The 127,740-nt window shown below is 37.2% G+C and overlaps 2 protein-coding genes and 1 pseudogene across 6 annotated transcripts; all 3 read left to right on the top strand.

Moving 5' to 3' along the window:
• The first annotated feature begins 22,016 nt into the window (after positions 1 to 22,016).
• Positions 22,017 to 110,669, top strand: ZNF451 (zinc finger protein 451). Of its 5 annotated transcripts, XM_047101625.1 has the most exons (15): positions 22,018 to 22,120; positions 22,671 to 22,754; positions 31,600 to 31,680; positions 55,439 to 55,564; positions 60,681 to 60,792; positions 65,231 to 65,381; positions 66,624 to 66,750; positions 75,175 to 75,328; positions 75,837 to 75,984; positions 79,261 to 80,870; positions 85,145 to 85,288; positions 86,855 to 86,985; positions 88,023 to 88,209; positions 97,459 to 97,527; positions 108,497 to 110,669. In XM_047101625.1, the coding sequence occupies exons 1-15, from the start codon at positions 22,100 to 22,102 to the stop codon at positions 108,541 to 108,543; spliced, it is 3,192 nt and encodes a 1,063-aa protein (XP_046957581.1). In that variant the 5' UTR covers positions 22,018 to 22,099; the 3' UTR covers positions 108,544 to 110,669. The 5 variants fall into 5 exon arrangements, with proteins under 5 accessions (XP_046957582.1, XP_046957584.1, XP_046957586.1 ...); XM_047101626.1 differs by lacking the exon at positions 88,023 to 88,209 and having other exon boundaries at positions 22,017 to 22,120; XM_047101628.1 differs by lacking the exons at positions 86,855 to 86,985; positions 88,023 to 88,209 and having other exon boundaries at positions 22,017 to 22,120.
• Positions 74,449 to 74,587, top strand: LOC124529540 (uncharacterized; annotated as a pseudogene).
• Positions 110,670 to 112,089: 1,420 nt separating the features above from the next.
• BAG2 (BAG cochaperone 2) lies at positions 112,090 to 127,328 on the top strand. Its single transcript, XM_047102600.1, has 3 exons — positions 112,090 to 112,271; positions 123,531 to 123,640; positions 125,494 to 127,328. The coding sequence occupies exons 1-3, from the start codon at positions 112,159 to 112,161 to the stop codon at positions 125,904 to 125,906; spliced, it is 636 nt and encodes a 211-aa protein (XP_046958556.1). The 5' UTR covers positions 112,090 to 112,158; the 3' UTR covers positions 125,907 to 127,328.
• Positions 127,329 to 127,740: the final 412 nt, after the last annotated feature.

Below are 127,740 nucleotides of genomic sequence, written 5' to 3'. Positions count from 1 at the left end.
AAACCTAAGTGCAATTACACTGATTCACTCCTATATATTATTGGAGGGGAGCGAATTTTCATTATGAGCAAAACCATACTAGTACAAATCAACAAATTTTTATAAATTTGAATGTGTGCAGGAAGCCTAGCAACCCTCACTGCATACCCTGTGATAGACTGGGCCTTCCACCCACTACTAAGTTCAAGGTAGATGCCATTGACCTAGTTTTGAAGGGCAACTTAAAGATCCTAGTGGGATCTGTCTCTCTCTTTTTTTTTTTTTTCGTACACAGTGAAACTGAAGTTTCCAGAGGTCAACAAAATTGCCATGGCCACATAGTTTGTCATGAACAGTTAACCAATACTATCTTATGGTTCTATTCAATATTTTGGGGAGTGAAAATGTGATTTTATGTCATATTTCACCTTTTAATATCTGCATGACTTTGGAGAGTTGATTGATCTCTCTGAACTTCAACTTACTAACCTTTCAACAAAAATAATATAATAACTTCATGAATGGTTCTAGGTTTTGTAGGTTTTGCTTACTAAATTTGGCAAGCTCTATTTAAGAAAAAAAACCCACAAAATTATGACTACCGTGTTACATACAATTTGAAGTATTTCTTAGGCCAAGAAAATCATACACATGGAGTCTCTCTTCATTTAACAACTTTGTAATTATAATTTTCTTTTTAATTTTTTTTAATGTTTATTTTTGAGAGAGAGCGCGCGCTAATGGGGGAGGGGCAAAGAGAGAGGCAGACACAGAATCCGAAGCTGGTTCCAGGCTCCGAGCTGTCAGCACAGAGCCTGACACAGGGCTCGAGCCCACGAACCACGAGATCATGACCTGAGCTGAAGTCGGACACCCAACCAACTGAGCCACCCAGGTGCCCCATGTAATTATCATTTTCTATAGGAGGAATAGGAAACTAACTTGGAGTATCTTCTAACATAAGCTGATGGAAATTTGCCTTTTATTTTTGATAGCTCACAGAGGTTTCTTTCAAATTCTCAACTCTCAACTAGTAATGCATTGTCATTTTTAGGATTGTTGTCACATTTGAAGAAACCTCTATTGACTTTCTTTGATATATCTGAGCTATGAGATTTTAGGGCATTTCAAATTTTCTGTAGAATGAATGTCTTAAATATTTTTTGAATTGGCCACATTCAGGGTATTCTTAGAAGACATCTCAAACTGGAGATGGCCAGCAATAATGTAATTAGATATGGCAGAGAGATTGCAAAGCACAAAAAATATTTCCAGTCAATCCTTAACAAAATCTCAGAAATACCTACTGCCACCTCTACTTCCGCTACAACAGGAAGGGAAAATGCAAATAAGGGGCAGTTGAAATGGAAAGAGACAGTAGTCTTAACTGACTATGGTAGAAACAGACATTTTTACATACTTTACAAAAACATAATAAACATGAAGATATTAATAGGGCCCCTTTTTTGGAAGGTATTCGTGTATAGAAACTATTAGCTTTGTACTAATTCTGCCACTGACCTAGTTCATTGGGTTTTCTTGAGTTTTGAATGAGGTAAGGCAGGCTTGGGATGTTTCAGACACTTAATAAGGAGTCAGTAAATGTTACTGAAGAATGACAGAATTGTTGATAATTTTTTTTTTAACATTTTTTTTTGTTTTTTTTTTATTTTTGGGACAGAGAGAGACAGAGCATGAACGGGGGAGGGGCAGAGAGAGAGGGAGACACAGAATCGGAAACAGGCTCCAGGCTCTGAGCCATCAGCCCAGAGCCTGACGCGGGGCTCGAACTCCCGGACCGCAAGATCGTGACCTGGCTGAAGTCGGACGCCTAACCGACTGCGCCACCCAGGCGCCCCGATAATTTTTTTTTTTTTTAATGTTGCGTGTGTGGGGAGAGAGGATTCATTTTACTTCGTGTTTTTAAACTTCCCTAATGAATCTTGTTTACTTATTTATTTTGAGAGAGGGAGTGCATGTGTGTGTGCAAGCAGGAGAGGGAAAGAGAGAAAGGGAGAGAATTCCAAGCAGGCTCTGTGCTATCATTGCAGAGCCTGACATAGGACTCAGTCCCACGGCCATGAGATCCTGACCTGAGCTGAAATCAAGAGTCAGACGCTTTACCGACTGAGCCATCCAGGTGACCCTATGCTGGAATTCTTAATAAATTATACAGTTCCCAACTCACCTTATGAATAATGGTTCTTTACAATTTGTATTTTTAAGCAAAAAACTTGTTGATACAAAAATAACATACAACTATTAAAAGTATTACAAAACAGTGCCATAAATTTGCCCTATTTTTAAAAATTTGCTTTTTATAGGTACCTGAAACAAGGCATTTTCAGTTCCGAATCTAACTGGATTTTGTTGGAGAATCTGCTGCCTCCCTGGAAGTGAGCACAGAGACATAGTGACAGGCCAGGAGATGTCTGTAATATCACTAGTTCTCTTCATGGGGCAAAAAGCTTGCTGAAGAAGCTGTACATATATTCTACCCTAATTATCAGTGATTGATCAAGCCAGAGAATTTAGTAGCCAAATAAGCATGAGGTATGTTTACTTTGGAAATATGCATTTCTCTATCCCCAAATAAAATTGGTATATGGAAAAATTGTAAGTTACATTCCTACCTCATACCAAATTCCAGAAAAAAAATTAAAGATGGAATTAAGAGTTAAAATTGAAGCTAGAAAAGAAAAATTAACATTGGTGAATATTTTTATGTTCTTTAATGGAAAGAACAGTCTTAATATAACAGATGCAGCAAAAGGGCCAAAGGAAAAACTAATGTATGAGTTCCTACATGTGTATTTTGTAGACTTCTTTTGTGGTAGAATGTGTGGCCAATATTTTCATCTGTTCTATGACATCATTTTCCTGTAAATGTCTTTGATGCATTTGTAATTTTTATAGCTCTTTTCACATTTTCTCTTACACAATCGTTGTGCTGATGTCCTGCCATACCCTTTCTTCAACATTAATTTATAATGACATGGTTTTTCCTGGTCCAGCTATTTGTAGGTGAGTTCATGGATGGTGGAGGGGCCAGGGTTCCCTGCCAGGCATCAGACTGTTCAGAAGCCCTCTTTTCGCAGTCACAGAGACCACAGATTCCAGCCAGCATGGCTCCTCTGACAAGATTTTGTGTAGCCCTCCTCCCTTTGATCCTCTGACCCAAGCTGAGTCTGAAAGGATTTCTGTTCCCAGCCCTGCATTCCCAGGCCCTTCACCAGCAGCAGCAAACAGGACAGAGCCCTTGCACTTACCGATGAGCCCTTGACCTTCATGGAGTAAGATTCTGCTGGATCTTTCTGAGATGTGCTGTTAGGAGCCCTCTCAGATAGAAACTCTGTGCATTTTCTCTGCATCCCAACTTGTGACTTCTGCTGAAGCTCAGCTTACATTACCCCTCAGTTATTAGATTTATAGGCTGTAGCGTTTGCATTTCTGGATGAGTTTCTCCTTTCAGGAAGTGTGCTTTGCTGCTACTTTCTGAGGCCTGCTACTCATGAGGTCCCTTGATGTTCTCTTTGCATTTTCTGTTTAATTTTATTATTTTTTCAACATTTATTTATTTTTGAGAAAGAATGCAAGTGATGGGAGGGGCAAAGAGAAGAGGGCAGAGGATCCAGAGCGGGCTCTGCTCTGACTGACAGCGGAGAGCCCAGTGCAGGGCTCGAACCCATGAACTGCCAGACCATGACCCAAAGTCAAGACGCTCAACTGACTGAGCCACCCAGGCACCCCTCTATTTAATTTTAATTGGTTTTCTTTTGGGTTCCACAGATTTTGTCTGACACCTCTTTGCTGAAAAAGTGGGGCAATATTTTTTTAATCCTCTTTCATTTTGTTGTTTCTAATTTTTTCTTGTTGCTTTGATTTCTCAGGAGGAGAACGAAAGTTAGGTTACCAATGTGTTCATACCATAGAGTTACATCCAGTTATATCCAGTGTTCAGAAGCCTAATGCAACTCTGATTCTCATTCTTTTATTCAGAACCTGTTTCCTCATACCTTAAGGTTCTTTTTGTCTTCTCTTATATACTAGAATTGGATGAAAATATGCCTGTTGTGTATCTTTTCATATGCATTGTTGGGGCACATGATGGACCATTTAAATCTGGATACTTGCATTTCTTCAATTCTAGGAAAATTTATTTTATTACTTATTATATAATTTTTAAAGTTCTCCTCCCCATTTTTCATTTTATCTCTTTCTGGAATTCCAGTTGTCCTAGAAGTCCAATCATTATGGACTGAATCTCTAAGTCTCCTATCATTTCTGTACAATTTTTCTTTTAAGTCTCAGCTTTTTTTAAATCTCAGCTGGGAGATTTCTTGGCTATATAACTTGAATGTGTCAAAACTCTAATTTTTTTTTAATGTTTATTTATTTTTGAGACAGAGAGAGACAGAGCATGAACGGGGGAGGGTCAGAGAGAGAGGGAGACACAGAATGTGAAACAGGCTCCAGCCTCTGAGCTGTCAGCACAGAGCCCGACATGGGGCTCGAACTCACGGACTGTGAGATCATGACCTGAGCCGAAGTCGGCCGCTTAACTGACTGAGCCACCCAGGCGCCCTAAAACTCTAATTTTTAAGACCTGTTTTTTATTCTCTGATAAGTTTCTTTTTTATTAAAATACTTTATTTCTGGATATCCTTTATCCTTATGAAAAAAATTTAATAAATTATTTTGTAGGCATTATTTGTCTCACTCAAGATCCCTTTTCCTCATTATTTTAAATTTACTTTTCTTTTCCAAGGCCTTTCTGTTTGAATCCTGGATGTTCTTTCATATTTAATCTGTTACCTGGGTAGCTTCACTTATGAGTCACTGGGTAGAAAGCCATTTGTTTGGGGGGGCATCCTTCATATCAGTTTGATACTGAATCTTGTGGTTGGTGTTGAATTGCTCTCCAGATCTTTTGGTACTCCTGGCTGATAATATTTTACATACAGGACAGAGAAAAGGGACTGGAAGTAACAGTGTTTCAATGACAGACTTTGTGTGAATTCCCTTTTCAGCTCTCACTCATGCCCACAACTATACCCAGTGCCTTGGGCCCTGAATGTCTGCTTTTGACTAAGTGCAGAAAATGTCTTCTGAATAGATATGTGGAGATGTGTAGGAGGAGAGATTTATAGTTCCTGTATGCAGTGTCTCAAACTCTCTTTGATATGTGGAACCTTATCCCCATTATCCATTATATCTGGTATCAATTATGAGCCCCTCCTGGGTTTTCTGGGGCAAACTGGTTTGCTTCCTCTTCCCTTGAAGTGTAAGTTACTATGCTATGTTCTGTCTCCCATAGTTTTCTCAACTGTCTAATGGAAACAATATCAGATAATCCCTCATAAGGTTGTTGTATGAGTCAAATGAAGTTACGTATGTAATATGCCTAACAGAGCACCGAACTTGAAGTAATCATTCTACAAATGGCAGTTATTAGTGTTATAAAACCTCTCAAAATCCCAGACAGTCCTATTCATATTAATTCCCTAAACGATAGTGCCCAAAAAATCTCTGTTGCTGTTTTTGTGGACTTAATAATTTCTGTATATTCATCTAAGAAATAAAATTGGAAGAGAAGTAAAATAAATTCATGCTTTAATTCTGCCATTTTAGTGTCTTAATTACTAGAGATTTATAAATTATAGCATCTGATAGTTAATTATAACTCAATGTTTTTTAAGAATATTATTACTATTTTCATAAATTTATTAATCTAGATGAGTTTTAGAATCATCTGGTCTTCCCCAACTCCCTTTTCCCCAAAAATACCCTTGGAACTTTTACTGGAATTACACTTAAGTAATTTTCAAATCTGGGAAAAAGTTGTATCTTTACAAAACCGATTCTTCCAATTCAAGTACATGGACAGTTTAAATTATAATTTTTCTTTTCTTTAGTAAATATTTGCATTTTTAAAATATAGGTCCTAAGTACTCATAAACTTAATTCTTTTGCATTTCATATTTTTATGTTGCTACTCCAAATGGAACATTATTTTTATTTTTGTAATTGGTCATTGTTATATAGAAAAATAGTGATATTAATATGTTTTCCTTTTTTTAATTTTTTTTAATTCTTATTTTTGAGAGAGAGACAGACAGAATGTGAGTGGGGGAGGGGCAGAGAGAGAGGGAGACACACAATCTGAGGTAGGCTCCAGGCTCCAAGCTGTCAGCACAAAGCCTGACGCAAGACTCAAACCCAACTATGAGACCATGACCCGAGCTGATATCAGACACTTAACCAGCTGAGCCACCCAGGTGCCCCAATATGTTTTCCTTTTAAGTCTCCATATTACCCTTTTGATTCACATTAGTTTTCCAAGTTGGGGGGGGGGAGATTTCTTCTTCAAATAATGGTTATTTTACCTCCTCTTTCTAATGCTTTTTGCTCCATTCTTTTCCTTGGAGCATTGCTTGTGACTTGTAGACATAGGAGTAGTAGTAACAGGCAAGTTTATTTTCTCTCTTAACTTGAATAGGAATGTCTTTAGCGTTATGTCTGATTACTTGTTTTGGCTGGAGACAAGACATTCTTTAACAAATGTCCCATTGACTCGTATTTTGCTTTTGCTGCTTTAAGCAACAATGAACCAGAAAGTACACACATGTGCATACATGCACAAATCTCGCACATAACTTTCATTAAAGGAAAACAGTTATTTGGGATTCTAATATCTGGGGCTTTTGTGGTAAATAATCAAGCTCTATCCTCAGAGGAAAAAAAAAAAATAGACCATTTTATATTTGAGTGACAGGAGCCAGAGGTGAAAAAGAGGGAAAAGGAAAAGAAAGGAACTGTGTCTAGCTCCTTGAAGTTACCTGCCACACAATCCTGGTAGCACTTCCAGGATCATTTGCTTCCCATGTCATTCTGTTTTATGATCACACTAGAATGGTGTGAAGACTATACCTCATGATTTTTAAAGTAATCTATTCGGCATTATTTTTTTCTATTGTGAATTAAGTTGAACATGTGAACAGCAATTGCTACATCATAAATTCAAAAGTGGTGGAGGGGCGCCTGGGTGGCTCAGTCAGTTAAACGTGCGACTTCGGGTCAGGTCACCATCTCACGGTTCGTGAGTTTAGGCCCTGTGTGGGCTCTGTGCTGACAGCTCAGGGCCTGGAGCATTCTTAGAATTCTGTGTCTCCCTCTCTCTCTGCCCCTCCCCCACTCTCACGCTCGCGCGCGCTCTCTCTCTCTCTCTCTCTCAAATAAACGTTAAAAAAAAAAAAAGTTGTTGAATAGGTAGAGCCATTTGCTCCTTAACCAAATGACCTTGATTGTATTACTTCTGTGGGTTATTTCATGTACATTTTTTCTAATTTTTGTCTACTCACTTTCCAGCTGTTCTCTTTTCCTATGACTTTCAGTATGCTTACATGTAGTAAGTCTACTCTGTTTCTGTTATCTGCTACTGATCATCCTGGACTCAAGAATGCACTACACCCACTTAATGTAATTAAAGAGTAAATAGGCTAGGGGCACCTGGGTGGCTCAGTCGGTTAAACATGCAACTTCGGCTCAGGTCATGATCTCACGGTTGGTGGGTTCCGACCCCACGTCTGGCTCTGTGCTGACAGCTCAGAGCCTGGACCTTACTTTGGATTCTGTGTCCACCTCTCTCTCTGTTCCTACCCTTCTTGTGCTCTGTCTCTGTCTCTCTCTCTCAAAAATAAATAAACATTTTAAAAAAAAAAAGTAAATAGGCTATGACAGGTCTGAGGATACCCCCCATGATTAGTAGAATAATTTTTAGGTAGTGACAAATTTATTTTGGGTTCTAGAGAACTAACAAAAATTATTTAAATTAATAAATTATATTAATTTTGAATGAGTAATACATGCACACAGTAAAATATTTTAAAGATCCAAATGCTTCCATATTGAAAAATGTCTTATATTGAACACATGGCCCAGAGGCAACCACTCCTATCACCTTCCTATATTTCTAGATTGTCTATGCGTGTACAATCATGCACATATATTTTTCAAATTGTAGGATTTTATATACACTATTCTGATCTTTGTGTTTTTTTAGTTAACATAAAGATAATTGCATATAAATACATAACACTGCTTTATTTATTAGAATTTTTTTTCTTGAAGTATAACATACATACAAAACAATGTATTAGCTGTAAGTGTACAGTGTGATGATCTTCCACAAATTGGACATACTTGTGTAACCATCACCCCAGAAGGTCATTTGTGCCCCTTCCAGCACTATTCAACCACAATTTCCCAAATATAACCACGATCCTAATTTGTTTTTAAGTAATCTCTACACCCAAAGTGGGGCTAGAAGTCACTACCTGAGGTTAAATGTCGCATGCTCTACTTACTGAGCCAACCAGGCACCCCAATCCAAATTTCCAATAGCCAATTTTGTATGGTTGCAACTGTTTCCACTGTATGGGTATATCCTACTTTATTTGAAATCACTTTGAGTTGGACGTTTGGGTTGTTCCCAGTTTTTTATTGTTACAAACAGTCCTGCTAGGAGTATCCCTGTGCATGTGCTGTTTCAAGTATTTGTGAATACATCTGAAGGGTAAGTTCCTAGAAAAGAGTATTACACATTTTTTTATTACCGAATTGCATTTTGTTAATAAACTTATAATTCTAGCAATCCTATAGGATGCCTCTTTCCCCACATCTTTGCTTTGTACAGCATATTCTAAAATTTTTATCTTTACAATATGTATAGATGAAAAATATGTGTACTTTTAGTTTTTACATGTTTCTTTATGGATAAGTGTAAGCATTTCTTATATGTTTAGGAGGCATCTTATTTTCTTGTGAGTAGTCTTCATATTCTTTACTTGTTATCTGAAAGTCATAGGATATTAAGAGTACAAAGGAACCCATGTCTTCATTTGTATTCTGTTTTTATATTTTTAAAGATTTTACTTTTTTAAATTTTTTCCCCAAAGTTTATTTATTTTGAGAGAGAGAGAGAGAGAGAGGGCAGAAGTGGCAGAGAGAGAGAGAATCCCAAGCAGGCTCCGCGCTATCAGCACATAGCCAGACGTGGGCTTCAAACTCACAAACCATGAGATTGTGACCCGAGCCAAAACCAAGAGTCAGACGCTCAACCACCTGAGCCACCCAGGCATCCCAGTTTTTATTTTTAAGTAATCTTCATACCCAATGTGGGTACTTGAACCTACAACCCTAAGATCAAAAGTTGCATGCTGTACCCACTGAGCTAGCCAGGCACCCCTCCATGTCTTCATTTTTATTTTTATTTATTTTTTATTTTTAAATAGGCTCCACACCCAATGTGGGGCTTGAACTCATGACCCGGAGATCAAGAGTCAGATGCTCCACCGACTGAGCCAGCCAGGCACCCCTATGCCTTCATTTTTAAAATATGGAAATTTTTCCAAGCAAAGTTATATCACAAGATATTATTGTATTTGAGATAATAATGGCTACCAGAATCATTACCTCTAAATAAATGAGATGTACTTATACATGAAAACCCAAAATGAATCAAAAGCTAACTTAAGGGATTGAGAAATATGCTTATGTACCCAGTGAAGATCTTAACTCATAAACTACAGTAACAGACTCAAGGCCCAAGTATCCCCTTAAAGTTCTTAACTCGAGCCACATTAACAGACCCAAAGTAAAGCCATAAGAAACATCTTCCTCCAGTTCAAAAATCTTGCTTTGGGGTACCTGGCTGGCTCAGACAGTGGAGCATGTGACTCTTGATCTCAAGACTGGGTTTTTGGGGGCGCCTGGGTGGCGCAGTCGGTTAAGCGTCCGACTTCAGCCAGGTCACGATCTCGCGGTCCGTGAGTTCGAGCCCCGCGTCGGGCTCTGGGCTGATGGCTCAGAGCCTGGAACCTGTTTCCGATTCTGTGTCTCCCTCTCTCTCTGCCCCTCCCCCGTTCATGCTCTGTCTCTCTCTGTCCCAAAAATAAATAAACATTGAAAAAAAAAAATTTAAAAAAAAAAAAAAAAAGACTGGGTTTTTGAGCTCCACATTGGGTGTAGAGATTACTTCAAAGTAAAGTCTTTAAAAATAAACAATTTTTTTTTTAAATTAAGAGACTTGCTTTGGCTGTGATGAGCACTGGGTGTTGTATGGAAGTGTTGAATCAAATCACTACATTGTACACCTGAAACTGATATTACACTGTATGTTAACTACCTGGATTTTAAATAAAAACTTCAAAAAATAAAATAAATATTCTAATACAGGGAAAAAAAATCTTGCTTTAAGCCTGAATCAATCAATAAATAACCTTGCTTCTCCAAACCTACCTATTCCTGTCAGTTACTCAAATTTAGGACCTATATTAAAACCACTCAGCACAAATATTAATACCGATTCAAAGGCCCTTCCTAACCTTCTTAGATTATGATTCTCCTAAACTTTGCCCTGGTGTGTGTCTGTGTTGGGGGAGGTAGGGGTTCTCCCTTGATGTAGCAAGAGAAGTATAATTGGCTTATTGTTACTTTGGCATGTCACTGTTGATCTTCCATTGGTGGGCTTTGGCAGTTGTGAGGTCCCACAGAGACTCTGTTAAGATCCTTATTACCATGGACCAGGAACTTCAACATGGTAGCTCTGTGCATTTCTGAGACTCCTGAAATCTATTTGCCCATAATGATGTGGTACTTTCATAACTGAATCTGAGCTTTAAGCTTTCGTGGTGCCTTTCAACATAAGTTTATTTTTACTCCTAGGATTAAGAAAAAAATGTTAGATTCTGATCAATTTGTGTTATTTTGCCTTTTGGTTAAATTTGGCTTGTATCATTGTCTCCTCTTCCTTTTTATCTTTCATTTTGATGTCTTCTGTGTTGTTTTTTATAAAAGAAAATCTTTGAGTAGCGGACAAAGCATAGGGCTGATAAGCCTACCATCTGAGTTAGCCCTAAGGACTAAAAAACAAAGTCTTGTTAGAGTGTCATCCTTTCCACAAACTTTGACTAGGGTCATCTTTCAGAATCTTATAAAAACTTTCCTAAGTATTGTTTCCTTGCCGCTTAGAACTGACTTGATTATCCTCACCTGTTTGAACTGGGACTGCAAGTTGTCAGGCCTACAGTTAATGACAGTCAGCCATTAGTTAGAATATGGAGACAAAAGGTGCAAAAACCACTCTCTGAGTTTTCATGGGTTAGTCTACCCTCCATTGGGATGGGCACGTGCTTCTTTTTATGTTTTCTCATTACTGTCGTAACTAATGTTCCTATCTTTCTAAATGGCACAATTTTACCAAAGGCAATTGAGAACTACGTTGGACACTTTGGGGAACTTTATGAGCAAAACTGTACATTTCAGAGGGGCATATGAGAGATACATTTGATGGTAAATTTTGAATTAATCTGGAGAATTTAAGTCTTGGCTTCCCAGAATTATACCAAATAGCATTTTTATTAGTATGTCCCTAAGGAATTAAGGCTTTGTTAGAAAAGGTGGAGATAGGAGCACCTTGGTGGCTTAGTTGGTTAGATGTTTGACATTTGACTTCAGCTAAGGTCTTGATTGGGCTCTGTGCTGGGCACGAAGCCTACTTAAAAAAAAAAATGGGGGCGCCTGGGTGGCGCAGTCGGTTAAGCTTCCGACTTCAGCCAGGTCACGATCTCGCGGTCCGTGAGTTCGAGTCCCGCGTCGGGCTCTGGGCTGATGGCTCAGAGCCTGGATCCTGTTTCCGATTCTGTGTCTCCCTCTCTCTCTGTCCCTCCCCCATTCATGCTCTGTCTCTCTCTGTCCCAAAAATAAATAAACGTTGAAAAAAAAAATTAAAAAAAAAATGAACATAGAAAATTAAAAAAAGAGGGTCTAAATATTTCTGAGGTCTAAAGAACTCCATCTAAACATCATCCATGCCAGCAAAGGCTGACCAGGGAGTTCAGATTTCTTCCCCATCAGCCTGTAAGCAGGTGTGCTCATCCCACTCCTCCCCAACGGGGCTAAGAAGAAAAATCACATTGTACTAATCAATTGACACCGAAAAGGCATTTAACAAAATTCAACGCTTATTCGTAATTTTAAAAAGTTTTTAAAAAAACACAAAAACCCTATAGTTAACATTACACTTAGTGCTGTAAGAGTTAATACTGAGATTAGGAACAAGACGAGGATATCCATTCTCATCACTTTTTCAACTTAGTTCTGGACATTCTAGCCAGTACATGGAGTCAAGAAAAAAAATAAAAGGCATACAGATGGTAAAGGAAAAAATCAAAACTGTCCCTGTTTGCAGACAATTGACTATATAGATAATCCCAAGGAGTCTCAAAAAAAACAAAACAACAACAACAACAAAAACCAACCGAAAACCTTGCTAAAACTAATAAGTGAGTTCAGCAAGGTTACAAACACCAGATCAGTATACAAAACCCAACTGTATTTCTGTATACTAGCAATAATCATATAGACACCAAAGGTAAAAATACAACTGTTTACCATCTTTCTACCAAAAAACCTTAAATATAGGATTATATGCTAAAAACTACACAGTGCAAATGAAAGAAATCCTAGAAGACCTAAATAAATGGAGAAATGTGTTCATGGATTGGAGTACTCAATATGGTAAAAATGTCAATTCTCACCAAACTGATATACAGCTTTAATGCACTTCCAATCAAAATCCCAGCAAGAATTTTGTAGATTTAGACAAGATTATTCTAAAATTCATATGGAAAGGCAAAGGAACTAGAATAACTAAAACAATTTTGGAAAAGAAGAATAAAGCGGGAATAATCAGTCTACTTGATTTCAAGACTTACTACAAAGCTTAGTAATCAAGATTGTGTGATATTGGTAGAGGGATAGACATAGCTCAATGAAACAGAATGGAAAACCTAGAAATAGACCAACACAAACATCTCCAGCTATTTTTTTTCCAGCTGAAAATATAGCTGAAAAAGCTGAAATATAGCTTTTTCAACAAATATTGCTGAAGCAAATGGACATCCATAGTCCAAGAAAATGAGCCTCAACCTAAACTTCATACCTTATAAAAAATTAACTCAAAATCGATCATAAACTAAAACGTGAAATGTGAAATTTCTATAGACTTCTAAAGATTTATAAAAATTTTTAGAAATTTAGAAATTAATTTTTTATAAATTTATAAAGGTTTCTATAAAAGTTTTAGAAAAACCAGGGTAAAATCCTTGGGATCTAATGTTTGACAAAGTGTTCTTGGAGTTAACACCAAAAGCATGATCCATAAAAGGAAAAATTGATAAAATGGATTTCATCAGGATTAAAAGTTTTGCTCTGTGAAATACACTGTTAACAGATGAAAGACAAGCTACAGAGTCTGAGAAAATATTTAGAGACTACATATATGATGAAAGACTAGTACCTAGACTATATAAAGAGGTCTCAAACTCAATAGTAAAAAAAAAAAACAAAAAAACCCAGTTAGAAAATGGGCAAAAGACATGAAGAGACATTTTGACACACAGAACATACAGATGGCAAGCACATGAAAAGACGATCAATATCATTTACCATTAGTAATATACAAATTAAAGCTACAATGTGACAGCACTACACACTTAAAATGGCTAAAATAAAAAATAGTGACAATACCAAATACCAGCAAGAATGTGGAGAAACTTGATCACTCATATATTGCTGATGGGAATGTAAAGTGTTACAGCAACTCTGGAAAACAGTTTGGCTAAACCATATGACTCAGTTATTGCACTTAGGGGTATTTATCCCAGAGAAGTGAAAATTTACGTTTACGTAAAAGTCTTTACAGAATGTTCATAGCAGCTTTATTTGTGACAGCCAAAAGCTGGAAACAATCCAGATGTCTCAACATTTGAATGGTTAAATTGTGTTACATCCATACCTTGGAATACTACTGAGCAATAAATAGTAATGAAGTATTGCTACATGAAAGGACCTGGAAGAACCTCCCAAAAATTATTCTGAGTGGAAAAGAAAGCCAATTCCAAAAGTTATATATTGTGTGATTCCATTTATATAGCGCTATCTATATCTATATCTATATATCATCTCTCTATATATATAGATAGAGATATATATAGCATTCTTGAAATGATAAAATTATAGAAGTGGAGAACAGATTAGTGGTTGCCAGGGGTTAAGGAGGAGTTGGAGCTGGGAGGAAAAAGGGTATGGCTAGAAAGGGGCAACAGGAGGAATCCTTAGACATACGAAATATCCTTACACATAAAAAATCTAGAAGAATCTCCAGACAGATTTTATATCTTAGCTGTATCACTTGTCAACATCTTGGTTGTGATAGTGTAGTACAATTTTGAATAATGAATAATGTTACATTGGGGAAACCGGGAAGAGGGTATATGGTATTTTTCCATGTTCTTTTTCTCTTGTTTTAAGCAGCTACTACTACCTTTGCTGGCATGGATGATATTTAGATGGAGTTCTTTGAACCTCAGAAATATTTAGATCCTTTTTTTGATTTTCCTATGTCCACCTTTTTTTGTTTTGTTTTGTTGTCTTAGATATCCTATTCCATGCTTCTCATGAAAACTAGGCAGCCTACAGTTTATCTTGAATGTCCTCCCAATTGCCTTTCACCACAATTTCCACTGTTCTTGAAAGTAGCTGTAGGGTTGAAGTTAACCACCACCCATTGCAATAAAGTCAGCTCCTTTGTGAAGAGGTTGGGAGCCATGTATTGCACAGCTTGCTTCTCCTCTGAGGTAAAATTTCTAAACTAGGGCTCTGGACACTGGCAAGCTTCTCTTTTAGTGACATCTCATTCAAGGAGCTAACCAGTTGGTGGAGGAATGGGGGCATCAGCCTGAGGTCCTCTGGTCTTCTCTCTTCTTGCACAGACATTGCCTTACCAGGTGAGTCAGGGGTGACAAAGGACTAAGTATTCTCAGTGTGCTGTGTTCAAGGCAGAACTTCTATTCCATTAGTATCAGTTGTATGGAAAACGAGACTCACTACTTCTCAACTGCACTCACCTGAGATAGCCTCAGCAACAGGTAGCTGGGGACAAGATGAGAAATGCTGATATCCTGCTCGTTCCAGGAAAAGAGCTCTCTCTAACCAGGAGCTAGGGGTTAGTGAGTAGAGAGGGAGCCCTGTGCTTTTGGCTGCAGCAATCTGGAGTAGATTCTCTGCCTCACTGAGCTGGGAGGGGAGTGGTAGGGAGTGATCTTGGTTTGAATACCACAGACTCTTCCCTTGGTTACAGAATTTTCCTAGATTTTCTTAAATAGATGTTTCTTCATTTGCTGTTTGTCCTCAGGATTGCTTCCATAGGCTTTAAGTGTTTTTTTAGATACAATCTTCACCAGTTTCACTTTGGGAACAGGTCAGCCTAGCCCTTCACACGATCATGCCAGAAGTACTATGAATTATTTTTTACAAGTGCATGTGAATTTAAATTTATCTCAAAAGAAATAAATCAGAACATAAATATGTAGCATGGCTAAACTACATCTAAGACAAGTGTTATAGGTCTTACAGTAGAAAAAGTAGACCGACAAGAAAAGTAGTTAATTATCTCTGATATTCTAAACCCCTAATATCTACAAAGTGATCACCAGGTAACATGCAAGGAAGGCTCTTGACATGATTCTGAGTATCTGTATTCTGTGTACAAACATCAAGAAATCATGTAATGAAATTTTTTTTAATGTTTATTCATTTTTGAGAGACAAAGACAGTGTGAGTGGGGGAGGGGCAGAGAGAGAGACACACACACACACACACACACACACACACACACACACACACACACACAGAATCCAGAGCAGGCTCCAGGCTCTGAGCTGTCAGCACAGAGCCTGACGCAGAGCTCAAACCCATGAACCACGAGATCATGACCTGAGCCAAAGTCAGACACTTAACCGACTTAACCATGAAAAGTATTTTTTTAAGGAAATCAATGAATTCATAATTAAAATTTTTTAAAAGAGAGGAGGCGAGACTCTTCCTTATAGAAAAATGCCAACTAAAAAAAAGTTGAAAGACTGTAGAGTTGGGACATTATCATTTTGTAACGATCATAGTAAACGTTGATATAATCAGAATATGCTCTCTATAAAGGAATAAGTTTACGTGGTCTGAAAGTATACCCTCACAGATTGCTTATTAGTTTTAAGGGATAATACTGGATAACACCTTGAACAGATGATTAAAATTAATATCCTCAATGAGGGGCAGTTAACCATCATGTGCTTCTAGATGCAGTAATCTAAAACACTTCAACATCACTTACAGTATTTTGTCTGGTAATGCAAAACTTGAATCTAACAGTAAGGAAACATGAAAAACCAAAATTGAAGAACATTTTATACAACATGGACGTTTGTACTTCAAAAAAAATAAATAGCATGAAAAACAAAGGCTGAAAAAGTGCTCCAAATTAAAGAAAAATACACACATAACAACTCAATGCATTACATGATCCTGGAGTAGACAATTGATATAATGTGATAAAGACTATAGATTAGAAAAAAAAACAGTATCATATAAATGTTAAATTTCCAGCTTTTAATATTACTACTTTTTTGGACTGCATGTTTTTGTGTCCCCCAGAATTCTTATGTTGAAACCCTAATTTCCAATGGATGGTATTTGGAGATGGGACCTTGGGGAGGTAATAGGTCTTGAGGGTGGAGCCCTCATGATGGGATTAGGGTCCTTATAAGAAGACCCTAGAGAGCTGTTTTCCATCCTGTAAAGATAGAAGATATATATCTTGGACTTCCCAACCTCCCAATCGAGACTAATAAATGTTTGTTATTTAAGCCACCCATTCTGTAGTAAATTATTAATAGCAGCCCAAGCAGACTAAAACAAGTACTATGGTTATGTCAAAGAAAATCCTTGATTCTTAAGAAACACTCACTGGAACATTAAGGTGTAAGAAGGCATGATACATGCAACCTGCTCTTTGATGATTTAGAAAAGTGTATGTGTATACATAGGTCTCTCTGTGTGTAGACAATATGATAAAACAAATATTTTTCCTGCAGTTTTTCTTTAAGTGTGAAATCATACAGAGATGTCTTGCTCCTGTTTAGGATTTTTCATTCTCCTTTAGCTTGTGTGAAGAAACAAATATTAAAAATGCCTTCAATTCCTCCACAGTTTCTCTTTGGTAAATAGACTTTGACAACTATTCTAACATGTACATTATCATAGAAGTTAGAGAGATCTTAATACTTATGATTGGCTAGCAAGATTGTTAACAATTATATCTACACTTATGCTGTGCAACAAGACCAATTCCTTTATTGAATAAAAAGCAATTTTAATACTTTTGGTTGTCTGTGGTGTTTTCAAAACCCTTGTGACCCACTACAAGCTGAACCACTGAAAGTTTTGTTCACTGGCTTTACATGGAGGAATAATGTCACTATGATGCAAACACAGTGAAAAATGTCCTTCAAATAGTCCTACAGAGGGGTAGGAAGTTTTGCAAATTACTCAAAATGTGTAATAATGGCACCAAAAACTACTCTCCCCAGTTTCCTCATGCAGGCAAATACATCATTGCTTGAAGGGGGAAATGTCTACATTTTAAAGAAGTAATAATTACAGCTTGCTTTAATGAAAAAAGTGGCTTGTACTTCTGAATGAACCATAGAAATGAAAAACCCTCTTTTGTTCTGTGCTCCAACAGGCTTCTTTTCCTTATGTGCAACACTTGTACAGAATTCTAGACCTGACAGGAAAAAAGAAGTTGCACTTATAGACCTATGGGCTAGTCTTTTATACTCTTTTCAGAACCAAATGCTTTTTGTTCTGCTCCCATAACTCCCAGGAAATGATTATGTCAACTGGTTCTGGATTATTCTAAGAGCCATCTTCTTCCCTGAAGAAAATTCTGTTTTGGAATAAATGCCTATAAATCCATTTCTTTATTAGCAGTTGTTGAAGAGACCATTGTAGTTGCCAGGTCTTAAAACCAGAGCATTTAATCAAAACCAAATATGGTCTTAATAATAGAATTGCATTAGAAGTATTTGTGCTTTTACTAAAGTATAGTAAGATTTGGTTCTGTGTATACATGAATTCTTTGGCCCAAATTGAATGCTCCTTAAGTAAATTACAGGCACATGATACTTCCCCTTTTTTCAGACTTATGAAAATATTGTATAATTCTCAATGAGGGTTTGAGCCTTTTAATGCATTTAATTTGCCTCTTGGTGGCATTCTCTTAGTTAAGAACTAGGTCTCCAGAATCTTAAATGCTGCTGTGCAGCCAATATTCAGACAGATGGTTCTATAAATCATCACTCAACAAAAAAAGCAAGTCAATAGAAAACTGATGAAAACAGGGGTACCTGGGTGGCTCAGTCGGTTAAACGTCCAACTCGTGGTTTCAGCTCAGGTCATGATCCCACAGTTTGTGAGTTTGAGCCCCACATCAGGCTCTCTGCTGTCAGCACAGAGCCAGCTTCAGATCCCCTGTCCCCATCTCTCCCTGCCCCTCCGCTGCTTGTGCTCTTTAAAAAAAAAAAAAAAAAAAAAAAAAAACTGATCAAAACTAAAGTTGAAGCTTAAACTTCTTTGTTAAATTGTGAGTTTAAAGAATAGTATCATGGGAATGCAAGCTGGCGCAGCCACTCAGGAAAACAGTATGGCATTTCCTCAAAAAACTAGAAATAGAACTACCCTACGACCTAGCAATTGCACTACTAGGTATTTATCCAAGGGATAAAGGTGTACTGTTTCAAAGGGACACATGCACCCCCATGTTTCTAGCAGCACTATCAACAATAGCCAAAGTATGGAAAGAGCCCAAATGTCCATTTATAGATGAAGGGATAAAGAAGATGTGGTATATATACAGTGGAATATTACTCAGCAATCAAAAAGAATGAAATCTTGCCATTTGCAACTACGTGGATGGAACTGGAGATAAGGTATTAGGCTAAGTGAAATTAGAGAAAGACAAAAATCGTATGACTTCACTCATATGAGGACTTTAAGAGACAAAACAGATGAACATAAGGGAAGGGAAACAAAAATAATATAAAAACAGGGAGGGGGACAAAACAGAAGAGACTCATAAATATGGAGAACAAACTGAGGGTTACTGGAGGGGTTGTGGGAGGGGGGATGGGCTAAAGGGGTAAGGAGCACTAAGGAATCCACTCCTGAAATCATTGTTGCACTATATGCTAACTAATTTGGATGTAAATTTAAAAATGATATTTCATCAACTTAAAAAAATGATAAAAATAAAATGCGCAAAGGACTTAAGAAAATATTTCTCCAAAGAAGACCTACAAATGGCCAACAGGTATATGAAAAGATGCTCAACATCACTCATCAAGGACATGTAGATCAAAATCACAATGAGGTATATGAAAAGATGCTCAACATCACTCATCAAGGACATGTAGATCAAAATCACAATGAGATATCACCTCTTAACAGAATGACCATTATATAAAAAACAAAAAAATATGATCTAGCAATCCTACTTCCAGTCATTTACCCAATGATTTGAAATCAGAATCTCAAAGAGAGATTTGCATTCCCATGTTACCTGCAGCATTATTCTCAATAGACAGTGTGGAGTGTGGACATTACCTAAATGCCCATTCACAGATCAAAGGGTAAAGAAAAGGAGATTTACATACACCGTGGAATATCATGAAGCCGTAAAAAAGGAAATTCTGTTATGTGGTCTACCTAACATGAATGAACTTTGAGGACATGATGCTAAGTGAAATAAGCCAGTCACAGAAGGACAAATATGGCACAATTCCACTTACACGAGGTACCTAAAGTAGTCAAGCTCATAGAAACAGAAAGTAGAATGGTGTTGGCCAAGGGCTGGAGAGAATGAGAGTGGGGATTTGCTGTTCACTGGGGTTTACAGTTTCAGTTATGCAGGATGAGCAAGTTCTAGACACTGCTTATGCTTAATTCTGTATTATACACTTCGTTAACGGGGTAGAGCTCATGTTATGTGCTTTTTGCCTCAATAAAAACTAATAAAATACGAATATTCTCCACCAAAAGAAAGAAAGAATAGTATCAAAATAATGTCACTCATCTAGATCTAAAGAATCTATTATGTTGTTTAGGATACAGTCTAAGAGAACTAAATTAGAGGAGTTACCAAAACCAGTGGTAGGCTCCCTCCCCAATCTAAACTCATAAAGCAAAATAATGGATCCACGGCCCAAGTAAAACATAAAAAAAATAGCCACACAGAAAACATTTCCCCATAGTTAAAAAGTTTCCATTTTGAACACTGAACCATTCAGGAAATAACTCTGCTTCTTCCAAATCTAATCAGTCCCTACTTCACATGCTGGCCTTAACATCACGCAAACCAATCTCTTAATTTCCTCAGATTGAGAGACTCCTAAACTTTGTGGTTTCTTCTCCTTTGCTACACTAAGCTAAATAAACCTGGTTTTGTGGTAACTACAGGCATATCTCTAATCTTCTGTTAGTGTGTTGCAAAGGATTTTCTTAAAAACACATAGTCTAGCTACCCAGAGAAAATTACTGTTGATGATTAAGTAGTTTTCCTAATTCAGGCATGGTTTTCTTGGCAGTTGACATGGTTGTTATCATATTACTTATCTTGCATTTTTGAAAAACAGGATTTTAGAAATTTTAGCTACACATTTTCAATGGAGATGAAAACACTATAGAATTATATTGGCAGAATACATCCCAAAGTTTAACCATTTCATTTCCCAGTCACTAGACATTTAAATGTTTTACAATTTTTCTATTACAAACCTGTCATAAATAATATTTTGCATACATATTTTCCTACAGACTAAGGTATGTCCTCAGGATAAAGCCTTGCATTGACAACTGAATTGAAGAACATGAGAATTTGGGAGCTCCAGCCAGAGAAAGCTCATTTTCCAATAGTTTTACTCATTAACTCCTACCTGTAATCAGTCTTTTATTCTCAATTTTTTCAAGAATTTTCAAACTTAGGCAGAAAAGCAAATGAAGTCATAAAGCACTTGCTGGAAAAGCAGAAAATAACAAATACCAAGAATAATTACTATAGGCATAAATAATCAGCTAGGTTTGGACATGGGCAAAAACAGGCATCTGAAAATTTAAAAGAATTTTCCGACTTTAAAAGTTCTTTTCAAAATTGTTGGTGTAGAAAAAAAAAAAAAAAAGCCGGACAGTTTTGTATGACATTAAAGTGAGAAAAACCACACAAGTAAACATGAGTCAACTATTTTAAAGACTGCTTTTTTGAGTATGAACGCTGAAAAAAAAAGTAAGCTATTTTAGTAAGGTAATACTCTGAGAATATCTTTAAACAGCGCATGTTTTCACTGGCCTAGAGCTTAATGATAGTTAGCTAGGCCTCGGCTCCCTGGATTCTTGCTTCGCCAGTTTTCTTCAGGCCAACCTGGAGACTGGAACTCTGGTCCTCAATTTGCCTACTCGGGTGTATTAATACATGCTATGGCTGAGAGAATGAAGCTAGGGAACAGATGAGTAACATAAAGACACCTCGGATTTCTTTATCTCAAAATTCAAGTACACCTTTACATTTCGGGCCCACCGCAAAAAATACAAAAATAAAAAAGGAATATGAGAATTTAATCGCCATCATCCGCCATTAGGCCAAAACTGACACCGGTGAGCTTCGTGTCCACACCCATACAATACCCACTTGCAAACACACCTCCACATCCCTGTTCCTGCCCTTCACTATGAAACAGAACCTAGCCCGCCCCCGGCTCCGCAAAGCTGCAGCTGACGTAAGCGTGGCAAAATGTGTGCGCCATGCTTTGGAGTCCTTTTCCGCGGTTTGCTACTGACGCCGGGACGGTCTCGGGCGGCACTAGAACTACAACTCCCAGGTTCCTGCGCGGCGCGGAGAAGGCAGGCCGGGACTGTGCGAAAGTGACTCCGGGGGATAGCGGGCCAGAGCCGGCCGCTCCTCCTTTTGAAGCGGTTTCGCACCTCTTTCCGCCCGCGGCGTCGGTGGCGTCGGCGGCGTCGGCGCTCACGCAGGGGCGGGTCACGGCGGCGCGAAGCGGTGCTGGGCGGGAAGGGAAGTCGTGGCGGCGGTGGCGGCGGGGACAGCTGCGACGGCGGCGGTGGCGGCGGGGACCGCAGCAGCGGTGGTGCTGTCAGTTAGGCCGTCGGAGAAATGGGAGACCCGGGGTCGGAGGTGAGTGGTGGAGCGTCGGGCCGCGGCGTTCTCAGCCGCGCCGCGAAAGAGCTTTTTGTTTTGTTGAGTGTGCGGCCTGCTGTGCGCCCGCGGGGCGAAAGCCTCGGCGTCTCGGGCCGAGCCCAGCGTTCGGGCCTGGTGCGGGTCCTAACGACGACCCAGCGGTAACAATGGCCGCCCGGCCGCCCCCGGTCCCCTACGCCGGCCCCGGTGCTCCCTGTTGTCGCCGCTCTGCCCGCGAGAGCGACATTTTGAGACAGGATCGCTCTTCGGCGGTGAGCGTGCATCCCGCCTCCTCGAGCAGATAGGGGAATTCGCAGGGGCTGGGGAGTCGTTTTCGGCGTCCGCTCCCCATGGCTCCGCGTCTGCAGAGGCAGAACGCGACTCCATGGAGTTCTGTTCTTAGTCGGATTTGCATGCAGTTGTGCTGTTAGGTTTCCTCAAGAGCTCGTTGTTTTAAAAAGCTCTTTCTTTTTCGTTCCTTTTGGGAAAGTGTCTTCCACCAAGTACGTGGCTGTATAGATAAGCGTGTTTTGGCTTATTTTTATAGATAATAGAATCTGTCCCTCCAGCTGGGCCCGAGGCATCTGAGTCAACAACGGATGAAAATGAAGATGACATTCAGTTTGTTAGTGTAAGTAGCAACGACATTCGGGTTTTTCCTAGAGTTCCAAGACTGCGCGTGGTAAGCCATTATGTGATTGTACTGCACCTGTCCACTCCTCATTGAGCAACTGTGTATGAACGTCCGATAGGTACTAGACACCGGGGAGCGTGGCGTAGGATTAGGAAATTTACCCAAAGAGGCCTCTGAGCAGCTGCAGTAGCCGTCACAAAGACTGCCGAAAGTCTGTGGTGCTCACTCCATCACGCTTCTCGTGCGTTTACTTAGCGCTGTTTTAATGCTTAGTCTAGGCGTGTTTCCAAGAGGGACAAGGTTGTCCTGTAACAGATGACGATGCAGGCGAGGGAGAGAGGACAGGTGATGATGAGGAAGGAGGTAGAGAACAAGAAGCCTTGGAAGAACTCAACATCTGAGCGTTATGTAGCTGCATAACATGAAGGCGACTAGCTTGAAGACTTCCCTGACCTGTGAGATCATGGTGTTTGTTACAGCATAGTGCAGGAGTTGATGTTCATATGGAGATCCCTGCATCACCAGGAACACACATATTTTTCAGAATTTCGTCCCTTCGGGTCAGTGGTCTTTAAGCATTACCAAGCGTAAACGTGCGGATTGCGGGGCCTCACCCTTCCATACCCACAGACTCAGAATTTGTAGGTGGGACCTAGGAGTCTTCCTTTTGGAAAGATGAAAGGACATGTGAATCTCTGAACCACAGTTTGTAAAGCCTTGGTTTAGGCAGAGTGGGGGTTATGACGTATTTGGAGATGATTTTCACCCAAAACTGTCAAGAGTTGCAAAGGCTCGGCTTAAAGTGGTATCATAGTTAGTTAGAGAATACTTCTACTCTAAACCATTTTCTGAATACTGTAGTTATTTGAGGTTTGCTGTGAAACGTGTATAGTTTTTCTTAATAGATTGTAGTGTTTTTATGTTTGTTGGTTTGGGACAGTTTGTAAAGCTGGTTATTAAATGATATCCTCTACATACCCCAACATTAGGGCCATTGTGGTGAAACCATTTTTGTATTGTCTTTAATTGGTTTATTGAGGAGTCTTTCACGAGATCATTTTTTTGGCTGTCTTCACCATTGCTAGTGCATGTGGTACTTTCTCCTTTTATTTATTTTCAGAGTGAGAGAGAGAGTGCAGGTTAGCATGCAACAGGGTGAGGGGCAGAGAGAGAGAAAGAGAATCCCAAGCAGGCTCCACCCTATCAGCACAGAGCCTGGTGTGGGGCTTGATCTCACAAACTGTGGAATCATGACCTGAGCCAAAATCAAGAGTCAGATGTTTAACCACCCAGGTGCCCTTTGTCCTTTTATTTTAATTCTAGTGTGGTTAACATAGTGTTAAATTAGTTTCAGATGTACTTTTTCTTTTTCTTTTTCTTTTTTTTTTAAAGTGTTTGTTCAGTTATTTTGAGAGAGAGCATGGGAGCAGGGAAAGGGGCAGAGAGAGAATGCTAAGCAGGCTCTGTGCTGATAGCAGGACTCGATCTCATGAATTTTGAGATCATGACCTGAACTGAAATCAAAAGTTGGATGCTCAACCAGCTGAGCCACCCAGGTGCCCTAACAGTGGACTGAAGTATGTTGGTAACAGGATTCTATGGCTTCTTAGGACAAATATTTCAGGTTGTTCCTGAATATTGGTATTTGGAGAATATTCATCTTGATATTTGTGTATATGAAAGAATGCTATACTTCTTTATAAACGATGGGTGTTGGGTTGAGAATCACAGATGGAATTTATAAAAATAAGATTTGAAAAACTTTTTGGTACTTGTGGAATAAAAAATTATAGTATAGCATGTATGTAACTTAAGCATAATAGTGTATTAAGCTGAAGTTTAAAATACTCTTTATTTTTGAAATATTGTTTTAATTTTAGGGGCCCCTGGGTGGTTTATTGGTTAAGTATCCGACTTCAGCTGAGGTCATGATCTCACGGTTCATGGGTTCAAGCCCCATGTCAAGCTCTGTGCTGACGGCTCAGAGCCTGGAGCCTTCTTCAAATTCTGTGTCTCCCTCTCTCTCTGCCCCACCCCTGCAAGTGCTCACTCACTCACAAATAAAACATTAAAAAAAAACTTTTTAAAAATATTCTTTTAATTTTAAATGTAGAGAATATCTTACATCTTTGCGTCAAGAATAAAAAATATATAGTGCAGGGACGCCTGGGTGGCTCAGTTGATTGAGCATCCAACTTCGGCTCAAGTCATGATCTCATGGCTTGTGAGTTCAAGCCCCACGTCGGGCTCTGTGCTGACAGCAAGGAGCCTGGAGCCTGCTTCAGATTCTTTGTCTCCCTCTCTCTCTTTCCCTCCTCTGTTCATGCTCTGTCTCTCTCTCTCTCTCTCAAAACTAAATAAACATTTTAAAAAATTAAAAAATATAATGTATTGTGTGTGCACCTTGATACAACACCTTGTATTTATCCCTGTTGGCAAATACAGGTTCAAAGTTCTGATAGTTCCAAATGGAGAAGTGAATTATATGTATTAAGCACAATTACAGTTTTAGAAGAGATCTATGAAAAACATTGCTTCTACATTTTTAGTGATAACACTTAAATGATAATTAATGATAACTTAATTCTATTTTAAAATAAATTGAGAAAGAGCCTTCTACTTCTCTCTCCTTAACTCCTTTAGGTGATGCTCATCCAGTAAAGATAACAAATTGTTCTCTGCTTAAGATTTCTTCAGATACAAAAATGGCATTATAATGTTGCTTCTTGATTTACTCTGGCTTGGATTTCTTAATTCACGCTCATTAATCTAATTTTCCCGTCTTTGATCACATGGTGGCACAGCAGTCTTTCAGTGGTTTGCAAAATATAGAGCCTGAAACCAAACAGTGTGCTGAAGGAAAGAAATAATAAGGATAATAAATCCCTTTGATTTAAATTATGTTGAAATATACGTACAGAGAACTGCACGGTTTATAAGTGTACTGTTTGATTTTTGCAAAGCCAATACCTGGGTGATCTCAAACAGAATGTTACCATAGCAAAAACTTTTTATTTAAGGATATTGCTCTCATTTTCTGTTTAGTTTAATAATACAGGTGTATCTCCACCACTCCCAGTTATTGTAAAGTAGAAACATTTGAAACCTATGAAAACTTTATAAGCTAAGAGGGTCTAAAGCAAAGAAGCAGTTACCATTTACTTATATGGAAAAATTTTCAGCATTTCCAGACCCCAAAAATAACCTCTTTTTGGCTTTTCTGATACCTTAAAACACATCTTGCTAATGGATGTCCAAATAAATTGAGATAAAGTACAGATGTTTACAGACATAATCCAAAGCTGTGAAATGCTGAGTTTAGTTCACAGGGAAGCAGCTTGGCAGTGGTACTCTCGCTGCTTGGGGTGCACACCGCCTCTGTAATGGTTTTCTGCAAAACAAATGCTGCACAGTATTTCTGTTTTTCATCCTTTTTTGTTTGTTTGTTTTTTGTATAAGAGAAAATCTTCAGATTTACTTCAGTTAGTGAAAGCTGATACCAATGTAGGTCTTTCGTAAAAGTGAAATGGTGTTAACACAAGCTTTTGAAAACTGAGAATATTTTTCTGATCCCTTATTCAGCCACCATCTTTCTGTCTTTCTTTGAAACTTTGTATATTTTAGTTAATTTACTCCCAGAAAATGGTTTTAGCCAAGAGCTGATGACATGATTTTTCACAGTGCTACTTGAGACACAAAGGCAACCTATTATAATCTTGGTAATAGCACATGAGATTTAGGTTTAAGTCAAGATTATTGGTATAATGTGGAATCATTGAACATATGGAAATAGTGAAGGAAATCAAGGTATAATTTCATCAGTAGCTTCTGAAGCACATAGGTCAAGTGATAATACTTAAACTGCAGTAGGTAAGAGTCATGGGCATAAATGTGAAGGTATCTTGACTGGGTGTCTTGCACCTATAATTAGCTCAGTAAATAAAAATAATGTTGGAGCTCATGATATGCAAAGTCATGAAGTAAGTACTCTAGAACTACAAAAGATTAATTGAAAATAGGTCCTACCTGTCAGTGCCCATATTTCAATGTGGAAGATAATATAGGTTATGAGAACTGTGTAAATGGTTGTAGAAAGTAGTTATTTCATAAAAAGTACCCGGTGCTATATAAAGAAATAAAGGAAGCCTTTTTGGCCTAGGTAACATTTAGTATTTGTATTTAAAAGAGCATTTTGAAAAGAAATAAGGAAAGGCATCAAAATGGGAAAGCAGGGAAGATGCTGTGTAGTTTTGGAGGATAAAAATTTTTAAAGTGAAAGAGAAAAGGGTGGGCCAGATAGTGTAGATTTTGAATTGTGGACTAAAAGTGGCAGTTGGGAACCACTTGGAAACTTTGAACTGGGCAGGATTGCATAAGTAAACTATATCCCTGATCCTGTAACTGGAAATCTATTGAAAAAACACATGCATTATTAACATTTTAGATTAGAGTTTTGCACCGGTATTCAAATCCATATTCTTTTAGACTTGGGTAAACTACATTTCTTACAGTCCATATCTTAGTGTATTGACATTATTTTCCATTTACAGTTGACCCTTGAACAGTGGGTTTGAACTGCGTGGATCCACTTGTATGTAGTTTTTTTTACAGTACTATAAATGTATTTTCTTTATGATTTTTGTAATATTTTTGGCTTTATTGTAAGAATACAGTATATAATAACATCATACAAAATACATGTTAACCAACTGTTTATGTTATTGGTAAGGCTTCCAGTCAACAGTAGGCTTCTAGTAGTTATGTTTTGGGAAGTCAAATGCTGTATGTAGATTTTCAATTCCGTAATGGAAGGGAAGGTCATAGCCCAAACCCTCATGTTCTTCAAGGGTCAACTGTTGTAGGTAATTGGTGTTTGGTTTTGTAGGATAATCATTTTTCTATTAACAGGAATGAAAGCTTTTTGTGTCATTAATTTTTTTTTTTTTTTTTACTTAGAATATTAATATTAATTCAGCTGTGTTACTAAACTGTTTTGTTTGTGCCTGTGCTCCTGGCCCTAATTGTGTGGCCTTCGGGAGTAGAATCCTTTGATTTTGTTATTGGTACAAAAGGGATGATGAGAATGATGGTTTACTAGTTGATGAATTGAGCAAATTCAAATAAAATGCCTTTAATTGGAGGACAACATGCATTTATACTTGTTAAGAACATAGGCAGTCACTGTAAACATTTTGAGAAATGTTTCTTGACATAATACACATTCTTACGGGGAATTAATAACTTATTTTTTGGTTAGTGTTATGAGTTATTCAGATTTGAGGGCAATAGCAAGAAGTCTTTTTTTCTCTTTTTGAAGGAAGACAAAGTCTCTTAAAAACTTAGGTAATAAGGGATTGATTTAAAAAAGCATGTAGGGTCACCTGGCTGGCTCAGTCAGTAGAGCATGTGACTCTTGATCTCAGGGTTGTGAGTTCAAGCCTCATGTTGGATGTAGTGATTACTTAAAAATAAAATTTAAAAAAAAATGTAGTGTGTATACTTTGAACTTAACCTCAGAATTATAGTGACCACACAGCCGGTTATATATTTAGAGAATCAGGTATATCTCACTTAGTTTTCTCATTTGTTAAATGGAATAATAATAATAATTCACTGTTTCACCTTATAAAGTAATTGGGGATTAAATGGAATCATTTACATGAAAAGTTTAGTACAGTTCCTGTATAGGGCTCAAAGACAAATGTTATTGATGAGTAGTAAAATTAATGGAATACTAAAATGTTTTGATTCTTTAAGTTCGTTATGGTGGCATTTTTTCCATATCCATAACTAAAGTTTAGAGTGTGTGCATATAAATAATATTTTCCTTGGGGATACTTCTCTTATTTTTTAACTCAGCCTCTGCTTTTTTTGGTGGTCTCAAATACGTGTCATCGTCATCTACCATTCTTTCACGTATAAACCCATAATTATTTGCTGAGTGAATCAATAAATATTCTAAATGACTCTTGGTTTTTCTCATTTTTGGATTTCCTACCCAGATTGTTTTTACTCTTTTAATTAGTGTGAATCATATGAAGTTGTCATTTTTCGCTAGTTCAGGAATAGTTGGTTGCATATCAGTCTAATGGTTCACCCTAGCAGTAAATTTGTAATAGTCTTCTTTCATCATTTCCTGCTCCTGCTATTTTCTGCTATTTCTGCAGCTGTTTTTAAATCCCATCTGTGACCATTTTCTTTATCCTGGGTTTTGGGGGTTTTGGTGGGGGGGAGGGTTCCTCTTCTACTTTTTGCTTTGTACTCTGTTACCTTCTTTCGTCTCTTTTTTCTCTGTTTATGGAAGCTCTCTCTGCCCCTCCCTCTGTATTTCTGGTAACCTGGAGACTTTCTTGGTGGGCTGTTGCTATGGACATGTAATAACAATTTCTAATGCACATTTCTTGAAGAGCCCAAAGTTAAGGTGTTAGAACAGGAGAAGCTAGCATATTTTTATTTCTTCTGCTTCCTTGAATTGAATGTATAACATTGACAATAACAGTGGTAGATTGTAGTCTAAAGGTAGGTGAATCTTCTCTGTTGACCATAATTGGAGAATATCCTCTTTTCTAAACTTCCCATCTTTAGGGGTACCTGGGTGGCTTAGTTGGTTAAGCGTCTGACTTTATCTCAGGTCATGATCTCACGGTTCGGGAGTTCGAGCCCCGCGTCGGGCTTGTGCTGACAGCTTAGACCCTGGAGCCTGCTTTGGCTTCTGTGTCTCCCTCTCTGTCTGCCCCTTCACTGCTCATGCTCGCTCACTCACTCTTTCTCAAAAGTAAAGATTTAAAAAAAATAAAAAACATTTTTTTAAACTTCCATTTTTACAGCTCAGGCAAAAATCTTAATTACTTATTACATGATCCCTGTCCTGAAGTTCTGGTCTCTGGTTTTATCTAGGCACTCTGGCTTTATCGTAGTGCCTAGATAAAACCTGTCTGCAAGGATAGCAATTTTCTGCTTGAGGAGAAGTTGTAGCCTAAGGGAGAAACAAGTTATCTTTGAGACGGAATGTCTCTTCTAAGGAAGAGGATATTTAAAGATCTTAGCTTCTGTGTCCTGACTCTAGGCTTTGTTAGTTTATCCACTGAATAGATCGCTTTGGCTTGCCAACAGTCAGCTTTCTGCATCCTAAGAAATCTTTCCCTCAGCTATATTCTCTTCCTGTGTTCCTTTCTCTTATTCTCAACATATTAGAATTTAAAAAATAATATTCTTTACTCATGGCCTTACTGCCTCTTTTTTTTTTTATATTTTATTTTTAGGTAGTCTCTACAACCAACGTGGGGCTCAAACTTACAACCCCAAGATAAGAGTCGCATGCTGCATTGACTGACCAGCCAGGTGCCTCTATTGCCTCATGTTCTACTTAATATTTTAGAGCCTGGCTTTTATATGCTTGCTACTTTCTTGAAAGTTGTTTTCAGGCATTTAAAAATCTTGTTGCCAATTTCAGTGGCAGTTTTTTTGGTTGTCCATGTTTTTGACTACATTTTGCATTGACAACTTTTTGAGGATTCTCTAGTGTTTTTGAATTTATCCATTCCTGATTCTTCTTCAGTCTTTGATTACCTGCTTAGCTCTTCTTGAGTCCTAAAATTCCAGCATTTCCTCAAGAGCCTCATTAAATTTCTTCTTTTTCCTCATTGTTTTCTTTGTTAGCAATATCATAGTTCAATTTAGTCTTCTAGAGGAACCCCTCCCAAATCTGTATTTCTAGCTATGTTTGTACATCCAGATTTCAGCCCTGCATTTCTGGCTTCTGCCAGTTAACTTTGTGTGCCACTGGTACATCAACCCATTATGTTCAAAAGAGTGTCAGCTTCCTGTTTCTGAATTCCAGATATATCCAGCTGGTTGTTCAAGCTTGAAACCTTAGGGACTTCTTTGATTCCTTTTTATTGTTGGAATTTTGTTTTTTATAGCCAATCTTTTTTTCTTTTTTAATACCCATGTATTGTCTTGTATATATACTACAACACTATTCTCTTTGCTGCTGTTTTTTTTTTTTGCATTATTTGACTGATTAATTACCCTGCATTTCCCACTCTCCATACTCATCTACATGATTAATTTTAAAGCACAGTACTCATGTTTTCCTTATCTTAGTATTTATTGATTCTCTCTTGCCTATGGAATAAAATCTAGGCTTTTAGGCCTAGTATTCAAGGCCTGACATATGATGCAGTTAGTATGGTTGGAAGCAGGATGGAGAAGAATCAGGTTTGATGTTTGACTATAGGAGTGGGAAATAAAGCCAAGCTGTTAGTCAGAGAACCACATGTTTTTGAGTGTGGTTGTCTAACAGGTAATTAATACTCATCCCATCTAAAAAACATTGAATCATATCTGTGTCCTTATAGCACTAATTCCTTTATTATTAATAATCCTTCCCTGAAGAATAACATTGTCTTAATATTCTACCAAGGTTTAAACTCTTCCTTTTAGATCTTGTCATTAGTTTTTTTTAATGTTTATTTTTTATTTTTGAGAGAGAGAGATAACGAGCAGGGGAGGGGCAAGGGTGGGGGTGCACAGAGGATCTGAAGCAGGGCCCAAGCTGCTCTTAGCATCCTGATGTGGGGCCTGAACTCATGAAGTGTGAGATAATGACCTGAGCCGAAGTCGGACACTTTACCAACTGAGCCACCCAGGTGCCCCAATATCATTTCTTATTCATGTACTCTGAATATTTTTCTGTGTGTGTTCTAATTATTTTCTGGCCCCCATAGGCCGCCTCTTTAGAGGAATTCTTGCCAGTCGCAACAAAAAAAGTGATTGTTTTAAGTGACTGGTTTAGTTTGAATAACTACATGACTTGTTAATTTGCTTGATTCTTTCATAGGAAGGACCATTAAGACCTGTTCTGGAATACATTGATCTGATCAGCAGTGATGATGAAGAGCCTAGCACCTCCCATAGTGATGTAAGTACATTATATTTGATTTGCATTTCTTTCACTTTAGTCATTTAAGAGGCCTTGTCTAAGACAATTATCAAGTCAATGATGGCTGTGTTTAGGAGCTGTAGTACTTTAGTGAATGGCCCATTTCTATAGAATGAGCCATAGAAGGTATTCATTGAGTCCTTTGCCCAGAACATCTCCTACTTCCAGTTTTGTTTTTTACTTTCAGTGAGAATGTGAAAAGATAACATGATACAGCAAAGTTCTAAGACTTGAAGATGGTGTCTGATAAAAGGGAAATGGAATAAAAACTGCAAGTGTTTTGGCTCCTTGTGCCCTTCTCCTTTCGTATCTCTCCTTAGGTGCCATGTATAACTGGATCCTTTTCTTCCAGAACCATGTGGCCACAGAAAGTTTGTTTTATCTTGGAAGAGAGGATGTGTGAAGATCCTTTAGAAAATGGAATGTGGGGAAGGGTTATAGGTGGTATAGTACTTCAGTTGTCATTCCTTTTAACCTTCTCTATTCCTCACATATTTAGGGTTTTTTTTTTTTTTTTCTCTTACCTGTGATTTATTGGTTGTGGGTTTGACCCTTAAACTAATACTTCCCTTACTCTGAGAACCAAACTAGCTGAGCCCTTTGTAGCAACCTTGCCTTTCTTTTGTCTTAGCCCAAGTTTCTATTAATGGGCTATTGTCTTGATGGATTGATCGGTTGGAGACTCCTGGCCGGAATACTTCTTGCTTTATGTTACAAGGGATTGAGACTTGGACTTGGAATCAGTATGCCTAGGTTTTAGCCTGAGCTTTACTCCTTAGTAATTTTGTGACTCTGGATAAATTAAGTAGCCTTTAATCTTAATTTCTTTATCAGATAATAATACCTACCTCACAGGGTTGTTGTGAGGACAAAATGAAGTGACAAATACATACTATGTAAGCTCCTTGGAAACTACAAACCATAAAGTAGGACTATGCAACTGGCAAGTTTTATCATTATTCATTTATGTTATTCATGGAGAGGGAACAAGAATCTTTAAAGGACTTAAAAGTGACTCTTCAGTGGGGACTTTGAGAAATATTTTTGTGTGTGTGATTTTCAGTGGAACTTTTCCCAAGTTCTCTATACTATTACAAACTTCTACTTGTTGACTTACATACATTGGATGGGATTTTTAAAAAAAAGATTGTTAATCACCAGTAGTCTCACCACCTCTTCTTGTCCTAGCAGAAGACTGAGCAGTAGGCTAAGATGGCACCAATTGAACTGGGCTTGTTTTTACTCTCTTTTTTAATAGAGTGCCAGATTATTGCCAGTAGTTGGTATTGGGTTTTGGGGGTAGTGAAACTTGTGGCTTTGACTTCTATGATCCCCTTGCAGACCTGTAGTGGATTGCATCTTTCATTGTTGTTATAATAATTTAAAAAATTGAGTTCTACTTACTGGTCATGCATCTCTGCACTTGAAAGTTAACATATTAAAAGCATTTTTTTTTCTTCCTTGGTTTTCTTGTTCATGTGGATAACCCAGAGAATGCCTGAGTCTAAGGTGCCATCCTCTGAGAATCATCGCCCAGAAATGTGCTCTAGCTGCAGTGTTCCTCTTCCCATTGGAGACAGCAGCTCCTCCTCTGGGAGTTGCACCAGCAGTCCACAAAGGATAGTTTCTCAACCTTCTTCTGTTGAGAACCCATTGGAGAACCAGAAAAATGATCAAAATAATTCAGATATTAAGATTTCTGAGACAGAGACACTTAAACCATCACAAAATTATCAGACTCTGCCTTCATCTCCAGTTCTGGTCCCCCAAGAATCTTTGGCCTCTTCAGAGGTCAAGGAGGATTTACCTGTAGAGTCTTCTTCAGCTTCACAGCATGGACAAGATGCCATCCTTTATCTTCAGACACAGGTGGCTGAGATGTCACGAGTGATACGTGATCTGCAGTCTAGGAGCTGTTTTAGATTCCATCATTCTAGGCCAAGTGAGAACTCCTCAGTTCCGTGGGACATCTCCACCTCCAAGGATGAAAATTTATCTACGGTTGATGAAGAAGCTGACTGCAAGTCCCCCTCAGCTGATGACAAAGGGCAGCCGACTGATCCCAGTCAGTCTAGTTTCACAGGTCTTTTGAAAAGAATGGAACAAAGAGGTGTTATAAAGAGAGTAACATTACAATCTGAAGCAGAATCATGTGAAGGGAAACCTGATTATGTGACCTCTAAGAAACGTTTGGTTCCTCCGTTGCATCCTCTTCTGAGAATTGCCACCACTGAGGTTTTTAAAGACCCTGCTGATTGCCATCCTTCTTCCTTCATGGGGCACAGAGTATATCCTGTGGCCAAGGATACCTCTCCTTTCCAACCAAATCCACCAGCCGAGGGCCCTATTGTAGAAGCACTAGAGCACAGCAAAAGAGGAAGCACAACATCTCCTCTAGATTCTACCTCAAAAGAAATGGAGGTCATGGGTTGTAGATTCTACCATGCTGCTTCCATTGCAGCCCGAGCTGCTAGTTACATGGCCTATATGACTCAATATCAGCGTAAACTCTGGGAAGACATGGAGGATCTGGTTCATGACCCAGAGTTTGATCGTGGAAAAGCAAGATGTATAATATCGGATGGTATGGATGCTGGCCTTTGGCAGCTTTGTACTACTAGGGACATAATGGATTCTGTAGTCAGAGTTATGGCCATGGCAATAGACTACAGAAGACAAGCCTGGCTCCGACTTACATCTCTCACTAAGAAAACCCAGGAGAAGATCTCACACTTACCCTTTGATGGTACTTCTCTCTTTGGACAAGATGTAAATGCTGTTGTTGCAGAAGAAAACAGTATAAAAGAAAATGATTATAGAGACCACAACAAATACTATAACCAACATCGATACTTTTATAGTCATGATCAGAAAGCACATTATCACAATAGAGGATATTCCAAAGGAGATTGGTACAAACCTCGAAACCACCCCTATAGATATAGAAAAAAGGGAGAATCTCCAGAACGCCATGGGTACAAGAATTAATAACCTGTTTGCATTCAGCAGTGTAGTCATCCAAGATCCTAACTATTTTACTTGTTCCTCCCCACTCAAACAGGATCTACAGGTAGGAGGTCACCTCAGAAAATAAATGCATGTCTGGAATTATCACAGCTAACATGTAATTCTAGACTTTTGAAATAGAGACTTATGTTTTATTGGCCAAGTGACAGTAGAGACTTCCATCTGAGTAGGGTTGGACAAATGTTTACCCATTATTTCTGGTCCAAAGTAAGTTCAGAGGAGGGTACTCAGGAATCTGAATCCTCTTGTGCTTAAAAAAATATAAATGATTTGTTCCTCAGGAAAATCTTACTGGTAAACTGAGGACTAGCAGATCTGGGGCCTGGAAATAACCTGCTACTAGGTCTCTGTTTACTAATGCCAGAGGCAAATCCTTCATTTTTATGTCATCAGTGCTTCCTTGTTTGGGCTTCACCTTGTCAGATCTTCACAAAATGACAAATCTGTTGTGCTCTGTTTATGTCAGGACAATCTGACTCTTCAAGAGTCCATACTACTCTCAAGCTCTCTGAGACTTCAGCATCAACCGTGCAACTCTGTCAAGAACTGGAATACAAATCAAATTTTGCCAAATCCAGTTTGCTTCCTGTAGGATGGCTAGATGTTACAGGTCTACTGTGGACACCAGCTGGAAAAAGACTTTCCTTCTTGTAACATCTCTAAAAATTTTCACAGTAACTGTCCGTATCGAGACTGATGGCTACAGTGTCATTACCACTCAAAGCCACATGTGAGAGAATTCTTTGTTATCGTCATGGCCTAAGTCTTTGACCTGTCAAGCTCTCACATATAAACAAGCTGTGAGACCCATCATGGTGTTCTCTCAGGATATTCTAGGCCTTTCACCAAGATGACCTTCTTAAACAAACCTACCTTCTAAACAGTTAAACTTTTTGAGCTTGATAATTCATCACTCTAAACACAAAAAGGAAATGTGCATTAGTGTCCTGGAAATAAAGGATGTTCTACAATCCAGGCATGCAAATCTGAACTCTTATAGGAGAATTCCAAACATGCCTGACAATCTGGTCCTCTTACTGTAATAAAGAGGGATGCCATCAAATAGATGATGTTGAGAATCCTTAAGTGTTAGAGTATAACTATGGATGTAGTAAAGAGAACATCTCATGCAGTTCTGTTTCTGGATATCTGTTTAAACGATAACATCCAGTAATGATTTCTTAAAAGTCTGAAATCAAGACTTCAGTAACATGTTCTTGGTTTATTGGTCCCTTATTCTAGTCAGACTCTTACTCATGAGAGACGACTTATCTTTTTGCTCTAAGTTGGTTCCATTAATAGTTCTTCACAATTCTGGAACTGGCAGCAGATACCTCAATTGTATATTCCACAGTATCTTTTTAATCTCAAGGCAGTGGCTGTGCAGTATACCAGTCCTTAGATCCTCGTTTTCGCAGCATGACTTCAAAAATGGAAGAAGTGTCAAGTTTGAGGGGTCAGAGTCCATCACCTAGTATTATTTGCTTCACAGCCCCCCAAAAAATTGTTTTTATCAACAGACTTAACATTTTGTATCTTCTTAGTTTGTAAAACATCTGCATTTTTTCATCTGCTTGGTCAAAATATTTTGGATCTACTGTTAGTGGAATATAACTGTTCTTGGGTTCATGTGGTTTCTATTTCTGCCGTAGTTCTTGCACAGTGGTGATTTACATTTTCCCTAGTGCCCCACTTTTTAATAGTTGAAGCTCATTCCCCCTCCATTGTAACTATATTCAGTACCCTTTTTACTACTATTCTTCCTCTGTCTGATTGTTGAAGACGCAACAGAGGTTGAAGACTCATAAATCCCTACTTAGAAGAAGTTATTTTATTTTGTCAGATAATTTCAGAGTACTATATTGGTCCCATTTGTAGATTAAGCTTAACAGACTTGATAGAGGAGATGATCTTGCACATTTGGTCATATCTAGACTTAACATTTACCTTGAAAGACACAAGGGCCTAAGAAATCATAAAGACTTTTATAGTTTGATATGTATCACATCAGTTAAGTGGTCTCATGTGCCCTTGACATGGCACTATATAGCTTCTTTTTTGAAAGGACTAGTCACAGGTAAATTCAGTGGAGAGAGAGACCTTGGAACTGTTCTATATGGCTACACATAGTTCCGAGTTAGCTAAGGCTACTTTAATCTCCCACTTGTCCATTTCTCCCCTTTCCTCCCCTGAATCAGATAGTGGGTTACAAATTTGATGATTTTTGAGGTACTCTTACTTTCCAAAATCCGAATCAAAAAATGATACATGAAGATGGGATTCTCTGAAACTGCTTTGGCACTTCCACTTAACACATGTCTCCTTTTAAAATTTTTGTTTTTAATTGTGGTTAGAGACAAGACAACATAAAATTTACCATCTTAACCATTTTTAAGTGTACAGTTCACTCGTGTTAGCTCTATTTACGTTGTATAGCTCCTCAAATATTTTATAAAACAGCATTGCTGTTCTCTTCTTGTGTTATTTATGTTGCTCAGTAGTAAAGTTAAAATTGCATTACCACTCTCCAGTTGATAGACTCAAGCATCTCCAGAGAATTTTCCTAAAAGTGAAAAGAAATCCCCGAATTGTTGACTGGGTAACTTCTGAAAGGGATTTGGATTTGGCAGTTGAGTGGGGAGTCAGAATGCAGTAAATGGGAACAGCTTTTAGCTATAGATCAGTCTCTTGACTGCAGAAGAAACAGTATTCTTAACTTGTTACTTAAAAATCTTTCTCTGGCATACTTGAATGATAATGGTGTTACAAAACTAAAAATGGGGACTTGTTGTAGGGAGACAACCCCAATAGCATATGGAACTCACAATTAGATAGTAAGTTTTCTTACTGTGCCTGCCATGGGCAGAGCCTGCCACAAAAATTCCCCATTAGGTGAACCTGTTTAAATATCTCTAGGTTTTCGGGAAGCTTTGGGATAATTGCAAATTTAATGATTTGGTATTCTCAAAAGGGATGTGTCTAATGATCCTTTTTCTTCAAAATGTTTTTTCTCAACTAGACATAAAATATATGTGAAGACAATATGATTTCTTGCAGTTACTGTGTACAGAGAAACAGTTTCCATTGTTATATGAAGTGCCTTTTTAAATTTCACCCTGCTTAAAACTTAACATTTTGGTGTCTTGCATATGTTGCTGGTGGTATTTATGTGAGTTCTGTACAGTTATTTGTTTTTTTTTTTTTTTTTGGAGTCTTGTAGTTTATTCATCATCTGTACAATTGCACTATCTAAATGTACTCTCCTTCTGAATGTTCATTTGTTTTCTTTATAGCACTGTTGATCCATTTCAGAAGGTTATAGAGTATGCCCTTCCCCCTTATTTAAATAATGTTATGGTAGTTCTTTTTAGTTTTTAATGATTGGCTCAGTTTCCTGGGCATTAAGGCAGCTTTGTTTTCTTTCTGCAGGTTCTAGGTTTTCTGATTGAGTCATTTGTCTATCTAACCTTGTTCTAAGCCATGGTAACACAACTTATATTTGATAAGTGGAAGTGTTTGCTTGGTAAGAAGAAACAAGGACTTTAGGAAAAGATTTCCTGATACTTTATCCTTTGTTTTCAGATGGTGTGACAACTTCCTTATCAATGTAATTGTATTTAAACTTTTTTTTTTTCTGTGTGGCAGCTTCTTAATAATTCCATTTATTTACGTAGCCCTCAAAATGACATTTTGAGGGGAGCATAAAGTCTTTCAGGATACTTGGATACTATTTAGTATGTTACATTAGTACTATACTAATAATTTACTGAATGATACCTAAGTGACCTGATTGACAATGTCCTTAAGGGTCCAGTACATCCAGGATAACCTCAGGTACTAAAAACAAGGAGGTTGGAATAGACACAATCCAGAATCCCTTCTAGCTATAAAATTGGATACAGAGTTAAATGACATGGATAAGTAGACTTAACTGCCACATTCACTATTCTTGAGGATGTAATTTAGTGGGATTCTGATGAAGGTTAGAAATCATGGATTAGGTCTTTGTAGGAATAGTTTATAAAGATTGCAATAATTGAAAACTTTTTTTTTCTTTAACGTGAGGCATATCTTGCCCCAGACTTGCACTGCTTATGTTTCCTCGTCTTTTGAAATTTGCCATTCTTAATGTTAGTGGCTAGTCCAATAATGGATTGTGATATCTGTGTACATCTTATGCATGCCATTCAGTTCGCCAGGTCCATTCTGTATAGTTTTCATTTGTGGATACACAAACCCATCCTTCCATTTTTCACTTAAAATATACAGGTGGAAGTTATTTAACTGATGATGGCTTTTGAATGCAAATCTTTTAGTTATTTTTCCAGAAATGAAGAGTTTTGTAAGCCATTAAGAAATTCTTTTATGAAATTTCCCGTCCTGTATGAATGATGAAATATTGTTTTATTAAATCTTTTTTTTTCTTATTGATTAGTGGGACAATATTTTTGTAATATTTTTGTCTTTTTTGTTTGCTTGACTTTATAGTAATGAAAACTTTTTATAGTCGTGTTCGGTATCATTGAGTTATGTTATTACTGGAAATTATGTTTGCTTCCAGTGGGATATATCTGGAAGTGATCACAGTCCAACCATGTCCTTTTGATGTTATCATATCGGTTATTTCATTCTTTATTTGATCTTTTCTTCTCCCTTATGTAACACATCTTTCTGGAAGGATGTCTGATCTTCCCCTAATCTCTTTGATGTAGATTATATTTTTTATTCTACCAGTAATTACTAGCCAGTATTTTGATGTGGCTTTGTATACTTAAATACAATGCCTTCAGCATTATTGTAAGAGATTTTCTAGTCTTCTTTTTTAATGTCCTTTTTTTTTAAGAGTAGCCAGTCCAGTCTCTGGAACTATTATTTTCTGGCTATTGAACTTTCATCAGTTTTAAATGCTTTCTCATTTAATAGTAGTATTTTCTCATTTTATAATTTTCACACAAATGTATTATTACATATGGTTTATGGCTAATTGCATCCTCTCATAAAAAATTTTAAGCCCATTACCATGGAGTTATAGAACAGTGCTGACATACAGTGTATCTTAAAGTTAACTAGTTTTCTCCAGGTCTTAAGGGCTTTACATGTTTTATTGAGATAACTGTCTATTTCAAATGGTCTCTTGGATTTTCTGATGCCTTGTCAAGAATTCAACAAGAATTCTCAGGTTGTCTGTACTTTCTTTTAGGACTTTGGAGATCTCTCAAGTTGTATTGAGTTTTCTAATAATCCTAACTATATTCTTTGGTAGAAGTGAAAGTAAATGCTTTATATCTAGTGGTATTTTAAATTTCTCCCTTGATCTTAAATGCTTCAGGTGTTATTATGAGTTCTGTTAGTAGTCTTCTTACAAGACCTACTTTGATACTGTTTTTTTCCCATGAGCTATCTATGTTTTCTGTTTTCTTTCATTGCCCATAAGAGTAGCTCTATCACGTCATTGAGTTTGAAGGGCTACAGTTAGACCTCTTGTTAACTGCCACTTTTATCTGTGATGGCTGTTTTACACTACTTAGTGTGCATTTAACACTAATGTGCTATAAGAACTATCATGTTTGTGGTCCCTTTTATCTATACCACTTTTAATTCATGGGGCAACAATGATTTGGACGATTGGGGGAAAACATTTTCCAAGTCACTAAATAGTCTTAAATTTTCAGTTACATTTTTTGAACATATTTAATTACATTAAATATCCAGCTGTTAGGTGTGCAGCCCATTCCTTTCTGCCTTGGTTCTAGTCAGTTTTTTATTAACCTCATTTAGATTCTTAGCAAGAGTTGCATGCATGTTGGTCTTTGTCTAATGGCTTATAACAACTCCTATTTACATTTAGCAAAAATACATTTTGAGATCTTGAAAGCACCTTGATAGCCTTGAGTCTAACTATTGTCTTCCTACCTGGGAAGCAAGCAGAGGAGAAAATTTTCATTTATAGAGCTTACATTTACTAGGCTGTGTGCTAGAAGTTACAAGGTGTTCTTGAGGAAGAAATTCATTCTGATTTTGCAGATGAGGAAATGAAACATCATTAAACACCTTGCTCAATTGGTGAAACCAAGCTTTGAATATAGACTCTTCCTCCAAAGTCTGAATTCAGCATTATACTAGGCTGGCTCTGTATTTTTCAAGGCTCTACTAAAGTCTTAACTTTTCTGATGAACTAACTTGACATACACTAATCTTTTTCTTCCCTAAACTTTGTGTTTATGGTTGTACTCTCATCCCTTAGTATTTGATGTCTTATATTAACTAATTCCTGGTCATTTCATGTGTCAGACGAGAAACCCTAACCTTATAACCTCTTAGTTTTCCCATTGAGATTTCACTGTGTGGGACTAAGATTGTTCTTGATGCATGGTTATTGGCTTGTTTCATGTATTCCATTCATTTTCAGCACTGATCATTTTAGTCATGGTTTTTTTTCCTACCTTTTTTGTTTGTTATATCCATTTTGTTTCAGATACATGCTTAAATTTTATTTTTTTTGCTGGCATCTTTAGGATATTGGCTAGGGAAAAAGGTGGAATGGTGCAACACACATGGTATTTAAATTCAAAGACCTTGATCCGAGTATTAGCAAGTCATTTATTTTCTGAGCCTCAGTTTTCCTACTCTCAAATGAGGTAATGCGCAGAAGTACTTTGAAAACTCAAAAGTCAAATATAGATTTCTTTCATAGTTGTGCTGTTTCTACACACGTTCATAGATATAACTGTGGGATGGTATTGGGTATAAGTACAGGTACATTTAAGATGTATATTTAATAGCATGTAATAGTTCTTGTCATCAGATCATGTTCCCCTTGTTTACAGTTTTTTAAGGTTCAACCATTAAGCTATATTGCAAACCCATCAATGGACTAAGTCATTGAAAGGCATATTTAAAATAGTTGCTTTTCTCAAGTGCAAGCTAAGAAATGCTTATGATAATAAGAAATAAAAGAATGTAGAATGAAGAGCTAGGATATGTAGGTACGTGTATACAGTTTTTGATGGATGCTGTTTTGTCACTTTGTGTCTATTTTGGCAACAAACTTTTATCATCATTATCAATATCTATGTGCAGGCAGGCACTGAGGAAGGTCTGGGGGTACTGGGAGTTCATAAGAGATGGTGTATTCTCTTAAGAGAAGGAAATACCAATACAATGTAATTGTCCTGTTTAGAGGATTGTCTGTGATGAGGTTGGAACAAAAGAGAGGGCCATCTAGAGGGATCAAGGAAGCTTTTCTTACTTAGTAAATACTTGAGCTGGGGTTTGGAACATGCTTAGAGAAGAGCCAGTTGGACTAACGGAGAATCAGGAGCCAGGCATTGAAATGAATCAGTGCATACAAAGGCATGTGGAACATCACATCTGGTTTCAGAATTGTAAGGAACAGCCTTTATGGGGCACAGTTTGAGATGCAGCTGAAGAAAAAGGATAAATTGCCCATGAAAATGTATTGGTTCCTACTTATTCAAAGTGTACCAAGTTTGTATAGCTGTTACTTGTAAGGTTATAGAAGTAGTCTGTCTGGAGTTCGCTTTGTACCATAGTCTCCTGTGGACATCTAGAACAATTCTTTTTCTTCTCTGAACTGAGCCAAAGGAGGGTTTTTGGTCAGTGCACCACCAGCCCCAGGGATAGACGGCTCAAGTAGTGGAGAAAGAACTGAGGCACCAGTAGAGAACAACTTTGAAGATGAACAGGATGATGACACTGAAGTAGAATGTTACATTATGGGTATACAGTTGTATACTTCATGACCTCCTATTGGCATTGTGTCCTTAGTGTAGCTAAATGTGGCTAATCTCCCTGTATGTTGGTTTATAGATAATTTCAGGGTGGATTTGGGGAAAATGAAGATATTTCTAAAAATGTTGCTTCATTGGAGTTTGGAGGTGTTGTATTGAAGAAAGACCTGTGAACCTTGTGCCAGTGGTATCTCCAGCAGCACCCAGAACACATTTTGTCAACTTCCTGTTTGTTTTTTCTCTGGTTTGGAGTTTCTTTTCTTGCTTTTGTTGCCACTTTGTCACCTTTTCTCTTTTCATAATTCATCCTTTTTCTTTCTGTGCCAGAGATATAGCAGTGGCACTCAGGGTTAAAGCTATAACTCCCCCTTTGCAGCTTCAGAGATATTTTAAAATTCCCGAGTTCCAAAGTTGTTTTTTTGTTTGTTTGTGGTCCTGTGCTGAAGGAGAATCAATGTCATTCTTCCCAGGAGGGATTTTTATAAGTATAGATACTGGCAATTTACCGAAAAGACAATACAGGAAGAAGAATCTTACCTAACACGTTTGGTGGTTACTGGCCTTCTTAAATGAATAAAGTACTTTACAGAATGGGGTATATCTGTATGTATGTTTTTAAGTTTGCTCATATAAAGCAGATGTTCTGTGTACTTTGTATTTGTAAACAATAACCAGTTGGGGGTGGGAAGATGATTGCTTTGTATAAAAGGGTTGTTTCCTGGTTCCAAAGCTTTGCTGCTGGAGATGGTAAATAAATATTGTACTGCTTTGCTGTGTTTATCCCTTCTGCTCTCTCTGTATTTGAATATAAAATTCTTGAGAAAAATTGTTGCTTTTCAAAATGTTATTTTGGGGTATGGTTTGAGCCATAGGTTGGGCAGAAGAGGCTTCTGGTAAACAGAACTTCTGGGAGTACAAACTTCAGATCGAACTGTGGACCCTGGCTTTAGAATGAGCAGTAATAAGCAGGCTTTGGAATTTGAGTTTGTATTAAATAATGCAGTTGTTTCAGGAATTCTTTTAAAATTAATTGCATTCGTCAGATAGATAGATAATATGATTTACAAAGTTAATTACACTTTCGCATTTGATTGCTCCTTTGAGCTTTTTTTAAACTTGGAATCCCTTATAGAGGATAAGGATAATGGCCAGAATAATCATTCTCCAGTTAACACCCCTCTGACTAGTTTGTGCCAGCTGGTATTCAGGAAGGATGCTGTAACAACAAATAAACCTCTCCCTTGGATTGTTCTCTATATCCCCTCTCCCTAATCTTCTCCCCCCCCCTTCCCCCCCCCCACCTCCTACAAAGCTCATCTTTCCTTATTACTGGCTTTTCTGTAGCCAAAAAAGCACCTTTGGTGTGTCAAATAGGGAACTGGGTTGTTGTGATCACCTCTCTGGATAACTATTTTTACAGTGCTTTTTCCTAGCTTACATCATCCTGTAAGGAGTGAGAATTAGTCCATTTCACAGAGCGCTCCATTGGCTATATTCATTATTTCCATTAAAAAAGTAATTTTGTATAATGCCAAATTTGATAGTTACTCAACAACTAAAATGCTTTTTAGAGATGGGTGATTTTAAAATATGTCAGTTGCTCATTATAAAAAAGCCTCAAAATGATATAATGCCACAAACTATTATAAAATGATAATTTCTTCTGTGAAGCCCTGCCTTGTTCAGTATTGTTTCTAGAAAATGCTTTACAAAAGCAGATTTATTCTTTTAATTCTGTATTTCCTTTAACTTAATCTTGGCAAATATTTCTAGAAAAGTGACTTAATGGCAGTAAGAAGCTCAACTTTTGGGTGAGCAGATGAGTGAAGAGTAAAATGGAAAATCTGCCTGTATTTAATATTTTAAAAACATTTATTCATGAGACCTTAGAAAAGTTTTATTAAATGGATTATAGCCTGTTTTCTCAGCATTCAGTGCCAAGTCCAGTTCTTAACTACGAAAGGGGAGTTGGCAAGTATATGGCACTTGGCTTCTTAAACTATAATACACTGAAGGATTGAGTGAATGGTCCAAGAAATGGGCATTTGTAGATGAATTTTGAAAGAAAACCCACCTGTGAAATTCAAGTTATAGTTAAAATTACTTTTGGGACATTGTTAGCTTTCTTGTGAATAAATACGTATATTTAGAAATTACCTTGGTCAATGGAAAAGTTAAGAATGTTGCTTTCTATTTTTATATTCCAAAAAGAAAAAGAGGACGGTCAGGTCTAGGCTAAATAAACTAGTATTTTTAATTTGACTAAATATACTTTTAATAATTTAAGTACACTTAAAGGTACAAATGGGTATGGGTACTTCATAATTTTTTAAAGCATACATGTATTTTGCTTTTTGCTTTAAAACAGTAATGGTGTTTGACATCAAAACTGTGTAAAATAGTTTCCTGATAGCCCTTAAGTCTGTTGAATTGAATATGACTTACCTTAGTTATGATTAGTATCTTTTTCTGTTAGGTTTGGAAAATAATGTTATCTTGTCATTGGATTTCTTAGAGGGAAAAATCTGGAGGAAAAGAAAAGTTAAATACAATTTACTAACAGATTATGTTGCTTCTAGATACAGAATTTCCATCTACCTTTATAAAGTATAAATGTTAAACTTCTATTTTTGTAAGGGATTAATTTAAACCAAATCTATCATTCCCAAACAAAAGAGTGAGATCCTCAGTTCTTTTTGTCTTTATGCTGTCTTGTTTGTTAAAAATTGAAGTTTCATGGGGCACCTGTGTGGCTGAGTCAGTTAAGTATCCTCCTCTTGATCAGGTTCAGGTCTTGATCTCAGGGTCGTGAGTTTAAGCCCCATGTTGGGCTCTGCACTGGGTGTGAACTCTACTGAAAAAAAAATTGAAATTCTGTAAATAATTTTATTACATGTGCTCACTGTAGAAATATTAGGAAATAGAGATAAAAAGGGGAAAAAAAACTTTCCAGACAGAAAGAAACAACTGCTATTAAGATTTGATTTATAGCTTTCTAGATTTTACTTAACATATTTTATTTAACAAAAGACAAAATTATTTTCACTTAAATACAAGTTAGGGAAAAAAGACTTTGAAATATATATAGATGATAACTTCATTGATCGGCGGTATTGTGCCATTTTGTCATTAATTTGCCTATTTAATGATACTGTATGATTTTATAGTTCACATAGATGTTTCACATGAATGTTAGAAATTTTAATAGTATCCAGGAAATCTTAGCTCATTAAACTTGACTAGTAAGTGAAAGTATTAATTACTTTGGTGAAAATTTTGTCTAAATAGTAGTCACCCTGGATGTGACTCCTCATGATCTTTTATGATCAGGATTGTGAGTTCATGATCAAAACTAATTTGAAGTTCAACTGAACTGATTTTGAGGTGGTTATTGGCCTGTAGCAAAAAGAAAAATCAGGATAGTGCAGCTAGTTTTTCACAAGGCTAAATTTGTTTAATATGAGACTATTAAGGGAAATTTTAAAGGATCAGCCTGAGGTTGTGTCTTCACTCGTAAGAAATGGTGACCATTGATATTAGTTCCTTTAAAATGCCCTTACTTGGGGTGCCTGGGTGGTTCAGTCAGTTAAGTGTCCAGCTCTTGATCTCAGCTTAGGTCTTTATCTCAGGTTCCTGAATTTGAGCCCTGCATTGGGCTCCACGCTGGGCATGAGCCTACTTTAAAAAAAAAAAAAAAAAATGTCCTTAGTTGACAAAATAAGGGACTCCTATCCCAGGCTTTGCTTTTCCCTCTGCCCCCTGTTATGTTGACACATTGAATCCCATTATTACGGATTAGATCTCATAAGAGATTCATCCTTTCCTGCCCAAGTTATACCTTACTTCTAGCTTGGAATTTTTGCTATAACTCAACTCTACTACATTAAAACATAAACATTTTGTCCTCAAAAACAAAAGAAGTCTTACTTTCACCTGTGCAGGCATTCCTTGGAGATTTTGCAGGTTTGGTTCCAGACCACCACAATAGCACAGATGTTAAGTGTGCAGTAGTAGTATGTCTAAAAAAATATACATAACATACCTTAATTTAAAAATATTGCTGGGGCGCCTGGGTGGCGCAGTCGGTTAAGCGTCCGACTTCAGCCAGGTCACGATCTCGCGGTCCGTGAGTTCGAGCCCCGCGTCAGGCTCTGGGCTGATGGCTCAGAGCCTGGAGCCTGTTTCCGATTCTGTGTCTCCCTCTCTCTCTGCCCCTCCCCCATTCATGCTCTCTCTCTGTCCCAAAAATAAACGTTAAAAAAAAAAAAATTAAAAAAAAAATATTGCTAACAAATGCTAACCATCATCTGAGCTTTCAGTGAGTTTTAACCTTTTTTTCTCGTCTTGCCTCGATGATGATGGCTTCTGACTGACCAGGTTGGTGGTTGCTGAAGTTTGTGGTGGCTGTGGCAATTAATATAAAATTACAGTGAAGTTTGTTGCTTTAAGTTTCAGAAACAATCTCTCAAGCGGGGTAATATTCTGAATCCTTTGTTGTCATTTCAGCAGTCTTCACAGCATCCTCACAAGAGTAGATTCTATTTCAGGAAATCTCTTTGCTCATTGATAAGGAGCTCCTCATCTATTCAAGTTTTATCATGAAATTACAGAAATTGAGTCCCATCCTCAGGCTCTACTTCTTGCTAATTCCGGTTCTCTTGCTATTTCCACCACATCTGCACTTCCTTCCTTTTTCCCGGAAGTCTTGAACCCCTTAATGTCCTCCAAGAAGGTTGGAATCCATTTCTTCCAAACTCCTCTTAATATTGATATTTTGACCTCTTCCCATGAATCACAAATGTTCTTAATGGCCACTAGAATGGTAAATCTTTCCGGAAGGTTTTCAATTTTCTTTGCCCAGATCTCTCAGAGGAATCACTATGTATGGAACCATAGCCTTACAGAATAAATTTCTTAAATAATAAGACTTGCAAGTTGAAGTTGTTCCTCAATCCATGGGCTATAGAATGTGTGTTGTGTTAGCAGGCATAAAAACAACATGAATCTCACTGTGTATCTCCAACAGAGCTCTTGGATGACCAGGTGCATTGTCAGTGAGCAGTAATATTTTAAAGGAGTTCTTTTTCAGCAGTAGGTCTCAACAGTATGCTTAAATTCAGTAAACCATGATGTAAACAGATGTGTTATCATCCTGGCCTTATTCCATTTATAAAGCACAGGCAGAGTAAACTTAGCATAATTCTTAAGGACCTTAGGATTTTAGAATGGTCAATGAGTGTTGATTCCAACTTAAAGTCACCAGCTGCATTAGCCCCTAACGAGAGTCAGCCTGTCCTTGGAAGTTTTGAAGCCATGCATTGACTTCTCTCTAGCTATGAAAGTGCTAGATATTATCTCCTTCCATTAGAGGGCTATTTCATCCTCATTGAAAATCTGTGGCTTAGTGTAGCCACCTGCTGCTTCCCTTTGCACTTCACTGTTCACTGAGACAGCTTTTCTTAAGCCTTGTGAAAACAACTAGCTTCAAACTAGCTTTTCTTTTTCCTCACTTAACCCTTCACAGAATTGAAGAGAGTTAGGGCTTTGCTCTGGATTGGGCTTTGGCTTAAGGGAATGTTATGGTTACTTTGTTATGGTTGCTTTGATCTGTCCATACCACTAAAACTGTCTTCATATCAGCAATAAGGCTGTTTTGTTTTCCTATCATTCGTTTGTTCACTAGAGTAGTACTTTTAATTTCCTTTAAGAACTTGTCCTTTGCATTCACAACTTGCCTTTTTGGTCCAAGAGGCCAAGCTTTCAGCCTATCATGGTTTTCAGTATGCTTTCCTCACAGAGCTTAATCATTTCTAGCTATTAAAGTGATAAATTGTGCAACTCCTCCTTTCATCTGGACACTTAGTGGCTATCATCAGGTTATTAATTGGCCTAATTTCAATATTTAGGTCTCAGGGAGTAGGCCTAAGGAAAGAGAAAGCGACAAGGGAATGGCCAGTCAGTGGAGCAGTCAGACAACGTTTACGCAGTCTTTATATGTAGTTCATGGCACCCGAAAACAATTATAGTAGTAACATCAAAGATCACAGATCAGCATAACAAATACAATAGTGAAAAATTTTGAAATTTTGCAAGAATTACCAGAATGTGACAGGCATAAAGTGAGCAAATAGTGTTGGGAAAATCACATCGATAGACTTACTGGATGCAGGGCTGCCACAAACCTTCAATTTGTAAACGTGGTATCTACGAAGCACAATAAAATGAGGTATGCCTGTCTGTGCTTAACTTTCATGGATATGTGTACTCAGATTTAACCCGTATTCTTAATCTGACTGCCATTTCTAGGACACAACTCAAATTTGCTTTGTATAAAACCCAAGTCTTAGATAAAAATCTAAAGAATATACCAGAGGATATAAGGAGTTCATAGTGCCCAGGGTGAGCAGAAACAGGATCACAGAGAGAGGCCATATTAGCCTGGCTTCTGAGGTTCTGGAACAGCTTTTCTTCCTGTACCCAGTGTGTCCTTTATTTTGTAACCTTCCGACTCCTGATCACCCACAGATTTTTTGTGTGTGTCAGACTGGGATTTTAACCATACCTCTGGTTCCCAATTAAAAAACAAACAATATTCTTCATAAATTTTTTTCCATGGTCCCTGAACTAGGATATGCCTTTTAACATTTTCTGACTTGACAACTTTCTTCTTAATTCTATGAAAACCCCACACAACTTCCCCAATGGGAGAGGAGAGGGTATGGAAGAAAAACTGATGCAGAGAATGATCTAAAATAGAGGCAAACAGACTCTCCCCCTCCCCAGTGTATCTCTTGAGACCATCATATTCTTCTCCCAAAAAATAACTGAGTGGTAGCATTTTCTTGCAGATTATTTGCTGTAACCCTGGACTCAGTAGTATTCTTTAATAGTTTCTTTTTTTTTTTTTTAATTCTTTTTTTTCAACGTTTATTTATTTTTGGGACAGAGAGAGACAGAGCATGAACGGGGGAGGGGCAGAGAGAGAGGGAGACACAGAATCGGAAACAGGCTCCAGGCTCTGAGCCATCAGCCCAGAGCCTGACGCGGGGCTCGAACTCCCGGACCGCGAGATCATGACCTGGCTGAAGTCGGACGCCCAACCGACTGCGCCACCCAGGCGCCCCATTTAATAGTTTCTAATATGGAAGTTAATCCAGGGTGAGCACAGCAAGTGCTTCAAGAAAGATGGCTCTGAAGATCCTATAGCTGCTAACATTTTATTCTTTTTGTTTTCTCTTTTTGGCTTAAAACAACAGAAATTTATTCTCTTAAGTTCTGGAGACTGGAAGTCCAAGTTTGGCCAGACCGTGCACTCTGTGACCACTCTAGGGAAGGGTCCTCACCTCTCTCCTCACTTCTAGCCGTGGCCGGCAGTCCCTGGCTTGCAGTTTCATCACTCCTGTTTCTGCCTCTGTCTCCCATGACATTCTCCCTGCATGACTTAGTCTCTTCATGTGGCATCATCCTCTCTGTGTGTTTATTCTTACCATTCTTACCTTTGAGAGCCAATTCCATTTCTAGCTTGAGAATTTACATATCTGAAAGTCTGACCATAGAGAAACTCTAAGGACCTAAATGCTTATTAATACTACAGGCTTTGGGGAAGATTGGCAAATCTGGCCTAAGAAGAACACTCCTAGAATTTTGTGACTTCACGTTAAATAACAATTCAGTATTTTTGTCACTAATGGAATGGTGGAGACTCCCACACCTAAGAATAGAGTGGCCCCTTTTCATCTTAATTCTACAGAAACATTTAATACACTTTCGTCTATCCTGAAATGAGTTCACTTTCTGCCCGTGTTCCTGACAAATAACACTATAGTTTTGATTCTGCTTTTGAATCAGTAACAAGGTGGCCTGCAGTAAGTTTTTTTCCCCTTGCTTCTTTCTGATAAGTTAAAATATATTTCCGAACATATTGATTCTTTGAATTACCTGTTCTATTTTTGTGCAAAATAAGGTCTTCTGCGACCTAATAGGCAAAATCCCTAGTATGTGTTTTAATATCAGTCATCTCGTTTTTCCAGTGCATGTGTGTTTTCCCAGAACCATATAAGTATGTAATTCAGTAAGATCTAGAGGCTGCCCCTCATCTTGAACCCCTAAAAATGGAAATTCAAAGGATTTGGCTTCCTGGAGTGAGTGTGTGTTCATAAATAACCCATTACTCATGCCTGGCTTAAACCAGCAACCGTGATCCCCAAACTGAAGTTGTGATGGAAAAATATATGAGTATCATCCCCTGCCTCATATAATTAATTTTTGTCATTTTAAATGGCAGAAGTCTCAAAGTTGAAGTTCACTCTTTCTCTGGCTGCCATTCATTCCTTTTTAGCTACTCCTAGCAGATTGTCTTTCATATCTACTTATGTGCTTTCAATATAGGTAGCCAGAGGTGGGGTTTTTGGGGCTTGGGGTTTGTTTTTTGTTTTTTTATTTTTAAGAAGAAAATAGAAACTTTCCCTTTTGAGGAAAAGAAGGAAAATAAATTCAAACGTCTTTTGTTTTCAGTATCAGAGCTGTTAGGTCTTTTGAGTCCTTCAAAGTCATGAAAGATTAAATAAACAGATCAGAGTTAGCTGGGAATCACAGAAGTAATCTTTTGATTGATATAGTCAGCTAGTTCATTAAGTGTTAACGTAGGCTACTGATAACTAAATATAGGAAAAATAATTTTAGCAAACAATAATACCAACAGTCTTTATTTGTTCTCCAAAAGGTAATGTTCTAGGACTAGAGACTAACTTTAGAATGAGGTTGAAGAGATCTAAACAAATGTATAAGTGCTGATTAAAGGTACTAAATAATTTATCTTCCTAGCTTATGAGTTTAGTTTGAATGGAGTAAAATTCTTACCTATATTTTGTGACTAATGGATTACTAAAAATTTTTCCCGTTGGATATATAATCTGTTTCAGACTTTAATTTTCAGCTAGTTTTCTGCCCAGCATATGTTCAAAAATTTTAAGTTTATTTATTTATTTATTTTGAGGTAGCACACAAGCAGGGGAGGGCCAGAGAGAGAGGAGAGATCTCAAGCAGGCTCCACACTGTTAATGTGGAGCCAGATCAGGGCTTGAACTCACAAATCATGAGATCATGACCTGAGCTGAAACCAAGAGTCAGATGCTTAAACCAACTCAGCCACCAAGGTGCCCCGAGAGTATATTTATAATTTATAATGTAAAGCAGAGAATCCTTAATTGTGCTCTAAAGGAAACTTCAAGAAGAATAAATATTATGTAAAATCTTCCTGAATGAGTGTAACTTCAGAAGTATTTCAGAATGGTTATTTTGTAGTGGCCTAGGAAAAAGTAAAATGATAGTGAACCATCAATTCAAGGGTAGTTCTTCCTGCATTAGAATTACCTTAATCCAGAACATGGCCTTCTTTCTGTCCCCAGAATTGTGATCCAACAACATATTTTTATAGGTAAACCCTAATTTATACCTTGTCTACCTTGTGTTCATGTGACCTTGGTTTACTTAACCTTCCAAGCACAACTTTTACTAGAGTTTAAAACCTAAAAAGTGCATCTGTTAGGAAAACTAACATACTCTAGGCCCATGTTTGATTATCATTAACTTCCTTAAATTAAAACATTCTTTTAGAATCTACTCTAGATTTCCTTCTCAAGGTAGTATTTACATTTTAGATAAAGGGGTATTATTTTTGTCTTCCCAAAGAGTAAATTTTTGTTTTTAAGACAGGTAAAGATGTCTTTACTAAAGGATCAGAGCTCTGATAAAGATTTTTGTGACTCTTTTTCTAATAAGCTGCATTGTTCTATGCCTTGTAAAAGAATATTTTGGTGAAGTTAGGAGAATGTCATCTATTACCTGGTACAAGGGTATATGTAGGCTGCCCAAGTGGTCAGAAGTCAGCTGGAACTACTTGTACCCAAAGTGATTCTGTGAGCATTTCTTGTTGCAAAGATGCAGCTTCATATTGAAAATACCATTTTGACCTTTTTATGTATACTCACTTCAATGTAACTTTTGTGTACTTGGAAAGTCACACTTGATGTTTGACATGGTTGATGATGCAACTCTATCCCACTGTAGATAAAATTTGGGTTGCACATAAATGACTGATTTGCCTACAGAGTGATACAGAGTAACCCAGTCTTTCTAGTAGAAAAAAAATTTAATAGACTTTATTTTGGGGGGAAGTTTTAGGTTTACAGCAAAACTGGGAGGAAGATACAGAGATTTCCTGTATACCTCCTGCCCCTGCACATGTACAGCTTCCCTCATTATCAACATCCCCCAGCATAATGATACATTTGTTATAGTGAGTGAACCTAGAGTGACACATCATTATCACTAAGTTCATAGTTTACTAGGGCTCACTATTAACGTACATTCTGTGAGTTTATAAAAATTTGTGATAACAGGTGTCCCCTTTATAGTATCATAAAGAATAATTTTACTGCCCTGCAAATCTGTACTCTGCCAGCTCATCCTCCCCTCTCCTCAACCCTGGGCAACCACCGATCTTTTTTACTATCACCATAGTTTTGCCTTTTCCAGAATGTCATATAGTTGGAATCATACACTATGTATAGCCTTTTCAGATCGGCTTCTTTCATTTAGTAATATGTATTTAAATCTCCATGTCCTTTCATAAACTGATGACTTTTTTTTTTTTTTTTTTGTCGACTCATTTCCTTTCAGCACTGATATTCTATCATCTGGATGTTCCACAGTTTATCCATTCACCTACTAAAACACATATTGGTTGCTTCCAAGTTTTGGCATTTATGAATAAAGCTGCTACAAATATCTAATTACACAGGTTACTTCACCCCTAACTACTATATATTTGCGTGTTCGTTTTTTATTTTTTTTTTAATTATTTATTTTGAGGGAGAGCACTAGCAGGGAGGGGCAGAGAGATTAGGAAAAAGAGAGTATCCCAAGCAGGCACCACACCAGCAGCACCGAGGCCGATACAGGGCTCAAACTTCTGAAACTGGGAAATCATGACCTGAGCCAAAATCAAAAGTCAGACGCTTAACCTACTGAGCCACTCAGGTGCCCCTGCATGTTGTTCTTTAAGAAAGATTATGTCATCTGTGAACAAAGAGGATTTTATTTCTTGATTTATGGTTTGTCTGGCATTGATTGGGGGAAATTTTTAGTCATTGCATAAAGTTTTCTGTTCTTTCTCCTCGTATTTTTTTTTATGTATGTATAACATCTTTTGTAACAATTCTTGGATATTCCATTTTGTGTTTTTATTGGTCTTTGTTTTGTTTTTTAGTTTTGGGAGTTTCTGTGGCCGTATTCTCAAGCACAGAGATTCTTTCCTCGGCAGTGTACAGTCTACTAAGGGCACTCTCAAAGGCATTCTTCATTTCTCTTATAGTGTAATTGATCTCTACCATTTCTTTTCGATTCTTTCTTAGGATTTCTCTCTCTCTTACTTACATTACGCATCTGTTCTTTCATGTTGTTAATCATAGTTGTTTTGAATTCCTGATCTGATCATTCTAACATCCTTGCCGTGTCTGCCTTTCTGTGCTTGCTCTGGCTCTTCAAACTGTGTTTTTTGCCTTTTAGTGTTCCTTATAATTTTCGGTGGAAAGGTAGATAAGATGTGTTAGGTAAAAGGAACTGTGGTAAATGGGCCTTTATAATGTGATAGTAAAGAATGGGGCGTGGTAGCACTCTTTATAGTCCTGTGATTAAGTCTCTGTCCTGTTGAGCCTGTGCCCCTGGACTGTGACCTTCAGCAGTGCTTCTCATTCCCTTCTTTCAGTCAGGAAGGATGGCTAGTGTGGCCTGAAATTGGGTATTTCCCTTTCCCTCATGTGGAAGGCTAAATGGAGCTAGATTGGGTCTTTCCATTTTCCCAGGTTGGTTAGGTTCTGATAAAACTCCTACAAGGTTACCTTCTGGTAAAATAGTTGTTGGTGAGGGCAGACCTTGTTAAGAACACAATGCTCTGGCATATTTCAAAATGTTTACTTTTCCTCTCCCCCTGCTGGAAGCATGAAGGGATTTTTCTCCAGTGTTTACTGTGAGAACCTGGTAGAACTCCTTGGAGGAAAACTCACAAAAGTGTGAGGGCTCTCCATGACTGGGTCATCCTGCGGTTGTTAACTCTTAGACTTATCCCACTGAGCCTCTCGCAATCCATCAGTTACAGTTGAGGTTTTTTGCCTTTATTGCTTCCTGCTGAGGTTTCCACTCATGGGTTTTTGCTCCATTTACTTGGGATTCTCTGTATTTGCCCCCTGTCTTTTTTGGAGTACCAGTTTATACTGTGACCTCACTTCTCTGGTGGATCTAAGAAGAGTTGTTCACTTTTGGTTTTTTCAGCTTTTTACTCGACAGAATGAAGTGGTAGCTTATAAGCTCCTTACATGTTGGACTGGAAACTGGAAGTTAGATCTATTTTTTTAATCAATAATTTCTCTTAAATAAATATTGTTCTGGCATTGCTGAAAAGCCAGAATCAAGGATGTTTGTACTGTTAGACCTTTTAGAGGTGGACTAATGGCTTAATGGCATTACCTTATAGATCAGAAGAACAAAGCAACACCAAACTCTTCAATATCCAGATGATTATAAAGTAAATAAAGATGATAAATTGTCCTTAGAAGCTAGTTTATCTAACTTTTAGAAAATGAAAGATGTTGGTGGATAATTGACCTATAAAATACTACATGAAATACATAATACACAAGACATGTTCTTAGAAATTTGCTGATAATAAAAGTAAATTTTTCTTGAGTGCCTGGCTGGTTCACTCAGAAGAGCATGTGACTCTTGATCTCAGAGTCATGAATATGAGTACCATGTTGTGTGTAGGGATTACTTAAAGAAATAAACTACAAAAAAAGGTAAATGGTTCTTTAGTACAATAACGCTTTGGTAAATGGATTCGTTATCCCAAGGCTTGTTTTGTTAGTTAAAAAAAAAAATGAAAATGTTTTTTTCAATTATAGGATAATGTTAAGCATAAAGACCATATTGACCATCAGAAGGATAAAGTTGCTTTAACTCTGGCTCGTCTAGCCCGCCACGTCGAAGTGGAGAAACAGCAGAAAGAGGAGAAGAATAGAGCATTCAGGGTATGTGGTTGGTGTTTTTTAGTTGGTGTTTCACCAAATTATAGAATTGTTTAGAATACAATTGTAAAGAGAAACTTGTCATCAAAAAATGTGTAATTGAATCCAGTTCAGTATGGACTCTAGATAGCTCATTAATTTAGTAGTAATTCATAATAACTTTTTATATCTCTGTCTTTAGTTTGTTAGATTCTGATCATATATGTATACAGGAGAAAAAATTGACTGGGCTTTATTTTTGGGAATTAAAAATCATGGGATTTCTTACAGCAGATAAGCAATTAAGGGTTTCTGATTACTATATCACAAGGGTGAAAAGAGTTTATTGGTGCTTTCATAGATATAAGCTATTAAAAGAAAGGTTATTAGAAAGCTATTAAAAGAAAGGTTTTTCTACTAAATAGAATCAGACCGCTTTCTCAAACTTGAGCCTGTCCCTTCAGATTAAATCTATTACTAAAAGGAAGGAATTTTGAATCAGGTTTGTCAAAAAGCTGCTATGTGGAAAATGAAGCCTAATTTAGAATATCTAATGATGTAAATCTTTTTCTTCACTTGCTTTAGAAGGCCCTGGATGAATTACTTAAACAATCCCTCAATACTGAGGCACTTGGCTGGCTCAGTCGATGGAACATGTGACTCTTGATGTGAGCATCATGAGTTTGAGCTCCACGTTGAGGGTAGAATTTACTTTAAAAAAAAAAAAAAATTTTTTTTTTTTTTTTTAATAAAAATTAAAAAAGAATCCCTCAGGGCTGACAAATGTCTGTTAGGAGTAGAAAGTTGATGAGTTGGGTAAATAAAGCTTCATACTAGGACTTTGGCAATGGAAATTGAGGGGTGCCTGGTTGGCTCAGTCAGTATAACATGCAACTCTTTTTTTTTTTTTTGAGAGAGAGAGAGTGACAGAGCACACATGTAAGGGAAAAGGGCAGAGGGAAAGCAAGAGAAAGAATCTTAAACAGGCTCCATGCTCAGCACAGAGCCTAATGTGGGGCTACATCTCACAACTATAAGATTGTGACCTGAGCTGAAATCAGGAGTCAGGCCCTTAACCAACTGAACCACCGAAGCACTCCTACAACATGCAACTCTTGATTTCAGAGTCAAGTCCCATATTGATTTCAAGTTCAAGTCCCATATTGGATGTAAAGCTTACTTTTAAAAAAAAAAAAAAAGAAAAATTGAAATCATGGCACTGCCAGCTGCTTGTTTGGGTTTCAGCAGGTCACTTAGCTTTTATAGACTTTGTACTTTAATTTGGTAGGGATAGAGTTGGAGATAATCTCCCAGGTTGGGATAAGCACTATGACTTTATAATTTTAGCATCTGTGTTTTGATTGCTTGTCCATTGGTTATCTTAAAGGAATTTGTATATTTCTAGCCTCTGTTTTAGTATCTCCTAATTTGGTATAGAATAAATTAATATTCTTTACATTTAGAAATAGATTTGTTTGGGGACTTTTACTTCATAATGTAATACCAATTAAACTAGTGCATAGTATTCTAGTTGTATGTTTAAAATGTTTAATGCATAGAGATATAAAAAAAAAATAGGATCATTTCTTTCCTGGCAGAAATAGTAATCAATTTTAAGGAAGATTTTTTTTCCCCAAAACTATGTTAAATGTATTGTTTATGGGTCATGGGGAAAATCTTGAGAGAGGGGTGATTTGCAAGCTGTCCTTTTCCACAGATTTCCTGAATGATGCTAGCTTCTTTTCCCAGGCAGTGTTCCCATATGGATAATAAAGCGTCTGTGATGAGTTCAGAATCTTATAGGCACTATGATAATTGGTGCTTTTCTCAAGGGTGGTTTCAGCTTCTACCCATATAAATGCTGATTTATTCTGTTAAAGACTTTACCTCAGCATTGAATGAACTTCTTGAAATTGTGAGATTCTTGTTTAATCAGTTGTGAAGAATAAATGTATCTAAATTTCTTTTTTCTTAAAATTTCTTTTTTTTTTTTTCCAAGTTTATTTATTTTGGGGAGGGGGAGGCAGAGAGAATCCCAAGCAGGCTCTAGCACGGAGCCAACATGGAGCTCAAACCCACCAACCATGAGATCATGACCTGAGCCAAAATCAAGAGTCAGACGCTTAACCAACTGAGCCCCAGGTGCCCCGAGATTTCATTTTCCTTTTTTTTCTTTCTTTCTTTTTTTTTATGTTTATTTATTTTTGAGAGAGAGACAGAGCGAGAGTGGGGGAGGGCAGAGAGAGAGAGAGGGACACAGAGATTTCAAAGCAGACTCTAGGCTCTGAGCTGTCAGCACACAGCTGGACATGGGCTCAAACCCGCGAACCTTGAGATCATGACCTGAGCCACCCAGGTGCCCCTAAGATTTCATTTTCTAAGGGAGAAAGTAACACAGATGCTTTAGTTCACTGCTTGCTATCCATTCATGATTTTTTAAAATTTGGTTTCCTGTATAGATAACTTCTTTTTTGTTTTAACTAGATGACAGAAAACAAAAATAAACTACCCAGAAAGGAAGATAATGAAACAAAAATAAAAATAACTGTTGAGGAATTTTAGTGGATTATAACTCTGACTAAAACTAGATATAGTAGAAAATATCTTCCAACTATTCTTAGGCCTTTGTGAATTATTGATATTTTACTATTAAGGTGAATTGTTCATCTTTTGTGATGGAGTGGTTTTATAGAAAAAAAGAAATCTCATTAAAACCTTCACTGCATATGGGGTACCTGGCTGTGTCAGTCAGTAGAGTGTGCAACTCTTGATCTCAGGGTCATGAGTTCAAGCCCCGCTTTGGGCGTGGAGCCTACTTAAAAAGAAATTTTAAAAAATCTTGGGGCACCTCAGTGGCTCAGTCGATTAAGCATCCCACTTTTGGTTTCAGCTCAGTTCATGATCTCATGGTTCATGGGTTCACACCCCACATGGAGCTCTGTGCTAATAGCGCAGGGCCTGCTTAGGATTTTCTCTCCTGTTCTCTCTACTCTCTCCTACTTGTGTGCAAACACCTGTGCTCTCGTGCTCTCTCAAAGTAAATAAACTTCAAAATCTTCACTAGATAAATTACTTTCAGAGATAATGTTGTGTTGACTAGTTGACCAGCTACCAGCTCTGCTTGTGGCTATACTGTAAGAGTTAAGATGACTTACAAAAAGGGGTATAACCCTAAAGTTTGTGGAAGAAGCTTCATGACAAAGGAAAAGTAGTGGGTAATTTGGGGATGACTTCAGCCAACAAGTGTTTTTTGAGCATTGACTATCACCAGAGAGTTCAAATTCTGTTATAAAAAATGTCAGAACTTTTTAAAAATCTGTTTATTTTTAAATTTTGAGAATTTAAAATAAATAGGCTGTTGGCTGGCATGTAGTTGTACTTGATCTTAATCTAAGAGTTTTTATTGTGATAAATTTTTGTAAGGAACTATGATAAGTAGTTTAATTTTGTACATTAGAAAACGTCTTTGGAGTCTACCAGAGGCTTACCATATTGCTTCTTTGGATAAACTAGCTTTGTTTTCCATAACATATTACTCAGAACACTAATACTGCAGGATATACTTTGGAAAAAAAATATTTGATAATTTCTTGAAATACTGCATATTCTCTGTGTGGAAAATCACACAGACATTGACGCTTGAAGGCTTTGGAAGTCCTGCACTAAAGGAGACTTTTAAATTTTGTATTAAAACCATTGCTTCTATACTTACTTAATTTGATTATAGGGAATTTTTTAAATCTCTATATAATGCTTGTTAACATCTTTGAGAATTAGTATCATATGGCTGTACTTTGAACAATGTTGTATAGAAGATTTTTTTCAGATTTAAATCTTGAATCTCCCTGTTCCTCTACTTTTTGATAGAAGATCTTGTTGTATTGCTAACTAGGCCATTGATTATTCTGGCCTGTCTCTTACAAATCTAGCATTTGTGACTTTGTGATTTCTTTTTAAGAACAACTTTGTTGAGATGCAGTATGGTATACTAGTTAAGTGCATGGATTCTAGAATCAAATTGTGAGAGTTTAAATCCTGTCATTGTTATTTATCCTTGGGCAATTTATTTGACCTTTCTGTGTACCTCAGTTTTCCCATCATAAAATGCAAACAGTAATAGTACCTGTCTCACAAAGTTATTGTGAAAAATCTAAAATGCTTTTAGAATAATGGCATGATAAGTCATCAATAAGTGTTAATTGTTAGATATAGCATGATCAGACAGTATGCAAAAGATTTACAGGTAATATACAGGAAGAGTTAGAAACTAACAGTCTAAAGCACAAGTCTAATTTCATGGTTGGTCCTGGCCTGCCACCTTTTTTTGTAAATAAGATTTTGTTGGGACATAGCAATCCCCATTTGTTTACATGTTATCTATGGCTGCTTTCATGCAGAGTTGAGTAGTTGCAGTAGGGACTGTATGGTCTGCAAAACCTAAAAATATTTACTGGTCTGGCCCTTTATGAAAAAAGTTTGCCAATTGTGGATCTAGATGGTAATAAATGCTTTATACTGGCACATACTCAGTACTAATGAATATCTGCTCTTATTAATACTATTCACTGAACAGATATTGAATAGGCTTCTGTATACTTCAGAACATATGTGGAAAATTCGAAAAGAATGTATACTGGTTTAAAAATGAAAATAATCATTCATATTTCCATTCCCAGAGATAGTCATTGACATTTTGTATATTTACTTTCAGCATTTGTTCCCCCTTGCAGCAGATGTAGTTACATATAGCTTGAAATTAATATTTATTTATATTTGGCCTCATTCGTTTAATACTATTTGGTGATCTACTTGATATAAAAATACATTCCTACTTCACTGAAAAAGTTTGATTAATGTTTCTAATTGACTTTCACGAAATATATATACATAATTAAACAGTACCCATTGTTGGAGATGTAGGTTGTAGCAAACTTTGTGCAAATACAGATAACATTGGAATCAGTATCTTAGAGCATGAACCTTTGTTTTGACTTTTCTCTTTGGGATAGATGTCCAGATGTGGAGTTACAGGGACAAAGGATAATCAGTATTTTCTGATCACTAGTATGTTAAAATCTTTTTCTTAAGGAAACCAGGTTAGTAATCATAGGTTAATTAATTTTCTTCTTAATATCTTTAGGAAAAAATCGATTTTCAGCATGCTCATGGGTTACAGGAATTGGAATTTATTCGAGGACATTCTGATACAGAAGCAGCAAGACTGTGTGTGGACCAGTGGCTAAAAATGCCAGGTATTCTTTAGAGATCAGAGTGGAACACTGAGGTTCCTGAGCTTCCCTAAAGCCTTAATGCATTATGTCTGTATTATTCAGTTGCTAGTAAGTGTATAAAGTATTGAAATTTAGTTTCAGTAATTAATAATGGCCTACTTTACCACTTGTCTTTCTACATTGGCAAACATGTATTTTGATTATAATAGGCTGTCCTTGATCTCATTAGATACTGCTCATGTATTTATTCGTGTTATTTTATAGTTGTTACATGGAATAGTGCATGTGTTTTGGGGAGGATTTTTAATGGATTATTTGGGGTCAGGAAAGGCTTCTCTAATGAAATGGATTTTAAGCTGAGATCTAAAGAATTCATGTTTATTTATTTATTCATCAATGCAGCCTGTATAGATATTTGGAAGGAAGTGTCCACATGAGAGTCTCATCTAAAGCATTGGGTAGCTTCTTCACTAACTCTTTGCAGACCTTAGGCTCCTGAAAGAGTCACTATGGAACATTTCCCCCCAACAGATAATTTGATGGAATCTTTAAGAGCCAGTGGGACAGTCACACCATGGCAGCTTTTCTAGCCTGTCTTGTAGACAAAACAGTGAGCCTTTTAAAGGCTTGGGATATCCACAGAAATCTTAGCTGTGGATATAATCCACAGAAGATTTCATTGAAAAAGCCATTAGAAATATCTGCTCATGCAGGGGTGCCTGGGTGACTTAGTTGGTTGAGCATCTGACTCTTTATCTCGGGTCAGGTCATCTCACGGTTTCTTGAGTTCGAGCCACACATTGGACACTGTGCTGACACTGTGGAGCCTGCCTGGGGTTCTCTCTCTCTGCCCCTCCCCACCTCTCACTGTGTGTGTGTGTGTGTGTCTCTCTCTCTCAAAATAAATAAACAAACAAACAAAAGAAATAACTGCATGCAGTACTCAACTTGAACCTAGATATCTTGTTATTCTGAAGTTGTTTTCAGAGGGGTTTTCTTTGAATCAGATTACCACTGATGGGATAATTCCAAAGTTCTCTAGTGCGGTTTTTACCCTGTTATTTTGACAGGCGGGGATACTCACCACTATACTAACGAGGAACTGCACTTTACCCTGTTATTTTGAATTGAAACGTTTGCATGTCTGTCTTTGTCAGACTCCACACTCTTTGGGGACAAAGACCAAGGTTTATAATTCTTTTTTGTGTGAGTGCCTAAAAAGAATGCTCAGCATAGAGATAATAAATGCTGGTTGAATATTAGCCAAAGCAGGCTATAATCATTTGCATATGAATACAGAAAGAAGCCTAGGACTTGAGTTCCAAATGTGACTGTCATTCAACTAAACAAAAGAATTGTTTGGCATTCCAGACCTACTTTAGCAAAAGATACTTAGAAATTGTGGTAAATGATTTTGCCTCTTGGGTTGTTCTTTGTAAGGCTTAGAGTAATAAAAACTTCCTCTTGATAAGCATTCTGTTCTTAGTGCAAGTTAATGACTTTAGTTCACTGGTTTCCCCTTAGCTACATCAGAGTCACCTGGGAGCTTTTAAATACATACCTTGGCTTCATCTCCAGAGATAATTCTAGGACATCTATAGTTTTGGAAAGATTCCTAGGTAGTTTTGATAGAGAAATGGACTATTTCATCTATAAGATGTCTTCTAAAAATAGTTTATCTCATGTGAATCTAACACCTTCAAGTCCTGTCTAGAGTGCTAGTTGGCCTGGTAATATGCCCCTTTAGGCATACCCCTAGCCTCCAGGTTGGCACAATATTTTAATTCCTTGTGAAATGAATTCATGAGCATCTGTTTATGGATCTGTCGGAGCAGGTCAGGGGGGAACAAATGAGTCATTTAGCTGTGTCTTCATGTCTTGGTAAGACTTGTTATTGTATATATCTTCAGGTCACACCTGATTCATTGGTGGCTGATGAGCTTAAGCGTGGATTTAAGGTCTTTAGTTATACTCTTTTTATATGATGGTTTTTTTTATTTTTTTTGCTTGCTTCCTACAAAAATACTATAAAATGAAAGTTTGGGATCTATTTCTAGAACAGCTGCTTCAGCACTGACTATATTTGGTATGATGCTATTCCATAAATTATCTTTAGAAAGTGCTGAGATATTTGGATAGGGTATAGCTGGGGAAACAGAGATGAGTCATTGTTTTCTTAAATTACAGAAAGTGAAATTCTACTTTAAAGTAGCGCTAAGGGACTTGTTCATTCTATTCCAAAGTATCCAGCTTTGTAATTCAGTTCTTTGATTAGAAGTAGTTTAAGTACTTTATTTATAATTACTCTACTAGAAATTCATCTTTTATAGATCTTTACAGTTAGGCCAGTTTGTATACATTTGAATACTTCATAACTTAAAAACAACACTCTCTTTTTTTTTTTTTAACTTTTTTAACCTTTATTGATTTTTGAGAGAGAGAGAGAGCATGAACGGGGGAGGTTCAGAGAGAGATGGAGACACAGAATCTGAAACAGGCTTCAGGCTCTGAGCTGTCAGCACAGAGCCCGACGTGGGTCTCGAACTCACGGACTGTGAGATCATGACCTGAGCCGAAGATTAAAATATGATTAATGCTATGCTGTTCAGTGTTGGCAGAACACATTGATAAGCATTTTGGCAGCTTTTAATGGAGGCCTTCCCCCCATGAGGACTAAAACAGAAAAGCAGTTGAAACCTTAAGTTTGTATAATAACCATTTGGAGATCTTAAAACTAGATCTTAAAACTAGATGATGTTAAAAGAATAATTCATTCTATTTAAATCTTTAAGTTCTATTTAAATCTGCCATAAAGATAAATAACTTAGTTTTCTATTGTATGAAATATTCAAGGTATTGAAACAGTCCACAAATAATTATAAAAGGGAGTCAATAATCAAACCGTCTGTGTATAATCATGTGATATACAGTCAGAATCCTCCTGGCAGTTTTACATTTCATGGTTTATACAGTGTGACTACAAAATTTCCATCATATATCATGCATTCAGAATTTCCCTGGGAACAAAATTTGGCCAGGGGTATTAGTCTACAAGAGTTGTGTGATTATAAAGAAAGAGAGGGGATGAAGAATGGATCAGGATAGAGGAAGATTAATTAAGAGAAAGTAGTGATGAAAAGGGGTGCTTGGCTTGCTCATTCAGTAGAGCCATGTGACTCTTGATCTTGGGGTTGTGAGTTCCAGCTCCTCTTTGGGCATGGAGTTTACTTTAAAAAGAAAGAGAGAAACTAGTGATAGGCAAACTTTGAAAGGAGAAAAAGAGGGGTGGCTGGGTGGCTCAGTTAAGTGTCCAACTTCGGTTCAGGTCATGATCTCAAGAATGGTTTTTGAGTTCAAATCCTAAGTTCAAGTCCTGTGTCAGGCTCAGTTCTTATAGCTCGAAGTCTAGAGCCTGCTTTGGATTCTGTGTCTCCCTCTGTGTCTCTGTTCCTCCCCCACTGGCACTTACTTTCTCGCTCTCTCTGTCTCTCAAATAAGATTTAAAAAAAAATTTTTTTACATGAAAGGAGAAGAAGAGGGACAAAATAGAATAAATAGGAAAGAGGTAGTAACAATAAGTAAATCTCTGCTTTGTGTTCTGTAAATTTATTACTGAGATCTGCATTATTTGATATCCAGGTTGGAACTCATTGATCAATGGCTGGTTCCTTCAGAAAGTACCACTCTTATTTTCCTTGCCTCCCTGAACTCTCCACTCTTCCCCGCTCTCCCAGCTGTATTTTTTAACATAATTTTCAGAGAACCCCAATCTTTTATAATATAGCTAAATCTTCTAATGTGTTTAAGATCGTTAAAAGAGAAAAAAAAATTAGATCTTTGCCAGTTTATATAAATGAGAAAAAAGGGTAGGGGTCTGTGGAGCAACTGCTTTTCTAATCAGTATTTAATGTTTGACATTTCTTGCCTGTTGAACTTAAGAAAATAGAGTTTTTTCCCCCAGAGAATGTTACTTAAAGATGTTAACAGCATTCAGGACTCCTGACTGGCTCAGTCAACAGAGCATGTGACTCTTGATCTCAGGGTCTTGAGTTCAAGACCCACACTGGCTGTAGCAATAATAAACATACAAACAAACTTAATCCCTATACCTATTTCAAAAACAAAAAGAAAGGGCACCTGGCTAGCTGAGTCAATAGAGCATGTGACTCTTGATCTCCGGTTGGAAGTCCGAGCCCTACATTGGGTATAGAAATTACTTAAAAAAATAAAATCTTTAAAAAACAAAAAAAAGATGTTAACAGCTTTATTTGTCCCAATAACTATTTATTTTTAGGTTATCATATGTTTTATTAGAAAGCCAAGAAATTTTTAATTATAATTAGGATCACCCAGTTGATGCTATTTCATAGTATTTATTGTTTTGCCATAATTTTGGTTACCTGTCCAAAGGACAAATATCTGAAATAGGAACTTAAGAATTTGTATTCCAATAATGCAGGACTCAAAACAGGCACAATTAATTCTGGAAAAAAAAGTTCATTCCGAAGAGGAGGCCAGATGCAGATGTCTGGGAAACCAATTTTATGTCCCATAATGCACTGTAACAAGGAATTTGATAATGGACACCTTCTCTTAGGACATTTGAAAAGGTGAGTGTGATACTCAGAATAGTGGATACTGAAGAGCAAATGTGTTACAAAGTGATTTCATATAATGAAAGCATGATGCACTCATGCCATTGTAACCATAGCTTTATATTCCAGACAAATTGTTTTATACTCTTATGATAGTTATTTTAAATTTATATTTCTTAGGTTTCCTAGAAGGCCTAAAGTTAGATTTCTCTAGTTATATTCTTTTCTTTAAAGACTTGTAGCATTTAAGTATGTATTTATCTTAATATGTCTCATAAAATTTTGAACAGATTTTTACATTGATATGCAGTTGAATCCGTTGTAGAGAAATCCAGCCCATAAATGCAAATTTCAAGAGACACAAAACACTTACAGATATTTGGTTTAGCCTAAAGAAAGCTAATATGGTATTACAAAAGAAATGTTAAAAGCAAACCAAATGTAGCAAAATTAATAATAAATATTCTATTTATAAACCTATCTTACTAACTTACTGAATTTTTTTAATAGTAGAGCTTGAGAAAGTAAATATCAGGGAAAAGCAGTATTAAAGGTATTAAACATTCCTACCTTCATAATCTCTCCTTCTAATAGTTTAAAGATGGAAATTGAGAATTTGGGGTCTCACAACCTTTTTCATTTCTAGATGTCTCACCCTACTTATGCATTAACCTACCTATAGAGCCTTTTGTACGGTCTTCAGCATTCTATAAATAACTAGGTAGCATACTATATCTAAAGAGCTTTTAAAAGTCTTTGAGGCAGTTTAAAATGACACATACTTATTAAATGATTAAAGTGAACATTAAAAGGATTAAAAGCCATTTTTAGGAAACAGGTGTGTGCCAGAAATCTTGACATGAGATTATAATTCTGTTGATTCATTTACAACTATTAGTAAATATTGTGGCAAATAAGGCAAAAAGGAAAAGATGATGGCTCTATAACTTTCAGACTGGAATTGTACCAGTTTGGCAAGACATGCTTAAATCCATTTTATTGGATCTTAGATACTTTTATGAAATCTTGAGCTAACTGTTGGTCACTGTTTGAAGGGATTGTGTGGCATTTAGGAGTCATTTGATATTTCTTGAACATGAAGAACGTTTTTAATATTTCAATAGAAGAGTATAAATTTCTGAATGTGTTGTGTGTATGTGTGTGTAAACAAATAAGCAAATGCTTAACAAATGAAGCAACATAGTTTGGCTCCTAAAATGTGGACTTTTCTAATGCTACCTCTCTTTTGCCGAGTAGGTTTGATCACTCTCCATGTGATCCGACAATTACACTACATGGACCATTCGTCAATTCCTTTGCTTGTGTAGTATGTTACAAAAATTTTGTTACTCAACAGCAATATAGGGATCATCTTTTTGCTAAGGTAAGAGGATGTCCTAAGAGTAGGTATTTTTTCTAGAGAACCATGGAATTTGATGCAAGTGTTTTCTTGCTGCTCTTAAGCCTGCAGTCACTAGTGGTGCACATAAGGGTCAAGAGTAAAATGATTGGAACATTAAATTTTTGTGGACAGGTAAACTTCATGACTGAAAGCCAGCACTCCTAAAGATTATCATCGAAGCCCTTCCTTTGATTGAGTTGCTCTGTGGAATTAACGTTCTTCAAGATGCTTATGATGAGAACTAGAACTTTAATCTTAAGTCTGCTGCCTTTCACTGCCTGTTGAAATGTTGGAGCCATCTAGTAAATTAAATAACAATTCCTTTATTAATGCTAGTGTTAAGAAATCTAGTATACAAAAGGTTGTTTTATGTAACTCACATTAAGTGTTAAATCTCAAGGGAGACGGGTTGATTCATGGCATACACAAATCTGTATAATAGATGATTCTGTAGTGTGTGTTTACTATATTTGAAATTATATATCGATAATGACTTATTAACGTTACAAAGTGTTACTTGTGCAATATGTTCACTGTGGAGAAAATTTTTTTTCATTTTTAAAAAAAATTTTTTAATGTTTAGAGAGAGCACAGGCGGAGGAGGGGCAAAAAAAGAGAGTGGGACAAAGGATCCAAAGCCAGCTGTGTGCTGACAATAGGGAGCCCAAAGTGGGGCTTGAAATTAAGAACCATGAGATAATGACCTGAGCCGAAGTTGGACACTTAACCAACTGAGCCACCCAGGTGCCCCTTAAGTTTTTACTTTATGAACGCTCAGTGTTCATCATGACAAGTATACTCTTCAATCCCTATCACCTATTTCACTCATCCCCTCTAGTAACCATCTGTTTATTCTCTATAGTTAAGAGTCTGTTTCTTGGTTTGCGTCTCTCTCTCTTTTTTCCCCTTAGCTCATGTTTTGTTTCTTAATCATACCTATGAGCGAATTTATAGGGTGTTTGTCTTTCTCTGCAGATGGCAAGATTTCATTCTTTTTTATAGCTGAGTAATACTCCATTGTGTATATATACACCACATCTTCCTTATCCATTCATCAATCGATGGATACTTGGACTATTGTAAATAATACTGCTATAAATATATGGGTGCATTATCACTTTGAATTAGTGTTTTTGTGTTCTTTGGGTAAATACCCAGTGGTGCGATTACTGGATCACAGAGTAGTTCTATTTTTTAACTTTTTAAGGAACCTCCATACTGTTTTCCAGAGTGGCTGCACCAGTTTGCATTTCCACCAACAGTACACAAGGGTTCCTTTTTCTCCACATCCTCGCCAGTACTTGTTTCTTTTGTTTTTGATTGTAGCCATTCTGACAGATAAGAGGTGATATCTCATTATAGTTTTGCTTTGCATTTCCCTGATAATGAGTGATGTTGAGCATCTTTTCATGTGTCTGTTGGTCATCTGAATGTCTTTGGAGAAATGTCTGTTCATGTCTTCTGCCCATTTTTTAATTGGACGATTTGTTTTTTGACTGAGTTGTATAAGTTCTTTATATATTCTGGATACTAACCCTTTATCGGATATGTCATTTGCAAATGTCTTCTCCCATTTAGTAGGTTTCCTTTTAATTGTGTTGATTGTTTCCTTTGCTGTGCAGAAACTTTTTATTTTGATGAAGCCCCAATAGTTTATTTCTGCTTTTATTTCCCTGGCCTTGGTAGAAATATCTAAAAAATTCTTGCTATGGCCAGTGTCAGAGATTACTGCCTGTACTCTCCTCAAGGATTTTTATGGTTTCAGGTCTCACATCTAGGTCTTCAATCCATTTTTAGTTTGTTTTTGTGTATGGTGAAAGAAAGTGGTCCAGTTTCGTTTCTTTTTTTTAATTCTATTTTTTTAAATGTTTATTTATCTATTTTGAGAGAGATAGAGGGATAGGAAGAAAGAGAATCCCAAGCAGGCTCCACATTGTCAGGACAGAGCCTGACATAGGGCTCAAAGTCATGATCTGGGAGATCGTGACCTGAGCTGAAATCAAGAGTTGGACCCTTAACCAACTGAGCCACCCAGGTGTCCCCAGTTTCATTCTTCTCCATGTTGCTCTCCAATTTTCCCAGCACCATTTGTTGAGAGACTATCTTTTTCCCATTGGCTATTCATTTCTCCTTTGTCAAAGATTAATTGACCATATAATTGTGGGTTTATTTCTGGGTTTTCTATTTTGTTCCATTGATCAATATGTCTGTTTTTATGCCTGTGCCCCACTGTTACAATTACTATACCTTTGTAATATAACTTGAAGTCTGGAATTGTGTTACCTCCCGTTTTGTTTTTCTTTTTCAAGATTGCTTTGACTATTCAGGGTCATTTGTGGTTCAATACAAATTTTACGATTATTTGTTCTAGTTCTGTGAAAAATGCTGTTGGTATTTTAATAGGGATTGCATTAAATTTGTAGATTGCTTTGGGTAGTATAGACATCTCAACACTATATGTTCTTCCTATTCATGAGCATAGAACATCTTTCCATTTCTTTGCATCGTCTTGAATTTCTTTCATCAGTGTTGTATGGTTTTCAAAGTATAGGTCTTTCACATCTTTGGCTAAGTTTATACCTAGGTATTTTATTGGTTTTGGTGCAGCAGGTTCAGTACACACAAAACAATCAATGTGATATATCAATAAGAAAAAGGATAAAAAACATTTCAATAGATACAGGAAAAGCATTTGACAGAGTACAATATCCATTCATGATAAAATCCCTCAACAAAGTAGGTCTAGAGGGAACATAACCTCAACATAAAAAAGGCCTTTTGTGAAAAACCTACAGCTAACATCATACTCAGTGGTGAAAAACTGAGAGCTTTTCCGCTAAGGTCAGGAACAAGACAAGAATGTCCACTCTCACCACTTTTATTCAGCATAGTACTAGAAGTCCTAACCACAGCAGTTGGATAACAAAAAGAAATAACAAAGATCCACACTGGTAGGGAAGAAATAAAACTTTCAGTATTTGCAGGTGACATGATACTACATATAGAAAACCCTAAAGATTCCAAGAAACTACTAGAACTAATAAATGAATTCAGTAAAGTAGCAGGATACAAAATCAACGTACAGAAATCTGTTGAAATTCTATACCCTAATATGAAGCAGCAGAAAGTGAAATTAAGAAAAAATCTGATTTACAGTTGCATCAAAAACACTTATAAATATTTTTATATAAGATCAGGTGTGTGAGTTTTTCTGTAATTAAGAAAATCAGTGTGTTAGGAGCATCTAGGTGTCTCAGTTGGTTAAGTGTCTGATTCTTGATTTGCCTCAGGTCATGAGTTCACAATTAGTGAGTTCGTGCCCCAGCTCTGTGCTGACAGTGTAGAGCCTGCTTGCGATTCTCTCTTCCTCTTTCTCTGTCCCACTCCCTGCCCCCTTGCATGCATGCGTGCTCGCTCTCTCTCTCTTTCTCAAAAATAAACTTAAAAAAAGAGAAAAGCAGTGTGTTGTAAACATGAGTGCTTAAACATTTGTTGAATTGATGTATACACTTTAAGTCAATGAATAGTATTCTTCTGTATGAATATATTATAGTTCATTTAATTTCCTCTTAGATGTGTCAGTTGTTTCATTTTTTTGTTATTAAAAGCAATACCACATTAAATATCCTGATAGCTTAAAACCTATAATGAATCATAGCTGTGAATACAACTATATGCTGAGTGCTGTGAATCCTAGCAAACCATCAAACCTGGGGATGATTTGGGGGACTCCCAACACAAGTGATAACCTTAATACTGGCAAGAGGTTATTGTAATAGGACAGTGACATGATGAAAATAATGCTTTATACCTTTTAGAGCTAGAAGGACTTTTAATTCTAGAACCCAATTCCTTCTCTTTCTTAGGGATACCAAAGAGATCGAGTGGTATTAGGATGGTAGCAGTGTTCAAGGTGGATTCATAGGTGTAGAAAGGAGACTGCTTTAGGTGACTTTTGCAATAATTTAACTTTGAGATGAAAAAAGGCTTTGCTTAGGTAATGGCATTTAGAATAAAGACCTTAAAGTGAAACAAAAAGAAATGACAGGGCTTCCTATTGTGACAAAGGTTTAAGGAGAGAAGAGAAAAATGATACAAGAGGACTGCGTTCCATAAATTTTTTTGGTGTTTTCACTTGGTGACTAGTATTCTTCCTTTTTCGAAACTAGAGTTCTTTCAGAGCCTGTTTCCCTATTCCAGGCTGTAAGTTTTTTGTCTATTTTAGTGAGCAAATTATTTATCTTTTTTCTTTAGTAAATCTGAATAGGTATTTTAACCTTAATTAATACTCTCATTTATATTTTCCCAAATTTCATTAATTTGTTCCCTTTTTTTCTGAGAATTACTTATTCCATGTTGTTTTGCCTGATCTCCAGGAAGTAAATTTATGATATTTAGCCTTCTGAGAAGCATTATGGTAAAATGGAGCAAAGGCTTTGATGTCCAGACAGACCTGGATTCTACTGTTGCTTTTATTAGCTGTACGTACTCAGCAAGTTAAGGAACATCTCTGAGCTTTATTTGTCTCTAAAATAAAATTGTTATACTTACACGCAAGATTGTTGAGAGAAAATATAATTCTTCCTAAAGCACTTAGGCCTTAACAAACAGCTCTCATTAAATGCTCCTTATTGCTTATTCTTTGGAGAGTCTGTCACCAGAACTCTAAAGGAAACTGGTATGCACTAATTATAATTGCCTATCTTAAATCAGCCAGAAGAGGTCACTAGAAGATTGTATACCTGTGAATTCTGTTTTGTAAAGATGGCATTCTTCGGTGAAAGAGAATGAAATTACCACAATTTGCATTTTTTGCCTTGCTTCCCTCCTCTTTCCCTTTCGTCCCCAATTTCTTCTGTCTATGCTAATGTTTCTTAAACTTAATACACTAATCACTTGGGAATCTTGTAAAATGCAAGTTCTGATAATAAATTGAGGTGGGACCTTGGATTCAAGATTCCTAACAAGCTTGTAGGTGATGCCAGTGCTTCTTGTCCTTGGGTCACACTTTGAGTAGTAGCCAGTGTCTAGTGGTTTTTAACATTAAAGCCATTCAATGCGTGGTATATCACTAGATAGCTTCCTGCTTTTCTTCCGTTTAATGCAGGTGGTAGAGGACGTATTGTAAGCTTCAGTGTACCTCAGTGTCACTTGTGGGTCAATAGGCACAACCACTCTTTCTCATTCTCTTCCTAGGGGCCAGCCTATCATTTAAGGTTATTTTTCCCTGTTGTTAGCCCATCCTCCCTAGCCCTAGGCAACCTGTAAACTATGGTTTTGCCTTTTCTGGGCATTTCATATAAATGGAATCTTAAAATATGTGGCCTTTTGTGACAAGATTCTTTTATTTACCATAATGTTGTCAGGGTTCATCCATGTTGTAGCATATCAGCACTTCATTCCTTTTTATTGCCAAGTAACATTCCAGCATATGGATATATGCCACTTTTTCTTTATCATTTCATCACTCGGTGGACACTTGAGTTATTTTTACTTTTTGGCTGTTGTGAATAATGTTGTTATAAATAAATGTATAAATCTTCGTGTGAATATGTCTTTACTTGTCTAACAGGTTAAATTGTTGGGTCATATCATACTTATGTTCAGTTGTTTGGAGAACTGCCAAATTGTTATCTAACACACTGTACCATTTTACTTTCTTACTAGCAATATATGCAGATGCCAATTTTTCCACATTCTTATCAACACTTATGTGCCTTTTAAGCTAGCCTAGATCCTAGTGGGTAAAAAGTAATATTTTATTGTGGTTTAACTTGGTTTAGATATACAGATGTGTATGGTGTATTTTATTTTAATATAGCTGAAAATATAGTGGTAGAAAAGAATTGAATAACTATTTCCCACTTATTCCCCTAGTTTGCACGAGCTAATATGCTATGCTTTTGCAATTGTTATATCTCAATAAAATTTTATGTAGGATCACATTCTTGTTCTATTGAGCAAATATTTTAAACAAGCTTTATATTGAATCCATTTATAACTCACAGTTGAACTAAGAATTATTTTGTTAGCATTCTTCAAGTTAGGGACATTTTTATAAATTGGTGTTTAAGAAATGCCTTTAGTGCTCTTATTTAGAGCTTTCTAAGTATCTTCTTAGATGTGATCTTCTGCAGGGCACTCACTAAATTAAAATGGGGTAAGGTATAGTGGAAAGAGCATAGAATTTTTTTTTTTTTTTTTTTTTACTGTTTATTTATTTTTGAGACAGAGAGAGACAGAGTATGAATGGGGGAGGGTCAGAGAGAGGGAGACACAGAATCTGAAACAGGCTCCAGGCTGTGAGCTGTCAGCACAGAGCCTGACGCGGGGCTCGAACTCACAGACCGCGAGATCATGACCTGAGCCGAAGTCGGCCGCCCAACCGATGGAGCCACCCAGACGCCCCAAGAGCATAGAATTTTTAATCAAAGGTATAAGACTGTTTGAATGGTTGTTTTGTCTCTTCCCAGGGTACAACTTGATTGGAGGGAAGTGTTGACAACTAAATTTAGTTTTCTCATTTATAAATAATGAAAATAGTACTTCATGGGACTATTGTAAGGACTAAATGGAAAAGCACGTTTTGAACCCTAATGTGCTTCTTCACATGTGCTCAATATAAATGTAAATTTCTTATTCCTCTTTCTGTTGCGTCTTATTAGCACTATATAAACTTTCTATATCCCTAATGTTAATGATTGTAAATTTAAAAAGACACAGTACAACTTCTAAGGCTATTACTCTAAGGACCATTAACAAGATGTCAAATTACATTTATACACAAGCACATATACACAGACATAAATATAGATACTTTAAAGTATTTTCAGCTTTGGGGCGCCTAGCTGACTCAGTTGGTAGAGCATGTGACTCTTTTAAAATTTTTCTTTTTTTTTCTTTTTTTTTTTTTTTTTGAGATAGAGCGTGAGCAGGGAAGGGGCAGAGAGAGAGGGAAACACCAAATCAGAAGCAGGTTCCAGGCTCTGAATTGTCAGCACAGAGCCTGACACGGGGCTCAAACCCACGAAGTATGAGATCATGACCTGAGCTGAAGTCAGATGCTTAACTGACTGAGCCACCCAGGTACCCCAAGCATGTGATTCTTAATCTCGGGGTTGTGAGTTGGAGCCCCGCATTGGAGGTAGAGTTTACTTTAAAAAAAAATTTTTTTTTATATTTAGAACATTTTCAATTTTGAGATAGAGGAGCCTCTTAACCAAGTGGACACTAGAAAGACATACCTGTTTGACTATATTAAAATTTTAAAGTGACCACATCAAAATTCATAGATATTTGAAAAATGCTTGCAAAATGGAGCATCAGACAGAAAGTTAATTTTTATAATGAAGAAATGATACAAGTTAACCGGCAGGGGAGAAAACAAAACCAACTGAAACATCAGACAAAAGGGTATGAGTAAGCAATCCACAGAATATGGAATATCCATAGAATTGTATGAATTAAAAAAAAAAAAAATCTATAGTAGCTATTGTACCAGGCTCATTCATTGCTAGGGAATGTGTGAATTGGTAGAGCCTATTTGAAAAACAATCATACAGTATCCTTTAATATTCAAGTAATAAACCTTTTAACTCAATAGGGCCACTCCTAATAATGAGAAAAATACGTCTGTAAATAAGGATATGTATTCAAGGTTGTTTATAACACCATTGTGTTATTGCTTCTTGGCCTTTTGGCTAAGATCAAGTGTAGTATATGTTCTTATCAGTTTGTAACACCATTGTGTTGTTTATAGTGGCAAGAAAAAAAAAAAAAGTCTGGTAATGAATAGTTACCTAAGTCTTAGTAAACCTACACTGGTTTACAACCAGTTGAGAACTTTGCAACCATTGAGAAGAATGAATTAGAGATATTCCAGTTGATTTTTTTTAGGCATTTTCATTAGGTATTGTGGAATAAGAGAACTAAGAAGCAGAAGAGTCTGTAAGATGACAATATTTGGTAAAACAGTGGCAGTTCCCTGTGTGTTTATTTCTATATATTTTTGTAGATTATTAAGCATGGAGATATTTGTGGAAGAATACATATATATAAACATAGGTTATATTGCAGAGTAGAGTGAATAAAGCAAAATGGAAGAAAAAGTGTATGTGATATGAAAACATTTATTAACATAATATAGATGTGTATATAAAAGAAAAATATATAGAAAGCAAATTTACTTGTATATTATCACAAAAAGATGGTGAAGAGTTAAGAAAAAAATTTTTAATCCACATAGGCAATTTAATGATAAAAATTCCATAGTTCACACTGAGGAAAGAAAAGTTCTCTTGTTAAAAACTGGTACAGAATATTCCAAATCAGAAATTTTGAAAGTTGATTTTTAAAAATTGAATATTGATTTTAGTTGTCTGTAATACGGCTTTGCTTGTATTTTAGGAAGCTGCAGATGATGGACATAAAAACAACCTTCTTCCTCAGATTATTCAGTGTTTTGCGTGTCCAAATTGCTTCCTTCTTTTTAGCAGCAAGGATGAGTGTTTGAAGCATATGTCTGGAAAGAATCATTTCCATCAGAATTTTAAACTGAGTGGTATGTTAATACTCTGTTCTGAAAATTATTAAAGTACTTTAATCTTTGCTGATTTACCATACTTCTCAGATAATTCTTGAGGTAACTTATCCTCACATTGGATTGGAAACATGAAAGTGAAAGATTGTCTTAATTTTTATTTTTCAAAAAAGATTCTCAACATTGATCTGTACCACCAGTAAGGTTTAGTTACTTTGAGGAATGAAGAGAAACTTGGAAAGAAAACATTTCTTTATGTAATAAATACAAAAAATAATTTTTGATGTAATAATAATTTTTATATATCCATAATATCTGGGAAGTTGGGTGTTTCTCTGCATTAAATGTTCAGATTTTGAGCATGAGTTCAGCATCCTTTGTACTTAACGGCTGGAAAATGACTTCTCTTAGTTTTTTAGCACAACAATCTTTTACATATTCCAGCCAATGTTGAGAAAGGCAAAGGGGAGGAAGGTTGGGTTGCTATCTGCTTAAATCTTTGCAAGTTATAGTGTATTTTGTCTTTCAGATGACAAGGGAATAGCACAGCCAATATCATTTCCATCTTTTGCAAAGAAACTTCTGATCTCTCTCTGCAAAGATGTCCCATTTCAAGTTAAGTGTGTGGCCTGCCACCAGACACTACGTTCTCACATGGAGCTCACTGCCCACTTCAGGTTTGTACAGGTCTAGTCAGGCTGTAAGGGAATCCTGCCCAAGAAGCTCTTTACCAGCAGGAGGATTCAATAGGATGTTTTTCTATTTCATGTTCCTCTGCTTTTAAAATGAGATTATATATTAGTCTGGAAATTAATCAAATTTAACATAATGAGAGAAGTTGAAGGTGTGGAAAAAGTGGATATATTGATATTGCTGTGAATGTAAAACCAACAGTTCTATTTGTGTTTTTCTCTGTATGTTTGTGAAGAGTGTGTGTATGGGGGGAGGAGTGGGTTAACTTGCCTTTAAGTGTGACTTGCTTTTAAGTCAACCAGAATGGAAAGTATAATATACATATGAAAATGAAATTTCAGTGAAAGACCAAATTTATCAAATAATCAAGTGTGATTTTTTTTTGTCTTTGCAATGGAAATTATCAAGCAATGTACAACCCCAGTATACCTTTTACCCAGCTTCAGGATTTAGCAACACATGGCAGTCGTGTTCATTTATATTCTCACCCCCCTGCAAGTTATTATTTTGCGGTAAATCATGTCATACTATCTGTAAATACTTCTATATATAACTATAAATGATAAGGACTCCTTTTTTTAGAAAAATCCTATAATACCATTATCACAACTTAAAAAACTGGTATTTTTAATAGCATCAAATACCTAATCAGTTATAAAATTTCCCTGATTATCTCATAAAGTTTTTTGTTTTACATTTGGTTTCTTGGAATCATGATCCAAACAAAGTCTGTACATATTTTCTATTTAGGTGCTCTGTCTCTTAGGTCTCTGTTTTCCTGTTATATCATTAAAATATATTAAAAGTTCGTATCTACTAAATTGCATTCATTTAAATAGAACAATTATTTTCACAAACCTTCGAGTAAAATATGTTCTCAATAAACAAGGCAGTAGAATATAATTACTCTGTATATACCCAGTGTAACTACTAAGGTTAGCAGTCCTGGTTCTGACTTATATTTCGTGAGTTCAAATCCTGGTTCTACCTGTTATTTTTATTCTTAATGTTTTATTATGTAAAATTTCAACTGTATTAAGTCAGCAGAATAGTCTAGCGAACCTCCATTTACCCATTTTATTCTATACATCTTTATGCTCCTTATTCCCCTTATTTTTTTTAAAGTTTATTTAATCTGAGAGAGAGAAAGTGTGTGTGTGCACCAGCAGGGGAGAAGCAGAGAGAGAGAGAGAATCCCAAGCAGGCTCTGCACTGCCAGCACAGAGCCTGATGCAAGGCTCAAACTGACAACTTAAGAGATCATGATCTGAACTGAAATTGGACACTTAACTGACTGAGCCACCGAGGCGCCCCAGCCCCTTAATTATTTTTAAAAGTTCTTTGTTTTTGAAATACAAATTGAATTAATCACAGTGTACACATCTTAACTTTTATGATTTTGACATAAAATCACAGATAGATACCTACATCTGTTAACCTATGCTTTTATCATAATATGTTACCTGTCTGTGGAAAGTTCCATTGTGTCCCTTTCCAGTCATTTCCCACCCTCTTACCCTGCTTGCCCTAGATATTTTTTCCACCTTGCATTGGCTTCATCTCCTTGAGAACTTCATGTAATTGAAATCATGTAGTATGTACTCTCTCGTATTTGTCATAATATCTGCGAGATACACCTATGTTGCTTAGTACATTGTTCCTCTTTATTGGTGAGTAGTATTTTATTATATGAACTTAGCACAATTTGTTTATTCATTCTCCTGATGATGGACATTTCGATTTAAAGTTTTTAGCTATCATAAATAAAGCCACTGTATATATTTTGTACAAGTCTTTTATGGACATATGTTTTCATTCCTCCTGGATTAATATCTAGGAGTGGAATTGCTGGATCAAAGAGTAAGTGTATATTTAATTTTGTAAGAATCTACTACATACTTTCCCAAAGTGTTTGTACCAACAAGGTATGAGAGTTCCAGTTTCTCTGCATCCTTGCCAAGGTTTGGTATCGCCAGTCTTTCATTTTAGCTGTTCTTTGAGTGCCTCTTTGTGGTTTTAATCTGCATTTCCCTGATAAACAATGATGTTGGGCACTTTTTCATGTGCTTATGGGTGATTCATTTATCTTTTTTTGTGAAATGTCTGTTCGAGTATTTTGCTAGTTTAAAGATTGGATTGTTTGCTTTTTTCATAGTGAATTGGAATTCTTGATATATTCTAGATGTAAATATTTTGTCAGAAATATGTGACTATATTCTGTCCCAGTCTAGACTTTGCTATCATATTAATTATGTCTTTTGTGGCTGTCCATCCTCTTTCCTGAGTATCCTTTGCTTATTCTTCAGGAATATATTTTGTTTACTTCAACTTTTATGAATGTCAGCTTTTTTAAAGCTTTTTGGTTTTTTTAGCGTTTGTTTATTTCTATAATTTGTCTCAAAACAAATTTTTGCTGATCTTTGAAACCACCAGCATTTGACTTTACTGATGATTCTCTGCTTTTTGCCCATTTTTTACTTTGTTGATTTCTGCTCTTTAAACTTTGGGTTTATGGGGCACCTGTGTGGCTCAGTTGGTTAAGCGTCTGCATTCGGCTCAGGTCATGATCTCATGGCTTGTGAGTTTGAGCCCCACGTTGGGCTCTGTGCTGACAGCTCAGAGCCTGGAGCCTCCCTTGGATTCTGTGTCTGTCTGTCTGTCTGTCTCTGTCTGTCTCTCTCTCTCTGTCTCTGTCTCTGCCGCTCCCCCATTCACGCTTTGTCTCTCAAAAAAATAAAAATAAACATTTAAAAAAATTAAACTTTGGGTTTAATTTGCTATGTTTTTCTAGCTTCCTATAGTAGAAGCTTAGATTGACTTTGGACCTTCTTTTTCTGTATAAACATTTAAAGTTACAAGTTTTCCTCTAAGCATTGAATTACCCTTAGATTTTGATAGGTTGTTTTCTTTTTCATTTATTTAAAAATATTTTCCCTTTTCCCTTTTAATTTCTCCTTTGACCCATAGATTTAGTAGAAATTTGTTGTTTAACTTCTAAGGATTAGGGATTCAATTTCCAAATATTTGTATGAATTTTTTTGATCCTTTGATTCTAGTTTTACTGTTCTGTACATGGATTAGAAACAGACAAAATACAGGTAATACTCAGGTACTCTGAGGTAAAATTATTCTGTAACCTGCATTTTTATTGAAAAATACCTTTTAGTGCTTTTTGTATACATTGTTTATAATTCCTATAAAAAGCAGAGATACTGTATTTAGAAAGTACTTACAAAAGAGGTTTTTTTCATCTAATTTAGAGTTCGTTGTCGAAATGCTGGTCCTGTAGCTTTGGCTGAGAAGAGCATTGCCCAAGTTGCAGAAAAATTCGTATTAAGAGGTTACTGTCCAAACTGCAACCAAGTCTTTGCGGAGGAAACCAGTACCCGAAATCACAAGCAGAATTCAGGGCACAAAGTCCGAGTCATTACCTCAATGGAAGAATCAGTCTTACTTTATTGCCATAGCAGTGAAGGGAACAAACCTTCTTCTGACTTGAATCTCTTGCTAGATCGATCAAAATTTTCATCACTTAAAAGAACCATGTCTGTTCAAGAATCTAACTCACAAGATTGCACCACTGTTCCAAAAAAGAAGATGAATTTAGAAGGTAAAAGCCATGAAGGTACAGTTTGTGTTCAGAAAGAAAAGTCATTTGTTAAAACCTGGTTTTGTGAATGCCATCAACAATTCCTAAGTGAAGATGCAGTAGAAAAACATGTTTTCTCAGCAAACACAATGTGTTATAAGTGTGTGGTCTGTGGAAAGGTATGTGAAGATTCAGGGGTCATCCGTTTACATATGAGCCGGATTCATGGAGGGGCACATTTAAATAACTTTCTTTTCTGGTGTCGGACATGCAAAAAGGAGTTAACAAGAAAAGAGACTATCATGGCACATGTGACTGAATTTCATAATGGACACAGATATTTTTATGAGACGGATGAGGTAGAAGGTGAAACTTTGCCAACATCCTCTGCAACATTGGTGAGTAATTTGACTGCTAAGAATCCTTCTTCAACTATTACTATTATTGATCATTCTCCAGCAAATAGTCCTCCAAGGGGTAAATGGCAGTGCCGAATTTGTGAAGATATGTTTGATTCCCAGGACTGTGTAAAACAGCATTGCATGTCTTTAGCAAGTCACCAGTTTCATAGATACAGCTGTGCCCATTGCAAAAAGACTTTTCACAAGGTTGAAACACTGTACCGACATTGCCAAGATGAGCATAACAATGAGATAAAAGTTAAGTACTTCTGTGGGCTTTGTGATCTTACCTTTAATGTGGAAGAAGCATTTTTAAGTCATTATAAGGAACACCACAGCACAGATTATGTGTTTGTGTCAGAAAAAACTGAAACTTCAATTAAAACTGAGAATGATTTTCCAGTAATAGAGACCAGTAACCTGTTAACCTGTGGTTGCCGTGAGAGTTACATCTGTAAAGTTAACAGAAAGGAAGATTATGGTAGATGTCTCCAAATCATGCTGGATAAAGGTAAACTGTGGTTTCGCTGCACCTTGTGTTCAGCAACAGCACAGAATGTAACTGACATCAATACTCACATCCATGAAGTGCACAGAGAAGAAAAGAGTGAGGAGGAAAAGGAGCAACGGTATGTCATCAAGTGTGGCACTTGCACCAAAGTGTTTCACGATCCTGAGAGTGCTCAGCAGCACTTCCATAGAAAACACTGCTTTTTACGGAAACCCAGTGTGGCTCATTTCGGATCTGAGAAAACAAGCCTGTACAAGTTTGCTGCCAGTGCCTCACGTCCAGAGAGAAAACTAAAACAGGCAGTAAGCCATCCAAAAAATTCAGAGATGGAGAAGGGAGCCGAGAATGACCTAAGCTGTCAGAATATAGGTATGGCATTACAACTCTAATGTCTGTGCAGATTTCACATACTGATAGAGAAACATACATGTATTGTAGCCATCCTTGTTTTTAAATTTATTTATTTTGAGAGTGTCCACACAAGTGGGGAGGAGGCAGAGAGAAAATCCCAAGCAGGCCCTGCACTGTCAGTGCAGAGCCCAATACAAGGCTGCATCTCACTAATCCATGAGATCATGACCTGAGCCCAAATCAAGAGTTGACACTTGGGGCACCTGGGTGGCTCAGTCGGTTGAGTGTCCAGCTTCAGCTCAGGTCATGATCTCACAGTTCATGAGTTCAAGCCCCGCATCAGGCTTTGTGTGCAGACAGCTCGGAGCCTGGAGCCAGCTTCAGATTCTGTGTCTTCCTCTCTCTCTGCCCTACCCAGTCTCACTCCCTCTGTCAAAAATAAACAAACATTAAAAAAAAAGGGGGTTGACATTTCACCGAATGGGCCACCTGGGTGCACCTGTGGCCATCATTTTTGTGAAAGCTAATAATGATTCAGTTTTGAAGTAAGAAACATGGTGGGATGATACAGTAATCATTATAGCATATACTTTTGGGGGATATGTATTCCTAAATACGAATACATACTAGTATTTAAATATTCATTTAACTACTCTAAACTTAAGGGGACAAAGAGTATATATTAGATTTAAACACTATGTATTTAAGATAACATTGTCTTTTATAAGAAGCATGGGAATTTTGAGAGATGAAGAAAATTGATAGTCTTTCTGAAAGTCAGATTTAAAATTTATATATATATGTATTTATATATATAAATAAAATTTATATATATATATTATATATATAAATGTTATCCTTAACATTTAGATTCTTCTTATCATTTAGAAGGTTCATTAAGAAGATAAATCCAGTGAACTCTTTGTGTTTATATTTTGACTTTATTCTTTTGTTGTTGGAAAATTCTTTTTTTTTATTTAATTAAACTTGTTTTTTTATTCCAGTATAGTTAACATAGTGTTATATTCATTTCAGGTGTACAGTATAGTGATTGAACAGTTCTATACAGAACTCGGTGCTTATCATGATAAGTGTACTGTTAATCCCCTCACCTATTTCACTCATCCTCCCCATCCACCTCCCCTCTGATAACCACTAGTTTTCTATATTCAGAGTCTAATTTTTGTCTTTTTTTTGTTTGGTTGGTTTCTTAAATTACACATGAGTGAAATCGTATGGTATTTGTCTTTCTCTGACTGACTTATTTCCCTTAGTATTATACCGTCTAGATCCATACATGTTGCAAATGGCAAGATTTCATTCTCTTTTATGGCTAATATTCCATTGTATATATACACCACATCTTCTTTATCCATTCATCTATCCGTGGACACTTGGGTTGTATTTATAAGTTGGCTATTGTAAATACTGCAGTAAACATAGGGGTCCATATATCTTTTTGAATTAGTGTTTTCATATTCTTCAGGTAATTAGTAGTGGAATTACTGGATCATATGGTAATTCTATTTTTAATTTTTCAAAGAATCTCCATATTTTCCATCGTGGCTGTACCAGTTTGCATTGCCACCAACAGTGTATGAGGGTTCCTTTTTCTCCACATCCTCATATTTTGGCTTTATTCCGTAATTATGAGAAATCTTAATGTTCACTTCAGAATTTATATATTTTTGTTATGATTTTCTGGAAAGCAGAGCTTTTACTTAGACTTAAAATAGCAATTAGAAGAGAGTTACAAATGGTAGCAGGAAACCAGGGAGAAAATTGAGGTATAGATCCCTTTGTACTTAATCTAGATAAGACTCCCTAAGTGTAGGTGTGCTGGGTGGCTTAGGTGCTGTCAACACAGAGCGAGCTTTGGATTCTTTCTCGCCCTCTCTCTCTGCCCCTCCCCCCTCAAAATAAATAAATAAACTTAAAAAAAAAAAGAGGAAGTCTAGAAGAGGACAATGGTTTTATTTTGTTTAGAAGTATAATTTGTCGTGGTTAGAATATAATTTTAAGTCCATATTCTTTTAAATAAATATGAGCTCTTGGTAAGTTACACAGTGTAGAGAGGGGACAATGAGGATATGTGAAAATTTTGGCTAAAATTTTTTTATAAACTATTTTTATGAACTACTGAGTTTATACAGGCTTGCTGTATATAGCATTTGTAGATCTTAGCATCATCTTTAGTCATGGCATGTTTTATGTAAGAAATGATTACATGACATACTATCAACTCATTCAGTTCTACTTTTAACAGTGAAGCAGTGATTACACTGTTTTTATGTTCTCTTGTGCTTTTCTCTTGTTCTCCCGATTACTTTTGGGAATTTATGTCGGTCTGTGTTTGATAGATGATTGTAGTATCTAATCTACAATTACTAAGAATTTAAAAAAATTTTTTTTCCTTAGTAATTTCTACACCCAGTGTGGGGCTTGAACTCACAGCTCCATGATCAAGAGTCACATGCTCCACTGACTGAGCTAGCCAGGGGCCCTTACAATTACTAAGAATTTTAAGACAAGATAAAAGAAGATAGGTGGCTTGGAAATGGGAGAGGATGGCTGTGCAGTATATTTGAGGGAGGCTGTATTAGATGGAGTAGAACCTAGTCATTTTAAAAATAATTTAAAATGTTAAGGTTTGCATTGGTACACTAGAAACTTTAAGGCCTTATCAAGATAGAAAATTATGAAAGAAGTGAAAGAGATGGAGAACAAGAGTTGGAGAATGGTGGAAGAAGAAAGAACTTAAGAGAACCAAGAAAGATGTGTTTATGGTAGGAGGTGCTGATGTGCCACCAGTACCTATTATGCACCACTTTATGGTAGAGGGTTGTCATTTATTTCATTTGTGCTCTGTAGGGTTTTTAATCACATAGCTAGCAGGTTACTAATAAATCAGCCTAGATTGGGAAAAGAACATAATTCTGGTGGGGAGAAGTTCTTACCAGGTAATCTTGAAATTTTATTTTAATATATATATTTTAAATGTTTTTAGTTATTTTTGAGAGGTGAGGGAGCATGAGCAGGGGAGGGGCAGAAAGAGGGGGACAGAGGATCCAAAGCAGGCTCCAGGATGTCAGCATAGAGCCCAGTTCAGGGCTTAAACTTTCACAAACTGTGAGATCATGACCTGAGCCGAAGTTGGATGCTTAACTGACTGAGCCACCCAGGTGCCCCACCTTGAAATTTTATCTGATGGATGGTGCAAGTTTTTGGTTTTTCAGCCTTAAAACTTGGTCTTTTAGTTCTCCCAGTACATTGTTTTTTAATTATCATTTATTTTATTATTATTATTTTATTATATTTTATTATTATAAACAACTTTTAAAGAAAGTCTTAGCTATAACAGATTTGGTAATGATGGAAGTAATTTTGGAAGTGGCGGAAGCTATAATGATTTTGGCAGTTATAACAGTCTTCAAATTTGGGACCCATGAAAAGAGAAAAGAGACAGAAGCTGTGGCCCCTATGGTAGTACAGGCCAATACTTTGCCAGTCTACAAAACTAAGATGGCTATGGCAGTTCCAGCAGCAGCAGTAGCTATAGTAGTGGCAGATTTCAATTACTGCCAGGAAACAGCTTAGCAGGAGAGGAGAGCCAGAGAAGTGACAGGGAAGGTGTAAGTTACATGGATTTGTGGACTCAGACCAGCATATTGGTGGCAGAGCCTAGCTGCTACATACAGAGAAGACATGTTTTAGGCAATATTCATGTGTATGGGCAAAAAAAATGAGGACTGTATTTCTGACTAATTGTGTGACAGGTTTTTTTAATTTATTTTTTAAAAAATTTTTTAATGTTTATTTTTGAGAGAGAGCAGTGTGCATGCAAGTGGGGGAGAAGCAGAGAGAGATGAAGACACAGAATCCAAAGCAGGCTCCAGGCTCTGAGCTGTCAGCACAGAGCCCAATGCAGGGCTTGAATCCACAAGCCATGAGATCATGACCTGAGCCAAAGTTGGATGCTCAACCAACTGAGCCACCTCAGTTGTTTTTTGTTTTTTTTGTTTTTTTTTTTAATTAAAAAGAGAAAGACAGGCTTAGCATCAATGGCATGTATTTATAGAAAGAATAATAAAATTTTGGAAGTATTCAGAATATTTTTTATCTGGTGTAAATATACTGTATCATGTATAGGTTTGGATCTCATGAAAAGGTTTAAGTAGAAATAATATTCAAGATTAATATTTTTGCATATTCTCTAGTATCTTTTAAACTTGAAAAATTAAAGCGTTTTTAGCTAATTCTTACCAAATTCATGTTAATGTTTCTCTTCTCAGATGAAGAAGTTGTTGAACTTCCAGATTTGGATTATCTGCGAACCATGACTCATATAGTCTTTGTAGACTTTGATAACTGGTCAAACTTTTTTGGTCATCTACCAGGGCATCTTAACCAAGGAACATTCATCTGGGGCTTTCAAGGTATGATTGATAAGGAAAACATCTGATACCTTCTCCTCTTTTCTCCATTAGAATATGTTCCACATTAAAAGGATTGCTCTTGAACCTTCTTGAATAGAACATACAAACGTAATTGCAATATTGTCACTTTGCATTGTAGCTACTTTGCCAGAATATTTTTCTCTTTACATTTCTTTGTGGTGAATGTTAGCTCTCTTTGGTGACCTAAAGTTTGTGGATCTTTTGATACATATTGAAAAAACATTTATTCAGCACCTACAATGTGCCAGGTACTAATGCTTGGTATTAACCCATGCTTACTGATTATTATATTTATCTCCTTCTTTTTTTATTTTTTTTTTTCAACGTTTATTTATTTTGGGGACAGAGAGAGACAGAGCATGAACGGGGGAGGGGCAGAGAGAGGGAGACACAGAATCAGAAACAGGCTCCGGGCTCTGAGCCATCAGCCCAGAGCCTGACGCGGGGCTCGAACTCCCGGACCGCGAGATCGTGACCTGGCTGAAGTCGGACGCTCAACCGACTGCGCCACCCAGGCGCCCCAATATATTTATCTCCTTCTTAAAACATAAGGCAGGATGCATGAGAAGTTTATTTTTTCCAGAGTGTAAAACTAATAAATAATAGAGTTAGCTTTTGAACTTGGACCGCTTGGCTACAGAACTAGTATGGTTTTAAAATTGCCGTAATTGCCTCTTCAGTTCATCCTTACTGAACTGAAGTTCATAACTACGCAACTTCATCTAAATATTTCTTTACAAACCATTGACCAAACAGGGAGAGAGATGACTATGATTTACGGAAGTTTAGTATAGTGAGCATCCAATAAACTTTATGTTTGATAGGCAACAGCATATAAGAGGATGATTTGGGGTGCCTGGGTGGCTCAGTTGACAGCTCAGGTCATTATCTCCGGTTCATGGGATTGAACCCTGTGTTGGGCACTGCACTGACAGCATGTTGCCTGCTTGGGATTCTCTCTGTCCTTCCCCCCCACCTCACACTCTCTCTCTCTCTCTCTCAAAATAAGTAAATAAACATTTTTAAAATAATTTTAAAAAGACAAAGAGGAGGACTGGATTTAGGATAGAGACATACTGACCTCAAAAAAATTAAAAAAGAAACGTACTGACCTGGATAAATACTCTAGTACAACCTTTTAGTAAATTTAGCTTTGCTGATTGCCTATCATTTCTATCCACTGAATAGTCTTGACATATTTGTTAAAAACAAAACAAAACAAAATTAATGCTTACATTTATATGGAATTATACCAGTCAGAGACTCCTTACACATAATTACTTTTGATTTTCCTTAACATAACCTATGAGTTTTCAGATTAATGGGCAGATGCAGGGAAGGTGGCCTACTTTGCCAAGATTGTAAAGCAACAAGATGGTGATGCCTATACTAGAACTGAGTTCTGCATTCTAATCTAGTACTTGCCCTCTAAAAAAATCTTTTTCTAGTGTGTTTTTTCTTGATAGAGCTTTCAGTTGTAGCTACTGTTCAGTTCTCTTTTTTTCTCTGTTTGACTATCATTTATGCCTTTTCTAAAAATAATAGGAGGAAACACCAATTGGAAGCCTCCACTCAACTGTAAGATCTATAATTACCTGAATAGGATTGGATGTTTCTTCCTTCATCCTCGTTGTAGTAAAAGAAAAGATGCTGCTGATTTTGCCATATGTATGCATGTGAGTGATTGTTTTATTCAAAATCTAATGTGAATCTAGGACCCATTTGGAATTTTTTTTTCCACTTGAATCGTAATGACAGTATAGAGCATTCTTCAGTGCCATATTTTTGTATAAAACCTTCTACATAAGATTCTGCTGATGACTAATGAGAGCAAGGACCCATATCATACTTATTTACTGCTTTCCCCAATTCCTAGCAGACTCCCAGCTACCCATTGTAGACCCTCAACTATTTATAGAATAATGATCAATAGATGACAGTGTATTTGATGTATGCTGACATACTTTCACATTTTAACATCTCTGAAATTGGGAGACACCTTAACAATCACTGTTGGCCTAGGTGAAATTTGCAATTGCCTCTCTGTCTGCCAGTCACCTAGAGAAACTACCAACCTGAGACCCATTTTAAATTAAATTCTCTGCTTAAATGTAAGTCAGTTTACATGTCGCACTGATAACATGAATTTACTCTGTAACCTTGTTAACTCCTGCTTACATTTTAAACCACAAAACATTTTCTTTTCCATCTATTCAGTGCTAAGATTGAATTATGCAGATTACCTTGCTTACCTTCTCTCTATGGCAGATTTATTTCTTATTTATCCTTAGATTAAGTGTGTAACCCTTGTAGCATTCCAGCCTCTTATTTGACTTCTTTTGGTATTTTTTTTCTTTCTTAGTGGCACATAAAATAGCTTATCTTATAATTCGTGGCAGTTTACATTTGATTAAATGTGTTATATTTTATTTATGAAGGAGATCTTTGTATCATACTTTGGTGGGAGCTAGAGAACAAGTTAAATAAACCTTTTTAGGGGTGCCTGGCTGGCTCAGTTAGTGGAGTGTGCAACTCTTGATCTCGAGGTTGACTTTGAGCCCCATGTTGAGTGTAGAGACTACTTTAAAAAAATAATAAAATCGTAAAATAAATAAATAAACCTTTCTAGGTATGTGTTCATACTGAAATAGATGTAATGGTTTAAAACTCAAATACTGATTTTTATCAACATATGCATTTTGTTCCAACTTAGGCTGGCCGTCTAGATGAACAACTACCCAAGCAGATTCCTTTCACCATCCTCTCAGGAGATCAAGGTTTTCTGGAGCTAGAGAACCAATTTAAGAAGACTCAGAGGCCAGCACATATACTAAACCCTCACCATTTAGAGGGAGATATGATGTGTGCCTTGTTAAATAGCATATCTGATACTACCAAAGGTACGCAGCTGCAGTCACAGTGCAAACCACCCAAGAGGAGGAGACTTCACTGCTGAGAGAAACCAATAAACTGCTGTCCACTAGTGAACTACTGGCTGCTCACTAAAGCATCATGCTCTCATACTTTTTTTATTTTTTCCTTTTCTCCCTTTCATTTTTTAGTGTTTTAGAGAAAGGATGATTTCATAATTTTCTGAAGCCTTTTCTGATCTAATAGATAAAATCTGTGTTCATGTATATAAAATACATATTCATGATTTGAAATATGTTAGTATAATTTTGCAAAGCTCAGAATCCAGATTTTCACTATTTCTGAAATTCCAAATTTATCTTCAATTTTTCTGAAAGCTAATTGCTTATAGATTAAACCAGAAAGAATAAATAATACTATGGCAATTAAAAAAAAAAAAGATCATTTTAAGAGATTGGCAGGGATGAAATGAAGCCCTGAGAGAGGTTTAGTTCCTTGAAAGAGGTACCTTCCTGTCCTATTCCCAGGACTTAAACTCTCTTCTCTGACATTCTGATATTGTTCAATGAAAGGACGTGCTAATGTTCCACTTTCACTACCAAGCATTTAAGAAAGGATGTAATTCTAGGGAATCAGATGAGTTTTTTCATAATTTCTGAAGTAAATGTGAATAGAAGAAAAGAACAAAAGAATAATTTTTAAATATCCTAATGGCTTCCAGTCATGAATAAGATTTGAAGATATTGATGAATGACCTCAATGAAAACGTATCTTTGGCATTTTTATCATAAGCTTTATTTTTTTTTTAACACTTAATTTATTTTTGAGAGACAGAGACAGAGCATGAGCAAGGAAGGGGCAGAGAGAGAGACACAGAATCTGAAGCGGGCTCCAGACTGTAAGCTGCCAGCACAGAGCCCGATGCGGGGCTTGAACCCACAAACTGTGAGTTCATGACCTGGGTCGAAGTCGGCCACTTAACCGACTGAGCCACCCAGGCGCCCCTTTATTATATGCTTTAAATTTTCCAACTCTGCTGTCCGCCTAGGTATTTTTTTCTTTCAACATTTTTGGAGCCACATTTTGATTGAAAACCCATTCTGAAAAATTTTGCTCTAATCACTCATTACAGTGGATCAGTTTACTTCTGCCAAGTTAGGAATCTTTAATCTACTAGCCCAACTCTGCTCTTTAAAGGAAAATCAACTCTGTTTTGCATATTTATGTCATTCTTTAGTACTGAATTTTATCTTCCTGTTCTGTAATTTTTGTTTTCATCTGTTTGCTTTTTCTATATCTGGCTGCTCTTTTTTTTTTTTTTAATCTTTTTCTTTTATTTTTTTGCCATCCTGTCCCCAGTCCTTAACAACATCCACTTAATATCCTGTGAAATACCTAAATTTTTACCTTCTGCCACCCTAGAGCACCTTTTTTCCCTTTTCTTATGCTGCTGATTTGGGAAACATTTCTGTGGTAATTTCCAACGTGAAACTTATTATCGGTTTGCCTTTCTTACCAACTTGATTTGGAATGAGAGCTGCATATAAGTAGGTCTGCATGGGTGTATTAGGGTTGGAGGTAAGATATAGGTTATTATATTCTGATTGTTCCCCTCTCAGTGCCCCTTATGCTCTAGGTGTGTGTGGTTTTTTTGTTTTTTTTTAATCAGTTCATAATCAGTGCTCTTATGAATTTACGGCTCTTTGAGGGCACCTGTGTACTTTATTCTGAATTTTTATGAAATGCAGAGATTGTACTACAGTGCATAAAAGAAGGGCATGGGCTTTGGTTTGAATGCTAACTTTGCTGCCTCCGTGCTGTGTGATTTCAGGCAAGTTACTGAACTTTTTCTGAGCCTCACTTTTCATATCTATAAAGTCGTAAGAATTAATGATACGTATAAAATGTCTAGCACAGCATATAAAGTACTGTGGGTATTTAATAGCAGCTATTTTTATTATTACTACCATAAGAAAAAAATATGATTCCTAGCCACTACTTTTTATTTCTGTTTTTTCTAATATTTTTTATTGTGGCAAAATATATGGAAGATTCACCATCTTAACCATTCTGAAGTGTATGTATATAGTTCACTGGTGTTAACTACATTTACATTTTGTGCAGCCGTCACCATCATCCATTTTCAGAGCTTTTTTCATCTTGCAAACTGAAACTTTATACCCATTAAACAGTAACTTCGCACTCCCCTTTCCCCAACCCCTGGCAAATACCATTCTTCAGTATTTTGACTAAGTACTTCATATAGGTGAAATCATACAGCATTTGTCTTTTTGTGGCTGCCCTGTTTCACTTAGCATAATGTCCTCAGGCTTTATCCAGGTTATAGCAAATGTTAGAATTTCCTTCCTTTTTAAGGCTGAATGATATTCCATTGTATGTATAGACTTTTGTGGGAAATCAAATAGGTATGTCCTGGGTTAAGAGATTATAAGGGAACACATTGCAAAGCAGAAAACTGCTTTCTGGCCTTGCTGAAAACAGCAGCCAAGCTTTGTTAATATATACCTAGGGGTTAGGTCCTGCCTATGCTCACAAATTCCTTAGACCATGTTATCACATGGAATATTTTACCCTGTCTTAACTTGTTTTTCTGCACGTTTTCTGTACATTCTTAGTGGCATGTAGCCCACTGAGTATTGCACAATGTTATCCTCAGTGTCTGCTCAATAAACATGGGAGCTTGAGAGCAGCTCGAAGAGACTTCCCTAAGCCTCCCTCTCACCTCTCTTGACTTGCATGGAATCTTGAGCATTCCTTTCTGCCATCCTCAGCCTTGCTGGACAAAGCCAAAAGCTGAACCCACAGACTGTTTTTTGCTTATCTGTTTGTCCATCAGTGGATGCTTACATTGTATCCATGTTTTAGCTCTTGTGAATAACTGCTATGAACATAGATGCACAAATATCTCTTCAAGACCTTGCTTTTTATTTCTTTTGAATATATACCCAGAAGTGTAATAGCTGGATCATATGCTAATTCTATTTTTAATTTTTTGAGAAACTTCATACTGTTTGCCATAGTGACTATATCATTTTACATTCCTACCAACAGTGTACAAGGGTTCCAAGTGTTCTGTATCCCTGCTAACACTTGTTGTTTTCTAAGTTTTGTTTGTTTTTTATAGTAGTCATCCTAATTGGTATGAAGTGGGATCTCATTGTGGTTTTGATTTCCATTTCCCTAACAATTAGTGATGTTGAGCATCTTTTAATTTTTTTAAATTTTTAAAGTTTATTTATTTTGAGAGAGAGGGAGCGAACACACAGAGGAGGGGCAGAGAGAGAGGGAGACAGAGTCCCAAGCAGGCTCCGCACTATCAGCGCAAAGCCTGACATGGAGGTCGAACTCATGAGCCATGAGATCATGACCCAAGTGGAAGTCAAGAGTCAGACACTTCCGACTGAGCCACGCAGGTGCCCAAGCATCTTTTCATGTGCTACAGCCACTACATTTTAAAAGTAATGAAAATTACTAAAATTAAGTGGCCAAAGATGTGTAGAATCCTTCAATCATGAGTTTTCATTTAGACCTAGATTTAAAGATACTTACGTAGCTAACTCTAAAATTCAAAAAAATTCAAAAAAACAAGGTATACTGAATCACAATATGTTCAGATTCAGTTGAAGACAAATTTTTTTCTTTATGGAAGGCTTAAAGACATAAAATTGACTAGTAGTGAACTTTATAATAAGAAAAAGAACAGTCCTTGGATAACTTTATTCCATCACCTTTCCTAATAAATGGCTTTGAAAAATAGTAGAATAATAGCGTTTGTTTAAAAATGATATTTGATATGTATTGGGATTTAGAAAATTTCTCAGTGTCCACAAATACTGTCATTCTTCTTAGGCCTTTAAGGTACTTTTGGTTACCACAAGAATGCCAGGGTAACTCCTCCCTCCTAGCTTATTAGCACAGTGTTCCTATCTTTAGATTTGAAAATAAGACCGTTTGGGGTGGAAATCATTGGACCTTTCTGAAAATCTGACAAAAAGCTATGTTTCTTTCCTCAAAAATGAACAGGTATAGGAGCACCTGGGTAGCTCAGTTCGTTGAGCATCTGACTCTTAATTTTGGCCCAGGTCATGATCTCAGGGTCCTGAGATTGAGCCCTACAAGAGATTCGTCACTGACGGTGGAAGCTGCTTAAGATTCTCTCTCCCTCTCCCTCTGTCCCTCCTCTGCTTGTATGCTCTCTCTCTTTCTCTCTCTCTCTCTCTCTCTCTCTCTCTCTCTTTAAAGTTTGTTTGAGAGAGAGCACACACACATGCAAGTTGGGGAGAGGCAGAGAAAGAGGGAGAGAGAGAATCCCAGGCAGGCTCCACACTGTCAGCAGAAGGCCTGATGTGGGGCTTGAACTCACAAACCATGAGATCATGATCCAAGCCAAAGTCGGATGCTTAACTGACTGAGCCACCCAGATGCCCCACCCCTTTCACTCTAAAATTAAAAACAAAAAAACTTGTATATGCAATATCAAATACAATTTCAGGGGCTTTGTGGTCTCAAGGCTCCTAGTTACCGATTAACCCACAAAACTCTTTAGAATATGACAAAAATTCATACTGCAAGTAACATACAGTGAGAAGTTCTCTCATATTAGTCATTATTTTATAGGCAGTTTGCTGATTTTTCAGGTTTTGTAAATCTCCATCATAGCATAAACAAATGATAGAAGTTTGAACCTGTTATTTCTTTATAATTTTTCAGAAATTTTCTATTGTTAGGACCAGAAAGTGATATTACTGAACTGGAGCTTCCTATATAAACAAGAATCTATTGAATAGTGTCATGAGAATCTGTGACAATGTTGTATCTTTAGTTTTTGCCAGTTTTTCAGTTAATGGAAGGTTTTTTTCAGGAAGTATTTTTCACAATAGAAATAAATACAGTCTGAGTGGCTGGTTCCCTATATAAATGTCAAGTCAGTTCACCATAAGATATTACTTTTTTTGCTTGGTAGGGAGGGAACAGCTAAGTAGCTTTACTACTGGTACTTTTTAAAATCTCTCAGAGCCAAAGCATAAGAGACTCTCAAAAACTGAGAACAAACTGAGGATTGATGGGGGGGTGGGAGGGAGGGAAGGGTAGGTGATGGGCATTGAAGAGGGCATCTTTTGGGATGAGCACTGGGTGTTGTATGGAAACCAATTTGACAATAAATTTCATATATTAAAAAAATCTCTCACTTAGAGTAAGTCATTTACTCTTTCTGGCAACATAACCCTTTAGACTAAATTTGAGATTTGAACGTGGCATGGCTTTTGCCCTGTAAATTAAATTCTCTCTCCTTCTAAGCCTCAGGATTCAATCACCTACATTTTGATTACAGCTATGATAAATATATAAATCTCTGTAGAGCTATTTTAAAACATCTATTAATTTGACACCTTTGGCCCTCTTATCCTTCATTAGTTCTATTTTATATTGTACTCACTTTTTTTAAATGTTTATTAATTTATTTTTGAGAGAGCACAAGCAAGGGAGGAGCAGAGAGGATGGGGGAGACACAGAATCTGAAGCAGGCTCCAGGCTCTGAGCTGACAGCTCAGACATGGGACTTGAACCCACAACCACAAGATCATGACCTGAGCCAAAGTTGGACGCTCAACCAACTGAGCCACCCAGGCGCCCCAGTTGTTCTCACTCATTTAAAATTTTACAGGGGATGCCTGGGTGGCTCAATTATTTAAGCATCTGGCACTTTTAGTTTTTAATGTTTATTTATTTTGAGAGAGAAATCATCAGTGGAGAGGCAGAGAGAGGGGAAGAGAGAATCCCAAGCAGGCTCCATGCTCTCGGCACAGAGCCCAATCAATGCTGGGCTTAATCTCAGGAACCATGAGATCATGACATGAGCTGAAATCAAGAGTCAGTCCACTGACTGAAATCAAGAGTGAGCACCCCAGGTGCCCCTAAGTGTCCAACTCTTGATCTCTACTCAGGTCTTGATCTCAGGGTCGTGAGCTCAAGCCCTGCATTGATTCCGTGCTGGGTGTGAAGCATACTTAAAAAATAAAATGAAAAAAAAACTTGCCAAGAAACATGGATCCTTTCTAGTAATCCTAATCAGAGGAGCCAGGTATACTTTCTCTTCCTCTAGACCTTTTTTTTTTTTTTTTTTTACATTTTATTCACAAATATATGTTCATTCTAACTCGACTCATATTCCGAAGATGCAGATATAACTTGTCACTTAAATGTTTTTAAGGAGAGAAAAGGAACTAATCTTTATTGAGGGCCTACAATGTGCCAGCCACTCTCCTGGCTGCTTTTTATATTTGTAGTGGTTGAATATGTTTAAACATGTTAAAAGAACAACTTCCACATGTTATTTAATTACCTTTTCAACACTGTGAGGTAGGATGTGTTAAGATCATCCCATTTCGTGGAGGTCCAGAAAGGTTAAAATAAGCTACCTGTGGCCACACAGCAAGTATTTTTCTCTTTATCAGTATCTTCTGGTAAGGCTGAGCCTTTTACTGATACAAATATCTGATTTTATGATGTAGAGAATCCAGTGCGAATTATTGACTCTAACCATTCTTGAAAAAGATAAAGACGTTTTGCTGTAGTGTTGACAACACAATTGCAGAGTTTATATAAAGATACCAAATCTGAGAGTTTAACAAAAATAACATTTAGGAAGATGTATGGGGGTGGACAGAAAATTAAAAGATTTGATTGTGAGTTTTGGTATTGCTGATTATATATCAAACACAGCCAAGGAAAGTGATCAGCACTGTGAGTTCCCTAATATCTTTCATAAAAACAAACAAACCCCTATCTTAGCCATACTTTATAATGGCTGAATTTCTACATTACCTTTTCTTTCTTTCTCTTTTCTTTCTTTCTTTCTTTCTTTCTTTCTTTCTTTCTTTCTTTCTTTCTTTCTCTTTCTCTTTCTCTTTCTCTTTCTTTCTCTTTCTCTCTCTCTCTCTTTCTTTTTCTTTCTTTCTTTCTTCCTTTCTTTCTTTTTTCTTTCTCCATTGGTGGCAATTGCTTATATAAAAAGTTCTGGAGGTGCCTGGGTGGCTCAGTGGGTGAAGCCTCCAACTCGATTTCGGCTTGGGTCATGATCTCCCCACTTGGGATTCTCTTTCTCCCTCTCTCTCTGCCCCGCCCCCTCCCCTGCCACTTGCTCTTTCTCTCTCTAAATAACTAAACTTTAAATAATTAAAAAAAAAAAAAAGAATTCTATGGGCTCTTAGAGATCTAATTATATAACAGAACTTAGATGTATCTTGTAGTTTAGTTGAAGAATATTGATTTATGTAAAATTTTCTTTTTAAAAACATAGTTTTGTATGTTCAGTTGTTTATAGTTCTTTAGTAATTAAACATCTTCTTTGAGTTTTATGTAAAGTATTAACTTCCCTAGAATATTTTTTCAAGGTTGAACTTGATATTATGAATTAATTCAGTCTGAAAGCAGATTTTACTATGCTTCAAGATAATTTTTGTTGAATCTGAGTACCATAGGGCCTAGGACTTTGTCATATCTGTTTGGTGTATGTCATCATTTTGGAATGAATGGATGGAAGGAAGCACTAAGTATCATTGGTATCTATGGAATCATACCAATTACACAAAAATTTTTAAGTTTTTATTTATTTTGAGAAAGATACAGAGACCAAGTCGGGGAGGGACAGGGAGAGAGGCAGACAGAATCCCAAGCAGGCTCCACACTGTCAGCACAAAGTCCGATGCAGGGCTCAAACTCAGGAACCATGAGATCGTGACCTGAGCAAAATCAAGAGTTGGACGGTTGACTGGGCCACCCAGGCGCCCCCCCAATTACACAAATTTTTAAAGCCATCTTAAGTATGAAACATAAAAGTTCACCCATGTCATGAAAATGTGGCTGACAGAAGTAGCATCATGCTGTATCCAGTAGTCATTATATAAAATAATTGTTGAACTTAATTCTAAAAGTCTTCCAGTTGTTTCTTCAGCCTGTTACTGAGACTATCTACAGGTTGTTGGTTAGGACACCATCCTAAAAATCTATGTGATACAATTAATTCTTTGTAAGTCAATGAAAACAGGAAAGAATATTCATGATTTTCTCTGTTCTACAGGTGGGGCTGACTGAGGCAAAGAAAACCTTTTTTAATTTTTGCAACCTAGTGTCATGCTAATCCTTGTGATTCAAACCTACACTTTTGCCTAAGCCTTGTATGCAATGATGAATTGTTTAGTCCAGTTAAAACATTCTGCTTTTGACTGGCATTGCTTTTGAATTGAAATAACAGAAACCTTGGGTACTTTCTCATTGTTCCTAATGTCTTAAGGCTTAATTTGTTGTTCTTCAGATTGTATATGTAAAGTTTTATTTCCCTAAAACATAGCTTGAAATATTTGAGTTTGTAAGTGTACATAACAGATTATAAAAACAGCATTAGTATTTTTGCTGGAATGGCAAAAGATGGCTTACAACAAATTTCTGCAACAAAGAAATATAAGTGAAATATAGTGATTTTTATTTATAAATACTAAAAATCTTAAATTTTTAAATGTATATTTAAGTTTTTACCTATTTTCCACAAAAGCAAATATGTCCATGTGACTTATATTCAGGTATTTAATTTCTGATTCAGTCACTATGATGTATATATTGATTTAAATGTAGTTAAAGTGATAAATCAAGTCTTTGCTCACTGGTTCAAATTTTAAGTGACTTTTGCAATACCTGATCAGTCATATCATTTTTATATAGACTTAGGTTTTTCATTATGAAAGTATATAAGACATCAGGTAAGTGAGTTTGTGCCATGAAGAAGTATTGCTAATTTAAGCCTGTGGTCTCTATGGCAATGATGCATGATAGTCAAAATATAGAAGAACTTTATCTCATCATTTTAGAAATTTTAAGATGATTTCATGTAACTTAAACTTGGGAGTTTATTTGCTAGATTTAAACAAGCATACTAGCTTTTCTTAATTTCTAGGTTTTTTTAATAATAGAATTTTAGATTCATTAACAGTTGTGCTAAAATAAATTTTTCAAATAATTTGAATATAGAGCTGAAATTGAATTAATTTCATTGGCCTTTTTTCCCCCTTGATTTATTTAAGTAGTATTTGGTAAGCATTTTTAAAAAGGAAACCTATAGGAAAAGTGGTACAATACTAATGAATTGTAATTGGTAAGCTTTGCTATGGTAGAAGTGATTGAAAATAATATTGTTTGAGACTACATAAATGATGGCACAATAACTGTTTCAGAAATATATTTGTATTTATTCTGCCTTACAGAATGTGATAGTGATGATAACCTGGGTATAAAAAATACTTCAATAGAAGAAGAATTCACATCCACAGAAGGTAACCTAATGGAGTTAATCCTTTTCCTACTTCACTGTATCTGTATTTTTTAATTGCTCCCCTTCTTACCACTTCATCCACTCCTACTCCCTCCTATTAACCTCCTACCCCTGAGTTTCAGAAATATTGTTTCCTTGTTTAAAGGAGAGTTTGCATTTTCTTTTTTTTTTTTTTTTTTTTTGAGAGTTTGCATTTTCTTATGGAAGTTGAATCAAGGACAAAAGCCTAAAATAATTATTTTCTGACCCTTTGCAGAAAAAGTTTTCTAACCCTAGGCTAGGAGAAGATTTTGGTTTCCTAATTTTTCTTTATTTCAAGTAGTATTGAATTAAGAATATTATAAGTTAGGGGCACCTGGGTGGCTCAGTCAGTTAAGCATCCAACTCTTGATTTCATCTAGGGTCATAGTCTCACGATTCATGGGATCAAGCCCCGCAAATCCTCCACTAGTGCGGAGCCTGCTTGGAATTCTCTCTTTCCCTCTCTTTCTGCACTTTTCCCCCTTGTGCATACATGTTCTCTCTCTCCTTCTCTCTCTCTCTGTCAAAAAACAAGAATATTACAAGTTAAATGTGGAACTATGAAAACAAGCACTTCTATCTGATTATTAATGGGCTGTTTCTATAAATTAAGTCTTTCCCTCTTCTTAAAGGAAAAACTGTTTTCTTCCATAGGTTAAAGAGAACTTTTTTATTCACATCGAATAGTTTCCTGGCTGTACCACTATTTAGTTGTGTCATATGCTTTTATTTTGGTTTTTCCATAACAGACTGTGCTTTTTAATAACCATAGGGAAAAACAAAACAGTGATTTTAGAAAATGGTTTAAGCTTCACTGAAGAAGTTTAACTATTTCAATGACATCTTTAACCTTAAAGACAACAGAAGTCTTAATATATTCCAATAAAGTATTTGTTGTTGGAGATTTGAGAATGGGAATGTGGAGACTAGAGTGTAGGGAGGAAAATGTGGCTAAACAAGCATAGAATAGCCCAGCTGATTTATTTTCTGTGTATTTGCTTGATCTCTCACATAATGCAATTGTTTAAGAGCATACCCTGGGGGCTCCTTGGTGGCTCAGTCGGTTGAGCCTCCAACTTTGGCTCAGGTCATGATCTCTCGATCTGTGAGTTCAAGCCCCACGTGGGGCTCTGTGCTGACAGCTCAGAGCCTGGAGCCTGTTTCAGATTCTGTGTCTCCCTCTCTCTCTGCCCCTCCCCCACTCATGCGCTTGCTCTCTCTCTCTCTCTCTCTCAAATAAGCATTAAAAAAATTTTTTTTTTTTTTAAAGAGCATACTCTGTGCTATTAGGAGTTTAGGAATTTGAGTCTGGCAGTGGACTTGATTCATCAAAACTCTAGTCTTATAGGGGCGCCTGGGTGGCGCAGTCGGTTAAGCGTCCGACTTCAGCCAGGTCACGATCTCGCGGTCCGTGAGTTCGAGCCCCGCGTCGGGCTCTGGGCTGATGGCTCAGAGCCTGGAGCCTGTTTCCGATGCTGTGTCTCCCTCTCTCTCTGCCCCTCCCCCGTTCATGCTCTGTCTCTCTCTGTCCCAAAAATAAATAAACGTTGAAAAAAAAATTTAAAAAAAAAAAAAAAAATAAGAAAAAAAAAAAACTCTAGTCTTATAACCAAAATTCAGTGGTTAAATAAAGTTGGCAGTAAATCTGCAACCTAAATGGAAGCAAGTTTTTTTGACCATCTTGTTTTCCCAACATGGTTTTTCAAGGTCTAGCTCACTGCTTAGCAGCCACATAATAATGAGTTAAACAAATGAAAGAACTTTTGTGAGTTAAAAACAAAAACAAAAAATAAAAACAAAAAACCTGCCACCTAAGTTGTTTATCAAGACCACTAAAAGATAAACACCACTGAGCATCTAAGTAGTTCAGACTTGGCAGCCTTTATTTTCCACTCATGACTTAATCCCATGGAAAATGCCACACAAAATTATAACTTTTAAATAACCACCCTTGAGGAGCTTTCACAGTTTTTATGGTTCCTAGCTGACCCAGGAAATCTGAGATATGTATAATGCAATGTGTACCAGAGTTTCTAACATTTTGTTACCTCTGGCTGTTTTATGATTTGGAGAGTTTTTACATTTTTGTGATTCTTCAGTTTGGCAAAAAGATTGCTATTAAAGAATTCAGGAAAAGATACTTTAAACTACTTGTCATATGAGGTAAGAATGTAATGCTCTAATTCTAAGAAAAATCAAAGTGTTATGTGCGTGGGTTTTTTGTTTTTTTTTTCTGATGCTTTATATAAATAAGTTTGACAGCCCACAGTGTTCCATGTTAAGTTAAGGAATTTGGTCTCCTCTGCAGTTTCCTCTGATACTCTTCTTTTTCCCCTTTCACCCAACAAGAACTAGCTCAAATATCATCTCTTAGGTTGAACCGTAGAGACTTGACATTTTGTAGGCATTGTTGTTTGGTCATTACTTTTAGAGTTACCCTTTTTAGAGAGAGCTAACTGCTGCCTTCTCTAGCCTTCCTCTGTACCATACCAAACATATTTATCTGCTTGTGTATTATCCCCTTGAGAAGTAGGATCATGTGTTTTGTTGTTGTTTTGTCTTTTTTTCAGTAGCACCTAGCTCCTGGTGTTTGGCACTAAAATGATTGCCTGTTGAAGAATATACTTATAACAAACTCAGAATATGTTAGAGCTAGCAGGACCCATCTCTCTAAAGCTAAGTAAGGGAAATTAAGATTAAGGCCATTTGGGGGTGCCTGGGTGACTCGATTGAGCATCTGACTTCGGCTCAGGTCATGATCTCGAGGTTCGTGAGTTCCAGCCCCTCATTGGGCTCGCTATTGTCAGCACAGAGCCCGCTTTGGGTCCTCTGTGCCCCTCTCTCTCTTCCCCTCCCCATGTCTCAAAAAATTTTTTTTAATTAAAAAAAAAAGATAAAGGCCATTTGGGTGAGAGAAGAGTGGGTGATTTATTGACCCTGCACCATGGAAGCAAAGTGGTATTTTAGTGCAGACTTATTAGCAAAACTTAAAAAAAAGGTTAAATAACTTCTCAAGCCTCTTTTCATTCTTTTTCTTTCCGGCATGACATTGTAACTGCCTGACAAATAGTGGTAAAAGGCAGGATAAATCTTGTGACTTTTTGCCTTGAGGAATGGTAGTTTCCTTACCCACACTATGTACCCCCATGATGATTTGTCTCATTCTTTGCTGCTGTTCTCTATAGACCAGTATCAGACTCTGACTACCCATGCCAATCATAAATATCTTCTGTAATCTATTTTGTATACCAGACAGGGGAAGTAGGGACCACATAGTATGGTGGTATAGAGTGCAGACTTTGGATTCAGACTGCCTTGGTTAAAAACTCAGCTCTCAATTAATAGCAGTCATCATATAATTAATATTATAAGTAGTAAAACATTGTGGCTAGTTGAATGAACAAATACAGAATAAGAGAGAATAATATGTTTATTTTTTAATTCAGTTAATGTTTAAGAAAACACTAATCTCAACAGCTCTGTGAGAGTCAGAATATTCTCTTCATTTTACATAAAAATGTAGTCTTCTAAACATTAAGTAATTTGCCTCCAGATTCTCAGTCTCAAAATGATGGGGCATGATTCATATATAAGTATCCTAACTCCTACTACTGAGTTCTTGCCTATTCTGCAGTAATTACCTCTTTTTCAAAGAGAATGAAATTAAGGCAAAGACCTACTTCCCACAAATTCTCTTTATTTCTTCATATAGCTTTCCGTTATTGTTTAATGTTCTTTCATTTCAACCAATGGATTCCCTTTAGCATTTCTTGTAAGGCAGGTCTGCTAGTAACAAACTCCCTTACCTTCTGTTTATATTGGAAAGTCTTCATTTCTCCTCCATTCTTGAAGACTAGTTTTGCTGGATATAGAATTCTTGGTTTATAGGTCTTTTTTCCAGCACTTTAAATATGTTATCTCACTGCCTTCTGGCCTCCATGGTTTGATGAAAATTAAGCTATTAATTTTATTATTGAGAATTTCTTATACATGATGAATTGCTTCTCTCTTGCTGCTTTTGTTGTTTTTGGCTTTTGACAGTTTGATTATAATGTGTCTCAATGTGGATCTCTTTCAGTTTCTTCCTGGAGTTTGTTGAGCTTCTTGGATGCATAGGTTCATATCTTTCATCAAATTTGGGCTATTTGTTTGCCATTATTTCTTCAAATATTCTTTCTGCCCCTTTCTCCTTCTGGGGCTCCCATAATGCCTGCCTTACTGCATTTGATGGTACTCCACTGGTCTCTTAGCCTCTGCTTGCTTTTCTCCATTTTTCTTTCTGATCTTCAAACTGGATAAATTGCCCTATCCTCAAGTTTGCTGATTCTTTTTTTTCTGTTTGCTTAAATTTGTTAAACTTTTATAATGAATTTTTCATTTCAGTTGTACTTTTCAGCTCCAGAAGTTCTATTTGCTGGCTTCTCATACTTTCCATCTCTTCATTGATAAGTTCATTTTGTTCATGCATTGCTTTCCTGGTTTCCTTTAGTTCTTTGTCCATAATATACTTTAGCTCTTAGAACTTATTTAAGACAATTGATATAAAGTCCTTGTCCAGGAAGTCCAATATCTAGGCTTTCTCAGGGACAGTTTAATTCATTTTTTTTTTCCCTTCAAATGGGTCATACATTTCTGTTTCTTTGTATTCTTTGTTTTTGTTGTTGTTGAAAACTGGGTATGCAAATACTACCAAATACTACAGTACCTCTGGAAATCAGATTATATCTCTTCCCCACAGTTTGCTGTTATTATTAAAGGTTGTAATTGTCTGTTTGGTTGGTTGCTTTTCCAAACTACAGTTGACCCTTAAACCCAATGGGTTGGGGCACTGACACCACCCAACACGCAATCAGAAATTTATATTCCCAAAAACTTAACTGCTAATAGCCCGCTGTTGACTGGAAGCCTCACCAATAACATAAACTGTCGATTAACACATATTTTGTATGTTATATGTGTTATATACTATTTTCTTAAATAATCTACAGAAAAAAAATGAAGAAAACCATAAGGAAGAGAAAATACATTTATAGTACTGTACTGTATTTGTATTTATCAAAATCCATATAAAAGTGGACCCACACAGTTCAAACTTGTGTTGTTCCAAGATCAACTGTATTTTTGCAAAAAATACATGTCTGGTCCTCAAAGTATCTAAGTCTCTATTTTTTTAATTTTTTTTTTTTTTAATAGTATCCACACCCAACATGGGGCTCGAACTCACATGCTCTTCCAACTGAGCCAACCAGGCACTCCTGAATCTCTGTTCTTTTAGCTTGTGTTCAGCTAGTGTTTTACCAGGAACTGCCTTGATTACCAGAAGCTCAAAACAAAACAAAACAACCTTTTCTTAGTGTTTGCAGTTTGGCTCTGTGCTGAAGCTCCTCAGCATTTAGCCAGGCTTGCACTGGGCCTACAAATCAGCCAGTGGTGAAAGCTTAGGGTCTTTTCAGGTATTTTCTTAGCGTGCATCCTGTCCTAGGGCATGTGCAGGTGCTTTTGAATGCCCTAATTTCCTGAAGAAAGTTTCTGGGAGTTTTCCTTCTAGGTGTTTATTAGGTAGTCTTTTGTATGTCTCAACTATAATCTTTTGCTCCAGGCTATGTTTTGTTGTGTGTTTTTTTTTTTTTTTTTTTATTCACCTTAAAATGTTTTGAGCAATGCCCACTGCTTTTTGTTCCTAAATGGGTTCTGAGCAAGGCAAAACAGAGACATATGCCTTGTATCCATCCTTTTTGTAGCCCCCAGACAGACTAAAACAAACAAACACAGTAATTTGTAATTTCTACTGTACTCCATCTGGAACTAGGGTCCAGAGTCCCATACCAGGAACATTCTCTGTTGTTTTCAAGACTGCTGCCAAGTCAAGGAGGTGGTGAAGAAAGGGCAAGTAAAAATACCACTAGGCTTTCCTCCTGGTTCTTTTTTAAGTTTATTTATTACTTATTTTGAGAGAGAGCATATGTGCATGGGCAGGAGAGTTGGAGAGAAAGTGGGGGAGACAGAAACCCAAGCAGGTTCCATGCTGTCAACTCAGAGTCTGACTTGGGGCTCGATCCCAGGACCGTGAGATCATGATCTGGGCCAAAATCAAGAGTCACTTAACCAACTGAGCCAGCCAGGTGCCCCTTTCCTACTGTTTTTATGTTGTCTATTTCTTGATTTAATGTTTGCTTAGTTGCTGTGAACCTTTAAATGTTTTTCAGACTTTGGACAAAGTTGTTTCTGATGGTTTCTGTGTGTGTTTCAGTGTTTCTGTGGAAGGATGGGTGTTTGCAGCTGCTTACTCCACCATTTTGTTGAATTCACTCCAAGACTGATATTATTTCTTCTTTAAATGTTTTAGAGAATTCACTGGTAAAACTATCTAGGCCTGGAGTTTTCTTCCTGGGAAGTTTTTTGATAATAGATTTATTTTCTTTAATATATATAGGTGTTCAGATTTTAATTTTGTGTCAGTTTTTAGAGAATTGTGTTTTTCAAGAAATTTGTCCATTTTACCTAAATTGTCAAATATACCAAATGTACTTTTTATTTCTGTAGGATCTGTGGTGATATTTCCTCATTTGTTACTGATATTGGTAATTTTTGTTTCCTGTCTTTCCTGATCAGTCTAACTTGAAATTTATCGATTTATTTGATCTTTTTCAAGGAATGAACTTTTTTTTTTAAGTGTTAATTTTTTTTGAGAGGTGGGGACGGAGGGCAGAGAGAGAGAGAGAGAGAGAGAGAGAGAGAGAGAGAGAGATTGGGAGAGAGAATCCCAAGCAGGCTCCATGCTCAACGCAGAGCCTGATGTGGGGCTCCATCCCATGATCCTGGGATCATGACCTGAACCAAAATCAGGAGTCAGACGCTCAACCAGCTGAGCCACCCAGGTGTTCCTAGTTGTTTTGATTTTACATAGATCTCATTTCTCTGTTGAGATTTTCTATGCATTCATCCTTAAGTCCTTGAAAATACAAATTTTCTAAAATTCTTTTCTCCTAATTCCAACAGCTCAGTTATCTTGGGGATTAGTTTCAATTGGCTATTTTTCTTGACTGTTGGGTTACATTTCTTTTTCCCCTTGCAAATCAAGTGATTTTTGATGTATATGGATATTGTGGATGTACACTGCAGATTTTTTGGATTTTTGTTTTGTTTTGTTTTTTTTCTTTTGAAGGCAGTTACCTGATAGACCTAATCTCCAACCTCTGCCTCTTCCACAGCAGGCAGTAGCTAAAGTTGCTTACTTCTTTTACTTCCGAACTGTGGTTTTTCACTCAGAATCTTAGATCGTCTCCTTTGTATGCAAAGTTTAGAAGTCAACTAAGAATTTGTAGATTTCGAGGATCCTCCTTCTGTTGGTTTCTTGTTTCTTCTGGAATACCCTTCTTTTTTCAAAACTTCCTTTCCCCAGCTCCACTTTCTAGCTTCTATGATTCAAACTCTGTCTATGATGCCTTAAGCCACACAGTTTCACTTCCTGGGTTAAGTTTTATTCTTGTTCTACAAGGACTGAGGAATACCCTGAGGCAATAAAACCATAAAGCTGAAAATTGAACCCTGTGCAGTTTGCTTCTTTCAGTGATCAGCTTCTGTCCTGTTTCTACCTGATTTTTTTGTTCTCCAGTGCCTTAAAATAGTTCATAATTGTTATCTACGAGAGGGCTAATCCAACATAAGCTACTCCACTATTATTAGAAGTGGAACCATTTAATTGTTTTTGTATATTTTTAGTTTTCTGTTTTCTTTTAATTGGTTTGTAAGTTATATACCTTATTTCTATTTTTTTGTGCTTATATTGGCATTTTGCCACATTTTTACATGTAATTTAAAAACTAAAGTATACCTACATGCTGTCTGCCTCTGCAACAAGAAAAGGACTCTAAAACCCTTCAATTCTGATCCTCTCCTCCCAACTTAGATGCTGGTATTCTCCAGTGTTTGGTTCTCTGGGTGTAAATGCATATAGTATAATGAACACAAAAATTGTACAAAAGATCTTACATCCCTCAGGTTAAAAAAATGGAATAGCACCAGCATGTTAATTTCCTGGGGCTGCCATAACTACATACTACAAACTAGATGACTTAAAACAACAGATTTATTGTCTCACAGCTTTAGGGGTTAGAAAACTAAAGTCAAGTTGTCTGTAGGGCTATTGTCCCTCTCCTAGCTTTTAGTTGTTATAGGCAATCATAGGCACTCCTTGGTTTATGAATGCATCACTCCAGTCTCTGCCTCTGTCATCATGTGGCCATCTTCTACCTGCGTGTCTGTCTTCACATGGTATTTTTTTCTTATAAGGACACCAGTCATGTTGGATTAGGGCTCACCCTAGTGACCTAATCTTAAATTGATTATATCTGCAAAGACCCTATTTTCAAATTAGGTCACATTCCTGGGTACTAGGGATTTGGACACATGTTTGGGGGGAACGTAATTCAACAACAACCAGTACCTTAGAAGTGTCCCCCTCATTTCTCTCTTCCAGTTACTTCTCCTGCACTCCTTCCCAAAAAAGGTTAGTGGCCACTATCATGTCTTGAAATACTAGTTTAGTAGTGCTCGATTTTGAACTTTATTTAAAGGGGATTATACAGATCATCATTGTCCAATATAATTTTCTGTGACGAAAATACTTGATATCAGCACCCATATGGTTGCTAATATTCATGTGTGGCTATTAAGCACTTGAAATGTAGCTTAACTGAGGAACTGAATCTTAAATCTCATTTAATTTTAATTGATTTAAATATAAATAGCCACATAGAGTCAGTGGCCATCATATTGGACAGCACAAGCAGAGTCTATATATTCTTTTGTGTCTGGGTGCCTTTTTTTTTTTTTTTTTAATGTTTATTTTTGAGAGAGTGCACAAGCAGGGAAGGGGGAGAGAGAGGGGGACAGAGGAGCCAAAGCTTGTTCTGTGCTGACAGCAACAAGCACAATGTGGGGCTCAAACTCATGAACCATGAAATCATGACCTGAGCTGAAGTTGGAAGCTAAACCGACTGAGCCACCCAGGTGTTCCTTTGTCTGGGTGTCTTCTAGTCGAGTTGTTTTATAGATTAATCCAGGTGTTAGCATGTAGCTTTTGTTTGTTCATTCCTAATATCTGAATAATATTCTATTTTACATATATATCTCAATTCACCTATTTATAGACATTTGCTTTGTACTTTTTGTCTGTTGCAAGTAATACTACTGTGAATGTTCTCATACATGTCTTTTATTTTTTTTAATTTTTTTTTTAACGTTAATTTATTTTTGAGACAGAGAGACACAGAGCATGAACAGGGGAGGGTCAGAGAGAGAGGGACACACAGAATCTGAAACAGGCTCCAGGCTCTGAGCAGTCAGCACAGAGCCCAACGCGGGGCTCAAACTCATGGACCGCGAGATCGTGACCTGAGCCGAAGTCGGACGCTTAACCGACTGAGCCACCCAGGCGCCCCCATACATGTCTTTTAATACACATATGTGTGCATTTCTGGGAATATATACCTAGGAGTGGGATTGCTTGTGTTCACCTTCAGAAGGTAATGCCAAATTGTTTTTCCAAAGTGGTTGTGCCACTTTCTTTTGTCCTGTGTTGCATATGTGAGTTCCCATTGATGTACATTTTCACTAATCATTTAAATTATTTGATCTCTTTAATTTTAGCTAGTGATGGATATATACTGTTATTTCTTGGTAGTTTTAATTTACATTTTTCTGACGAGTAAGGTTATTGACCATTTTGACATCTTTTGTGCTTTTTCAAATTTCTTAACAGTTTTCTTGTGGATTATTTTATTGATCAGGGTTGAAAATTTTTTAATACTTTCTGGGTACAAGTTCCATGTATTGTAAATATTTTCTCCCACTGTATGTCTTGCCTTTTTACTCATTTAATTGTGTCTTTTTTTTTTTAATGTTTATGTATTTTGAGAGAGAGAGGGAGGGAGGGAGGGAGAGAGAGAGAACCCCAAGCAGGCTCCATACTGTCAGCACAGAGCCAGACGTGGGGCTCAAACCCACAAACCATGAGATCATGACCTGAGCCAAAATCAAGAGTCGACATTTAATTGATTTAGTCACCCATGCTCCTCATTTAATGGTGTCTTTTAATGAATAAAAGTAATTTTAATACATTCCAAATTACCATAGTTTTCCATAATATTTTTTTTAATTCTGTTTAATAAATATTTCCCTACACTAAGGTCTTGACACTGTCCCCTTGAATTATCTTCTAGAAACTGGGCCACACTCTTAATTACTATAACTTTATAATAAGTTTTCATATTTTTTATAAGTGTTGTCACCTTGTTTTTCTTTGCTAGGAAGCAACTTGGGTTTTCTTTGTATTTCCTCATCCCTTTGAATTCATCTTAGGGCAACTCCCTGACCTAGAATCTAGCTTTAACTTAACACACATTATACACTAGCCTGTAGCTTTTTTTTTTTTTCCTTAAATGTTTGTTTATGTTTGAGAGAGAGAGAGCACAAGCAGGCAAGAGGCAGAGAGAGAGAGAGAGGATCCAAAAGCAGGCTCCAGGCTCTGAGCTGTCAGCACAGAGCCCATTGTGAGGCTCGGACCCACAAAGTGTGAGATCATGACCTGAGCCGAAGTTGGACACTTAACCTACTGAGCCACCCAGGCACTGCAAACTAAATTTTTAATCTCTTTGAGATTTTGGCATTTCGTGGTTTTGCCTATATCAACTCTTATATGCATGCCTCAAGTGATTCTAGAAGGTTGTTGACTTTACATGTCCCTAAATGGAAATAACTTGCAAGTTTCTTATTAAGCTCATATTTATTATAATTAAGCCTGAGACTATATCCAGATTCTTATTGTTTTGAAATACTCAAATTTTATGAAGAAACTGTCAAATCATCCCAAGTGTAGTTGATGAGATTTATATAAAGCATGTATTTATTTTCTGCCCTAAATATTAAAATTCTGTCTTTTAATGCAGATGTGGAATTAGAAGAAGCTATTAGAAGAAGTCTTGAGGAAATGTAATTATAAAGATATTACCACACAACATCAAGTGGCCTTGAAGAGACTCAGAATAATGAATTCTTGAGTTTGTTTTCTAAAGGAGACCAGAAATCTGTTAGTACAGATGTATTTGGAAACACGCTTTTTTTGCTTTTGCATCTGATACTTGCTTTGTATTTTTGTGCTATTTTGCAAAAATGTACAGAGGAGTAGAATACATGTTAATGCAAATATAAATCATGTATTCTAATATAGTTATCACAGTTTTCCAGTCAACTTTGAATTTATATATTTAGGTTAAAAGAATTAAAAAATAGAGAAGCCCTCGACTATTGTTTATATGTTTCCCAAATAGCATTAGTGCTTCAATTTTATTTGTACTGTACAATGATTCTAGTTTATTTTTTTAGAGTGAAAATGAATATAAATAAAGCTGTCATAGATCAGTTTTTCTGTAAATTCCATTTCTTATGTGGCACTAGTATAGAATACCATTCAGATCTTTGTTTATGATTATTAGAAGAGAGTAATGAAAACTGATCATGGAAACAGATTAAAATTTTTACCAGCAGTGTTCTTTGTGGGTTTCACTCAGATGTATATTCCTACTTTAACTGGGGCAGCACATTGTAGAATTTAAAAAAAAAGACAAACCCTAATTTCTTTGAAATTATTAAAAAGAAACCTTTCCATTCCTTTTACCTGCTTAGACTATCATGTGACTTGTATTATCTACTATTTAAAGGGAATGATGTCAAAATGTTTGCATAGAATTAAATGTATTTTTAATAATATTAGTCTTTTTCTATATATATTTGTGTAAACATAATCTTCAAAAAATAATGTTAAAGGTCTACTCAGGAGTAATCTTCCTTAATTAACCCTTTAAAATTTTTATTTCATTGTAAGTGTCTTCATTTTAATCAATCATTAAATTGTCAGTCTCCAACATTTCATATTACCCATTTAATTTTTAAATGTTTAGGCTCCATTGTGAATAATAAAAAACATTACATAATTAGAAGACTAAGAAGGGCTTATCACAGTATCTTTGTGTATATGCTTCATGACCAGAAATGTCTTTCCTAAAAATTTTGAGTAGTAATTCCATACAAAACTTAACATTTTCTATAAATATAAATTTTTTCTTTAAGACAAAAAAAAAATCATCGCTAAAATTTTCTTCTTTGCAACTAGATATTTTAGTGTAAAATACAATTACTGCTTGTTTTTGTTTACTGTAGTCTTTCCAATCCACATTGGAAACAATTTGTGTTTTTATTTCTTAAGATGTCAGTTCTGTCCTACCTGCTTTTATTTTTTTTAAGTAGACATGTAGGTTGAGCATTTACCATTTTTCCAAAATGACCACATTGTACTTTTCATTTGTATGTTAAAGTCATCAAGCAAGGCTTTAGGAGGTAGTCATGAGCTGGACCTTAAAGAGCTTTCCAGGAGCTTGCTCAATAGTGAGGAGCACAAAGGATGATCCAGAAAGAAGAGTGCTGAAGCAGATGTGGGAAAGAGAAATCAACACCTCTCTGCCAGAGGTGCCACACACAGATGTTCTGTTAAGAAGTTTTTGTGGTGTGTATGGTAAAGAATAAATGAAATTTTTTATATGACAGTAAAGGGATATTTAATCATGACCATTAAAAAAAGATAATTGGGTCGTTCAATGTTTTATTTAATAATTGTCACTGATTATATTTCTACTTGTTAAGCAATTAAAAAATCATTTTTTAATTACTTCATAATTTGAACTTAATTTAGACACAAAGAGGAGAGGTAATTAGATGGTATTACAGAAAATTATATGTATTATTATCAAAAGTAAGTGATTAAAAAAACAAAAGTAAATATGTTTCTGACATTGACAAAGATGCTTATCTTCATTACATCATTAATTTATTTTTCTTTCATGCATTCCCTCACACAGTATTTGTTGAGTACTTACCATGTGCCACTGACTGTTCTAAGCACTGGGATATACCAGTGAGCAAAGCAAAGCCCACACTCCTTTATGATTCGCATAACTGGTGAAGAGAGGGTTGGATAGAGTGTTATACATTATCATAAACAAGTGTATCCAATGGTGGTAACTAAAGAAGGAAAAATAAAGAAGGGAAAGATCCTGTTTCTGAGAATTAATGGTGTGATCTGCCTTCTTTAGAAGGGTTACTGTAATTACTGTATTGAGAATATACACCAGAGGCAAGAGGAGAAGTAAGACCAGACAGGAAGGTGTTAGGAGTAATCCAGGTAAGAACTGATGGTGGCTGGGACCACGGTGGTAGCAGTGCAATTGGAGAGAAGAATCAGTATATTCTAAAAATAAAGGGGAGGGGATTTACTGATGGATTGGATCTACAGGATAGGAGAGAGAGAGTCCAAGATGATTCTAAACTTCCATGATAGACTTTCAAACCATTCACAACATCTCTTTGGATTCCAAGTTTGTGTCATGATAATGGCAAAATATATTTAATGAGGTCAAATAATCCCCTACACCAATAGTTTATTAGTATTTAGATGGAGTTCAGAGGGAACTGGAATCCAGGCTTACAGCACTCCTCTCTGTTCAGGTATTTAAATGTCTTTGATCTCAGATTAAAGGTGGTAATTCAGCTTTAAACTGTTATTATCTATCATTTAATGTGCCCTGTATATATATTCTCATCCTTGCAATATGAGGCGGACAGCTATAATGAGATGGGAGCAAAGCACAAGTTTTTAAGTACATAAATCTTTGTATTCCCTGTCCTGTTCTTTCACTGACCTTTATAGTGTCTGCCCTAGTGACTTGCCGTATCTTTTCAACAGGAGATTTAAATCAACTGGGTGTGAAAGACAAAGAAAGATGGGGTAGCTTTTTCTTTCTTTCCTTTTTTTCCCCCCCTCTGTAAGCTTCAGTGGTTTTATCCAGGCTTTCATTTATTCCACCTCAGGAAAGGAAATGTTGAGACAGGGTCGGGCAAGTACAGACTGCCAAGGAGCCGTACTTAGATGCCATCGGTGCCACAAAGGAACCTTTTCTCCCCATATCAAAGGATTTTAATGGTTTTGGTTTGGGCGTGAATTAGGAGAGCTGGGAGAAACTAAGCGAAGCCATCACTGGGTAATACCCACAGCCTACCATTAGGTACCTTGGCGTGTGGGGAATTGGCTACATCCAGGCTGCACAGAGTCGGGGGCGCCCAGAGGTAGGGGTAGAGGGCTGTTCTGTGAGCCTCCTCTGGGGTTTCGGTTGTTTCCGGGTCTGGAGAGCAAGAAGGGGCGATCGAGTTAGGTCCTCCCCTTCCTTCGTCAGCCCCTCCAGGTGCCTCGGAGGCCGCTCCTCCGGCCCCGGGCCCTGGCTGCCCACCCTCGAGGCCCCGTGGCCAGCGAGCTCCCTCCCGCAGCCGCAGTAGCTCCCCGCCGGGGACCGTACCCTGAGCCCGGCGGGCGGCGCGCCTGCCCTTGTTTGGCCACGCGGCGGCGGCGGTGTCGGCGCATCCTCCCGGGCCGCCCCCCGCGGGCGTCAGAGGGAGGCGGGCGCCCCGCGCGGTGACGGCGACGCCTGCGGCCGCGGGACTCTCCACTCGCCGCCGCCGGAGAGGCCGGTGACCTCTTGGCCGCCCCGCCTCGGAGGTTCAGATGGCTCAGGCGAAGATCAACGCGAAAGCCAACGAGGGGCGCTTCTGCCGCTCCTCCTCCATGGCCGACCGCTCCAGCCGCCTGCTGGAGAGCCTGGACCAGCTGGAGCTCAGGTGAGCGGCGGGGCGGTCTGCGGGCGGAGGCCGTGCGCTGCGGGCCGGTCCGGCACGGTCCCGGGGCAGGCTGCGGCCACAGAAGTTGCTTGCTTGAGATTTGTTCTTCATGGGGATGGTGCAGTTTTCTCTCGCCCTTGGTGGATTTTCCTCTCCGTCGGAGAGAGAACGCATGCGATTTAAGAACCTGTGAGCGCATTATTGGTGGCCACGTTCTCGTTAACAGACCTGAGCGTTTGGGAACGGAGAAAAACCAGAGAAGGTAAAAGTTAGAGTGGCGTTATTTGAGATTACAGACTGTGACACTCCGTGTCTACAGAACTTCTAGAACCTTCTGAGTGCCAGTGTGCGGTCTTCCCAAGTGTTTTTTAACTTGCTCTTTTCCTATTATTCATTTTTAAGAGCGGCAGCAGTTTACTGGTGAGTGATCAGTTTCTTTGCTCCAAAACCCAGCAGAGCAAAAAACCTAAAAACCCAGGGACCCGTCTGATAGCAAGGAGTAGGGAGGAGTAGGACAAATGAGGGGCTGCGGGGAGAACAATGGCTGGGTACTTGGTGTAATAAGACCCTGCAGCTTTCGTTTTCCTCCTAACCCTGCATGCAGCCTTTCCGTTAGTTTCACAGTATTTGTGTACCTCCTTCCGTAGAAGACATTGACTGTACTGACTGACACCTTCTTGAAAGTGCTAATCATTGGCCCAAAAGCATAAGATAGTCACCCGTTTTTTTTCCTTCTCAACTGAATAAGATTTTATTAAGTATTACAGAGTTACGCTTATGTGCAATCTCTAAGTAATTTATAATAAATTTTGGAAATACTTGTTTCCCTTAGTGTATTAAAACTTTTATGTACTTCTTGTAAACGTTTATGTCACCAAAGTTACTGTGACAATTGTGTGCAGATGTAGTTAAATGAAAATCTTATTAAGGCTCTGCAGCCCCTGAAACTACACCGAATTTTTTTTCTATAGTTCTCACCAGGTTCTGGAGGAGCAAAGAAGTATGTAAGCCAAAAATTTTAGGAAGCAGTGCATGTATGTCTTTATCTCCCTGGATTTATATACCAAAATAAGAAGGGGTGTCTATTTGCCAACAAAGTGCATTCATAACCACAGTATATCTCAGCAGTTGAGGCAATTATTATTATCCTGAGAAAAGAGTCAAAAGATGAGAAATTCTCCTTCCAGGATGATTTCATGGATGGCAACACATAGGGAAATCAGAGCCAAAACCACATTCTAGAGTTCGGCTCAGAATGAGACAAATGGAACAAAAGAAAACTAAGGCTTCCCCATGGTTGAGCTTGATGCATTCAGCCCCCGGAGAAAGTGGAACAAGACTGATCAGTAGCTTCAAGCTACTTAATGCCCCTCTGAAGAATAATACTTCTTTTTATGTGGCAGCGCTACAAGTAACTCCCCACATCCTCCTGAAACCATTATTACACTGTATGTTAACTAACTTGGATTTAAATAAAATTGTAAACATAAAAATAAATGAAAAAAAGATGAGGAAATGAAGACACTCAAAACAAAACAAAACAACTAACTCCCGCATCTCCCCAGGTATTTAGAACTTTGAGGGCAAGTTCTTAACTATTTCACGGCTCTCTCCCTCCTGGTCAGAAACGATTTTTCCTGAAAGGAATGAGGAGGATTTTGCCCTTCCCTTCTTCAAGCTGAGTCATTCTCCTCAAACTTGACTTAACACCTCGTGTGTGGTAGGTGGAAAAGCAGGCAAGTACTTATCTTTAAAGGAAAGCCTCTGTTGTGAGTATTAGTACATTCTTCTTAATGTTTGATTAATGTGAATTGATTACTGTATACAAGTGATTACATTATAACTTGTTTAACCCTTGAGCTGAGGAAGAAAGACTGATTAAAATGTGCTAATTACTCATTTTAAGGACTTATCTAGTAATTTTAGCCTTTTGTAAGCTTTGTTTCTTCCTTAAAATAAAAAGTAATACTGATCTAAGGAAGTATTTTAGAAGGTAGTGAAAATAAAAATGCAAATGCTGATGCTTTAAAGTTCCTTTGAAACCACATGAGCAGTGTCACAGAGCACCGCACTATTAAAAACTAGCCTCATGCCTAGATCTATTTGTAAAAGAAAACATATTCAAGGTAATTTTGCTCTAATAGTTTAATTTTATATTAAGGATGACTCATAAGGCAGTGTTTTAGGTAGAATAAATCACTGTAGTTTGTACTTAGAAGCTTGCATTTACTGTTCCCCAGCCATACTAATTGTGTCATTTGTGGTAAAATGTCTTCCATATGAAACTGAAAACAATTTGCTGAATGCTTTATGAGCTAGAGTATGAACTGGTAGCGTATGTGAGTTTTTAAATGCTTTAAAATGTTTGGCAGCATTCTACAAATTAAAGGAATTCCATTTGTTTCTAATACTTTACCATGACACTGGCCTTTCTTTCTTGACTCCATCTCATCTCCTTTTTTGCTTCCTCCTGAAAAGGTGATTCCTTTCTCTCCCAGTTTTTTGACCAATTCTAAATGGCATCTGACTTTTACATTCATCAGTGGCTCAAGACACCTTGCTTATTATTGTTACTTTTTTTTAAGTCACTGTAATTTATGAATAATACATGCTAACAATGATTCGTTAAATGAGCACTGACTCTGTATACCAGGGCCCATTCCTTTGTGGAAGTTACTATTACCTCCATTCTCCACATGGGAAATTGAGGCTTAGGAAGATACATGACTTGTCCAGGGTCCCCCAGCCAGAACCCAGGAAGACTGGCAATAGAGCTTAATAATTCATGCCTGAATTCTCTTAAAGTTAGATGTGTCTTACTGTTACCTGAAGCTGGGTTTGCCTCTTGGTGGGTGTCAAGCCAAAAGATACAACCAAGCCAAAGAATAGGAAAAGGAAGGGTTTTACTTGCAGCAAGTGAAGGAGAACATGGGGGATCTTTCCCAAGCAGTGTGTCCCAGAACAACAAGATTGGGGGAGTTTTAAGCTAAGGGTGCATACATATTCAGGAAGAGGCTTGCACAGCGGGGAATACAGCATGGCAATGGGGTGACTGATTCCAAGTCAAAGTCACAAGGACTGCAAAGGGTCAGCAGCATCCGTTCCCTGGCGTCAGTTGGTCTGGGATCTGAGTACTCAAAGGGGTTTAAATCCTGTAGAGATAACTCAGGAGTGTGCATCAGGTCAGTCTTTGCTTTCTGACTATGATTAGACTATCTCCTGGCCTGATGGTGGCTGTTCTCACATTCTTTCACAAGATGGTTTGGGGCCTAAAATGACTTCTCTTACATCAAGAAAGCTATGTCTGTCTTTCTTTGCCCAGGGACCCCTAACTCTTGCTGCTTACAGTATTTCAAAATGGAGGAATAGTATATGGATGAATATATGACTTTACTGAAAGAAGTGAAAAATCCCTTTTTTTTTAAAGATTTTATTTTTAAGTAATCTCTACACCCATCATGGGGCTTGAATTTACAACCCCAAGATCAGGATTCACACACTGCACCAATTGAGCCAGACAGGTGCCCCAAAAATTACATTTAAATTGGTGTTGAATACAGTAAATACTGAACACCTACTGATGCCAAGTATTGAGTGGCTCCTAGAAGGCTCTCGATGGTAATGAAGATGTTTGAGATATGGGTTGTGGAGAGTGGCAGAGGGGAAAATGATAGGACTGCAAGATTGTTCACAAATTTCCCAAAACTGGTCACGTTGTAGGTCCTTCCCCTGCCCAGTGACTTACCCGACAGCCAGAGAATGAAGGGTTGGGGCCGGGAGTGATATGGATCATTTGGCTGAAAGTTTCCTGTTGCTTGAAGTTTCTTAGGGTGTGCCAGTGTCCCACGAGTCACAAAACAAGTGGCCTCAGAGTTAATATTGAACAACAGCCTATAATTTAAAAGAGCGCTTCTCATATACATTGTCATTTGAACCTTACAAAACCCTTTGAGGCAGAGGAGGGCACAAGAATGTTATCTCTTTTAGAAATGAGGGAACCCAAGTCCAGAGGGATTGAGTGGCTTGCCTAAGGCCACAGTACTAATGAGAGGCTCCTAAGCACCAGTTCCATCTTCACATTGCAGGGTTGCAGTGGTGAGTGTATTTTCATATTTTGGTGATGATTAGGAAAACTTACTCAAAATCTTACACTGCCTAGAATATAAGTAATCCTTGTAGCATTCTTTATATACAAGGGTATTTTTTTAATTTTTATTTTTTATTTTAATTCCAACATAGTTAACATACAGTGTTATATTAGTTTTAGGTGTGCAATATAGTGATGCAGCCATTCTTATTTTTTTTTAAGTATATATATTTTTTTAAGTTTATTTGAGAGAGAGAGCAAATGGGGGAGGGGCAAAGAGAGAGGGAGACCGAATCCCAAGCAGGCCCCACACTGTCAGCACAGAGTCCGAGGAGGGGCTCAAACTCACGAACCGTGAGATCAAGACCTGAGCTGAAGAGTCAGCCGCTTAACCGACTGAGCCACCCAGGTGCCCTGATTCAGCAGTTCTATACATTACTCAGAGCTCATCAAGGTAAGTGTACTCTTGGGGCACCTGGCTGGCTCAGTAGAGCATGTGACTCTTGACTGAGCCCCACATTGGGTGTAGAGATTACTTAAAAATAAAATCTTTAAGTAGCACCTGGGTGGCTCAGTTGGTTAAGCATCTGACTTTGACTCAGGGTTTGTGGGTTTCGAGCTCCGCGTCAGGCTCAGAGCCTGGAGCCTGCTTCAGATTCTGTGTCTCCCTCTCTCTCTGCCCCTCCCCCACTCACGCTCTGTCTCTCTCTCAAAAATAAACATTAAAAAAAACTTAAGAAGAAAAAAAAAGATAAGTTTTCTCTTAATCCCCTTCACCTATTTTACCCATCCCACCCACTCCCTCCCTCTGGTAACTGCCAATTTGTTCTCTATAATTAAGGGTCTTGTTTTATTGTTTGTCTCTCTTTTTTTTTCCCTTTGTTCATTTGTTTTGTTTCTTAAATTTCACATATGAATAGAATCATATGTTATTTGTCTTCCTCTGACTGACTTCGCTTAGCCTTATACACTAGCTCCACCCGTGTTGTTGCAAATGGCAAGATTTCATTCTTTTTTATGGCTGAGTAATATTCCATTATGTATGTGCATACGTGTGCGTATGTATATACACATCTTCTTTATTCATTTATCTATTGATGCACACTAGGGCTATTTCCACAATTAAGCTATTATAAATAATGCTGCAATGAACGTAACAGTGCATATAACCTTTCAAGTCAGCATTTTTGTACTCTTTTGGTAAATACCCAGTAGTGTGATTACTGGATCATAGGGTAATTCCATTTTTGGTTTTTTGAGGAACCTCCATACTGTTTTCCAGTGTGTGCACCAGTTTGCATTCCTGCCAACGGTGTACAAGGGTTCCTTTTTCTCCACATCCTTACCAACACTTGTTTCTTGGATATGAGTATTTAATAAGAGATGGACTGTGATTTTAAGAACCTATTTTAGAAATTATTTATTTCAACTAAATTCATGACAGGAGCATTTGCCATTTCTCTTCCTTTGTATGAAAGCACAAGTTCTTGGTATTTATAAGCCTGAGTCCATAATGGTAAGTGTGTAATAAATAGCATGAAGCTAATGTTTACCAGCACCAATTCTAGACACATGACATGTAGTAACTCATAAACATAATTGTTGTAGTCAGTGCTGTCAGTCAACTGTGTTAAACTCTTTACCTGCTTTACTTCATTCAGTCACAACCACCATCTCATTATCCCTATTTCATAAATGAAGAAATTGAGGCAAAGAGAACTTGGGTTACACAGCCAGTAATCGGCAGTGCCGGTTTGAACAGTGTGACTGAAAAGCCATTGTGGCTTCACTGAATGCTGTGTTAGTGGACATATCCACAGTAGCCTCAGTCTGGTGAAGTCGCTGTCAGGCCTCACAAGTGTATAATTTTGCTACCTAGGCTGCAGAGATGTGTGAGGTTCAGGAGACCCGAACACTAGTGGAGGATGTGGGCACTTCAAGTTTCGCCCTCCTAAGAATTTCTGACTAAAATTTCTTTGTGTTAAGCCTGCTTAGTTGTGATTTTATGCAGAGAGTTTTCCAGGAGTACAACCCAGGCCAGCCATGGTATGAGGATTTCTTTCCCAATTTTGGACATGTAGCTCTTCTAGGATCTGTTAATAAAAACAGAACCACCCTTCTCCGCCAAGAGAAGTGTTGTCAAATGATGTTTAAAAACTTGAAGGGTAAAGTGAGGTGGTCCAACACTTGTCTAACCAGAGTCCCGGAGGAAAATAATAGCATGGAGGACAGGGAATATTCGAAGATACTATGACTAACAATTTTCTAGAACTAAATGGAAGGGTTGTAGATAGAAAGATTTATATGTGAGATGAATTTAAGGATCTCAGTAGCTGACAGTGCAAATATTACTTACATAAATTTAAATAGAGGTCTAGGTTCAGCTAGAGGGAACTGCACATGAAAGGTCGATGGTGCCAAAAAAAAAAAAACAAACAAAAAAACCTTGAAATGTTTACATTCTAAAGAATGCATTTTACCTTTGCTATGAAATGAAAAAAGTATACATAAAAATGTATATGAGAGGTTCCATTAAAAGTGAAGTCTGTTTATCACAGGGAAAATGCCCTGGCAATTTCTAGCCTTGGGGAGAAAAACAAAAACAAAACAACAACAACAACAAAAAACCCCACAACCCTTAAAAGTTCCATCTAGTGTCTTCTGTATTTGGGGCGTCTGTTTGGCTCAGTCAGTTAAAGGTCTGACTTTGAGTCAGGTCATGATCTCATGGCCCATGGGTTTGAGCCCCATGTCAGGCTGTGTGCTAACAGCACGGAGCCTATCTGTCTTCCTCTCTCTCTGCCCCTCACCAGCTCATGCTCGCTCGCTGTCTTTCTTCAAAAATAAATAAACATTAACAATAATTTCTTCTGCATTTAGTCTCATTTAATGACAAAATATCTTCCTTATATTTTTGGGGGTTTTTTCTAGAGCATCTCCTCTTAAACCAATTTCTTGTTAACAATTCCATGAACTTACTGTCATAACTTGATGTAAATGAAGATTTCCTTTTTAGAGTAACATTTAATTCTCTATCATTGTGCATTTGAGTACAAACTCAAAGAGTGTTGAAAAATTAATCTCTTCTTTCAGCATCTTCTCACTTACTAATCACATGATTCATCTGTGTCATTTAAACAGTATAGTCACGGTTTGTGTTTTTCGCATAAATATTTCATATTAGTTCCTACTCAATATCTCTTCTATGTACTGGGCCCTAGGTTATCTGCCTGAGAGTTTGCTAATGTAAAATATTGAAGTACGCAATGAATGGTGCTGGAAGTGGGCCTGCTGTTGGCATTATTGCTGTTTTATAGAATATTGGTTTTATTGTGCTTTCCAGCCACATTTGTCACATAAGATTCTTACCGGCTCTTTGTTTTTCTGGCTCTTATGAACACAAAGTTCAACATATATTTAGTATCTTGATGAACAAAGAGACCGTGTGACTTTATAGTCTATCAGTGCTATTTTGGGGTCTAACAGGTGGATGGCTGTTGGGGAAAAGGCAAATGTGTGGTTAGGGTGAGTAGGGGAAGCCTTATATGGAGTGGACATGTGTTCAAACATTAGTGAAGTTGTTCCTTCTGTGCCCACTTAAGGCAGCAATCAAGATTAGATCTTCATGATCTCATGATTCTCAGGCCATCTGAATACCGAGGATCTAAGTCTGTCACTGTTCATTTTGCAGAAATGGCAACTTACTTAGTTACAGGATAACGTATAGCAAGAAATTGCCCTGAAAACAAAGCACCCTAAACATACAAGATTTTCTTTTTTTCTGTTCTCATAATTCCACAGTCTTGTTCTTTGGTGACTGGGTGTGTTCATGTGTATGTGTAATAAGAGCGCATGTGTATTTATTTATACTCAAGGGAATTAGGAAAAGTAGTGCTTCTATAGCTCGATCTGGTCTTTATACCAAAAACCTAAACAGGCATTTCCTTTAAATTCAGGAAAAGACACAGGTGCCCTGTCTAATCACCACTGCTTAATAAAGTAACAGAGGACTTTAGTCAATACTAAAAATAAATTAAAATAGGAGCTGATAGGATTGAAAAGGAAGAGAGTAAAACTGTCATTTTGTGCAGATGATATGCCCACCAATCTAGACGAATCACTGAATCAAACGATAAATTATTAAAATTAATAAATCAGTTACCAAGTACAAGATGAACCTTCTAAAAGCAGCATTTCTCCAACCAGCAATAACCAGCAAGAAATTATAATTTAAAATATTCACAATAACAACAGTATGCTCAAAGGATCAAAGCGCTCAGAAGAGTCCACAAAGACTACCATTAAGAATACTTCAAAACTCAGGGTACCTGGATGGCTCAGTTGGTTAAGTGTCTGACTCTTGGTTTCGGCTCGGGTCATGGTGTCATGGTTTGTGAGTTAAAGCCCCAAATCAGGGTTTGCACTGACAGTGTGGAACCTGCTTGGGATTCTCTCTCTCCCTGTCTCTCTGCCCGTCCCCTGCTCATGTTCTCTGTCTCTCTCTCTCAAAATAAATAAGCTTTAAAAATATATTAAAAATTTTTTAAAAGAATACTTCAAAACTCTAAGAATATAAAAGAGGGGTGCCTGGCTGGCTCAGTCAATTGAGCATGTGACTCTTGATCTCAGGGTCGTGAGTTCAAGCCTCCCATTGGGTGCGGGGATTACTTAAAATAATAAAATCCTTTTTTTTTTAGTTTATTTTTTTGAGAGACAGAGAGAGATAACATGTTGAGCAGAGCAAGAATCCCAAGCAAGCTCTGCACCAGCAACACAGAACCTGATGCCAGGCTCGGACTCACTAATTGTGAGATCATAACCTGAGCCAAAAATCAAGAGTCAGACAGGACACTTAACTGACTGAGCCACCCAGGTGCCCCCCAAAAATAAAATCTTAAAAATATAATAAAAAAATAAAAATAGAGAAGATAGAAGATGATCTGAATAGATGGAAAGACACATCATGCTTCTGGATAGAATGGCAGTATGCTAAAGATGCCAAATTTATCTCAGTTCTTTGAGAAACCTGATAAACTTACTCTAGAGTTAATATGGAGAATTAAAAGTCCAAATAGCTAAGTTAACATTTAAGATTAGGGGACTAGTTCTGCCAAATATTAAGGCATATTACCAGGCTGTTGCTGTTTTTTAAAAAATGGGTGTTGGTGTAAGAACAAATATACTAGTAGGGGCACCTGGGTGGCTCAGTCAGTTAAGCATCCGACTTCGGCTCAGGTCATGATCTCACAGTTTGTGAGTTCGAGCCCTGCATCGGGCTCTGTGCTGACAGCTTAGAGCCTGGAGCCTGCTTCGGATTCTGTGTCTCCCTCTCTCTCTGCCCCTCCCCTGCTCATGCTCTGTCTCTCTCCTTCAAAAATAAATAAAAACATTAAAAAAGAACAAATATACTAGCGAATGAAATAGAGATTTCTAAGAGTAGACGATCTATAAATCATTGGAGGAAAGGTAGATTTTTGGTGGATAGAATGTTGGAGAAGCCGGTTCACTATTTGGAGAAAATAAAGCAAAATCCTTACCTAAACACATACAAGGTGGATTCTAGATGGACTAAAACATAAATATGAGAAAGATAAAGCAATAAAGTTAATAGAAATATAGGAAAATATCTCAGGACTTAGGATGGAAAGATCCTGAAGCAAAACTTCAAAAGCATAAACCATAAGGCAAAAGAAAAGCAAGAAAAGATCAATTTGATCACTTCAAAGTAAGGATGTCTGTTCGGTGAAGTATATCCCAGACAAAATTCATGTATGATAGAATGGGAGAAGATAATTATAATGTCTTTAACTAATGTGGGATTAATTGCTTTAACATGCAAATCAACAAGAGGACAGTAACCCCTGTTTAAAAAAGATAAACAAGGGAGGGAGGGAGGGGGAAAAAGAAAATGAAATGAAGTGAAAATAGGTACAGGCTATGAAGAAGCTAACAAGAATACAAAGAGATGTCCAAAATTATTAGTAATGACAGACATGCAAGTTAGGTACGAACATATCACTGCACACTTACTAGACTGGCAACAAGTAGAAAGTTGGAAAATGCTGAGTATTGGTAGGGCTTTGGGTACACAGGGATTCCTCTGCTTTGCTGCTGGGAATATTGTCAAGGAGTTCAGGACAGGGCCCCCCAGAATGTGCCACTTTGGCATGTGGGTTATTTTGAGCTGAAGGCACTTGAGAACCTGCAGGCTCAAGAGAAACTTTTACCCCTCCCTTAACCACACAGAAGAATCTAAATTAGGGGTCTTTCCCAAAATAAGGGTTATAAACAGAGATAAATTTTATCTGAATGGCCCATCTTTTTGGTAAGGCAAACATCTAATTACCAAACATCTGCTCTTCTTTTCACCCTGTGAAGTATATTCCTTTTGTCCGAAGTCCCAGACCCCTACTCCCTCTTTCTTCATTCAGAATGACGTATACACCTCATTTTGCCTGACTATCTTTGGAATCTCGTCCAATGTACACTGTTATATTTGATTTTCTCCTCTTAATCTGTCTCATGTCAATTTATTTCTTGGTCCAGCTCGAAGGACCTTTGAGGGGACAAGAATTCTTGCTTCCAAACAGTGGTCTAGCATAGCCGTTCCAGAAGAACAATTGTACCCTTGTCTCAGCAATCCTGCCCTGGGATACATCCTAAGGAGATTCTCATTCAGTCCATGAGGGGACATGTATTCGTGTAAGCATTTTTTGTGGTGATGGAAAGTGAGGGGATAAGGTAGGTGTCTCCACTGGGAGAGTGGATGTAAAACCAGCTGGATATGCATGAAGTATATGATATGCAGCAATCAGAAGCTACTGACTAGATGTTCACATAGGAAGCTGGATGGTTCTTAATAAAATAATGCTGAGGGGAAACAGAGTGAGATATAAATTGAAAATAGGTGAAAACACAAAATACACGTTTTGTTAAGAACAAGTACAAAATAGATAAACACTAAACAGAATGGTCGCCATACAAGCAGGGAGGAAAATGGGAGTGGGGTAGGTGGATTTAAAACAATAGAAAAGTTAAAGAACTTTTTAAAAAGGAATAAAGAATTTTTGAAAGGTGCTTCTAGTGATCTTGAAACTTGAGTTGGAGCACATGATAGAGATGAGGAAAACTAAACTTCCATATGGTAACTTTTGTTTTCCCAATTTCTACAGGGTGGAGGCTTTGAGAGAAGCGGCAACTGCTGTGGAGCAAGAGAAAGAAATCCTCCTGGAGATGATCCACAGCATCCAGAATAGCCAGGACATGAGGCAGATCAGCGATGGTGAGAGCATTTGCATGGAAGGGAGCTCATCTTTTCCACTCCGTGAAGGGATTTGGGATACACATGGGTCCATGTTCGCTTGACTTGAGGAATGAGCACGCCTGGCTTTGGCATCTCCCGTGAGCAGCAGACAGCAGCTGCAGCTGTCAGTCTATTACAACAAGAGCCACGTACCCAGAGGTCACCCTTCTGGCCCACCCCCTACCTCAGGGACATGATTGGAAATGGTAGAAAAGGCCTCTAAGCTCCAGAAGAGGTAGCCCCGAGCAGTAAGGCTGTGGCTTTGACCTCAGGCTCACACTTCTAACTTCAGCTCCTCAGAAGTTATTGGACCATAGAAGTATAAAAGCAGAGAAGACACAAAGGGAGGGGTTGAGGTGTAACTTAAAGAGAGGAAGGAGAGAAAATTCAGGGGAAATAAATTATGGACCCGATAAAACCCCATTAATGTAAAAATGTGCTATTGTTTCCATACGAAAAGCATGACTGCCCATGGAGAAACAGGGTACTTGTAATTTCCTTTCACTAGCAGTGGGTCTTCCTAATTTGGTTGCCCTGGTGCTTCCCGGGACAAGCTAATAGGCCAGCAGCTGGTACCATGAATGTGCCATCTAACTCCAGGCCCTGAAATGTTAGACATGCACAGCGGGGTTAAGACCTAGCCAGTCTTTTCCCCATCCTGGCCAAAGATCCATGAATTAGGAAGGAAGTCACAGAACAGAACACACATAAGATTGCTGAGTTTTTCATATAAATAATGAAATGTTGACCCAGCGCCCCTCTCCCCACCATTGCCTCTCTGTGCTGGCCAAGACTTATACTACTGGCCTGCTTAAATTTGGCTGGAGAAGATGAAGCCAGTGTCTCATTCTGAGGCCAGCTTTTTCTCCACTACTGTGGCTAAGTTTTTGTCAGCCAAAATTGGGTCATTGTATTCTGATACACGTGCAGACTATGTCATCCGAAAGTATACCTCTTGGCATGAGAATTATTTCAAGCTGATTATTTCTGAGAAACTGCAGACACAGGAGAAGCTCTGAAAACAGAGTAGAAGTCATTCTTTTGTAAGGGAAGTTTAAATTTACAAAGGAAAGTTCCATTTGTAAGGAACTCTGTGTACCAGAAAGAAGGATGACTAGAAGTCACAAGAAACTCTTATCTATGCAGAAAGCACCTACTACATCTGCAAAACAGCCTTAGCCTGGTTTATCCTGCTTTTCCTAGTAACCTCCCTAAGGAGGGGAAGACCTCCCTCAACATCTTAGTCCTTAGCTGAAGATGGTTTTTAAGGTGGTGGCTCAGGCCATCTCAGGGAGTTAGACCATCTCCGTTTCCCTGGCAATCTCTTATGTATATTTGAAGTATACATATTAATAAATTTCTGGGGTTTTTTTCTTGTGAATCTGTCTTTTATTACGTTTCTCAGCCAAGAGCTCAGAAAGGTACAGGGAAAATTCTTTTTCTTCCCCTACGTGCACATCCGTATGGAGAGATCCACCGTATCTGATCTCTTGTCTACCCAGCACAAAGTCCTGGTTATGTTCACTATTCACTCTGTGTTAAGACTTGATCTCCATCCCAGTTACAAATGTATGCCCGCCCAAACTTTTTCAAACATAACCACTTGAGAAGTCATCTGGTATCCCATGTATAAAGACTTTCAGGGAAAGGTATTCTGCAACCTCTCTTTGTAATACACATAGTTAATCTTATGTGCTATAGTTTTAACTTTTACTCTAAAAATTTCATAGCAGAGGCACTACAGAAAATAGTTTTAGCCACAAAAGAATGCCTTTGTGTTCTCAACATCGATAAATTTATATCTCATATTGATTGATACTTTCTACGTTTAGGAGAAAGAGAAGAATTAAATCTGACGGCAAACCGTTTGATGGGAAGAACGCTCACCGTTGAAGTTTCAGTAGAAACTATTAGAAATCCCCAGCAGCAAGAATCCTTAAAGCATGCCACCAGGATTATTGATGAGGTGGTCAGTAAGTTTCTGGATGATTTGGGAAACGCCAAGAGTCACTTGATGTCACTGTACAGTGCTTGTTCATCTGAGGTGCCATCTGGGCCTGTTGACCAGAAGTTTCAGTCCATAGTGATTGGCTGTGCTCTTGAAGATCAGAAGAAAATTAAGAGAAGATTAGAGACTCTGCTTAGAAATATTGAAAACTCTGACAAGGCCATCAAGCTGTTAGAGCATTCTAAAGGAGCTGGTTCCAAAACTCTGCAACAAAATGCTGAAGGCAAATTTAATTAGTTTTGAAACAGAAGAGCACTTACAAATAATGACGTAAAAATGGTTAAATACTAGTTCTTTATGTTAGGCATAACATTTGATACTGATTATTTCAGATGAGGAAAATATCCCAGTGTCATCAGTTTTGTGATTAACATAATTAAAACTAGAAGTATTTTAATTATCTTTCTAGAAATTTTTAGATTGAATTCTTGTCTTGTATTAGGATCTAGCACCTAATATATATTTTTTTTACTATTCTGTGGTTGAATACTTAGTATATAGGAGAGAGTTAGTGCTCAGCCTGGGGCAAAAGCATTATTTTCCTTCCTGGGCTTTATCTGGCGTGGAGATACTTGGGCACATGGGGCATTTGGTTGACTAGAAATTCTTTACTTAATCAGCACACACACTTACTACACATCTGTTAACTAAGAAGTGTGCTTAAAAGGGATCCCAAAATAAGAAGCTTTCCCTCCATCTTTTTCATAAAGCACCTTTTTTGGACATCTGAATCAATTTTGACTTAAGATTTATGCATCTGATAATATGAATATATTTCTTCCTGTGTGTGAAAACATGGCATAAAGTGTGAGAGAATTCACCTGATTTTACCACTGTGAACAACTATATGTCCACTTCATCTTTTTCCAAATGCATCATTTCTCTCAATTTGTACTCATTATTGAAATGCGGTATTGTAACTTGCCTTTTTTTTAAAAAAATGCTGCTATAAAGTCTGCTAATTGTCAACTTTAAAACCTCTATTCCATATAGTTGTATAATTTACTTAGCCATTCCCCTAACTAGGCATTTAGGTTGTTTCCAGGTTGTTTCTTATTCCTGCAACATATTTATATACAGAGAGCTTTTTCCTTTTTTCTTTGTTTTTGATTTTCTTTGTATAAGTTCCCAGCAGTGGGATTTACCAGGTCAAAGGGTATATACATTTTCATGACCTGACATATTTCCAAATTTTTTGGTATAAGAGTTACATCAATTTATACTGTCTTCAGTAATTAAAATGTAGCTGTTTCACTAAAAGCTTCCGAGAATCGAGCATTGTTTTTTCTAACATTAGACATTAGACTAAATACCTGAATTTAGTTTGCATTTTGTTTACTAACAAGGTTGACCTGTATATTGATTATTCTTTTATGTGTGATAAATGAAACAACCGTAGAACATTTTCATTTGTTAGAAGTAACTAGTGCTGTGGATACACAAAAACCTCGACTTCCCCTCAAATACTACTTCAAAATGAATACATCGAACTCAATTTTCATGAGAATGTAGGTATTCTTTCACGCTGGAGGAGAAAGAGAGTCAGGATCCAGATTAGCTTTATGTATTTATAGCTTGCAATGCAAACAATATTGAGCTTCATTTTCTGGGCAAAAATGTCAAATTAGCCTCTCTTCATAAAAAGCAATTACAATCTGAGAACATTATGGTTTTGATTGCCATTGCTAAGTCGGCCTCATTTAAATCTTTCCATTTCATGGGGAACATTAATTCTCATTGATAACTGTGGTCAAAGCCGCTTGATTTTGTCAGTTGACTCTCATTTGCTATCATCAGGTTCACTGTCAGATAAAGATGTTCTTTTTGTGCCATCTTTACCAGCTTTTTGAAAATTAAGAAACAAGAATCAAGTTTTCTTCCAGTTCTCAAGGACTGTCAGCATCTTTGAATCCCTTCCACCCTGGGAGATACTCCCACTTCCCGTTCACTCGTTCACTCCATGTTAGCCTAGGACATTTTCTACCACATGTTTGGGCCCCGCCTCCTCAACCTTTGTGCTCTTCATGTTGTTTCTTCCCCATTTTTTTGTAGTGGAGATTCATTGGAGGCC

The sequence above is a fragment of the Lynx rufus genome, unplaced genomic scaffold, assembly GCF_022079265.1.
Source record: "Lynx rufus isolate CCGP_SWC_20201006 ecotype Redwood Valley unplaced genomic scaffold, mLynRuf1.p SCAF_6, whole genome shotgun sequence".
Classification (NCBI taxonomy): domain Eukaryota; kingdom Metazoa; phylum Chordata; class Mammalia; order Carnivora; family Felidae; genus Lynx; species Lynx rufus.
This window is presented reverse-complemented; position numbering and strand designations above follow the sequence as displayed.

What these genes read in the sequence shown, in the direction of transcription:
- BAG2 (XM_047102600.1), top strand. Translation starts at nt 112,159, where the DNA reads ATGGCTCAGGCGAAGATCAACGCGAAAGCCAACGAGGGGCGCTTCTGC. An exon ending in CTGGACCAGCTGGAGCTCAG is followed by an intron (nt 112,272 to 123,530) that starts GTGAGCGGCGGG and finishes CAATTTCTACAG; the next exon opens with GGTGGAGGCTTTGAGAGAAG. An exon ending in CATGAGGCAGATCAGCGATG is followed by an intron (nt 123,641 to 125,493) that starts GTGAGAGCATTT and finishes TTCTACGTTTAG; the next exon opens with GAGAAAGAGAAGAATTAAAT.
- ZNF451 (XM_047101625.1), top strand. Translation starts at nt 22,100, where the DNA reads ATGGGAGACCCGGGGTCGGAG. An exon ending in CTAGCACCTCCCATAGTGAT is followed by an intron (nt 31,681 to 55,438) that starts GTAAGTACATTA and finishes TTTCAATTATAG; the next exon opens with GATAATGTTAAGCATAAAGA. An exon ending in ATTTTGCCATATGTATGCAT is followed by an intron (nt 86,986 to 88,022) that starts GTGAGTGATTGT and finishes GTTCCAACTTAG; the next exon opens with GCTGGCCGTCTAGATGAACA.